The 144,179-nt window shown below is 42.2% G+C and overlaps 1 protein-coding gene across 1 annotated transcript; it reads left to right on the plus strand.

The window, feature by feature from the left end:
• The first annotated feature begins 12,801 nt into the window (after nt 1-12,801).
• On the plus strand, nt 12,802-96,701 carry LOC124616376 (B-cell lymphoma 6 protein homolog). Its single transcript, XM_047144687.1, has 8 exons — nt 12,802-12,948; nt 23,173-23,346; nt 39,186-39,479; nt 51,089-51,673; nt 79,816-79,880; nt 79,986-80,376; nt 85,721-86,107; nt 96,378-96,701. The coding sequence occupies exons 1-8, from the start codon at nt 12,802-12,804 to the stop codon at nt 96,699-96,701; spliced, it is 2,367 nt and encodes a 788-aa protein (XP_047000643.1).
• Nucleotides 96,702-144,179: the final 47,478 nt, after the last annotated feature.

Here is a 144,179-nt window from a genome sequence, read left to right on the forward strand (position 1 = left end):
TTTACCTAGTTCCGAAAAATTAAAGTCCATTGCCGAAGGTAATAGACCCAAAAGTAGGAAACAACTGAAGTCATACCTGCGCTTGTGTGGTTTCTACAGAAAGTTCTTGGCGGAGGGAGGAATGAATATTAAAAATTTAGGCAAATTGTTGAAGAAAAGTGTAGCTTGGAGGTGGACCGAGGAATGTGAAACAGAATTCCAAGGTATAAAGGATAAATTGTGCAATAGTAGGATGTTGTACTACGCAGAAATGAATCTCCCTTTCTGTTTAGAATCGGACAGTAGCGACTATGGAACAGGTTGTGAGCTATTTCAGGAAAAGCTAGTCGATGGAAAAATTTTACACCGTGATGTGGCATTCTCCAGCCGCATGCTAAACAAGCACGAACAGGGATACAGCATATCGGAGAAGAAGATGCTAGCGATCGTGCATTGATTTAAGAAATTCCGCATGTAGTTAGAGGGCAGAAAAGTGACAGCGTTGTCGGACCACAAAGCGCTGAGTTATCTGTCCAACTGCAGGATACGGAATGACCACTTAATGCGTTGGGCAATGTTCATGCAGCAATTCGAATACGAAATCCTCTACATCAAGGGCAAAGAAAATTATGTTGCCTATGCTCTGTCCAGATTACCAGTGGGGGCGGAAGACGATGGAAGGGAGGAGCCGAACGAATTTAAGCTACTGTGTATAAAGGGGCTAGCGGGGAGAAAGAAATTCGTGCGGTGTGCAAAGATATGCGGCGAGCACAAAACGACGATTCTGAACTGAAACATATTAAGGTGAATTTCGACAGCAAGGATACTTCAGTTAATAGACTACGTCCATTTAAGCCCACGTAAATAACCTGGCCAGACAGGTACGCGCACAGCTGGCGGCGAGCGACAGGTGCCAACGGGTCAAATACTGCACGACTGCGCAACAGGGGGAAATACAAAGTATTATACTTACTAAAGTGGGCGAGTTACGGGCTATGGACAATTTTGGCCCACTACCCACAGGACACGGCGGTATGAAGTACAGCTTTGTTGTGGGGGACCTGTTCTCTAAGTTCATTAAACTGTATCCAATATGGAAAGCGAATACTAAAACTCTGATCGCCAGACTGGAGAAGGATTTATGCAAGAATATTGCAAAACCAGTAAAGCTGTTGTCTGGCAACGGTTCACAGTTTACTTCAACGATTGGAACACGTTCGTGAACGACCAGGGTGTGCAACATATCCGTATGGAAGACGTTCGTGAACGACCAGGGTGTGCAACATATACGTATATCCGTCTGCCACCCAGTGAGCAACCCGTGTGAACGGTATATGCTGGGAGTAGGACGTTTACGTAAGATGTATGCCAGTAATCGTCATTCCAAGTGGGTGGAGTACGTAAGCGCGCTTGAGGACGTACGTAACAGCGTAAAAAGTAAGGATAAAGGTTACTCACCTTTGGAAGTCATGACCGGGGTGAAACCTAAGTTCCTACTTACAGAAATGGTAGAATTCCCACCAGAAAAAGCTGAATCAGCTGGTGAGAGCAGACAGTAACGGCCCGCATGAAAGAGTTACCTGCTGAAAGGAAAAGGCGACACGATGGGCGATACATACCGATGAAATGCAAAGTGGGAGGCAAAGTACTTGTACGCGCCAAAGAGCGTTCCAGCGAAGTGGACGGGGAGATTAAGAAATTATTCGAGCTATAATATGGACCATTTGTTGTAGCAGAGTGCCCTCACCCAAATGCATACTGTTTAAAATACCCTGTCTCAGGAAGACGTTTAGGTCTAAGAAACGTGGCGGAGTTGAGGCTGTATGTTGAGAAAGGGGAGAAATGAAAATCTGTTCTAATTTGTAATTAGAGGTAGTGATTTTGGAGGGATAATTTTGTATGTTTTACTTGGGGATTCATTGGTGATATGTTAGTTTATTGTGGCACTGTACGTGTGCACGAGGGGGTATGTTTAGGAACTGAGGGTGCGTGGAGGTCAGTAACCTTGTGGATTAAGTAAAGTATGTATTGATTTGTGTTTTGTATAAAAGTGTGGCAAAGAATTTAGTGGCCAATTTGAAGAGTATTAAAATTGTAATTATATGTACTTGCATTTTTTGGTGCATGGAGGTAGGAAGTCAATTAAATAGAGCTTGTGGAAATTTGAGCTTACTGTGATTCAGTCATTAGCCTTGTGACTTTGTTCCTAAAGTATCGTTTTCCTCTGGAAGGAAACTTTAGAGAGGATCTTGGTTGGGTTTGGGAAATGGTTTGTAGACGGGTTTCTACTTTTGGTTTTCACTGTAGACAGAGGTGGAGCTGGGAATTGAGGGGCAGACACGATTTTTGCGAGGCACTTGTCAGAGGCCTGGTGTAAATTGATCAATACTTCGTGCTAAAATCCGTGTAAGCGAGTGTAGTGCAACAGAACAATTAGTGCAAGAAGGCGCCTTAGCGCTGAGTGAGTGGCACAAGACGTACTTACAAAATCGCACATAAGTGAAAGTGCATTTAAAAATTTTATTTCTTGTCCAAAAAATTGTTTATGCATAACTGAAATGCAGGCTTTTATTTAATATGCCGTTTCGTTCATAATTTGTGTTAGTTTAAGTTTATTTCGAAATTCATGCTGCTCCCACATCTTTAAAAATATTTTGTAAACACTATTGGCCTGGCGTTTCAATCATTTAATTCTGTTCTTTGTATACTTGTATGAACTGAAGGGTGCTACTTCTGAACATTCTGGCAAGCCAGAATGTTAATAAGAGGAGGTGAGTGAGGTAACGGGAGAGTTGTGGCGCCTTGAAAATATTCTGAGTTCGAAGTTGACGTGGCCGCACGGGCCGCTCTGCAAGCTGGAGCTCGTCAGCAGCCACGTGGCGCTGAACAGTAGCCGGGGCAAGTGGGGGAGCTCCAGCACGTGGTCCAGGCCGACTACGTGGCTGGGAATTCCATGTTGACACTGCTTCGAGGAAGTTGCTTTGTGTCGATGAAAGAGATTTATATGCTTGGAGTGCTAAAGATGGCGGACTTTGTGAAACCATAATTGCAAACATTTCACAGTTCATGTAGGAATTAATAGTAGCCACAGGAATCATGATACCTCAAAAAGAGAGATGTACATTACCATCATTTGCACGACGATTCTGATGGTGTAATCAGATTTTCAATATCTCTATTAGTTTAAAGTTTAGTATCTGACTGTAAATTATACAGGTAACACCCAGCAACGAATTTCCAAAACCTAAATGGTTCATCCGATTTTGTCGATCGACGTGTCTTTAGAAAGCCATTAGTGTAAACATAAAATGTTATAAATTACAGGCATGTAGCTTGAATAGTACATGAGTTATTGGATGTAAAATTGGCTGATTACTATTGATCATGTCACGCCATAAGCACTCCACAGTTACACGAAAAAAAGGTAGCAGCATGCTTATAAATATATATTTATTCGTCTGTGTCGTGGTTTATATCCGATATATACTATTCATGAAGAAATTGATCAAATATTTACTGTGTTTTAGAAAGCGCAGAGACATTAGGCTACTGGCCTACTTTTGCTTCTATTCCTTTGATATATATTTATTTAATTTGTTTATGTATTTAATAATATGTGGTAGAGCGTGTTTATGGTCCAGCCGTAGAAATATTTATTTAATTTCAAGTTATTTAAATGTAAATCCAGTATTTCGTACTTATTTCAGTATGTTTGTGAGCGTGCGTTGGCTTGGAGACATGGCGGGAGCACTCTAGCCAATCACGACGCTCGTTACTGTGGTAGGCGACTACCGAAGTCAATGGAGAGACTATATGGAAGCGGGGAAGGAGCATTAGGTCGCACAGGGCATGAGGGATTGCTGGACAGTAAGGCGCGACGGACGGTCGCTGGAAATAATTGGAGAGTGTTTAGCAGTTTGCAGGTGGTAGCAGAAGATACAAATATTTCGTGGTGTTGACGTGTGCACTTGTGAGATTTCCGTGGCTTGTGCAGTGAGACGTAGTACGCATTCAGAAGTGAATATCTCTCAAGCTATGTTGTTTCTCATAACTATTTAGACGATGTAGGATTCTATTATTTCCCTGTTACTCAACTTATATTTTATTTAATTGCTGGACCATTGACACCAATAAGTGATTTGCAGAAATAAACGACTTTCTTAAAAGTACTTCTGCTATCGTAATCATCACTTAAAGCCGTTAAAATAGGACCTGCAGATTTTATTTAATTGGAATCTTTCATTTATAAATCTCTATGTTACATTCAAAATCTGTAATTGCCGAGTGATAGGGACCTTCGACTATGCAATTCATGTTTATATTCATATTGTATTCTGTAGACTCAGCAGTATCTGGCATGTAATGGGGAACTACGTATCCCACCCCCTTGACAACGAAACCAGCCAAAACTTTTAATATTTCAACTCTGAGTGTGAGGGTACGTAGTTAAGGGCCACATTTTTATCTCAAAGCCCGCAATTGCCAAGACGATCCCACTACCTCCAATCAAACCTTCACAGAACGACGTGTACTGTAACAAATTTGAATCATAGGATAGGAGTAAACCTGTGAGATAGTTGCTCTCTCAGCTCCAAAAAACGTGGCAAGTTGATATGATACATCACAGTAACATGGAGCTAGGCGCTCTGGGAAAAGTGACAAGTCGCTATGTGCGTCATCTAAATGAAATGGATGGATTATTCCTGTTCTACCTCCAGAACAGATCCCTCACCAGTATCTGCAGCCACATCTTCAATCTCGCGATTTCCGCTTTGGACATCATCAGAATCCTGCACACAGGAGACTTGGTTGCATGGCTTGCCAGTAGAGACATAGCAGTTAGTGAGGTATCTGTCAAAATACTTACTCGAAGCTACTGACAGCACTGGGGTACAAGCAGCGATATGTTCTACATTACGGAAACCTCCAGCAATGATGGAGTACATTGATGTAAACACCTAAAACAGGGCTCTCACAATATGTGACTTTGAAAAAGATTATTTAAAGTTAATGAATTATTCAGTTTATGGAAAAAGTATGGAAAATTTTGGAGAACATCGCTTAATTCATTCAGTTTACCCCGCAGAGAATGGGTGTGGAACTTGTTATAGCAGAACAGATCCCATCGATAGCACAACTTCCAAGTGGGCTGCCATCTTAAATGAAGAAACAGCCACTTTGCTGATGGCCGAAGTCTCAGTGTAGTTCACGAAGCCTATCTGTGTCGGTATATCTGTTCTGAATCTCTCGAAACTCCACATGGACCAAATCGCTAAGAGTTTGCGAAGTCAAATTTCGTTGACTTCAAGTTACTTTACGTGGATACAGACAGTTTCACCTGCGGGGTGAATCGCTGCTATCACTATGAAATAAGTAGGTACAGTCATGAAAAATCGACATGTCTGGATAGGCAGCAGTTAATGCTTTTGGAATAACACCTCACGACTGGTCGTTTATTGGCCTAATGAAAGATGAAACTAAAGGTTCACAGACTGAAGTTAGTAGGGCTCAGGTCGAAAACGTACACACACCATATAGATGCAGGTGCCAACCAGAGGCGGGTAAAGGGTTTTCATCGTGCTGTCCTAAAGGCTCTCGTGATCGATGATTACAAGAGGTGCCTGCTCAAAGCCATTCCACATATGATGCCGCTCCACATGTGGTGCACCAGGTAATCTGTCAGTCACGAACTATACTGCAGATGAAAGTAGGACTGTCGCCTCAAGATAACAAACAGTTTATCTGTGGGGATGGGATCGGCACCCACCTCTGCACACACTATTCATTGAGTGATTGGGTGCTTGGATGGTTAATTTACTTGTAAATAGTGGATGCGCGAGCAGAATAATTGAGTGGACCACTTGCCATATTGTGCGTATGGCTGTCTCTGTGTATGGCTGTGTGTGTGTGTGTGTGTGTGTGTGTGTGTGTGTGAGAGAGAGAGAGAGAGAGAGAGAGAGAGGGGGGGGGGGGGAGGGAGAGAGAGAGAGAGAGAGAGAGAGAGAGAGAGACAGACAGACAGACAGACAGTCAGAGCTGGCATTTCTGTTTGCACACTATGTGTCCATAAATATTGTCTGCACATTATTTGCGCATGTAAACATTTATACGAGTGCATGTGTGCAGTGGAATGGTACCGTGCAGGCATACAGGCCCTCATTTCGAGGTGGCGTAAGGCCGTAGCATTGAATGGAGATTACGTTGAAAAATAGTGTGTGTGTGTGTGTGTGTGTGTGTGTGTGTGTGTGTGTGTTTTCTTTGTCACCTACTGCTGCTTGACCGCATTTCCAGTATCCTGTATACAGAAAAAAGTGATAAAAGGGAAAAATGTAAATATTGTATGTAGAATGATTAAAATGCAAATGCTGTATGTACAATGATTTGACTATAAATATTGTACATAGATAACAAAATGAGAAATGTAGCATTTAAATTCTTCTAGCTTGAGTGTAATGTAACTAGTAGTTGTAAGTCAGCAGAAAAATAAAAAATGGAACCAATATATATAATATGTCAGAAAAAATGGCTCTATAAATATACCAACCTAAAACTTTACTCATGATGCACAGGCCTCGAATGAAGAGGCCGACACAATTGAACTACTTATAAAGGATGACAAGGGGAAGCGAGACCTAGAATCGTATTGGTCCAGAGTGGAAGGGAAGAATTTCCCGTCATTTTAAGGTGCTCCCATTGTTCCAGGTGTCTCTCATTAATTTTAAATCGTGTGACCAGTATCGAGTTACATCATGACCTAGTCCACTTGCCTAAGGTGTGTGGGTACGACATGTGTTCCCCTGAATGACCTTGATCAATTTCCAGTGATTCCCTAGGGAGAGGAGTGGATGGTGGCCTTAAATATAAATCGTCCAAGTGTGTAATCTGACCTAGAAGTCGTAATCTCTTGATTATCTCCACCCTGCTTTAAATCGTGATCCTTTAAATCTAGAATCTGCCCCACTATTCTACCCCCGCATAAAATGTGTTACTTTTACTTCTCTTGTGGTGCAGTTTCTCAGTATGACAAAGCATGTCTACACAAACTGTCTCTATGAAATGACTGTGTGATACTGAGGTATTCCCTGGTGGAATATGTGTGGGACCAGCCCAGAAGTGAGCTACACCCCAGTGCCAATATTCTAGGCCAGTTGCAACATTTATGAGACAGCTTGCCTCAGGAAAGATATGTAGACTTTATTACGCACTTCCCAACCGAATCAGTGCCTGCATCTGTTTCAAAGAGAGTGCAAAGGTATTCTTACAAGTGATTTCACACTGTCAAGTCCTTCATAAATATCTTGGTTTGGTAATCACTGAGATAATATCACATATCCTCTTAACCCACAGGATTTCTGTTTCATTTTTTTCAGGTGGTTTGTATTCATTACTATGTGCGATACGGTGAAGAGATCTTATCCCACACTTTAATAATAACAAACTGGATCTACTTCATCAGGTAAGAGCAACCTCTTCAACATATTCTATCAGTAAGGATCAGGCCAACAAACTGAATCACTGCGTCTGCTGTGAATGATGTATGAATCTAGCATTCACAAACCAGGGAGAGGTCAGAGGACCTTTCATTACTTATCAGTGTCAAGTCTGCCTTAATGTTTGACATTTCAGACGGTACAAGATTAATCTTTCAGCTGTGGCTGCATATTTCTATATTAAACGTTGAGAAAGAAGTGTATATAAAGTGCATGATAAAAGAAAACTTGTTTATAGAATCACCAGTCTATTAACATAATTAAGAAATGGTTATGAACTGTTCGAAGAAGGATCTGGGAAAAACTTATTTGCAATAAAAAATTTTATTGCCTTTTACAGAAGTTTGTTTTAGAGATTTTATCATTAGCCACATTTTAAACACTCTCTCCTCCCTCTACCGGATGTTTTGCAATGTTATCTCCCGCAGTTTCTTTGTTTACAAGAGCGTCCAATTTATACACTTCGCTACCGCATAGGGGAATGGCGGGTATTATGGGTCACTTAAGGAGTCATATTATCAACTTCTTTCCTCTAAGTAATAAAAATATCTTTAGGAATATATGAAGGGAACATAACACAAAATGTAATCAGAATTAACCTTGCATTTTGGGCATTATAAAAATTGGCTTTTAGTATGGGCCACACCAATATGATTATGTTTATAAATTAAAAACATTTTGAATAAAAGTTTTATTGTTTAATACTATACACAATATATAACACATTGAAGCTCATTTACTCTATGATTTATTTAGCTTACAGAGATCACAACAGTAAAAAATTAAGTTGTCAATGTCTCCACAGAGCTCATGTGCCCAGCTTTCACACTTGTTGCACTGAATCCAGTTTTCCTCATAGCTTTCTCCACAAACAATACATTTTACATTTACAATGTGTTGAGAAGTGCTTGGTGAAGGACTATCACTACTAAAAATTTTGATTTGTTCATTTTTCTTCTCATTATTGATCATTGTTTGTTCCTGTTTAGGAAATTTCATTTGTCTCTTTTTCTGTTGTGCTTTTCCTTCTGCTCTTCTGAATCTTTCTTATCTGTCAGCATATTTTTTATTGGAGTTGATCTCAATATTTCGCATCTCTCTGCCTTTCTATTCCGACATATCAGCCTCGTTTCGCTGCAGGAGGGCAAAGGCAACAGCTCTTTTAAAACACTTGCAACATCTGATTGTTCACTTCAGTGTAGTGCATTGGAGGAACTCGTGGTCTCTCCAGAAGTGAGTGTAGATTCTGACTAGGAAGCAATCTGAGGGTTTTTTTTTCTTAAATGTTGGCACAGTATAAAAAAAAAGAGGATTCCGTGGCCCATACCACCAGAATGTCGCATGGCCCATACTACTCGACTCACACAGATATGAAAACATGGTAGTAGGCGAAACATTGTGAGAGCAAACGAAATGCAATTGTCACTGTCTTATATTAATAGAGTAAACTAAATAACAGCTCTAGTTCTGTAAGTATATTCTTACATGTAATGATGCAGCCTACTGTTAAAAACTATTGAGGCAAACTTGTAGGAGCACAAACAAACGATAATCACTCACAGACGATACGACACTGGGAATCAAACAAACTCTCTGCATATGGCGAAATGGCGCTGTCGGGAAAGATCACACTGTGCGTCGTGCTGCTACCTAGTAGCGAATAGCTGAAATACCAACTGGCCCATACCACCCGCCGTTCCCCTACATGTAATGCCACAAGGTATCAGAACGGTAATAGGTCACAAACGCTTTTTCAGCCCAGTAAGCTTCCAACCTATGTTCGAAAGTCACAGGATACTGGTTAGCAAACAAAACTGTATCAAAGGAAGTAGACAGCCTGTTGCAGGCGGAACTGCACCACATTATTTGAGGCTTGCAGTCCAAAATATACAGGGTTGGTTGGTTGGATGGTTGATTCGTGGGATGGGACGAACTAGCGAGGTCATCGGTTCCGTCTAATTAGGGAAGGATGGGGAAGGAAGTCGGTCGTGCCCTTTCGAAGGAATCATCTCGACATTTGCCTGAAGTGATTTAGGGAAATCACGGAAAACAGACAGGGTGGACCGTGAATATTACTTTCCTTAACTCCACTATTGAGAGAGGTAGCAAAGTATCTAATAAGTAATTTTATTCGTATTCTGGTAAACAAATTTTCAAGCACCGTTTACCGTATCTGTGTTCCGAATTATTTCCGTGCGTCACTTGAGGCAAATGCCAAAATCCTTTGTTCGCTGAAGTCTTGGTTGATTCTAGTTCCATACATCTTGAGCCGCCCCGCCCTTGTGTCCGTAATTTCATGGTGTCGCTATCAGCTGGATGTCAAGCTTACATTTCTCTAGCAGCATACTTTCAAAAGATTGTCTCCTATTGAGATTCCCATGCAGATATTTGCCATTCGCGGACACCAGTGGATTGATTGAGCTATGTGTTGCTCAATTTTGCCGTCGTCTCTTCTTTACATTTCCTATCTCCATCTGCACTGTTGCAGGTAACTTCGCCTTGAGTCCCTGCTACAAAGAGCTGCTAAAATCTTTCACATGAGAGAAATAACTGAGTGAAGTATAGTACTAAGGAAACTCTTCGCCTGTTTCTAGTAAAATTGTCACTGGTTCCCAAATATGTTTGACTGACTCGGAATTGATCACTGCATCTATCGTGTGATGCTACTTTCATGAGACATATAGGCTCTGCTTCTCAGAGGAAATGTTAATAAAAACAATAATTGAATGATTTGTGCAAGAAATTTTATATTTAAGTTGCTCTCCAAGTCGAGCTACTATTAGTGAAAACAGTAAGAGCACAAGGGAAAACTCCTACACACTTTGTACTGAATAATTTTAGTAGCTGAATGTAGTAAACTAATTTAAATGTTGGTTGTTAAGTAATTTGCTAATCTGCTATGTCTTGTTGCATTTTCATTTACCAGGTATTATGGAGTAAGCATTTTAGGTAGTAACAGTTTAGAAATGAACACACTTGTAACCACCCAATTAGACGGGAATGTGGTATAGCCTCTGTAATCCTACGTCTTCGCCGGTAGCGACGGGGACTAGGAGAAAAAACAAGGACGGAGCATTTGAACGGTAGTTACGATTTCTCCATGTTGGCAGTACCGTCTGACTTTCTGCTAAGGACGACGAATTGTGACTGCTTTACCAACCGTCTAGTTTTAAGCGAGGCTCAGACTAAACACGAGACCTCAGACATTAGAACTCATACAGAACCTTATCGACAGTCGCCCTTCACATGCACTGTGTGCGAACGTGAAAGGGGAGAAATGAAATACTAGAGCTGTAAAATGTCTTGCGAAGCATTGATGTAAGTATAAGTGGTGATGCAGATTAGGTATATATTACTAATGGTGGAGTGAAATGTTCATAGGACGCCTCGAAACAGCATTGTGTACAAGTGATAGTGGATGTAACAGTCATTTACATTTAATACTATCCCATTGTACGATAGTAATTTTAAATTAGAAGAATTATTCAAATGTGTGTGTAACATTGCCTTTAACGCATAGCGCGTGCTTGCAGTAAATAGGAATAATGGCAGAAGTCAACCTGATGTTCACCTTTTGTCAAAATTGAATTATTCTGGCACATCCCGTGCAGGCGAAGGTTTGATGCTAGTAAGTATAACAAGGAAATGGTAGACATTGATTGGCCTCAGAAACATTGGAGGATCAAAATTACGTGTGTAATGAAACTGGAACAATTGCTCTTCCCTCCGCCACATTTTGCTCCACATTTTCGAGAGTGATTTGCGTTCCGTTGAGTATGAAGTATACTGACAAAAAAAATTAACATCACAACAGTTTTAACGTCTTTTAAAGCAATATCTGAAACACTATCCTGTTACGTTTTTCTGTTGTAATACTACTGCAGTAAATTTCTTGAAATAGTAGACATTTAGAATGATTCGCAAAGTGCTAATTGACCTAGTTGTCAAGCTGTACTTTGTTAGCATTTTGGGAAGACGTATTACACCACGTCCAAATGCACCAGTGACTATCCTGCAGTTGTCAAGTGGAGGACTTGAGCACACTTCCCGTAAGAACTTGTGACTAGCACTGGAGCGCTTTACAGGGCACAATGCCGTCCATATTGGTCATAAATAATATTAATAAACATTTCAAGCCTTTTGCAATATCCAGGGCAGTAACATAATTCGCTGTGCCTTCGGTGTAGTTATTATATTTCAGTAAAACTGTCCTTTCTGTTCGTTTCATTGCGTATTTCTGTACGTTACCTTCTGTGCTATACTATTGCAGTTCTTTCAATGTATGGTTCAAGTTTCATGGAGCTCTTAGCAGCGATACATCATGCGAAAGTTACTTTCGTTCTTACGTTTTGAGCATCACTGTATAAAGAAAGACTGTGGGCTCTAGTCCTGGAGGAACGCAGCTGAAATCACCGTTTGGTCATCTAGGTTCAGGTCTACCACGGTCTCTCGAAATCGACTGAGTTGAATTCAGGAATGGCTCTCTTGGAAAGTAAACGAGCGAATGTCTGCCCTACGGCCGGCCGTTGTGGCCGAGCGGCACTAGGCGATTCAGTCCGGAACCGTGCGACCGCTACGGTCGCAGTTTCAAATCCTGCCTGGTGCATGGATGTGTATCATGTCCTTAGGTTAGTTAGGTTTAAGTAGTTCTAAATTCTAGGGGACTTATGACCTTAGATGTTAAGTCCCATAGTGCTCAGAGCCATTGTCTGTCCTATGTTTTTTCCAAAGCGGGCTTCTCCTCAGTTTCCAGTAACTCCATCGTAGATGAGGCGATAAATCACAAGTTTCGTTCCTTCCGACGATTTATGCGTCCAGTTTTAACATCGAGGTATTAGCTTCAACATACCAAGTGCACTAAAACTGTCCCAGTATTTCAACGATCTTGTGTTGCTGACAGCTGTCACTTTGAGCATAGCTACTACGTCAGTCTTTTCTATGCCTTCCGTATTAAGGATTCGAAATATTGAGCTAGTATGGATCTTCAGAGATCTGTTTGTAGCCTGATTATTTAATTCTAGGAGTTCACAGTAGACCATTATTTAACTCTGCATTGCAGCATCCTCCTCTTCAGGGACATTCCTTAAGACGTCAAAGGCAACAAGCAGTAATGAAGCCTCTACTCGCTATAGATCCTGTACAGTGTGAGATTTTTTGAGTGTTAGTGTACACGTTGAACCACGTACCGTTGCAAGAAAGCTTGCTTCACTTACAGGTATAGACCTAGATAAAGCTTAGAGGAAAAGTAAACGCGCAATAAAATAAGGACAGCTATGACGCAGGGGCTGGCACGAGCTCGGTGGTGGTGCGGGCGCGCCATTGGCCGGGCGCTATGAGGCCTCCCACGATACAGCGCCGGGCGGCGGGGCTTTCCCCTTGCCTCCCGGCAGCCACTGGCAGTCACATGCAGGCCGCCACCGCCGAGCCACACGACCGGAGACGCGTCAGCGCGGCGCTGGGCTGCACCTCACAGATGGCGGTAAGTGAACCAGCAGCCCCGCTGCCCAGGCGCGCGGGCGTTGAGCCGACATTACGAGCAGCTAGCTGCCCGCCCGCCTGCCTGCACCGGCCTTAGAACCGCGTCTTCGCTGATGCTGCAGCCGCTGCTGACGCTGCGAAGCGGTGGCCTCTGCGAGCTGCGCCTGATGGAACGTTGCTTACAGCTGCGAGTGCTTGTGACCATCACCTGTGTATTACTTAGGAATCTATTATGAAACAAGAAGTGCCGCGTAACAGCGGCCGATTGCGGTGGCACAAACGACTCGCTTCGTCTATGTTCAAATCGAGAATTACTAGATGGAAGTCAGTCTCATTCAACGGATGTGGCCCTTCGGTTTACATGTTTTATTTTTGAAAGCTAATTTCACTCATTATTATCCACCAAAAAAGCACAATCGCAGTGAATGGTACATGCATATTTGCAGCAACATTCGTCGATCTAGAAGCCATTTCTCCTCTTCTCGATGTACAATCCATTTGTCCTCCTGTTACAAATCTCACTATTCGTATTTTACGGAAGTGTACCAAACCATCCAATATTCTCTGAGAAACACCAAGACCGATGGAGCGAAGAATACTCACAGTGAACAGGTTATATACTTAGTATCTGATATCACGATATTGTTCTTGTATGTGCTCAATATTTACTTCAAAACTTATTAGTAGTTACTATTTGGCCCCACGTAACCTGAAGAGACAGACTGTACATCTACATCTTCATCTATACTCTGCAAACCACCATGAAGTGCTTGAAAGAGGATGGTACGTCTCAGCCGCAAGAGATAAGTTGTACACCTACACCTAAATCTATATCTAAACTCTGCAAACCACCTTGAAGTGCAGAGCAGAGGGTACGTCATATTGCACCAGTTATTATGGTCTCTTCTCGATCCATTCAGTTAAGGAGAGCGGCAAGAATAATTGTTTGAATGCCTCACGACTCCTATGTCAACAATGCGCAGGGAATTGTAGTATATTCCTAGTCATCATTTAAATCCGGTTCTAGAGATTTAATAATGGACTTTCTCAGGATAGTTTACGTCTGCCTTCAAGAGTCTGCAAGTTCAGACTCTTCAGTATCTGTTTGACTTTCCCACGGATCAAATAAATCTGTGACCATTCGTGCTGCCCTTCCCTGTATACTTTCAACATCCCCTGTTATTTCTATTTGGTTCGGGTCCCACACACTTGAGCAGTGTTCTAGGACCGGTAGCACTAGTGATTTGTAGACAAAATCTCTAAGACGTCTTTTTAAGGAACCAGTGGATGAGAAAAAAAACTTTTGGTGCAATAAATCAAGCAACTGCGATTGAAGTCTGAGTTTATTCTATAAATGGTTCAAAACAATGGGCGTGTTATCTGCAGGCATATCCTCTACTTTAGGAATCCATTACGTATAATTTAAAGAACTAAATGCTTTTGTAAAGGACAGACACTCTTGAAGTAAACACAATCCACATGAGTTACTGTATTTTCTGTGATCACATTGTATGGTTTAACATTATTACTGCAAGTGGAGCACTACAGACAATTTTTTCTAAGTGATAAATACTCCAGATGCATGTAAAGAAATTATAAAAGGCTGATGATATCCACATATGTGCAGTGTTGTCATGGTGTACGTAATATTCTTCACAAGCAACACAGTGAAATCTGCTCACAAGAACACATTTTCTGTCGCATACAATGCGGACTTACCGCACTCTGAAACCTCTTGTGTGTCACGTTCACCTCGTTACATTATTTTCGGAAGAAGAAGCACTCGGGACATATGGTCGTTGGTGTTCTGTGATGGATGTTTGTAGCCATTGGCGTAGCTGAGTACCAGAAGGAAACCTCCATAGCAAGCAATGCAGCGCGACTCGTAGGTAACAAGATACCGTGTTATGTGAGGTGATACCGTATCATTTGTAATCGTGTTCACAAAATAAACATAGCTATTTTACAAATAAATCGTCGATGCACTGTATTTCGTGTGTTATGACTGTATTCCTAAAATATATCTAAATTTGAAAAGCTGACTTCCGCCTTCGTTTTGGTACTCCTACACGATTTTCGTTTCCTTAGCCCTGTTTTTTGAGATCCAAATCTGAATTTAGAATCAGCTTATTTATAGTATATGGATGATTATTCGACGCCAGTGACGAAATTACATTCACATTAATTACGCTTTCACGCGAAAAGAAATGCGTCAGCAGAGTTGCATTCATTTGATGAGTCCGTTTTGTAAGTGATATAAGTCTGATCCATTTTTATACGTGCAAACATAGGAAATAATAAATTGTAAACATTTGTCTTCGCAGTAACAATCTCTGTAATCGTCATCATCGTCTTACACATTTGGCTTCCCCGTCTTTCCTAAGTTCTCTTTACCTTTCCATTGATCGACCTCTGTTTTATTTTCCTTTAGGCTTGTCGTTCAGGATTTTGTGGAGCAGTCTTACAAGCTGATTCTATTCATTTAATATTTTAATCTATCTCTCTGCTCACTTATTTCTTCGTTAATGGCCTCTGTATTCATTACTAAAATTTTCGGTCTTAGTTACATCTCATCTTGTGCAGATCTTCACTCTCCACAACAAGCCCATATCTACTGCCGGTGTTTTCTTGACATTTTCTTTTTTATTGACCCAACTCTAGCTTCCATACGACAGCGACAATACCATCACAGTTTCACAAAATTTAATTTTTATTCCTTTTCTGGGGTTTCTAGATAGATGCACAGTTTATTTTTCCATATATTGATTGACATATTTGCAGCTTTTCAACTATGTCACTGTCATAATCAAAAATAACTCTTCCCGCAGCACAGATATTTAAAGAGTGATAGAGATTCTATCGTAGTTGATTTCTATCTTCATCGGTATTGGATATTAGTCTGGGGAGGCCCACTGTTACACCGACAGTAAACATGATTCAATGCAACACTCAACCTAACTGATCTAATGTATACAGAATTCTAATTGAGCACAGGCAGATTGCCATGCTGTGTACATTAGAGTAGTCTAGTGTGTACACATAGCATGGCAAGTTTCCTGCATTTATCGCTCGTCGTCCTTCTGCCAGGCGATCTATTATGTGTTTATGTAATCGTCATGTCCCAGACTTTACCTTTACGTTACGCAAGACAGCTAGAGCTTTTCAATCATGACACTGGCACAATTCTGTGAGGTTTTGTTACGACGACTGTTGGCGGTGTAGCCTGACGATTTTCTTTCTAATGAAACTGGTCGTGACATAATAAACGTGTATCGGTACAGCTGTGGTGGTTTCTTATTAATATTAAATTAACATAACTTTTCTTGAACGACCAGCTAAGATTTCTCACTATCTTCTGTGCTATTCATACTGAAAGTAACCAGTGCGGTAAAGCATTGTAGGTTTTCATCACAGATTTCTTCTTCCCTTTATCACTCCCTCTTTCGTTTTCTCTTACATCATTTTCTTTTTCCTTTTCTCCTCCACTATTTAATGCACCTCTCATTTTTCACTATAAGTGCATAATACAATAATTGCTGCACTTCATTTATTTTTGCTTCTCTGTGTTTCGATAATTAAACTCGTCTGTCTGGAATTTTACTGGATTCTTTCGCAGCAAAAATTCTTGTAAACATCAGCTACCATCGGTCATTTGTTATATTTCAATATTGTCTTCGAACAGAGGGCGAGACATATTTGATCCACTTTTAGACCGAGAGCTCAGTAACAACAGCAACACGTTTGGAATCAAATAAGTATTCTTTTTTCTAAATTTTTTAGCCAGATTATTATTGTCTTTTACTTTGGTGGGGAATTAAGCATCCAGCAAGTAAAGTATGGTATTGTAGTAACAGTAACTGAATGATCACTGTACAGGCGGGTTGCCTCTGGTACACTCAGAAATACAATGGAGACTCTGTTTCAAATGTAAGCGTCTCAAAGAATGAGAGAAATAGTCAGCGAGGATCGTAAACCAGCATCAGTTGAGATATTAAAAACAGTTCTGTAGTCTTAGTTCAAGACCATCTCTTGCAAGTGTATTGACTCACTATAATGATTCGCTTTGTGTACTGATATGATTAGTGGTTCTCTCATCTCAGCTAGGTACTATTTATTATCTCTTTTCACGTAAATTTACTTCACTCTGCACGACTCTATAATTCTGTCTTTCCTCTTCATCTTTCTTTTTAATTGCTATATCAAATATGTGGTTACGTGTTGATCTTTCACTATACTTTCTGCACTCATATGAAGCGAGCAAAATGAAAACTATCATTTTATTATAGTTGCAGTACTATACATCTAAAAGCATTCAATAGGTAATGTATTTTCTACTGCGTAACGACGTAGTCGGTATTCGTATTGTAAAAGACTGTTGTGAGCTTATATCACCCTCAATACAAATTCTGAAACGGTTCATCCTTCCACTCTGCATCACCCTGCTCCCACGCTTTTAAATGATATATCTTTATTCTTAAACTCAATGAATCCCTATTGTCAAGTGGAACGTGTGGCAAATGAAAGCTAAATGTACATCGTGGAGATATGGGGATAACTCTCATACAGGCACCCCTTTCGGAAACAGGACACCGGTTGCTGATCTTGGTAAATGGTTTCGCGAACTGCAGTATTCGGGGAGAGAATGTATGATATTCACTGAGAGCAGCACTGCCGCAAACACTTTTGCCTTCATTGGTTTCAGACTAATTTACACAAACTGCTTTGTATCTTAGCCTTCAACATTGTAGTCCTCTAGATAATTAATTCGTCATTTAATGATCCTAATGTTGATACGTTGAAACTGACCCCGATTTTGAGCCTGAGATAAATCTTCGTAAATGCCGAACATATACACTGAAATACATTGTAAGTTTAATGTTGCCTTATGTTATACAAACAGTCAGCGGCATTGTTCGTAAAGTGCTCTGATTTATGATAGAATAATTTATTGGCCATTGATGATTGAGGAATATATTAACAAGCAAATCTAATGGATCATACATTGACAAAAATTAACAAATAAATAGAAGAATGTCAGAATAAAAGAAGTAAGGCTGTGAAGAAACATGAAGAAGTTAAAAACTAAATTTACTTTCTAAAAACAATCTAGAAACATGTGTCGCAGAAATGTGAAAGTAATAAATTGGATGGCGTTCTGAAGAAACGAACCATCTCATACATCCCAATAAATAGGTTTAACATCAGATTAAAAGAAAAAGAAATCACAATTAAACAAAATCAAATGGTAATTAAAAAAATTGTATTGGGAGACACAAGTTTTGCCGAAATACGGATTTATAAGCTCATTTAATTATTAATATACTTCTTACTATCATGATTTTATTGTTGCCAGCAGAATGATCAGATCCAGGGAAAATTAGTTAAGACACCTACAAACATATTTTGATAGTCTTATTTCGTGCATGCTTTTTTCAGATTTAGTTTTTGTTCAATTAGATAGTGTCACGTTGGTGACTCATCACGCTTGGTAAAAACTTGAATTAATTTTGCGAAAGTACCTCCATTTATAACAGCATTTTGTTTAAGTGAAACATTCTGTATTCCAAAGTATTTTGGATATTATATGAAACGACGCATCAATACCATCCGAGTCAGCCTATAGAAACACTCCTCATCGCTTCTTACATGTGACACCTAGTGTCGGCGGATAGCGTCGATTTGTTTCCGGTTGCAGACAAAATGATTTTTGAATCGAAATTTTATGTGCCCACTGACTAGAGCGCTCCAGAATTAGTCTAGTGCGATATTTATATCAGCAATATTTGTTAATAGACATTTAAAACACGAGGAATAACCAGAATTCCAGCAGCAACTGAGCAGCGCCGCTACATGGTGGCAGTTGTCAGCGAGGACCAGGAAGGTGGAGTCGACTATCGCTGGTGGAATTTTCGCTATCCTTGGTGTTTTACTGTCCCTGTAAATACATATATCGATCAAATAAATATCCCACTAGACTAATTCGGTGTAGTTCTATCGAATGGGCACGTAAAATTCTGCTTTAGGCGTCATTTTGTTCATATCAGGAAACTAACCTAGCTCCCTGTCGACACTGTGCGTCGCAGTCATATTAAAGACGGATTGAGCAGTAATTTCTCTGTGGTGACTACAGCTACGTACTGCAAAAAAGGAAATTGCTAATGTCTGCTAAGAGAAAATTCGCCTGATGAACAACAAAAGCCCATCTAAATTAGAGGCTATTATACATTGTACATCACGCATTTAATCCTGAGTCCTTCATTGATAGTTACATAGTCTTCTACACAGAAAATGAAAGTGCAGGAACAATGTAATTCTTCTTCTCCTATTATAAGGGCAGCTATTAAATTATCTGATGGTACCAAATGATGGTCCTAGGTAAATTAAGGTCTTTAGTTCCAAGTTTCAGTACGTGAAATTAAGTTATGTGCGTCTTCATAAAGTACTTGACCATAAAACCACAATAAGTTCAAACAGTGAACTCGCACACAGAAACAGGTTTCAGGAGTATAAACAGACTACGATCTGAGGATGTGAACTTGTAACTGTGTAGCGTGTATTTAATTATGGCTGCTAAACCAACGTGCACAGAACACTCCTTTACACCTACAAATATTTCAAAATTAAGAAGCAACTTTGTTCAGGTGGCTTCCGTCATTGTGAATACTTGAAGTACTCACTGTTGCTATTTTACTTTCTCTTTAATTTCTTCGTAAATAAAGTAATTTTCTCGTTATTTTCTATTTCTCGCGGGAAAACTCTGAGGGCAGTTTTAGAATGATATTATGAACTGCTCAGAAACATAGAAGTCTACTTCTGCTCCGGAAATACAATGTATATCTGTATTTCCCTACTCTCCAAAATCATCATTTTCCTTTTTGTATTTCCATAAATACCATTTTCGGTAAGGTTGTGTATCAGTAAAACAATTTACCTCTTAATAAAAAGTTTAACATTTGCTGAAAAGTGCACTGTCTCTTTTGTGGACAGTTGTTCAATTCCATCCAAAGACTTATATGACAGAGGTTCTTAAAAATTTCATCACTAACTTTCCTGTAAGCTGGACGTGTTTTCTTGTTCATAATAGATTCCTATCCTCTGTTGTCTACCATGAAGACAAGACTGAAACAACAAAGTAATTTCATATGTAATGGATGACTGTTGAGCAGGAAGAAGACTTTATATAAGAGTAACAGCAGGTCGATTTACCTTGTTTTACTTCATTAAGGGTTTTAAGTTGTTAAATTTCTCCATACATCCAGTCCAAGCATTATAAGTTTTCCACTCTGTCACTTACCAGTTCTTTCACCTCTGACAATGTTTCTTGATGTTAAAAATGGTTCCAAATCCACATGACAATCTAGCTCATCCTATGATTGGCAGAGGTCGTTGGAAGGCAACGGAATACCGTTTCCAATACGACCATGCCTAGAAAGTACTGTGAAGTTTAAAATAATCTTCGGATTGATAACTTATAAGGAGAATGTACAATTAGTTATTTACTATCTGTTGAGAATGCACTAAACGAAATGTTAGCTTAGAGTGTTTGTTCTTCGAAATTTATTTAATAATTTGTTGCAGAACAGTGTCAGAATAACTAGAATTTTGATTTTTTGATTTACTGGTAGTAAACTATACTACATTTACGCTCACTGGATACAAAAACATTGCAACTTAATTTCTGGGTACGTGGACATTATTTGGCTAAAATTCTTCCTCAATTAAATTTTGCACTTTACCATCATAATGTTAATGAAACATGTCAGCCATCTACTGGGGATCTAGAACAACGTTTTTTCGATTTTATGATCTTCGTGATTGAAATCCCCTTATATACGATGGGAAAGGAAAACCTTCAAATCTGCCACAATGCCAGCCGCTGTGGCCGAGCGGTTCTAGGCGCTTCAGTCCGGAACTGCGCTCCTGTTACGGTCACAGGTTCGAATTCTGCCTCGGGCATGGGTGTGTGTGATTTCCATAAGGTTTAAGTAGTTCTAAGTCTAGGGGACTGATGACCTCCGATGTTAAGTCCCATAGTGCTTGGAGCCATTTTAATCATCTGCCACAATAATCAAACACTAGCGTTATTTAAAACTGCACAGAGCAGACAGCGATTAATAATATAAAACGGTAAAATGATGGTGTAATAAAATTCTTCCTCAAACAAACTTAACTGAATAGGATGATATCATTAATCTCGTAAAGTTACTTCAAATAGAAAACCGTCAATTAGTCACCTTGGCTACATAGCCAGAGACTTGTTTGCGCCAGACTGAAATTTCTCTGAGAAACAAAAGCTTACCTCTTAGACGTGGTATTTAATTGCTGCCGCGCGGGATTAACCGAGTGGTCTAATGGGGGCTGCAGTCATGGACTGTGCGGCTGGTCTCGACTGAGGTTCGAGTCCTCCTTCGGGCATGGGTGTGTGTGTTTGTCCTTAGGGTAATTTAGGCTAAGTAGTGTGTAAGCTTAGGGACTGATGACCTTAGCAGTTAAGTCCCATAAGATTTCACACACATTTGAACATTTTTAAACTTAGTTGCTGGCATTTACAAGTAAGGCTCTCTTCCATGGTACTTGGATTTCAGAACGACCTAAAACACAATTTGAATAGGATACATTAGTTCGAAAACTTCCTTAAAATAACTGAAAGATTAAATAATAAATCCAAGAAAATATTACAAGGCGATAAAAACAATCGCTTAATGAAATGGATTTACCACAGAGCGTACGAGCAGTTTTACAGCACTAAATACTCAATTTTATTAAACACTAGGGTAACAACAAACGTCCTGACGGCTCACAGGAAAATAAACTAATTTGAATGCCACAACTTTTAAAGCATCAACAGCTTGTGGCGTAAACAAGTAACAGTAACGCAAAACTTCAAGTAGTACCTGTAACGGCAAGCAGCCATCGTTACACGTGGGCAACAAGTGAAAACCATTAAATGGACCAAACTCAAACTGACCAGATGCGGTCAACAATACTTACAACGCGTGAAAAATGTTTTGAGGTCGATAAAGTGAGAGTCACAGAGGCGGGCATATAGCGCGGGCGATATCAATCACCGCTACATCAAGAAGTCGTTATTCCATAATTTGAGTTCAATGCAAAACGCCGGCATCCAGAAGTGCGAAGAATGGGCGTAACTGAAGACAGTTCACCTGAAGCACACTGAAGGGCGTGGTGAAAACTTCGATGCAGCCACTAACGGTACACTTGTAAACAGTCTCCGCACAAACAGAGCCATTGGCCCACACAACCGACGGGCCGACCACTGTCTGTGTTGCCCTCCGCCACGTACGCAGACTCTTTCCAATTTCACACAAACTAGCCTGTTTTATTGACTCTGCGCCAGCGATAATACACAGGAAGCTCAGGGTAATTCGTGCCACCTAGCGAGGTGGCAGCAAATGAAGGGCGAAGAAAAGACGAAATGAAGCCTTCACTGCTCAATGATAACAGTAGCGAATTAAAGAAGCCTAACTTTGAGGTAGAACTGCAGTTCCACCCATCCGTGTGCTTTCTGTCGCTAGGCTCATGACTGTGGTCCGCCACGAATTCCTTTCCTGTGTCAACCTCTTCAACACTTACTTGCACGTAACATTCAAATCTCTCTCTTCGCCTACCGCTATTGCACTCCACAGCTCCTCAAGTGCCATGCAGGTTGTCATTTGATGCTAACACATATTCGTATCAGTAGTTCCCTTTGATTGTCATTAATCTCACTCCTCATTACTTTTATTTCTCTTCGGGTTGCTCTCGACCAATAGTGTGTTCTCATTAGACTGTCCATTCAACATAGTCTGCAGTTCTACCTCAGTTCCACTGTGGAGAGCATTGCGAATACGTTATCTAGGTCGATATATTCTCTGAATGTGTCTTAAGTCTTTCTTCCATTACCAAGCGCAACGTCAGAACAGCTTCCCTTGTGTATTTACCTTTCCTAAAACCAAACTGATCGTCATCTAACAGAACTTCAATTTCATTTTCCTTTCTTCTGTATATTATTCCGTCATATTCAGGAACAATATTACGTGAACGATCATTCATTTACATTACATCGCTACTGCACGTCCTTGTAGAATCAGTCACAGGAGTGCTTGCTTCCCACTGCCTAATGTTGCGGAGTAGTTACCCTTTCAGTGCACTTAAAAAAAACTTGTACGCTACTTCGTGTTGTGTATCAAGATGTGATCGTTACGTGGCGACCAACTTTTGGCAGAAGGCGAACGACAACCTGCTGCTGGTGCGCTGGGACCAGCACGAGGCGCAGCTGCTGGAGCGGCTCTGCGGGTACTTCACGGAGAACGCGTTCGTCGACGTGACGCTGTGGTGTCCGGACCGCCGCTTCAAGGCCCACCGCGTCCTGCTCTCCGCATGCAGCGATTACCTGGAGGTGAGTTCAGCGACCGCCTCGACGACAGGAATTAAATGAAACGTCACCTGGTAACACAGCTTTCAGCCGAAAGCCTTCAGATTATTCTTCAGGTGTTCAGAATTTGCTTTGAAAATACATTATTGATTATTCAACGTGTGTTTAATGGTAGCTCTTTACTCTTCCAGAGATTATAAATTTTAGCATTGAGTGTACAACTGGAGAAATATGGGTGTCTCCCATATGTTGTACTAAATGAAGGGAAAACTGTAGCAAAATTCAGGGAAAGACATCTGATCAGAAGGCACATGCTGTGTCAAAAGTGGTATCTAAGAGCAAGCGTGACTGAGGTTGAGTCGACGATGTGCAAACGTAAAACGTATGATTTAGTATGTTGGATGCAGCAGACCGAAATACTACAACAATGTATGAAAACAGGAAGGACGCCTTTTAAACCAGTAAGAAAAGTCGAGAAAATATATTTTAAAAAACAGTATCCACTCAGCCAGGTCTTAGAACCCTCCCACGCAACAGTATGGGAAATCTCGATGGGGTAAACGTCTGCTTCCAAAATTGTCTATGCAAATGAAAGAACAGAAAACGACGGAAATACATGGCAATAACGTGTGTCTCATCTCGTGAAATGAAATTATTAGAAAATTGGTAATTTTTACTTGCCATGAATCCAGTTTTCTCACCACTTCCGTTTTCAGTTTGTATCTATGTGCAAGAATCTTAGATTTCGTACTAATGGTTCACCTGAATATTTGGCTACATTTTATAACATACTGTTCCGTTTGAACAGAAAATTGAGGTGTAAAACTGAATGTCTATTAGAGAAATAGTAAATAAGAATATTAGTGACGTAAACCCGTTATGTTACAGAGTCATTGCACCTAATAGATTAGGTCGAAATTTATAAAGTTATTATGGCATCCAAAGTCCTACATCTGACCTGTTGCTTCAAAACTCGTACAAGCAAATATACCAAATATCACGAAGGAATCAGTCTACTTGTAATAAATGTAACAAAGGAACCAACAAAGAAAATCACGGTATTTGTCAGTACATGCAAGGATCTGTTGGTAAGGAACGATGCAGCTTGACGCAAAAGTGCCTTAGTGTTGAGCGACAAAATTGTCAATACATTGAAAACCATGTGTATGAAAGAGGAGGCATGTTTATCTCTCATTCAATGTTTTTCTCAAGCTCTTACACATAAATTCCATCACGAGAATCGTATAAATCAATGTTCTCCAAAAAGAACCATCACCCCTTTCCCATTAGAAGGAAACAATGAAGGGTTCTTACGGGGGGAGGCTACCAAACAGCGAGGTCATCGCTCCCTTCGGATTAGGGAAGGACGAGGAAGGAAATCGGCCATGCTTTTTCAAAGTGATGCAGGGAAATAACGGAAAACCTAAATCAGGATGACCGGACACGTGTTTGAACCAATAATGCAATATGGAAAGCATTTCGTAACACTCCTATTGTCTGAATGAACGAAATAGTCCATTGTGGAACCCATCTGCGAAGCACCGAATAATTTTTCCACTTTGAGACCATGCCAACATTCGCTTTTGCCATCTATACCATAGTGAAAAATGCTCTTACTTTGAAACAAAAAAGCGAGTATGTCCTGGGCAGAGTTAGGGATGTAAAAGAAGGGAACTAGTTGTTCGACTTACCTCTATGCTTGAAAGACATCAAAATCAAAATATCTTGACATGTACCCATGTCACATAATAAATGCATCGTGTCAAGTAAAGTGATTCGTGATGTCATGTCTTATAACATGGTACATGCCATAATGACATCCGAAACACCATTTGTCAGGTCGTGCAATATGAGCCAACATGTCATTAAAGTTTAGCATGAATGCATCTCCACTGTGGGATCTTCCTATTATAGATACGCCCCCATTCACGGGTACTTCCTATTGAAGATGCATCCCACTCACTAGAGGCACACATAGCCGGCCGAAGTGGCCGTGCGGTTAAAGGCGCTGCAGTCTGGAACCGCAAGACCGCTACGGTCGCAGGTTCGAATCCTGCCTCAGGCATGGATGTTTGTGATGTCCTTAGGTTAGTTAGGTTTAACTAGTTCTAAGTTCTAGGGGACTAATGACCTCAGCAGTTGAGTCCCATAGTGCTCAGAGCCATTTGAACCATTTTGAACTAGAGGCACATAATTGGTGTCTATATGTTCTTACACCCGTCACCACACAAGTAAAAATGGTTCAAATGGCTCTGAGCTCTAAGGGACTTAACATCTGAGGTCATCAGTCCCCTACAACTTAGAACTGCTTAAACCTAACTAACCTAACGACATCACCCACATCCATGCCCGAGGCAGGATTCGAACCTGCGACTGTAGCGGTCGCGCGGTTCCAGACTGAAGCGACTAGAACCGCTAGGCCACACCGGCCGGCTATCACACTGGTCGGCTTGTCCCGGCGGAGGTTCGAGTCCTCCCTCGGGCATGGGTGTATGTGTTTGTCCTTAGGATCATTTAGGTTAAGTAGTGTGTAAGCTTTGGAACTGATGACCTTAGCAGTTAAGTCCCATAAGTTTTCACACACACACACACCACACAGGTAACGCGAGGATGGTGTAAGAGAACTCTCGGCGCTGGTGAAGTAAGGTTAACTCGTAAAAATGTTTTGATTTAAATACCTTTGAAGCTGGCAGATAAGTCGAAAAGCTAGCTCTATTCTTTTACATCAATAACTCTGCCGAGGACTTATGGGCATTTTCCATTCTGGTGTTCAACTTTTACTCTACTGTAGTTTTGATATTAGACAACAATAGCTTGGCAACCGATGTAGATTTCTGTAGACTCGGGTGACGACTGATCTGGTACAGATTTTTTTTACTGCATTTCGAGCCATAATACTTATATCACGGCAACGGATAAAGTTTTCACAAAACAACAGGACGGCCACTATTTCATGAATTTGTCTTACAAAATGTGAACCGATTCTTAGAAGTCTGAAACACAGAAGCGGCGCGCGTAAAATACTAACATAAAACGTGTTTTTGCACGTAAAATCCGAATGAAGTTAGGTTTTTGAAAGTGATTTTAATCTTTTAGGTAATAATTTTTTTTCCGCTCATTCAATTCACATATGAACGAATCTTACGTGCTACATTTTGCTCGGCTTTAAATCATTGTATCTCGGTAACGGATGAAGATTACTGGATAAATAGAATCGTTTTGACTCTAAGCATTTTTCTTCCTTCGCGTGAAGTTTGAACCGATTCGAAAAATTTTAAAGTATAGAAGTGGCGCGCTTTAAAAAAAACTCCCAGAAAAACGGATTTCTGCTCGCAAAATCCAAAAGAAGTAAGATTTTTTTCAACTGTTAAAACATACTGTGGTTCCGATATACCGGTGGACCTAATTTGAACCATCGGTCTTGCTCCAGTCAGAGCCATTTAAGAGTGACTGTTTTTGCACATAAATTCCGAAGAAGAATGACTATTTTTGCACGTACAACCCGAACGGTGCACATACATATGGCACCATTAGCTGAGAATTAACTTCATCCCAAACTAAAATCTTTTCCAGTAGAAATTACTCGCACAATTTGCCTGGTTGCCTGCTCTGGTTCGTCTTTGAACTTTGCTAAATACAAATAACTACAGTGAGACAAATATTCAAATGATTATACAAACGGCCGCTGGCCCGAGCTAAACCCAAAAACTTGTACCACAGGTTCGAAGCTCAAATATTAACTGAGCACCAAGGCCCCCCTCCCCCCCTGCATCCCTTCCTTAACCGCTATTCTGCGAGCGGTCGTTTCTGTCATATTTCTTACAGAGATTCTGAGGTATAACGGTAAAACAAAACTGATTTGTTACGAGTGCTGATAGTGCTGTAAAAGATGCAATATCTGTCACTCTTTTACAACAAACTATTTTTATTTTCATTCTTTTTTATTCGAAAACAATGTTCTCTGGTCACTGACAATGACTTTCATCCAGGCATGAGCTCATTATCCAAATCTCTCTGGCAGGTAAAGCAATCTCGAGCGACGCTTCCGAAACTCAGAATTGGTGGAATTAACTCCATGGTGCAACTCTTACTGGTAATATTTAAGAAAACTAACCCGCAGGACTCACGTACGTGATAAATCAGACTGCCGATTACTCCTCTCCACAGCAGGCGGCAGCCAGTGTTTTGCTGAAGCGGGGTGCGACACTATATAGCTACAACTGGGCCCGCTGCCTCACCTCTCGCCTAGGACTCAATTGCTGACCAGCTGCTGCACGGAAAGCCGCAGCTTCTTCAGCAATGATTGCGAAGGCGATGCGTATCATTAAGCACACGAAATACGAGGGAAAGGAGATTTAAAGGCTGTACAGAAAAAATGATTGCTTTGTTTTGACCGAGGCTTTCGTGTCATACATATATATGAAATATAGATTGGCACCTGTCAAAAGACGCTTTACTTACGCGACAGTATTTTTACAGAATGCGTCAAGTCGTTGTCTGGATAATGAGGAAAATGTTCCACAGGTAGTGTAGTGCGTAAAAACCTGTTTCACGTTCAAAAATTACGTAATGCAGTGCCTTTGATGTCCTACACAGCTGCCTGCCACTGTCGATTCCATTACAGTTTGTTATATAATATGTTCCGTGTTTATGATCTTGAGAGCATAAATGCAGAGAATATCTGTTGTATCATGTTTTCCGTGTTTCTGATCTTGAGTGAGGAAACACGGAGTGGATGGAAAAAATGCTCATGTGTTTCGATTTCCGACGTTCTTCTCAAACTATTCAACTAATCTATTCAAAGACAGTAGTGGACAAGATCCTTGATTAATTGTTTATGTATTAAATGATGTAATTAACAAGATATCGAAAATGGATGCAACGCTATGATAATGAACTACTGGGTATATGAGCCAAGCAGTCTCGTAGACCAGAGTGTGTCGTATTTTTCCCGTTACTTGACGGTTCACGTGGGTGTCATTTCTCGTAGGAGAAAGACCGTAAAGAACGGGTAAGATGGGTGTCTGAGTTCGTACCTGCAAAGCCTTAAAGCGAGACTCAAGTCCTGTCTCAGCCAGGTTAAACAACAAGGTTATGACGTCGGCCGACACTCGGTCCCTGGCTGGCATCCAGGATCCTGCGCTGGTAACGGCACGATACTGACAACAACAGCAGTATTTCATAAGGATAGTACTCCCACCACTGAATACAGATGCCTCACAATATCATGCCGAGAATTACTCTCGGTGTTGTAGCCAGAACTCAAGAGGAAGTAATGGTCTCGTGTTATTTTGATATAAGTAGGTGGGTCAGAAACCCGTGTCTTCTGCGAGAACATTAAACAACGTTACATTATTTCAGTTCTGCAAGAGTATCTGGGTAAATGGCCACGGCCTTGCTGTTGGAAGCATCCCAGCATTCGCCAAAACAAAAAACCTTTATCCGGGTAATAAAAAGAGGATGTTTACACTGCTGCTCGAGAAAGTTTCGAATTTCCTATACGTAAAAAATTTCTGGCTGCGATTATTTCTGACATGAAGAGTAACCTTGAGAACCTGAATAAGAAACTATTCACTCATAGCTAATGCAGCAGTTTATTAGAAGACATAAATTGTTATAAATATAGTTCCAGTTTAAATTTCTTCACAAATCCACGCATTACTAAACTTCTTCACGCTATAACTGCGTAATTTATTAGCATTTCTTGTATATTAACGCTACTAAACATTGCTGGAGCAGTACATCTGACGGAAATTTTATACCATCTAATAGATAGAAGGCAATAACGAAACATTTCGATTACTAAGCTGTACATCACGTCTGGCTATGATAATTCATTATGTAAATAAATGTGTCAACGTGATACTTGAAATAAAAGTTGGCCTGCATATGTTTCTAACGTTTCTTCTTCGACGTGGTTTGTGTGCGAGTCTAAAGATTGTTATTACTTGAGGTCCGTGACCGACATTTTATCGACCATCCACACCCCAGAAATGTACCTTGAGCGACATCTCAGGCGAACGAGTGGGGCCAGCTGCTGTTATTCTGAAAAAAGGAATGTGCAGTTACGTCAAAAACTGTCGGTATCCTGGCCTCTAAATCTTCTCATTCTCAATGACCGCTTTTTAGACTGCCTCGTCGTATCCAGCTGCACTCGAAAGCACCAGTTTTTCTATACGTTGTTCAATAATGGATTACTAGAATCACGGTAGCGTGAAACACATTATGTGCCCATCACTAAAGGATGTGATGAAGCGAGACTGGTCCAAAAACACTACTATTTGCTATTCAACGCGACAGCTACGGCATTCTCGTGTCAGTTGAACCCTGTGGCTCCCGGACAGTGGAAGTAATCGGAGTGGTATACGACGCAGCAATGCAGTCGGCGACAGGCAGCTTCGAACCGCGCACGTAGACGGCTTCTCAACCGCTGTAGTGAGTCAGCCTCTGGGGTTACGTTGTGGGCCGGACTGTATGGTTCATAGCGGCTTCATACTGCGTTATCCTCCACCCTATGATCGCTGAGGATGTAATTGTTCCTTTTACCAGCTATACGCACACATGACTGACGTTGCCCCTACAGTGTTTAGACAAAAATATGGAAACACCACGATAAAGGTTTGCTTGAATATAAATTCAGATGCTAGCCGGGCCTGCAGATTACGCTGTTGTATCTGCCCACAAATGGCACCTGTTCAATATCCTCAATACGTTGCAAGTGCGGTCGTGGCCAGAACAGTGTTCTGTGTAGATGCGAGCTGTGTGAATTAGAACGTGGGCAAATTGTTGGTGCTTGTATGGTGGGTGGTTCCGTGGCCAAGGTAGCCTAAGTATTTGGTGTTTCAAACACTGGATCAGTATTTATGCATTCCGAGACGACTGGAAGTTACTCGAAACGCCAACGGGTATCCTACACCCTTTTAAGCATAGTAATATGTTGTGTTTACGCTGTTTCCCTAATTTTTCCACCCCTTATAGCAACAGAAATGTCACTAAGTGACAAATCTATTTCTTGAAGACCGTACATTCTACCAATGCGAAGTCACCTGAAAACAATATTATAACCTTTGACGACAAAGATGAGTGATGGCGTTTTCTTACTCATTTCCATTTAATTTTATTTCTCTTCGGTAACTGAGTTTGACGTTACCTTCTCGTTCAGCCAAGAGGCGGCGCAGTCAATCCTTAATGTTAGCCCTACCTCAACAGTCTTAAGCACTTACCTTACTTTTCAGTTCTGCGCATTCTACAGATCATTATTTCTGGGTGGTGCATTTTTCTCTTTTCTGGGCATCTGTAAGTGAACGTATTCCAACGTGCTGGATATCTGACATAATTTCGGGTGAGTCGCTGCCCTCCATAACAATGATCAAGGAATTTATTATCTACTGAATTAAGCAAAGATCTCAATTAACACGGTTTGTTGTATATAAGTGGTATAGAAATGGTTTAACGATAATTGCCAACAATATGTTAATACCTTGCACATGCGAGACGGGATCTGAATAACACGTTTACAGTCGCATAAGTCACACTGCGAATCCAGAAAGTTGGTGTGTAAAGATGGAAAGTACTGAAGAAGGGTATGCGTTTGCACCTGTGGCCCGAGTTGAAAGCATACTATACATTTAACTGCTGGCAAGTCCTCAGAATTAAGACTGACATTAGTGAACCTTGATAAAAATGACTCATTTTCCCTACAGTTAACCTCGCTGTGGCGGCTGTGTCTCGCCATACACATAATTTGCAAGTATGGAATAAAGTGGGTGCAGAATTAGTCATCAGATCTGTAACGACATCTTGAGACTGCAGCTAAGTTCAACTTGATCTGATGAGAGCTGAAATGAAATCTGTCAGAGAAGGCGCCTGTCCATCAAGACGCCTAAATCATAAGTCTGCTTGCAAAGTCTGACATAGGGGTGACTTTCTCCAGTGCGCTTTCGATACGGAAGACACGATTTTCTGTGTTTTTCTGGAATCATGTAATTTTTATTAGCTGAATGATAAATGTAGCGAGTGCGGACTACTAATAAATTGTCCTAAAAGATTCTACTCTCCCTCCCTTACTCTTATTTCAGAGGGCTAACTAGTTACAAAATTAAAAGAAAGATATGTCCTATTCTCTCCCCCTGTTTGTCATCCCTAATGTGCTGGCCAATAAGGGTGGTCCTCTGTGAGCACAGTCGTGGTTTTACTGTCACTTCTAATCGGTGTACGTTAATCAGTCATAGTTGTTTTTGCATTTCGTTAAACATTCAGGTTTTTTCGGGGGCCTGAACGCAGTGTCGATGTTCCACAGTCTTCGAGCTACTCTGTCCCTAATCCACTCTCTCCAGTATTATCTTAAAGGCATGTGAATTTCGGCGAATTCTGACTGCGAACCGTACTTTCCGCGGACCACACACAGCGCGCTAAAAATAACCTTTTTTTTTAGCTCGCAACCTGGAGATACAATGTGCATATGTGCATTGTGACTTTTTGTGTGTCCAACGCCAAGACAGATTTCCTCAGAGCACTGTCCAGTCCGACCGCCCGTGAGGACCTTCGTACGCGTGTGAGTGGCCCAGCAGACCTTCTGCATATTCTGCTGGGGCAGTTTCTCCCGTCTGTTTATGACCCATGGCGCGTCTTCTCACCTACAGCCTTGTGCGGGATGCTTTCATAGAGGCCACTTACTTATGTCTGTGTGTAACTCAGAATAGGAGTTTGTAATCTACATAGTTAAGTACTGGTAATCACTGGTGATCACTTATTCGGACTTGATTTTTTTTTTTTATTTCAGGTTTTACACCAGTAACAGGAGAGTTTGAGAAACGGTCGCGTAACAAGGTCGTTCACACAGGTATTCTCTAATGGCTCCACGACCGAGCAGTGGGTTTTCATCGACAAGGAACTGGTCGAACGTTCCCACGGATATTTAAGAGACTTACTGACTACGTCAAAGATAGTGTCATGTATCTATTTCACTTTGAATGAAGTGCAGCATTCAATAAAAGCTATTTATCCCGCCTTGATAATGAGTAATTTACTTTTTATGTACCCTTGTACACCACTGGCCCATTTCTTACACATATTTTTATTAATAATGATAAACAATTGTTGCCACTACGTATGCATATTGAAGTACATCGACGGAAAAAACAGCAAGAGCAAGAAGGAATTGAGAGACTTAAACGGAAATTGGTAGGAGTGTTTCTACATCAGGAAGATGACGTCTATTCACTTTTCGTGCTAGTATCACCACTATGAGGATGAAAATCAGGTGTGCTTTAAGTACATGCTGTAGCGATCGTGAGCGTTAGTTGCCTTCAAGACTGGACTTTGTGAGATGTTAGGCAAGAATGCGTATATGATTGCTGGCAGCGGCTGCCACGAGAATGTACGGTTGGAAAAATATCAGACTCCTGACTGCCACGTGGCACTACCGAGAAGGACGACCATAGTGTTAGGTGTATGGCTGTGGCTCAGCGTGCATCATTCCACTGATCCAAACTACCACCATTCGCGACTTCAGCGGTGTCAAGCTAGAGCTAATTGGAGGGCAGTGTGGTAGTCTGTTCTGTTTACTTATGAAATCTGGTTCCGCCTCGGTGCCAGTGATTTCCGTGTGTTATTAGACCAGTTGAGGGCTTGCAACGAACCTGTCTGCATGTTAGACACACTAGAACTACACCTGGATTATAGTCTGGGGTGGGATTTCGTATGACAGCAAGAGCGCTCTAGGCACCTGTACAAAACAATGCATCCACATTACACAGGTTACTGGAGTACCAACATGTCACATTTTCAATGACTTACCTCGTTCTTACTTTAATCTATGATCTTGCAATGTTAATCACTTAAACATTTTACCTAGAGAAATGTATTCCCAAAATTTTATTACTCAACGTTAATTATTTTTCGGTGTTGAGATTTTTGTCCGTCACTGTACATGAGAGAAGGAAATTAAGAAAAGCCCTACACCATTCTCAAATACGTGACTCGGAGGCGACATAGGTTGTACACAAAACTACCTTGCTGCACATCTGACCTTTCATTGCGTAGAAATTCCTGTTCAGTGGAATACCCTGGCACTTCAAGCAACTTGTCTTCATCAGTATGACGATTTACACGGCTAGGAGCTGTCAGACGGCAAGATGATTCACACCGAAACAAATTGTTTTGATGTCTCCCACACGCTGAATGACGTAGGTGACAGCTGACGGTGGCCGGTGGTCGGTTGCAGCCACAGAGCATAGAAGGATATAGAGCGGCCTTCGGCCGGCGCGGGATGTGCCAGGTAACCCCGCCACCCTGGGCACCTACCGCGCTGGGGCCCTGCGCTGCCGTTCCCGCCTGGGTACCGTTAATTCCTTCCTTTATGCGAACAGTGATGAAGAGTAGGCTGAAGTTCAAGACATTAGTCAGGAAGAATCAATACGCAAAGAAGTGGGATACGGAAGTACTAAGGAATGACTAGATACATTTGAAGTTCTCTAACGCTATAGATACAGCAATAAGGAATAGCGCAGTAGGCAGTACAGTTGAAGAGGAATGGACATCTCTAAAAAGGGCCATCACAGAAGTTGGGAAGGAAAACATAGGTACAAAGAAGGTAGCTGCGAAGAAACCATGGGTAACAGAAGAAATACTTCAGCTGATTGATGAAAGGAGGAAGTACAAACATGTTCCGGGAAAATCAGGAATACAGAAATACAAGGCGCTGAGGAATGAAATAAATAGGAACTGCAGGGAAGCTAAGACGAAATGGCTGCAGGAAAAATGTGAAGACATCGAAAAAGATATGATTGTCGGAAGGACAGACTCAGCATACAGGAAAGTCAAAACAACCTTTGGTGACATTAAAAGCAACGGTGGTAACATTAAGAGTGCAACGGGAAATCCACTGTTAAATGCAGAGGAGAGAGTAGATAGGTGGAAAGAATACATTGAAAGCCTCTATGAGGGTGAAGATTTGTCTGATGTGATAGAAGAAGGAACAGGAGTCGATTTAGAAGAGATAGGGGATCCAGTATTAGAATCGGAATTTAAAAGAGCTTTGGGGGACTTACGGTCAAATAAGGCAGAAGGGATAGATAACATTCCATCAGAATTTCTAAAATCATTGGGGGAAGTGGCAACAAAACGACTATTCACGTTGGTGTGTAGAATATACGAGTCTGGCGATATACCATCTGACTTTCGGAAAAGCATCATCCACACAATTCCAAAGACGGCAAGAGCTGACAAGTGCGAGATTTATCTCACAATCAGCTTAACAGCTCATGCATCGAAGCTGCTTACAAGAATAACATACAGAAGAATGGAAAAGAAAATTGAGAATGCGATAGGTGACGATCAATTTGGGTTTAGGAAAAGTAAAGGGACGAGAGAGGTAATTCTGACGTTACGGCTAATAATGGAAGCAAGGCTAAAGAAAAATCAAGACATTTTCATAGGATTTGTCGACCTGGAAAAAGCGTTCGACAATATAAAATGGTGCAAGCTGTTCGAGATTCTGAAAAAAGCAGGGGTAAGCTATAGGGAGAGATGGGTCATATACAATATGTACAGCAACCAAGAGGGAATAATAAGAGTGGACGATCAAGAACGAAGTGCTCGTATTAAGAAGGGTGTAAGATAAGGCTGTAGCCTTTCGCCCCTACTCTTCAATCTGTATATCGAGGAAGCAATGATGGAAACAAAAGAAAGGTTCAGGAGTGGAATTAAAATACAAGGTGAAAGGATATCAATGATACGATTCGCTGATGACATTGCTATCCTGAGTGAAAGTGAAGAAGAATTAAATGATCTGCTGAACGGAACGAACAGTCTAATGAGTACACAGCATGGTTTGAGGGTAAATCGGAGAAAGACGAAGGTAATGAGAAGTAGTAGAAATGAGAACAGCGAGAAACTTAACATCAGGATTGATGGTCACGAAGTCAATGAAGTTAAGGAATTCTGCTACCTAGGCAATAAAATAACCCATGACGGACGGAGCAAGGAGGACATCAAAAGCAGACTCGCTATGGCAAAAAAGGCATTTCTGGCCAAGAGAAGTCTACTAATATCAAATACCGGCCTTAATTTGAGGAAGAAATTTCTGAGGATGTACGTCTGGAGTACAGCATTGTATGGTAGTGAAACATGGACTGTGGGAAAACCGGAACAGAAGAGAATCGAAGCACTTTATATGTGGTACTATAGACGAATGTTGAAATTTAGGTGGACTGATAAGGTAAGGAATGAGGAGGTTCTACGCAGAATCGGAGGGGAAAGGAATATGTGGAAAACACTGATAAGGAGAAGGGACAGGATGATAGAACATCTGCTAAGGCATGAGGGAATGACTTCCATGGTACTAGAGGGAGCTGTAGAGGGCAAAAACTGTAGAGGAAGACAGAGATTGGAATACGTCAAGCAAATAATAGAGGATGTAGGTTGCAAGTGCTACTCTGAGATGAAGAGGTTAGCACAGGAAAGGAATTCGTGGCGGGCCGCATCAAACCAGTCAGTAGACCGATGGAAAAAAAAAAAAAAAAATGCGAACAGGTATGCAGTCTAGAGCTTTTCGTTGTTCAGTCCAGTGTTGGTTCGGTGTAGAGTCGGAGACGAGTTGTTATTGTGTGAGATTTTTCTGTTGTACGCGAAAATTTTCCTGCTTTTGAATGGGTATGTGTGTGGCGTACGGTTGTAATAACCGTAGAAAAAAAATATGGAGAGGAGAAGAATTTCTTTCCACCGCTTTCCTAACGATCCAGAACTGAAGGTGAAATGGAATCGAGCGATCAGAAGAGACAACTGGAAAACTTCAACTCACAGCCGTATCTGCAGCTGTCATTTCAGCGAGGAAGACTTCGAGAATTCTTCTCCTTTTCAAAGATATTTTAAAAAAGATGCAGTTCCATCGATATTTAGTTCACATCCACAACATCTATAGCCATCAACATCAGCTTCAAAGGTAAGAAGAGTTCTCAAACGTGTTACTTCGCCTATTCCATCTTCAGTGCCCGAAAAAGTACCAAAAACTGATTTAACGATAACTAAAGAAAAACTAGAAAAGACCCAACAGAAACTAAATAAATCTAGAAAAAAACTGCGGAATATGTAACTGAAACAAAAGAGACTGCAATTAAAGTGACTAGTTTAACAGATATCGTTAAAGAACTAAAAAGAAAAAATCTTATTCAGTCAGAGCACGGCGATTTGTTGTGCAACATTTCTCCAACATCATTGTGTCTTGTGCAGAGAGAGTCAGAAAAGCGTGTGAATCCAAATATGAAGAAACAATACGATAACTACATACGGAATTTCGCCACGACGTTGCATTTCCTCTCTCCTAAGGCTTACAACTTTGTACGACACACTTTTCAGGCTTGTCTACCGCAACCACGAACAATTGATAAGTGGTTTTCTTCCATCAATGGTGAACCAGGTTTCAGCTCAGAAGTCTTCCGGGTACTGAAAGAAAAATGCAAATTTCATCATGGACTCGTGTGCAGTCTGATATTCGATTCAATGGCCATTCGACAGCATATTGATTGGTTTGGAAAAAAGTTGTATGGATACATGGACCTCGGGTGTGGAAATACGGACGTCGGAGCCCCAATTGCCAATGAAGTGTTCGTCATCCATCTCGTGTGCATCAATTCTTTGTGGAAAATTCCTCTGGGTTACTTCTTCATTAAAGGGATCACTAGCGAACAAATTTATTGTCTGATTTCTCAGTGTTTGCAACTTCTGTCAGACATAAACATAAAAGTCGTCTCAATCCCCTGTGATGGTACTTCATCCAATTATGCGTGTTTCGGAAAATTTGGTTGTAATTTCAAAGACTCAAAGCAGCTGGTAACGCATTTCGAAAGAGGACCTCATCATGTCAATGTGTTTTTCGATCCATCACACAATTCTCTCCATGACTTGCAAGAATTAGTGGACTCAGATGGGAGAGGTATATGCTGGAAAGTCTTCGATAAACTGTTACATTTGCAACAAATGGAAGGTATGAGTGTGGCTAATAAAATAAAAAATCAGCATGTCTGGTTCAAAAATCAAAAAATGAAAGTGAAGCTAGCAGCTCAGTTGCTTAGTAGGAGTGTGGCGGATGCACTGAAATATTGTAAAATGAAAGGCATTCCAGGATTCGAAGACTGTGATGGAACTACCAAATTCGTAAATATTTTTAATGATTTATTTGATGTACCAAATTCCAGAACTATTAGAGAAAATATTTAAAACAAGCAATAAATGAAAATAATGAAGTTGATGTTTGTCTAACTTTAGAGAGAGCAGAAACTTACATTCTGCAACTAAAAGAAAATAACGGCAGATTAGTAAGTACTCAACGGTCCCCGTAAAACTGGTTTTATGGCTTTTCTGATATGCATCAACAGCATGCGCAGAATGTATGTCGGACTTATAAAAGAGGAGAAGTTGCTGAAATATATACCCATGTATAAAATAAGTCAAGACCATTTGGAGAGATTGTTCTGCTATATCAGAAGGAGAGGAGGAAACCGCAACATCCCAAGTGCTTACGAGTTTTGACACTTGTTAAGGAAAATTATTGTGCATAAGCAGTTGCATGAAAGTGATTTTAGCAGTGGAAATGTAATACCACTTGATAAAATTGACCTTTTTGGACTTGGAATTGGAACTAAATCAAGCAGTGAAGATAAAATAAATGTGTCTACGTCTAAATCAAGCTTGTTGGACGCAGAAGTTTTAAGGGGAAGTGATGAAGAAGATGAACCCTTCTTACCAATGGAGCCAGTTTTTTCCACGTTAAGTATGGATGTTGTGGAATACATTGGAGGATACGTTGTGCGGAGCCTAGGACGGAAAATAAAATGTGAAGAATGTTTGGTGGCAATCAGTGGACATAACGAAAATATGCCTTTGAACTTAGCTGTCAATTTGGTTTCAATTAAAAACCGTGGAGGGTTGGTGCAGCCTTCGTCTGATGTGAATCGCGTATGTAGGATTTGTGAAAACGTTTTTAAGACAAGCACATTGAAAGGGAGACCAAAGAGCAATCTTACCTTTTATTGCAGCAGTTTGCTCAACCAGTGCTCAAATCTCAATTTATTTGTCGACTCGCCACACTTGGTGGGGAAGACGATCACAGAAACTGGATAATTGACAGCATTGGGAAAATTTATTTTAGTGTTAGAATCAAGAAATATATTTGTGTTAAAAGCCAGAACATTGAGGAACAAAAAATTAGACAAAACCTTTAAAAAATTGTTCATGTCAAAGGCCAATAATGAAAATTTGTTAGAAATAATTAAGCTTACTCCTTTATTTATTTACTCATTTTAATTTATGCTAATTTTCAAATTAATAAGACATTAATGCTGAATTATGCTACGATTAAAAAACAGATTTTCCGTTATGATTTCTAGGAAGACTATGGTGCAGAGAGACAATGAAAAAGAATTGTGCACAACCTATTTGCTTTTTCCGTTATTTCTTTTGTGAATATATTAGACATAACAATAATCTACAGGTAATTTTGGATGCTTATTGCCGTGCGAAAGTAATAAAATTAACAAGCAATTATAGTATGTGTTAAAAAAAGTAAGTTTTTCAGTGAAAGTAATGCCATGCAATTTGATTTTTTTTTAAGTTTTTTTATGCCGCCGCCTATATTATTTAGTTTATTTGTTCATCTCCATGAATACGTTAATAACTAACAACTAGAGATCAGAAAATCAGGTGAGATAAGGTAGTAAGCAAAAAATTAGGAAGGAAACAGGAGCGCGGGCTGTGCCCAGCCGGCCAGGTAGGTGCCCACAGGGGCGAGGCAGGTGAGCACATGCCGGCCGGGCCTCCGCCGTGAGAAAGGCCGCTCTATATCCTCCTATGCTCTGTGGTTGCAGCGCGTGCTGCTGGAGCAGCCGAGCTGCGGCGCGGAGCCGGTTACGGTGGTGCTGCACGGCGTGGAGCCGGATGACCTGGGCCGCCTGCTGGACCTCATCTACAGGGGAGAGGCGCGCGTCTCGGCCGGCGACCTGCCGCGCTTCCTGGAGACGGCAGCGGCTCTGGGCGTGCGCCTGCTGCAGTCGGCCGCGCTGCGCGTCTGCGCCGCCGAGCCCGACGCCGCCGCCGCCGCCGCCGCCGCCGCCGACTCCGCCACGGGCCGGTGCTCGCGTCCCTCCACCGCTGACAAGCAGGTACCACACCTCATCCCACATCCCTTGCCGCTGAGTTATTGTCACTGTACACCGGGGTAACAAAAGTCGTGGGGTACCTCCGAATATCATGAGGGACCTGCTTTTGCCAGGCGTAGTGCAGTAGCTCGACGTGACACGGACTCAATAAGTTATTGGCAGTCTCTTGCTGAAATACTGAGCCGTTCTGCCTCTGTAGAAGTCCGTAATTGCGAAACTATTGCCGGTACAGAATTCTGTGCACGAACTGACTTCTTGAGTATGTTCCATAGGGCTCATGTCAGGCCTGTTCTGTGGCCGAATCATCCGCTCGAACTGTCCAGAATGTTCTTCAGTCTCCAACAACTGTGGCCCATTGACATGGCCCATTGTCATCCGTAGTAAGTTCATTGTTGAAGGCCGCAAATGATCCCCAATGATCCCACGCAAAGGCATTTGTTGACAACCTGGGTTCATGGCTTTGTGGGGTCTGAGCCATTCTCGAACCCTACCATCAGCTATTACCAGCTTAAATCGGACCCGTCTGACCAGTCCCCGGTTTTCTAGTCATCTAGGGTCCAATCGACATGACCACGAGCCCAGGAGATGAGCTGCAGACGACGTCGTGCTGATAGCAAAGACACTCGCGTCCGTCGTCTACTGCTACCACAGCCCAGTAACGCCAAATTTCGCCACATTGTCCTAATCAATAGTTCGTTGTACGTCCTACATTGATTTCAGTGGTTTTTTTCACACAGTGGTGCTTGTGTGTTAGCACTGACAACTCTACGCAAACGTCGCTGCTCTCGGTGGTTAAGTTAAGGGGAGTTGGAATGCCGGAAAATGGAAAAAATTCACATTTTCAGTTTTTAACCTTATAACTTAATTTGAAATTTTCTGCTTAAAATGGTGCAAAATTTGTTAAGAAATTCCAGTTGGAAGTATTTTTATTTAATTTTTCAAAATTACATGTGCGCCCAGCAAAGTTACCCATCTTGTGATTTGTACACATTTAAATCTTCGCATTTCCGAAAACATTACATATAGAAGGCTGTGGATTTCACTCTTCAGTTGTAGAATCTTTGATCCTTCCATAGGTACCATTGTTTTTACGACTAGCTGTGTTTATTGTTCAGTTTTTGATCTGTGAGTGTTTGTTTTGAGCCTCGAGTTTAGTTTGTCGCTCATTTGGAGTTTGTTATCTGTCTTGTTTTGACTTTCAGTGGTGAGTGCGTAGTTTCTACGATGCCTAGGAGTGCATCATTATTTAAAAAGCGAAAGTTTCGCGGTAATAGATTTACAAATAACGTTTGTTCAAGTGATTCTGCTTCAGCACCTGTTGATGCTGGTGAAAGTTCTGACGTTTGTACAGCTGAGATGTGTGAAGGAGACACGCCCACCAGTGCATCAAAAAAGAAGTTATCAAACTGTGCAAGTGAAATTACAGATGAAGCTTCTAATGAACAATATGTTTTAGTCGACTTTCCTGTTTTTACTGAGTTTATGAAGAAATGTTTGTGTTGTAATCTTTGTGGAGGTTCTTTTGATATGAACATAACAAAATCTATAGGACTTTCCTGCAAAATTGCTATAGTTTGTGCCAGTTGTGAAAATGAGACCTGTTTTTGGAGCTCTAAAACATGCAGTAGCAATTTGTTTGAGAGTAATATCAGGCTAATGTATGCAATGAGAGCAATTGGTAAAGGACATACTGCTGCTCAAACATTTTGTGCCATAATGAATCTTCCACCTCCACCTGCTAAAATTGACAATTACACTGAAGTGATAGGAGATGCTGTTCAGTCTGTAGCAGATTTATCAATGAAAGCTGCTGCCAGTGAAGCAAAATATATAAATGAAGGAAACCCAGATATCCCTGTTGCTTTTGATGGAACCTGGCAGAAAAGGGGTCACACATCCAAAAATGCTGTTGCTACTGTTACTAGTGTGGACAGCGGTAAAGTTTTGGACTATGAAGTGCTCACTAAACATTGTTACCATTGTGCATCTGGTAAGATAGAAGCAGCTCACATATGTAGCAAGAATTATGAAGGTACGAGTGGAGGCATGGAGGCTGCCGCTGCTGTGAAAATGTTTAGCAGATCAGAAAAAGAACGGGGAGTATTTTACACAAAATTCCTTGGAGATGGGGACTCCAAGGCATACAAAAGTGTTACAGAATCCATGCCATATGTCAATAAGACAATAACTAAACTAGAATGTGTCGGTCATGTTCAGAAACGAATGGGCACTCGTCTAAGGAAACTGAAACAGAATCTGAAGGACAAAATTTTGTCAGATGGTAAAACCATTAGAGGTCGCCTGTCAGATAAAATTATAAATGAATTACAACAATACTATGGTATGGCAATAAGAAATAATGCAAATAATTTGCAGGAAATGAGACAAGCTGTATGGGCCACATATTTACATCGATCATCAACTGATGATAATCCTCAACATTTTGCTTGTCCAGATGGTCCTCAGTCATGGTGCAATTATAGAAAATCTCAAGCTACTGGGGATCCTTATCACCATAAAAATTATATTCCATTGGCTGTTATGGAAGTAATTAAACCAATATATAGAGACTTGGGGCATCCTGATCTTCTGCGAAAATGTCTTCATGGTTGTACCCAGAATCAAAACGAGTCGTTCAACAACCTCATTTGGACTCGTGTACCTAAGAATGTATTTGTTGGGATAAAAACATTGAAATGGGGAGTCAGTGATGCTGTTATTTCATTCAATGATGGTCATATGGGTAGGCTAAAGGTCATGGCAAGGCTCGGCATTGCTCCTGGTATCAACACCATCAGAGGTCTTCAGCTTCTGGACAGCGTGCGAGTAAGGAAGGCTCAGTATGCAGCTGAATTTAATACAAAAAAAGCAAGGGCAGCAAGGAGAAGAAAGCTTCTAGGTGAAGAAGAAGAACTAGAAGATGACCCTGATTACTCTGCTGGACACTTTTGATAATAGAATAAAAGGTATTTGTGAATTTTCATAATAAATTACTTTAATCGCATTTTCTGGCATTTGACATTTTTAGTGTTACATGTACCTTTATCTCATAAACCACTCAACCAACAACATTCAAATTTTCAGAAATGCTGCAAAACAGTTCAAAGAGGCCACTGAACTAGAATCATGACAAGAACTGGCTTATTCTCTGAACTAGGGAAGTTTATGTTATACTTTTTCCAATAAAAAATGGCTTAATGGTAAAAAATTCATAAATACTATACCAACAAAAAGAAAACATTGGTTCTAGTTCAGTGGGCTCACAATATATGCTGAAAACCTCTGCCAGAATTTCAAAGTTCTGAAGATAATAGTTCCAAAGAAAAAGGTACACAAAGTTAGCAAATTTAACATTGGCGAGATAGGGCATTCCAACTCCCCTTAAGGCCATCGCCAACGTGTTGTCCATGGTGCGAGGTAATGCCTGAAAATTTGGTACTCACGGCACGCTCTTGATACTGTGGATCTCGTAGTACTGAATTCTCTAACGATCTCCGAAACGGAATGTCCCATTCATCTAGCTCCAACTACCATTCTACGTTCACAGTTTGTTAATTCCCGTCGTTCGGTCATAATCTCGTCGGAAACCTTTTCTCGTGAATCACGTAGGTACAAATGACATCGCTCCCAACATATTGCCCTTTTATACCTTGCTATGCGCGGTACTACCACCCCCTGTGTATGTGTATATCGCTATCCCATGACTTTCGTCACCTCAATTTATTTTGCTATAAAAGACATTGTTCCAAGTGCGGTAGTCGAAAAATTTTCAATTTCAACCTAGAAAAGTTCAAGACCTGCTCGTATAGCGCAACGCGCATCGTGCAAGATTGCAAGACAGGAAAATGAGTAACGTGTATCGAATAGACGTGGCCAATTAAGGACTGTGAGCTGTGAGTGGTGCACAGAGCAGCTTGAGGGTGGTTTTAGGCTGCTCCCACACTCGTTTAGGCAAATTCTGTGTAGGTTCCCAATTTCCGCCTCAGAATATACGGTATAAAAACAGTTAACATACGGATACAACGACAAGAAGGGCACCTGACGACAAAATTAAACTAAAATAAATTTGCCAAATCTCTGGTACAGAGGACTCTCTCCTAGACAGGATTAAAGCTAAGAAAAAGAGGAAAATAAGACATCGAAAATTCAAGCTGTGCCCACGAATATTCGAGATGGTGTTTGTCCTTCTCTAACACTCATTTACTGATGTGAACAATTTTTACCAGCGGTGGACGACTCGGGGTGGTCTCGGCTGTAGCAGTTTACACTTCAGGTGTTCAGCAAACTTTCCGCTTGGAAAATGATGACGTTGTCGTTCTGGACATGCCTGATCTGCAATGATTTCTTCGGCTGAGGAATAAGGAGTAAGTCAGCAATCTCAGTAGAATATGGGATGGGAAAGCAAGACAAAATTTGATAGTTGATAGCCCGACGAAGCATCAGGAGTGACTGTGTCCTGTGCGGAAAGAGTTTTGGCATTGTTGAACAGCAACGTGGCCAATTTCCCCTCCATCTTCACAGCGTCCTACAGCCGAGGCACGAGAATTCAGAAAGTTTGCTCCTTAATAGCTTGTTTAGCTGACCTCAGCGCAGTCCCAACAAACACTGAAAAATCACCTAGTCTGATGACGACTGAGTCTTAACCTTTACTGGCATTTCTCACTGCTTGCTTTGCCCCATTGTCTAGAGGTCATAGCAATTTATTAAGTACCCTTACACTGCGATTAGATGACTTATGACATCTGAAATGGCCTGATACAGCTGCGACATTCCCGCCTCGGACCTTGGTTCAGCGGACCTTTATGAAAGAGTGAGCAATTGAGAAGTCTAGAGGGCAGCGACCATTGTCACATTCCACAAGATTTCGGGATTGCAGCCGGATCTCATCGACTTCTTTCCACGATATTTCGGCTGACAACCTTACAGCCATCTTCAGGCGAGTGTTCGACACTGGAGATTGCTAGTGCAAGTCGCTCTATTTATACGTAGAAGTGCCGTAGGCGCGCATGCGCAAGTTACCGTAGCATGCGCGCCACCTGTCGATTCCAAGGCCCTCTACAATATTACTGCATCTATGGAGCGCAAACGAATGCGTGAAAAAAGTAAAACATGCACGCAGACGTGTCCAAAACAATAAAATGCAAAATTTCAATATTAAAATTAAAATTACTTGTCGCTCGACATGTCAGAAGCCATAAAAAGTTTTCTTTTGGTTGAAATTAAAGAAATCAACGGGTCCTAGGCCTTATTCAATAAAAAGCCGCCATCGTGATTAATGAGATTTTCCGCTAAACGTATTTCCACGGATTCCTTCACAACTGAATCCCAAAAGGATCTCGATGGGGCCAAGATTTTCGTGGCCGAATAATCCATAGTACGTCCTGTAGAAATACAATGTTCGGCTATGGCCGACTTACTGGGCTGTAAAAGGCGAGTGTGGCACTCATGTTTTTTCACGCATTCGTTTGCGCTCCATAGATGCAGTAATATTGTAGAGGGCCTTGGAATCGACAGGTGGCGCGCATGCTACGGTAACTTGCGCATGCGAGCCTACGGCACTTCTACGTATAAATAGAGCGACTTGCACTAGCAATTGCCCCTATCACTACACAGGATCTCATTGATACACTCCGCACAAAACGTAACACCGCTCCTGGTCACGATCGTGTCACCTACCGTCACCTTCGTGAAGCTCCCGTCTCTTTCCTCTCCACCCTGGCCAGGCTCTACACTATAGTCCTGTCCACCGGTTACTACCCCGACCTGTGGAAAACCTCCCGTATCCTCATGTTCCTTAAACCTGGCCAACCGCCGTCCGCCGTCTCCTCCTACCGTCCCATCAGCCTTACCTCGGTCTTCAGCAATGTCCTGGAATCTATCCTCACCCGCCGCATCCACCAGCATCTCCGCCAGCACCGCCTCCTTCCCGTTACCCAGTGTGGCTTTCGGCCGTCCTTCTCTTCCGACGACCTCCTTCACCTCACTCATCTCCTTTCCGAACAGCTTAATTCCCGTCGCTCCGCAATCTTCCTCTCCCTGGACCTCGAACGTGCATATGACCGCGTATGGCAATCCGGTCTCCTCTTCAAGCTCCAAACCTTCGCCCTTCCCATTAACTACGTCCGTCTGATCGGCTCCTTTCTCTCCCGCCGTCCTTCCTATGTCACCATCCATAACACCGATTCCTACACCTTTTTCCCCTCTGCCGGTGTGCCCCAAGGCTCGGTCCTCTCCCCCCTTCTGTACCTTTTCTACACGGCGGACATGCCGCCGCCGTCAGCCCCCGTCCACCCCCTCCAGTTTGCCGATGACACCGCCTTCCTTGCCCTTGCCCCCACCCTGCAGCGCTCCCAACACCTTCTCCAATCCCATCTTGACCGGTTCACCGCTTGGTGCAACCAGTGGTTGCTCAAGGTCAATCCCTCCACAACCCAGGCGATCATTGTAGGCAAAACCACCCCTTCCTTCCGCCTCCTTGATTTCTATCTCACCATCTATGGCCGTCCTGTCGCCCTCACTCCCACCCTTACGTACCTTGGCGTCACCCTCGACCGTCGCCTCTCCTGGACTCCCCACCTCCGGACAATCCAAGCCAAGGCACGCTCCCGACTCAGTCTCCTCAAGCTCCTCTCCGGCTGTACGTGGGGTCTGGACCCCTCCACCATCCCCCACACCTATAAGTCCCTCATCCGCCCTATCCTTTGTTATGCCCATCCGGCTTGGATCTCCGCCCCCCTACCTTTTATAAATCCCTCCAAATCCTTGAATGTCATGCTCTCCGCCTCGCCTATCGCATCCATCTCCCCTCCCCCACGCGGCTCCTGTACGATCTCATCCCCTTCCCCCACCTCCTCCTTTTCCTTGAAAGGATACGGCTCCTGTACACCTCCCGCAAACTCGATCCTCCTCACCCACTCGTCTCCCCAATCCTCTCCCACCCCCGCCCGCTGCCGCGCCTGTATTCGCACGTCCCACCCGGTCTCCAACTCTCCACCCTCCTTACCCTCTCCCAAGGTGGCTTCCGCCAGCTCCCCCTCCCTGATGATGCCCTCCTCCCCTCCATCTACCCCTCCTACCAACTTTGACCCTCCCGCCTTCCTCCTGTGCTTGCTCCTCTGGGCACCCTCCCTCCCTTCTCTCCCTTTTCCCTCCCTCCTCCTTTTCTCCCCCCTCCTCCCCCGGGCCTCCCCTCCCCTGTCCGTCTCCTCCTGCCCGTCTCCTCCGCCATTGGCATCCTTTTTCTCCCCTCTCCCCCACCTCATCCCTGTTCCCCTCTTGGCAGGTCCCCGGACCCGCACACGCTAAGTGGACATTCGCGCGCCGGAGATCACCGCCATCAGTGTTTCGTGTGTGCCGTCGTGTTTAGTGTTCAGTGTTCACCGTCACACTCCATCGTTCACCAGTGCCATCGTCATCTTCAGTGTTTGTGCGTCGTCTCATCAGTTAGCAGTGTGGATTATCGACGAGTGTGAATGGCTCCGTGTCTGTCTCTAAGTGTCTCCTGTTTTATTGCCCACCGTTCTGTAGCTTATGTGTCTTCTCACTGTTTTTGCTCCTTGTATATTCTATGGCTGAAGAGCAGCGTAGTGTGCTGCTGACAGCCTGCCTGATTGTACAGGTTTTAAAATAACAATAAAGTAAAAAAAAAAAAACTAGCAATGTCCAGTGTCAAAATCTCTCCTGAAGATGGCTGTAAGGTTGTCAGCCGAAATATCGTGGAAAGAAGTCGATGAGATCCGGCTGCAATCCCGAAATCTTGTGGAATACTCGATACGCCGGGAAAATTTGAAGAGACCATTGTCATGTTTGCAGCCCAATACTCCACTGTATCAGTGTATGGCACCATTGTCCTTTGGCTCCTGTGCAGCTTTTTTATGATACCGTTGCGTAAACATTTTAACGTACTGCAGATCTCCAGGTCAAATAAACAAGAAATTCACATTTTGGAGATGATAATTAAAGCTTTATGACTAACACACATACTAGAACAAAGATGTCAACTGATTTACAGAAATAAAACAGGCACCTGGAGTTTCATAGGGAAGCATTATACAGCCCTTGTTCATCTCAGTGTTTCCTGAATATGGAATACCTTTTATTCGACTTAAGATCGTCATTTTAATTATGAAATTCTGATGACATACATTAAGTAACACCAGGGTTGATGTGCTGCAGTATGGTTTCTGAGGTACCTACACAAGAACCCCATCGCTCTCATGTATTCAGAAAGATACGGATTAAATCTCTTTCTATATACACTCCTGGAAATTGAAATAAGAACACCGTGAATTCATTGTCCCAGGAAGGGGAAACTTTATTGACACATTCCTGGGGTCAGATACATCACATGATCACACTGACAGAACCACAGGCACATAGACACAGGCAACAGATCATGCACAATGTCGGCACTAGTACAGTGTATATGCACCTTTCGCACCTTTCGCACCTTTCGCAGGCTGCTATTCTCCCATGGAGACGATCGTAGAGATGCTGGATGTAGTTCTGTGGAACGGCTTGCCATGCCATTTCCACCTGGCGCCTCAGTTGGACCAGCGTTCGTGCTGGACGTGCAGACCGCGTGAGACGACGCTTCATCCAGTCCCAAACATGCTCAATGGGGGACAGATCCAGAGATCTTGCTGGCCAGGGTAGCTGACTTACACCTTCTAGAGCACGTTGGGTGGCACGGGATACATGCGGACGTGCATTGTCCTGTTGGAACAGCAAGTTCCCTTGCCGGTCTAGGAATGGTAGAACGATGGGTTCGATGACGGTTTGGATGTACCGTGCACTATTCAGTGTCCCCTCGACGATCACCAGTGGTGTACGGCCAGTGTAGGAGATCGCTCCCCACACCATGATGCCGGGTGTTGGCCCTGTGTGCCTCGGTCGTATGCAGTCCTGATTGTGGCGCTCGCCTGCACGGCGCCAAACACGCATACGACCATCATTGGCACCAAGGCAGAAGCGACTCTCATCGCTGAAGACGACACGTCTCCATTCGTCCCTCCATTCACGCCTGTCGCGACACCACTGGAGGCGGGCTGCACGATGTTGGGGCGTGAGCGGAAGACGGCCTAACGGTGTGCGGGACCGTAGCCCAGCTTCATGGAGACGGTTGCGAATGGTCCTCGCCGATACCCCAGGAGCAACAGTGTCCCTAATTTGCTGGGAAGTGGCGGTGCGGTCCCCTACGGCACTGCGTAGGATCCTACGGTCTTGGCGTGCATCCGTGCGTCGCTGCGGTCCGGTCCCAGGTCGACGGGCACGTGCACCTTCCGCCGACCACTGGCGACAACATCGATGTACTGTGGAGACCTCACGCCCCACATGTTGAGCAACTCGGCGGTACGTCCACCCGGCCTCCCGCATGCCCACTATACGCCCTCGCTCAAAGTCCGTCAACTGCACATACGGTTCACGTCCACGCTGTCGCGGCATGCCACCAGTGTTAAAGACTGCGATGGAGCTCCGTATGCCACGGCAAACTGGCTGACACTGACGGCGGCGGTGCACAAATGCTGCGCAGCTAGCGCCATTCGACGGCCAACACCGCGGTTCCTGGTGTGTCCGCTGTGCCGTGCGTGTGATCATTGCTTGTACAGCCCTCTCGCAGTGTCCGGAGCAAGTATGGTGGGTCTGACACACCGGTGTCAATGTGTTCTTTTTTCCATTTCCAGGAGTGTATAAGGCACAGTGTATGTGTCGATGTATGGGATGTCCTCCCTAACACCTGGATCGATTTCAAGGAAATCTGGCACAGAAACAGCAGGTCTCAGTATCTGTACGGGCTTTATAACTTCCTTCCTTCAGTGTGTTTTTTACATCACCTGACGTATAGGATGGTCTGCATGACAGGCATATTGTGTAGGTAAACTGTCGCCTACCGGTTCGACCAGCTTTGTAGGGCAGCGTACAAGACAGGGACATGAAACAATGTCCACATCTCAAAATATAGGTTGCTCTGTATGACAGATATGCTGTTTAGGAGTAGTATCAGCCTGCCTTATCAACCTGCTTTGCGTAACAGCCTATGCACAGAGACATGAAGGTTTTCCATCTCTCAGTATGTTGGCTGCAATGTATGAGAGGCGTGTTGTGTTGGAGTAGCACCAACCTTGACGGAGGGATGAAAAGGGAAAGGAGGAGACAGGAGATAATGGATAGTGAGAAGGGAGAAAGACGGTATGGACAAAGACTGGTGGAGGAGGGGAGGATGTACACTACAGTGGGGGGCAGAGGAGGGAGGAGGAGGAGGAGGATGAGGTGGTCAGAGAAAGAGGAGGAGGAGAATATGGAGGGAAGAGGAGGATTTGACAGAGAGGAGATGAGAAGCAGAGACAGAGGAGAGGAGGAGATAGATAAAAGTGAATGATAGAGGAATGAGCTAGAGAGAGTGGGGAGAAGGAGGTTGACAAAGGTTGGAGGATGTGGTGGACAGAGTGGCGGAGGAGGAGGTGGGAACAGAGAGGGGAGATAAGCTGAGGGGAATAGTGTTCGAGCACATATGTGGGCAAAGTCCTGAAGAGAAGGCTATTACCAATAAACAAAACATACAAGGGAACAGAATACTCTATTTGCTGTTAACGCCATTGCTTAATAAAAAATATTGTTATTGAATTATTGTAGGGAAACTGAAAACTATGAGACAGAGGTATACTTCATTTAGCGAATAGGACTATGTCTACTGAAATTGTATCTGAAGTAATCCACATGATTAGGAGAAATATATTAGCATACTTTTATTGGATCATTAGTGATAAGCAGTGAGTATGGTACCACTGATAGAATCTAGGATTAAAGGTCTGAGACTATATTAAGTGCCTAATCACATAAAACCATTTGTACAGAAGATTAATGAGAAACTGTCAGATTAATGAGAAACTGTAGTGCATCTCCTAAGCAAACCGTATATGACACCGTAATGGACCTACTCCAGAGTACTCCTCGCATGTTAGCAATGTTCACCTTACTACATATGAATCTGTGTCCATTAGTGCAGTTAGTTCGAGGGTGCTACTGAGATGCTGAGATCCATTATCCATTAGTGCAGTTAGTTCGAGAGTGCTACTGAGATGCTAACGACTATAGATGCGATTCTTTTGAAAATAAAGTATCGTATCACATAAAAAGTTTAGAAAAATAATATTTCTAACTGACATTCAGAAACGCGGAATATTTACTTCCGTATACTGCATTCAGTTGCTACAAATAAACATAAAGTTTTTTTTCAGATTCATTTCTTTCTGTGTCACACTTAGCATCGCTTGCCTTTGTCCCGAATGTATCACTTCATCATAATTACTTATCTTCACTGGCTTCTGTTCAGATTACGAATTACACAGCATATTGGTTTTACACTTGTTAATTGTCCGACATACCTACACAATTTCTTAAGTTCAATGGTCATTTAGAATACATCTGCCAACGTGTTCAGCTGTTATATATTCAGCACATTAGCTTGCGAAGTCAGTACGTAAAGCACCCCAAAACTAAAGAAAATGCATCTGAAGAGCTCGAAAATAAAATTAAATGTAAATAGGCGATGTGGAGTGAATGACTCACCGCTCCAATAAACATCATTAAAACCTATTATTTCAAAATTCCAGGAGCAATGCGTCGAAGGAAAATCCCAGGCCGACAGTCACCAGTCGTCAGGAAATGTCACCGACATGATACCACCAGCTGTGACAGCGTCGATTACACCTTTCCTAACTGAAAAACCATCGGCGACCGTAGACCACCAGCTTACGGAGTCGAAAGTGCATTTTCCGTCGACGAAGAGCGCAGAACAACGTCCATATAGCCCGAAGAATCACCTGGAATGTGCAGAGACACTGACTCCACTGCCTTCCCGGGACTCCATCACGCAGACGGCACCGCAGTGTGACGTAACCATACCGCAAGTAGAACGCGAGCAGACGACGACGACGTGGAGCACTCCGACAGCGGTGGCGCTGCCGCTGCAGCAACCGACGACCGACGTGAAGAGCCCGCCGCGGCCGCTGGCTCTGCCGCCGGCTCAGCCCCCGCTGCCGCCCGCTTGCGAGGTCTCCGCCGGAGTCCTGCCGGATTCGCAGGCTGCGGCGGCACCTGCCTCCCAGGCCGGTGGCGTCAGCGCCGGCACCGGGTACTGCACGGCGGGCGCGCCGCCCAACGTGTGGCAGGTGCCGCCCTCGCTCCCATCGCTGCAGGTCAGCTCACAACCTACACTATTTAAATACTTCACCAGTTCAAAGTTCGACTGTTCACCTACTAAAATACGGCAGTTCGAAATTTAATAGTGGCAGCTGTTTATTCAGAAGATATAAAAATTCGGTATGCATGGGACAACATGCAAGGCTGTCGTTCAGAAACGTCGCACATAAAAGAGAGTCTATTCAGTGCTCATACTTCGAATTCCTCTAATAATAAAAAGGTAGGGTAAAATGTTGTGAATAGACTTTGGGCTAGGGACCATTCGTATACCCAACAGAAGGATCGTCATAGTTTCACTATCCTGTAGTATAGGATCGAAGGTACGAATATTTCATACTTCTTCCTGCTTACGCAAATGAAGCAAATCGGATGGTTCTTTTTGCATTTGATGTGGTATACGGTAAGCTTGATGAGATTTATGGGGGCACTATTAGCTCTTGAACAGTTCCTCGGAAAGCCCCACAAAAAGGTTCGATTTTTACTACATTTTCCCCGTCGCCAGCGGACCAAAACCTAGCCGAGACTATGAACAGCAAACGGCTCAGATTGTAACGATATATTCCTAAGATCCGATCCCGAACAACCCTGAAATTTTCTCCATATATTTGTCCATTTCCAAGATACGGAGGTTCTAAGTTATCTTACTTCTACACATAAAATCCGTTCTAAGGCGATATCTGTATAATAAATAACCGCACCATATTGCCCAGATTTAAAGGATATATTCTGTAGCCATCTATCTTCAAGAGCCACGTCCCAGTTTTCAGAAATCTTTATACGTTATGGAGGAACACGCCAAAAACTAATATTTTGGGTACGAAAACCCAACCACGAATTGCGAGACGGCTATGCACAGCAAATGACTGTAATTTTTGGGATGTATTCCTAAGATCACGATCTCGAATAACCTTGAAAATGTTATTCATATCTTTGTCCGTTTCCAAGATACAGAGATTCGAAGTTACCTTACTTGTAGATGTAAAATACGCACGGAAAATACGGTGTGATGTGATTGCGTAGTATATAAAGTGACGTAGCACGAAGAAATATGTGGTAAAGTGTTGGCGTTATCGTCTGGGAGCCCCACGTTGTAGTACTGAAGAATATGCAAGATCTTTTAACGGATAAAATCCTGCCCGAGGTGTAAAATTAGTTTTCGTTGTTTCAGTTTCATGATATTTTAAACACTTTGTGGCTGTGGGCTGAGCAACGGTATATGCAGTTACATAAAATGTAATAGTCAACCAACCGGTCGCCACATTTTTTTAAAAAACACATTAACCAGGTTTCGATAATTCTAAGACCATCTTTATCACAATGGTAAAAGTTGCATGAAATTACATGACAACATTAAATTTTTTTTAAAATAATTGTGCAGCGGGTTGGCTGACTATTACATTTCATATAATTTCCGTTTCACATAAGTAAATTGTCTAAATTTAACTGATCAATACATTTCTTTTCATATTCGTCACATGTCCTGTTGTGTCAGGCGAAAGCAGAGAACCAGAAGAATAATGTTCCTGACGGAACGCAAAAAATGTGAAAATGTTCTCGTTTATTTAAAATACTTCGACTGTTTGAATGCCAAACATTTTTTGGAAAGTTTTTAAAGGTGCTGAGGAAGGTGAAACGAGGCAGCTCTTACCCCACTTTCAGTCAGAGTCTTTTAAATAAACACAAACATATCGCTATTTTTTGTGGGAGCATTTTTCCATTTTTCCACTGCTAGATACATGTTCCAAGCTTTTACTGCTCTTCATAGTAGTCACTAGTGCTGTGTAATGCCTGTTGTTAGCTATCTGAAAGTCGGAGGATATCGTTAGCAGGACCAGTTGTGTTAATAGTTCGAGTGGAGCGGTCTGTTTCCCGATAAATTTCTGTAACAGTTCTGAAGGGAATGTCCTGGAGTTCTTCCTTTTATTTAGGTATCAAGTCGAAGTCACAAGGGCTAAGTCGGGGATTGTGGTGGATGGTACGGCACTTCTCAGGACCATCGATCGAACAAATCGATTACAACTTTAGCCATTTTCCAGCAAAATGATGGACGGGTTCCGCAGAAAGTGTCACTGATTCGTCCTCTAAGCTCTTCATTTTTGTAACACAGCCAGGGACGAGTGCTACCTATTTTGTATTAGTTTAAAATAAGTCGTTTCCTCTATGAAATTTCCAACCAACGTAAATCCCGTATCCCCTTTTCCACATTACAAATTTCTTAGAACTGAGAACAGTATAGTCGTCAGAATGTTGTATCTGCAGAATATTGTGATTGTGCAAATTGATGTCTGAAAATGTCTGTGACAACCTTTTGCTTCAAAAAAATTATTTTAAAATAAATTTCTTTTATTTCCTTCTATAATCAAAAAATGTTTAGGTCCATAGACTACTGGTTTTGCTCAGCGATGACCATCTTCAGATACGTTTGAAAACATGTCATAATACAATAAAACCATAGTGGCATCATGAAATAGGCATCGTCACACATTTTTAAAATGCGGTGTACATTAAGCCACAGTATCAGCGGAACCATATTTTTAACAGTGCTACTGTTCCTGGCAGTTTGTTATGAAAACCAGCCCTATTAACGAGATGATTCCGCTGACAATTTGTCTCAGTTTTGGCTCATCTTTGTATTTAAAGTATGTTATACACTACATATAGTGTATATAACTATCTATAGTGTATAACATACTTTAAATACAAAGATGAGCCAAAACACTATGACCACCTACTAATAGCTTATTTTTCCGTCTTCGAAACGAAATACATCACTGATTCGGTGTATCGCGGATCCGACAGTTTGTTGGCAGGTTTGTGGAGTTATGTAGCATTAGACGACTATGCACAAGTCATGCAATTCGCATAAATAGTTTGCGTGCTCGGTGATGGCACCAAATAGTGACACAGATGGATTCCACAGGATTTACATCAGGCGAATTCGGTCGCCGAGACGCCAACGTGGGTTCACTATAATGCTCCTCAAACCACTGTAGCATGGTTGTGCCTCCTAGACAAGGGCAACTGTTCTGCTGAAAGATGACATCGCCGTCGGGAAAGACATCAAGCATGAAGGCATGTAGGTGATTCGCAGCTGTCACCGTGTCTTCGGTCACTACCACAGACCTCATGCAAGTGCAGGAGAATGTCTCCCATAGCATAATACTGCTCCCCACCAGCCTGCGTCCGTGGCGTGCTGCATGTTTCCAGCCACCGTTCACCTCGATGACGATGTTTGTGGAGACAGCCATCGACCTAGTGCAACAAAAATGTGACTCACCCGAAGAGCCGACACTTTTCCAATGACCGACGTCGAATCGCGACGGTCCCGTGCCCACTGCAGTCGTAACTGACGATGTCGTTGGGTCCCCATGTGAACACGTACGGGCCGTCTATTGCGGGCTAGATATTCAACAATGTACGATGAACGCTGTGCTCTGAGACACTTGTGTGTGCACGATCCTTGTTCTCTTTCGGCAGAGATACGATTGATCACCTTTTATCCTATTTTACAGAGCAGACAAGTCTCCGAACACGACGTCAAGTGAAGAGTCGTGGACCTCCAAACATTTAGCGGCTAGTGGTAGTTTCACTGCCCTTCTACCTCTTGAAACTTCTCTGTGTAACTGAAACTACTGAGTGAAACTGAAACTACTGTTTCTTTACTTATTTTTATCATTTCAACACTGACCTACAGAATTTTTCCTGACAAAGACTAATCAAACTTAACCTATTAATTTATTACCCTCAATATACAAGCCCAACGCAATCTCACTGCTATACAATGACAACATGGCTTCAAACAATTAACACAAAAGAATTGCATTGAATTGCAAGAAATCCTAAAAATAACCTACACATTTTTATAAGTCACTTACCTCACAGAAAATCTTCGTAAGACGAACTATAGCAATTTCAGCATGCAGCAGCTAAAGCCAGCTAAATAAAAAGATTCTACTACAGACTCTAACTACTAGGAGGCATATGGTTAGCAAAAGAAATATGTTTAAGAGCAAACAACGTATTTAGAAGGTTTTACCTTATTCATGTGACATCCAGTTCTAAAAATTATATAGTTGTCAATAATTTCACTAACAAAACATTACCAACTACATCCTTCCTCATTTTACAATGCATGTCCTACCAATACTGAGTCTCCACTAAGACATCATGTCCAAACCCTTACCTGTCTGCTCGCTAACTGTTAACTGCTAGTCCTTCCAACCACAGAGTCTCTTATCGAGGGCGCAGTGCGATGTCAGCGATATTAATACAATCTATAGCGCTGCCAACATACAAACATATAAGCAGGCTATTTACACTCTTTCCGTAGATGCTCACGACAGTAGCACGTGAACATTCGACCTGCTTCACCGTTTCGATATACTCGATACTCGTTCACAAGCCTTTGTCAATGTCGCTTATCTCAATGATTTCCCATTTGCAGCCCATATCTTCTCTAGGGTGATGCCCCGTCCATGTCTGCAACGCTTACTTTTGTTGCCGCGTCACGTGCCGCAATCTCACCAGGTATCCAATGTTGTGGTGGGTGGTGGTCGTAATGTTTTGGCTTGTCAGTGTATGCGCGACGAGGCTACTCTAATTTTTTGACGATGCCACTATGGCTTCGTTATATTAGGATACGTTTTGAAACAGACCTGAAAATGGTCATCGCTTGCCGAAACGGGTAGTCTAAGGATGTAACAATTCCTGATCACAGACGGAAATAAAATAAATTTATGTTACACCTTTTTGATCACTTCAATATTCGCCACCATGTCGTAGCTTGTGAAATCATTGTGAGTTTTGTGTGAAGTATTAATCTTTGTGTTTAATCGTAATACATGTGAAATAATAAAAATGGGAAATATACAGAATCGTCTGAATACAGACAATAGAGTGTGCATCTATATATGCATGTCACTATATAGTATAAACCATTAAAGTTAGCCGGACGAAATGGCCGAGCGGTTCTAGGCGCTACAGTCTGGAACAGCGCGACCGCTACGGTCGCAGGTTCAAATCCCGCCTCGGGCATGGATGTGTGTGATGTGCTTAGGTTAGTTAGGTTTAAGTAGTTCTAAGTTCTAGGGGACTGATGACCTCAGATGTTAAGTCCCATAGTGCTCAGAGCCATTTGAACCATTTGAACCACTAAAGTTATTCCTTTTCCTATTCCGCTCGTGAATGGAGAAAAGTTAAAACGACTGTCTTGTTACGGTACCAGAATGGTCCATTAATTGAATGCCAAGAAGCCAACTCAGGATGGTGAGTAGAGTACTGGGTGCGAAGAACCAGTCGGGAATCGTGGAATCACGTATGCTTCGGTATCAACATACTTCATTTAAAAATAACTCCTACGGCAACTGCAGGCGGCGTCTCGATGGCGTGCGATGACGCCAGGCAGCAGAGCCCACCTCAGAAAGGCGTAAGGCTGCATGTCTGCGGGTTTTTGGCGCGAGAGGGCGTCACCGCGGAGTCGCAGCGTCACCGGCCTTGCGCAGCGTGGCTGCGTCAGGAACTCCAACGGCAGCAAGGCTCGTATGCGCCAGACAGCCAGAAGTCCGGCAGGAGGTCAGGTACTAGGTGCGCCCAGATGCTGACTGCGAACCCAAGGCGCCTTGGGTATGCCCCGGAGGCAGCTGATGATAGCCTGGAGGAGACCCCATCCAGATGGCACATAATCAGACACCAACATCTGCTAGCCGACTTTTGCAAGTTTAAATAAAATGTTAACAATCTGGTTCAGACACCCACTCTCCAAAAACGTTGCAAATCAAACGAATGCGGGCTCCATTTTTCAAGGATAGAAGGTGCTCTGACACCCCCTCTGTCTACTGCGTTTCGTGCTGACCAATCATAGCGTCTTCTGCTCTGTACGACATGAGACAGTTCAACAACCTCCGAGTCCTTGGAGCAGAAAGATGCGGTGGCAGTTCAACAGAAATCGGGCTAAACATTCGGCAAGTTGGCACTAATACGCACCTGACAATGTTATCTCACGAAATGGCCGCCACAATCTGTCAGTTTGTGACTAGTGTTCGGCCTGTAACCAGTAACGCTGCAGGGAGCAATTTTGATTAGTAGAACAGTTTATAAAGAAGTGCACAGGTCTCCTGCAGATCCAACGATTCCTCTATGCCACATTGCCGTGGGGTATTTTCTACAGACCGTCTGCCACTTGCGTGTCCACTTTCTGAGAAAAATTCTGCCTGCGTCACCAACGCTGCGCCTTGCATCCAGAGCTCAGCAGGGGGTGCCTAACTGCTGTTCCTGCTCACTGGATGGGTAACAACCCTCTGTAACAGTAAAGCTCTTATAACTCGTGAAAGTCTATCCCAGTCGGACTGCAATTTCTGGACAATGGGCCATCCGACGCTGCGAAAGCTCGCTGAGACTAGTCCAGTTTACCAACCTAGTAGATAATACAGACCCATCACCAAATTAATCGTAATGACCTAATCATCTACGTACCAGTTTCAATATATAATCTTCTAAACTTAATCAGAGAAAAAAACGAAAGTGTTGTATGATCAAGAAGAGGATGATAGTAATAAAATGAAACAATGGAATGGCTCTAGCCTGACGCGTTTCAGTACTTGGAATATGCACTATTTTAAGAAGTCCCCATCCAATAGGGCTGAATGTTACATCGATTCACATGCTGTTCATGAACCACTATATCAATAACGTTTCTAATTCTATGTGTGGCTAAGTATACCAGGCGATCGTCTAAGCCAGCCAAGCATTCTTCCAAGTAAACCTGATGGAAAAGAGTTCCCTCCGTTTCTGGGAAAGGAAGCTTCCAGAACTGCTTCAGGATCTTCCGCCTGTGAAACGTTGGCGAATGAGATACATGTATATTAGGGCACAGAGCATTTTGCTGAAGCCCCAATATAATCCAAAGTAGATAGGCCAAGCAGGGGCTGTATCTTGACCTCCAGGATCACCCGACCTCAATCTTCTGGGTTCTTCTGTCAACGATCATCTCAAAAGCGATATATACGACTGTAGAAATATAGTTGCATAACACACAGTCTTATCATGCTTTAACAGGTTACCTGAGTGTTTGAAAGAATTCGTAATGCACTGCAGGGCAGAGTTCATATTATTTCCCAATACGAAGATGACAGGTGCGTGCAGTGCGCTGTAGTAGGTGATGTACTGAAGTACTCTTGCGCACATCTTAATGCAGGCCGTAGATGGAACCTGACCTAGTTTGATCCTGAATTCCAAATACATTTTCACAAAATTAAGAAAATATTTCATACTGAAGTCAGTAGTGATTCGTAACCAGACATTCGTAATTACGTGGCAAACAGCATGTTTGCCGACCAATTACTAATGAAATTTTTATACATCTATTATCGTATATTTTCACTCGTGTCAGTTTTTATTACTAATTATGATACACAGTGTTTACAGATTTTACACATGAGCGGCTATCTTCTAGATTCAAAAGCAAGAAGAAAATTAGTAGACCTGGAAAAGAAAGACCGTATTTAATAGGACAATGCACTTAGTCTGTTTTTCAGTCAGCACATTTCATCCCTGAACAACAAATCTCGAAGGTCTACAATATGCTAACACACTGATGAGTTAAAACATTATGACCACCTGCTTAATAGCTTGTTTGTCTGTCTTTGGAACGAGATACAGTACATCACTGATTCTGCTTATCAGGCATTCGGCAGCTTATTGGTAGGTTTGTGGAGGCATGAGGCATGCAATTCGCCTAAATAACGGGCCACTGATTTTCGTACGCGGTGATGGTGCCTGATAGCGAACCACATGGTTTCATAGTTTAAACATCAGGCGAATTTGGTAGCCGAGACATCAACATGAATTCGCTATAATGCTCCTCAGACCACTGCAGTACGATGCATGAAGGGATGCAGATGGTTCTTAGCTGCTAGTGTGTCTTAGATTACTGGCACAGGTCCCATACAAGCGCAGGAGATTATCTCCCATAGCATTATACTGCTCCCACCAGCCTGCGTCCATGGCGCGTTGCACGTTTCGAGCCATCATTGACCTCGTTGACGGCGTTTGTGGAGACGACCATCGACCTAGTGTAGCCAAAACGTGATTCACTTGAGGATCCGACACGTTTGCAAAGATCTACGGTCGAAACGCGATGGCTCTGCGTAATAATAATCTGCCATTTGTCAAAGTCGCTTTTCTCAAAGGATTTCCCCTATTGCACCCCATATCTTGGCTATGGTGACTTCCCACCCCCACCCCGCTCTCTCCTCCCGCCCCCATGTGTCTGCTCCGCTTACAAACTTTTACTGCCGCTTTAGTTGTCATAATGTTTAGGCTGATCAGTGTCTACTGCTGCTACAATATGTTCATTGGAATCTAAAAAGTTACAGCTAGAATTTTCTTTGTTTATGGGACTAAGGGTTCAAAATTCGAGTGGACTTACCAACAACTCATACGTCAAATCCTTTGACTTTACCACTGCCAGTTAACATTTGTGGGCAGGTAAATTCTCTTCTTTTCCAGTCCAACCGCATGCTCCTGCATTTTTGTATACAGTTGGTCCAAAACGCATGCATAGCTTTCGTCAGTTACTATTTTCCTGATTTCAAGATCGAGAGTAAGATGTCTTCAGCTTTCATCCCGTGACACGCCGATGCCAGTGGATGAAGGAGACCTAATTTCTTTTGGGTACAGGCCCATCAGCTACAGCTCTGACAGCTTTTCAGAGTCTGACGTGACAGATTAACAAATGGGTCCAGTAAAAACTTTGTTTATTCTTCAAACCAGTCAGGACTTGACGTAGAGTTCGTTTTCACATTTACTTTCAGCCTGCGTTCAACAAACAAACGCGGCGCAGGTTTTGCACAAAGCTTTGGTTTATTACCCACGTAACAATGTACCAAATTCTTCCCTCTGACATTCACGTGATGGTTGCTATTTTGTATATCTTTACCCGTCGGCTGTCTTACACCAGATTGTACACTCTTGTAATGCTTTCATCAGCTCTGCCAATTTTTAGACATTAATAACACGGATCATCTGTTCAATAGAACTACGAACGCTTTGATTTCAATAACTCATTACTTGACAGTTGAAAGACGGGGAGAGAGTCGTTGCTAACTGTCAACAGTTTTATGCGCATTTGAGTTGCCGATATAGTAGCAGGGTATTTCAGTTCAACCATTTGAAATTCCTGGTGTCACTGACATTTTAGTGCCAGCCGACATATTTCCCACTTCCTTTAATTAGTAAATCGCTCGTTAGGCGAAATTGTGAGTTGTTCGAGTACTTTCTATTCTCATTATGAACTATGATTATTAGTAATTTATAATATGAGCAAACAGGAACACAACCATACATAGAAGGCGAATGTGGGTAAATATGCAAGTAGTACATTGTGTACAACATCTTGGCAATTGTAACGCTCCACGTGAAAAACGTAAAAAACATCACTAAACATACAAAGACGATTTCTGTGATATCCGACGAAGTAAGTGACTAAATAAGTCAAAAGCACACGATTTAATGCAGTACACGAAACTTTGGTTTAACAACGATTAACGCATTAGCAAAAAAGCGTTTCTGGAATAGCACTGATAAATAGTAAGTACATAATGTTTTATACAGCCACTAAGAATAACACGATCACGAGATAGAGCATTTTGTCTTTACATGCTCTATTAGTAGCTGTGTCAGTTAGTCTTGAAATACTGCTTGTAGTATTCTAAATGTGGGCGTGAATTTCTGAGTGTATCTGCACAAAGAATAAGTGGAGTTATAAATTTAAAATTTGGTGTTTGTGAAAAATGATGCAAAATTATATTTTTTATTTTTTTTAGTAAAATGGAGTTGAAAAAGTTCAGTATCGTACGACCACATTTGTTTTTAAATATGCTTCCTGATTAGTTGTTAATAATTGGTTTAGCTGAGAGCATCGTAGCAACACATTTGTTTTTAGATTTGCTTCCTCATTAGATATTAATTATAGGTTTAGCTGAGAGCTACCGATATTCTTCTCGTTTTACAACAACAGGTAGAGCTTAACACATAGATTGTTTGCTTTATTCAACGAATCTTGTAGCAAAAATTCCATTTCGATATCACTAGATTTATGTATTCTCTCACTGATTCGCTGTTAACTAAGATTTTGAGAAACAGGATCTGCTTCTCTATTATTTATTTTCCACTTAGTAATTAGTGGAGTGCAGTGCAAAAGGATTCGTGATACGTCTTCAAACGTCTAATATTGTTGTTGTATGCTGCTAAGTCGCTTGAGCTTCCATCCCGCCATTAGAATTACTAGGAATTTTTACATTCAATTATTTAGGTATTGATAGAGAATCGGAGGTCCTGTCTAAAACTTGTCGTATGCCGCTTAATCGCGCGAGCTTTTATCTCACCTTTTTGAAATTCTAGGAAACCTGACACTCAGTTATTAGATATTGAAAGAGAAGCGGCGACTTCTCAAAGTCACTTTCCTTTGTTAGCTACCTGCTCATAGGCCTGCCCTCTGACACATAAGTGGCTTTTCGAAACGGGGCAGTTTTTCTTACGACGTTTTGTTCCACTCATTATGCATTACGATTAGACTATAGTGTCTTCCTCATTCGCGAACATATGAAGAAAGTCTTCTCCCCAATTCATGTCATGGATGAAGTGTGAAGTCAACGTTATAAAAAATTACACTGATAGTCTCTACCGGCGACGAGACTAAGGTCATGTCGGTACTAAGGAAACATCTTGTAATATACTTCTCTCTTTTCCCCGAATGTAGTCACCATAGGAACCATACTGTGAGCACTTCTTATTTATCCGCGGTTAGTTTGAGTTCTTTGCATTATCTTTCCTGGAGCGCCAAACAGAGTCTCCGTCATATGAATAACGAATGGAGCCTGCACGGCAGACTCAATAGCCCACAGGACAGTCAACATTTCCAGATACTACACAGAGAACTGATCACGGTACGGTATAGATGAAAGTGGACCACGGTAAACAGTTACAGATTCGTCCAGCGAAGTATACGATTATTGCTTTGAACTCTGATGGATTGAAGGCTCGCTACCACGCAGTCTCCATGAGCCTTGTGAGCATTTTGAGACTTTCTTTTAAAAGCAGGTACCCTTGGACCTTGGACGTGTCCACTTAGGGGCCGCGGAATGGCTTTCAGAAACGTAAGTATACACAGCTCCACTCAGCACAGCGCTTGGCCTTGTCTGGTCTTAGGCTGCCTGCGTTAAATTACACAGTGAGTAGCCATGACCTGAATATTTGTCTCAGCCAGCGGAGGTTTTGTTTCATCACGCTGACTGGTGTGTGGTTAAGTCCCCAATCCTCGAAGGGGCCGAGTACACCGGCAACGGTTGATAATGTGTTTGTTGAAATGCGACCGTTCCATTCACCTTATTTAATTTATGAGCTACTTCCACGTAGTGAAATGTTATTCAAGGTGGTACGATAATCTGCGACATGTAAGCAGCATTGCATCATCTCAAGGCCACAGCGTCAGTTTCGGAGAAACCTGTTGAATACTACAAATTATCTGAAAATCGTTATTTCAAAATAATGTATACATGTCTCCTTTTTGATGATGGCTTCGTTCTCTAATATTTCTGACATTGTACTGTAAAAGTTTGGATATTAATTGCACACCGCCGTTTGTAAATAAACGATCAACAAAACTTCGATTAATTTATTCTGGATTTATATTCCACGTCATGTAACAAAATTTACACGGATGCCAATCTCAGGAGAATCACTAAATCGCAAAATACATTAATACAAGTCACTTACGTATTTCGTACACGGGGCTTAGAATCAAACTGCAACCTGACATTTACACTTGGCGTGAGCCTGAAAGATGACATTCTTGAGCATTTGAGTCTCTTACAATTCACCAATTTAACCAATAATTCTTGATGATAATAATAATTAACATTCTAAAATGTTAGATATAATTACAGATTTACTGTGTTCTATACAGATAATTTTATTATGAACGGAATTTCGAATTAGATTTGCTGTTTTGGTTACAGTCGAATACAGGAAAACTTTTTAATTTAAATAGTACAATTAATTAAACTTTAACTATTTTGTTTCAACGACAATAAAGAGCTTTTAAAGTGTACCAAATGAATGGTGGCAACTTTACGTTACATCAAATGACCAAAGCATGACGTTTGGAAAATTGAGGGAACATTACAATGGTGAACAAAATACGAATTTTTGGGTACAAGTTATTGAACAAATGGGGACGGAGAATGTTAAATTATTATTATGTTGGCGTTATGCTGGATTCTAAATTTTCTGCAAATGTTCTTAAAATGAGAAATACATATAAAAGTTCTAACCCGTGTAAAATTAAAGCGCTTTGTATTGAAAAATCGTTATTGTAATATCCAAGGTGAAGAGTCATATTGGCATTTTATTGGTCTTACTTGTTAGTCGACATTCTGTATCTAAGTCATTGAAAGTAAGCCGGTCGATGTCGCCGAGCGGTTCTAGGCGCTTCAGTCTGGAACCGCGCGACCGCTACGGTCGCAGGTACGAGTCCTGCCTCGGGCATGGATGTGTGTGGTGTCCTTAGGTTAGTTAGGTTTATGTAGTTCTAAGTACTAGGGGACTGATGACCTCAGAAGTTTAGTCCCATCGTGCTCAGAGCCACTTTGAACCATTTAAAGTAAACTAAACGGTAAATATAAACAAATAGCGTCACAGTACTCATACATCACTGACATACGAGTTCAATACGCTCATGTATCACACACGTAAGTGTTCAGTACATTCAGATATCACAGACACCCGTGTTCAATACACTCAGACACAACAGACATACGAGTTCAACAAACTCAGTTAGCACAGACACACGTGTCCAGCACAAAGATTAAACTGTGACAAAAATAAAGGATTTTATCTCAACTAAATTTTTACGTTCAAATAAGGATAGAGTAGCATGATACCCAGTTTCACTGCAGTCTCCTACATGAAATGTATATACAAAGTAATTGAGTAACCTATTTTTCAGTATGAGCTTTTACCTGAGAAGGCTTTCTATTACAAATTTTTTGGAGGTTAGCACTTCAGCACCGCTCTGCACTTGTAATCATCATTTACACGGTCGCAACCAATGCTTTTTTTATCAACAAGATCTGTACTCGATATAAGCTGCGACAGGGAGAGGAACGAATTATGTATGCACAGCAGATGCAATTACCGAATTCCATTAATTAAAAATCGGAAAAGGAAAATGGTAGGACATAGAGACCACGAGGAAGAAAATCGCCGCGATACTTTTGTCTTGTACGACCTAATATAGATGCGAGTGTGGAGGACGTTAACAGGCTTTTCATGTGGTAGAGAAACTAATTTCAGTTGGATATATGGGCACTGGGAGAAGGAAATTTATTGACAAGCAGTGGTCGTAGGTGGTGCGTAGGCAGATGCCAAAAAGAAAATGCGAAGTTATTAGCATTTCGGTCTGAAAAGTAACGTAGTTCGTATTCGATTTCCTATTCTTCTTTATGGAATACTAAAAATACAGACGAACATCGCAGTAAGAGCTGATACTGTTAAGTAAGCTACACAATAGAGCGGTGCTTCTTCGGACTTTTATTTTTGAATGAATAGTCTCTGGCTTATTAAGACTGGAACCTGTATTGTATTATCTACAGAAATCGATCGTCCAGCGTTACTGTTTCTAGAAGAGGACTGAAAACAGATATCTTCGCTTAGGGAAGAGGTATTTAATAAGAGAAAGCTATTGCTGGGGATTATAACATACACAATTCACAGAATTATATCATAAAATATGATAGAAAAATGCGAGCGTTTTGAAAATTGCAGGACTCAGGGAGTATGTCCAAGGTCACCTGGAATTCTGAGGGTGTGTAGAACAGCGTGCGAGCAACAAGGGATAAAGACTGCAAAGAGATGGTATTAAGGAAAGACCAGTAGATCCCGTTCTTGTGTGAGTGAAAGGTCTGACAGTGGATAACTGTAAAATGAAGTAGGATATTGCAAGCAGATTCCAATATTACGTGACAAGGTTAGTTGGCGAGGAGCAGCGAGTGGTAAGCTGCCAAGCCACAAAAAACATAACACGTCATCCAGTAAAGCTAAGTTAATTTTATTTGAATAAATTTTGTAAACTCTTACTATGATCGTTTTTAACACGTGCAATTTGACATGGTCAATTGAATGTAATTATTTGCTACCATCCAAAAAAATTAGCAATGAAGATGGCAATTTATCGTTTCAAATCGTGACGTTGCGCAGAACTTCACCTCACTCAGGTGGTTCTGTCTCAAAACAACTTCAATAAAGAACATTTTGGATTCAGCTACTACTGGAGCACAGAAAAACGTTTCAGTTAACAGGTTTTCCAGAATAATACGTCAAGCATGAATAAAATTTAGATAATACATCAACGCCTGTAAACACGACAGATAACAACATGCAGTGGGTAACAATAACAATAATGTGAAATTTAACCTTTAAGTAAATCAGAGGAATAATATTTAAATCCTCATAAAGAGGTAGAGGTTGTCTCCATAAAGAGCCTGAGATTAGGAACAAATTACCAAATATAAAATAAAGTAATTTATGAATAAAATTTAGATAACAGTACCCTCAAGACAAACTAAAAGAGCAAACTGCATAACTGAACTTACATAAATCCTGAGTGAAAAATAAATTACACATAGCAAGTACAGGTAATATTCATAAATTATCAACAGACTTAACCAAGTTGGACCAAATAAACTCTTTTAATAAAATCGGGTTTAACTCAAACCTAAAACAATATAAGATACATATTTTACAGGACCCTTGGGCACAGCGGACAGCTCCGAAAAACTGATCGTACAGTCTATACATTAAGGTGGTCACGAAATAAGACCGAGAAGTGTTGATGATTAAAGTTAATTAATCCCAATGTGCCCATGACTTCTACAGATGCAAATGGCTGACGTTCTTCCAAAGCTCTCTTGGAGCAAATCCGAGTAATGTGCTTCTCGGTCACGTAAGTTAGAAGAACAGAGATGAGCTGTGCCAGCTCATCTCTGGCAATCGACATCAGTGACGTAAACAAACTTAGCTTTTTCACGAGTCTGCTTACGAACGAAGAAGGAAACTCGTAGCCTGCTGCAGTACCGTGGGTAGCGACCAGCCTGTGTACTGAAACTGTGCACGTGACCGTTGAAAATGGAGTGCAGTCCGGAGCTGTGGGCACCGAGTGCGACCTATTTGTATGCCTGCCACTTCTCAGTGTCATGCACGGATGACTATCGCCACTTGGAAGTCGTGCAGCAAAAAGCATTGCCAACTAGCTGTTGCCCTGTCATTATCTCGATGCCGACTACCGAATTCCATACTGCAGCGAGCGCTTTGAATTTGCAGCAACTGGCATTAATTGTCGGCTTGCTATTTTCTCGCTGCTGTGCGTGTCCAGAGCACGGGCGCCCCGCAGGCACTAGTATCGTGTTCACCTGAGGCAGCTACAGGTCGATCATGTGTGTCAGGGATATTGTTCTTCCTGTTATTATGATTTGTACCATATTGTGTATTTTTTAGTTTTTAGACGTCTTCTATGTCATAATCGTGCTATTCATGGTAATGTTTATTGCATGTGAGTTAGTGTCAAGTTGGACTGTGTACGCCACTTCGTAGGTCTCCGGTATGTCAGGGGATTTGTTATGGCATGTCAAGTTTCGTTCGTTCCTGATTGTTAAAATTTGTGTTAAACGTGGGTTTTGTATTTATGTTTGTAATCAAGTATTTAAATGCTGCAACAAGCTATCCTGCTTTCTTGTGATGTAAAGCTGTCCATGTGTACACACCAAGTATGTTCTTGTGTAGAGATTTTTGTGGACAAGTTTAGTGCGGCAGTTGCGCCAAAGTAGCAAACACTTCGATGTGTGCCACGTAAACTGCTACACACATTATGGGGAAATGTGATGGACCCAAAACCCACAGATCCGTGGATCGTAAGACGCTCTATTACCATTGCAATGACGGTAATCGCGGGAGTGGGAGAGTACAAGATGCTGGTCGCTTTACTAAACAGCTTTAACTTCATCATTTGCTGACAGAAACCAAACCTGAACTTTACACATCACTGCAATGCGAATTCAAACTGGCATATCTCGAAATATATTCACTACATTTTGCTGAAAGCTGGCAGGAGTGGCCGACCGGTTCCAGGCACTACAATCTAGAACCGCGCGACCACTACGGTCGCAGGTTCGAATCCTGTCTCGGGCAAGGATGTGTGTGATGTCCTTAGGCTAGTTAGGTTTAAGTAGTTCTAAGTTCTAGGGGACTGATGACCTCAGAAGTTAAGTCCCATAGTGTTCAAAGCCATTTGAACCATTTTGCTGAAAGACAACAAATCTTTTATCAATATAACTGATAGCAAATATACGGCTGTAATCTGTCATGCACATTGTATGAAAACGACAAATAACGAACTCGGGTGTACGTATATTATGGAAGTACAATGATACCGTGAAGACGATAAACTGAGTACTAATGGCCAATATTAAAAGTCAAAATATTAAGAAAAATATTTCAGCTAATTCTTTAAAGTGGATATTCAGCCAAAACTTTGCACAAAAACATACATGGCATGTACAGAGTTAACTAGAGAAATTTAAATCTTTACGTCTTATTAACCCATGATAATTCTTTGCAGCGTCTGGACAGATGATTGCAGCCATAAATACATAACAACTCACGTTAAACACCAAATTTAATACAAAAGAACCAACGAGAATAAAACTTGACCCCCCCCCCCCGACTTATACGAGAGACCAGCGCTCCAACATACACAATTTAAAGAGACACTAACTCACGTGCGGTAGGCAACACTAGAAAACGAACAGCACGAACATGACTTTTTTTTCACTCTTCTGACTAGTTTGATGCGACCCGCCACGAAGTCCTCTTCTGTGCTAACCTCTTCATCTCAGAATATCACTTGGAACCTACGTCCTCAATTATTTGCTGGATGTATTCCAATCTCTGTCTTCCTCTACAGTTTTTACCCTCTGCAGCTCCCTCTAGTATCGTGGAAGTCATTCCCTGATGTCTTAACAGATATCCTATCATCCTGTCCCTTCTCTTTATCAGTGTTTTCCACATATTCGTTTCCTCTACGATTCTGTGCAGAATCTCCTCATTCCTTACCTTATCAGTCCACCTAATTTTCAACATCCGTCTTTAGCACCATATCTCAAATGCTTCTATTCTCTTCTGTTCCGCTTTTCCCACAGTCCATGTTTCACTATCATACAATGCTGTAGTCCAGACGTACATTCTCAGAAATTTCTTCCTCAAATTAAGGCCGATATTTGATATTAGTAGACTTCTCTTGGCCAGGAATGCCCTTTTTGCCCATTTGCTAGTCTGCTTTTGATGTCCTCCTAGGAGACTGTGAAAACACCCACCAACACAATACCGTACGAAGCATAATGACTGACAGGACAATGTCACACACACCTGATTGACCTGCAGCAGCCTCCGCAGAGCATTGTGCTAATGCCTCCATGGTGCCGTACTCTAGACGCACAGCAGCGAAAAAACGGCAAGCCGACAGTTTACGCCTGTTGCTGGTGAATCCATCTCTGTACGGTATTTGGTACTTGCCATCGAGATAATGACTGGTCTAGAGACATTTCCCGATGCCCGTTTGCTCTACGTTATTCGTACGCTCCCCGTCCTCCGTGCGTAATACAGACAAGTGGCAAACAAACAACCTGCACTACGTGTCAAAACTGTAATCTGAGCTCACCGGTCGCGACCACAACTTCAGTAAACAGGCTGGCCGCTACACAAGGCACTGAAGTGGCCCCTGTGTTTCCTTCCTCGTTCGTAGGAAGGCTCGTGACCATGCTCCAGTGAACGCTTCCTTACTTCCTGCTACGCCACAAATTATTAGTGCCACAGTGTACTCGCGGCATATCTCTCTGATGTAGATTGCCAGAGACGAGCTGACACGGCTCTAGAGAATCACACACCCACTCAAAGTCATATTCGATTTCTGCAAATGCTCATAAAATCGTTGTGCCATATGACTGACCTCACTTGTCCGCGGATGGCCGTCCTACAGTTATCGGGGTTAAACTACTGAGGGCGAGCTCATGTACAGTAGCAATAAGCCGTCACGGTGCAGACCGCGCATGCCCATTGGTGGTGCGCGAAGGACGTAGGTGTTTGGCTACAAAGGCAAAGAGATGTTACCCCACTTTCGGGTTCATGTTGAAGAACCGTACGAGCCATGTGATGTCGAAGGAGGCAGTATAGCAATGTGGCTGGTTTCCAACGAGGTGGTCTAAATGGTCACCGGAAACAGATTTCTCCTGAGATGATATTTTGATTCTTATGTGCGTTTTACTACGATAGTGATACGTAAGCGTATCAGTGAATAGAACAGAATAAATCTTAAATCCAACCTGATTACAGGGCTGTACGACTGTCACGACTTTGTCCGTACTGCTTTAACAGATCGCACAGCTTCGCCATCAGTATTGCTAGTTCGACGCTGGATTGCAATAAGCGTGTGACCCAACCTGCGCCAACGATTGGATGCCGTCTGCTGATGGCCCGAGTAGTGCCATATATGCCATTTCTTCCAGTTTCATTGTCTAGAACCTTCAAGCGTCTCAGGTCGCTAACGCCAACGTCGTTGGTGGCGTGCTGATTGTCACGTTTTTGGGCGAGTGTCATTCCAAGCTGTCTATAGCGATCAAAATATACCAAGTGTGACAGACGCTACAGCGATGACGTTCTGACACCGTGCATTGTTGAGAGGAAAAGCGAACATGAGCTGAGTGTAATAGTATGGGTCGCAGCTTGATGCAATGTGTAATCTCGATTAGTCAGTATTGTAGGAAATCTAAACAAATTATGCTACATTATCAGATCTTAGAGTCGTTGGTCCACACAATCTTCAAGCAGCCAGCCATATTACAGCAGGGAAAAACCTTGCCGCATATGTCGTGATATGTCGGAAAAAGAGGGGAAGTATTACATCACCACAAGTTATTTGTAGTGTACTCACTCAAATTTCGCATTTAGGAGAGCACCGTATCGGGGCTGCCCTTCATTCCTTACCACGAAGTTGTAGGACTCTGATTGATTTACAAGGAATCTGAATTCTGAAAGCCACAGCACACAAATCCTAAAGCCTTGTGCACTGTCTTCCACTTAAGCTGTAGTATAAAGACCACGCCAGTAACATGCATGCTAGTTCGTTTCACTATCTTCAGTGGAGATGATGAGGAATTGTATAAGAGAAATTACGAAGCTATTAATATAAGTTTCCCCTAATAGTGTGAAGCTTTATTCTCTTTGTTATTCTCTTGTCACTATTTGTAGACTGATATAGTGTGAGAGTATGTATCACATGGGAGAAGTGACATATAACTAAATGTATTGCAAAACTCTTAGAACAAATAATCGGAAGGTCACTAAGTTTTGATTTGGAAGTTCGTGCTTGGGCAAATACATGAACTCAGAGTCATTCTTAAGTACTACCAGCTCCAATGGGTTTATCGAAAAAAAGCTAAGATAATGTTATATCACGAATTAAATTTATAAAGCAATGCTAGACTCTTGCTCCGAGACATAGAATCCAGTACAAACAAATCATTCTTTGACTAGAATACAGCAAAGTCGCAGCCAAGGCGCCAACAAGACTTCTATTCAAGGGTTGTTAGGTGGATCATCGAGGAAGAACTGTGGCAGTACGTGTAACATTGTAATTTATCATAGCAGCAACTCTTTCAAAAATGGCTCTGAGCACTATGGGACTTAACATCTATGGTCATCAGTCCCCTAGAACTTAGTATTACTTAAACCTAACTAACAACGTCACACAACACCCAGTCATCACGAGGCAGAGAAAATCCCTGACCCCGCAGGGAATCGAACCCGGAAACCCGGGAGCAACTCTTTCAACACGGTTGTTCTTCTTATTATAGAATTATCATTATGTATGTTTGTACACTCTGGGAACATAAACTTCTGTAATAAGAACATCATCCGTATTTAGATCGCCTCCAATACAGCTGACAAAGTCAGTTAATCATCAGAAACACTTTAGATATAAAGTAAATAAAGCGTACTTGCAGTCAGCATATTGCCGAAATCATGACCGGTGGAAGAAGACGGCACAGAGTTCACAATTTAAACGGAAAGTTTAAGGTCTTGTAGCAGATCATCGACATTGTCTAGAGATGCTGTCTCAAAAAATAGATCGTGCAGGATTTTGTAATGAATTTAGATCATCTATTGCATAAAAATGCAGAAGTATACACTAGCCGGAATATGAAGAGACACAAAACCCTTTCTCAACTGTGTTTCACGAGAATATCGAAAACAAACAAATGTTGACCGTTGTTAAGTCGTTGTAGCGGTAGAAGGGTGCTTTTTTTTCTCAAATTCACTAAATTGTGTTGTACGCATTTTACAGCATGTTTGAATTGAGATTTAGGTCACGAATTGTTTATTTGCCATCTGGAAAAACGAAAGCTAAATGGTGTCCTTCACTCTCACGAAAAAGGCAATGACACTGCATTTCATGGAACACTGTACGCTGTTTGCGTGGCTTAAGGTGTGCGTGTGACCTACTTCTTCTTTCTTTTTCTTGACGTACGTCAACGACTTGACTGAAACTACACAAGCGGGCTTGAAAACATTATATCCTATCGTGGAACAACGGCAATCATAGATTATGTGAATGTGACTCCTGTAGCACAGAAACTGACTCAGCAAAAAGCCTCTGCACTTGGGTCCCAGCACATGGACTAGTATCTAACTATAGTGGAAAGTTCACCATCTTATGACGTATCTTTCACTCAGTAAATAAAATTAATTGTTTTTCACGTTTATGCATCCAGTGAATCTGAACATGAAAGCAAAGGCAGATGAATAATATTTCGGAAATTGCGCGTTTAAGATCTTTAGGAAATGTTGAGTACAGCTAACTCTACTATCGGTGTTCACGCCTAGTGGAATCGAGACACAAAACCGTTATTATTTATTTACTTTTCTCTGATGTGTGGTCTTTACTTCTCAAATAACTTAACTCAGAAGCATCATCCCGACACGGTAAGTGTTGCTGTGGCGTTCGATGGTCGCATCAGATGGCATCTATAAGGATTTCTTTACACGAAATATTGCAAAGTTTCAGCGACATCATTCCACTCTATAAATTATAGCCTGATGATGCAGTGTTTCCAACTTTCATTACGCATCTTTTTTCATTCGAGGTATCCTAACATTGGTATTCTCTTTCTTACACATTTTAAGGCAGTTTCCAATATTAAGTCCACTCTGAATGACTAACTATGATCTATAAATATACGTATATAAGCAGATATAATATGCAACAAGGTGCTTGTTGAACGTGACAGATTTATTGTATCACTAAACAGTTTTCGAGCCACTGCAGGCTCATCTAGTTTTCGAAGCACTGCAAGCTCATCATCAGATGAACTGTTGTTTACTGTGAAACCAAGTGCACCTAAATACACACCTGTTCGTGCGTGCGTGCGTGCGTGCGTGTGTGTGTGTGTGTGTGTGTGTGTGTGTGTGTGTGTGTGTGTGTGTGTTTGTTTGTTTGTTTTTTGTTTATTTGTTTGTTTGTTTGTTTGTTTATGCGTTTAATGTGGCTAAAATGTAAATTAGGGGTGGCCATGAGTACTACCTCCACATGGTTCAATATTCCAGAAAATTACGTACGTAAAAAAATTTAAAAAATTAAAACAAATAACAAATTATTAATCTTCCATAAATTTTGACATTTCCTAAAAGGTCTTTTGACTGAAGTAAGTGAAATTCTTACACTCAGAACATCTCTCGTATGTTAATCTTAAACGTCTCTGTTCCCTGTACGTTAATGTGTCCTTTTGTCATTACCCATTTGTGGCATGTGGGAGGAACCTCTGCGTATTCCAGCCAGTAGTGGTAGTGCATCCTCGCCTGTTCGGAAGAGACTTATCAGTCATTACTCCTGACACATAGCAGTTGTTTTGAGAGTGGTGAATAGCTCATGTGGTCGTTCTACAATGGATATCAAATAAGATTCACTCAAAGTTCATGAGATATACAGTACATTTCGCCAAGAAACATAATCTGAATGGATGTATCATAACTGTATCGGTATTCTTAATTTTGCTTCCTTACTAATGTCCTCGAGCTACCTAACTTTACTTTGGTAACAAAATTGCACTCAAACACACATATAAGCTTCTAAATACGTAGCAACGACACCTTTAGAATTGTCTTAATTTCGAACAGTTCTGCTAGTATATAAATGCTGGCCACAAAAATTATCTCATTAACTTACAACAATCAATAATACAAACTCAGTTGATGACAACTATTGATCTTCTTTTAAAACTTATGTCCTATGTAAACACTAAGTAAATATAACAATTATTCAAGTAGTTCAAAAAGGTATCATTTCATTAAACTGTATATTCGCTGGAATTACAAACTCATGTTGCATTTTTTTAACGCACACGTAACTCACTTTATATCTGGGTCACTTCTAATATATGATTTCTGTAGGAAGACGTTAAGAGGCGTATGTGAGTAAGTTGTGCCTACATCGTGATATACGAAGACGGCGCTTGAAGCTGCAATCTCTGAACTTCCATCTTGTATGACGATATTGCTTCCGTGCATATTATCTAATTCGACGTTAAAAATATTGATGAAGGTAAATGTCAGATAGATCACTGTAATATAGCACATTGTGGGGAACGAATGTATGAAGAACATTTTATGATGAGATGTTGAGACGGGATGGAGATTAAATGCCCACCGACAATAGTTTGATTCCTACAGGATAGCACACTCACACAGGAATTAAAATCCACGGAGAAGAAATAAAAACTCTGAGGTTCGCCGATGACATTGTCATTCTGTCAGAGACAGTAAAGGACCTGGAAGAGCAGCTGAACGCAATGGAAAGTGTCTTGAAAGGAGGATATAAGATAGATATCAACAAAAGCAAAACGAGGATAATGGAATGTAGTCGAATTAAATTACGTGATGCTGAGGGTACTAGATTACGAAATGAGACGCTTACAGTAGTAAATGAGTTTTGCTATTTGGGGAGCAAAATTACTGATGATGGTCGAAGTAGAGAGGATATAAAATGCAGACTGGCGATGGCAAGGAAAGCGCTTCTGAAACATTTGTTAACATGGAGAATAGATTCAAGTGTCAGGAAGTCGTTTCTGAAAGTATTTCTATGGAGTGTATTGATGTATGGAAGTGAAACATGGACGATAAATAGTTCAGACAAGAAGAGAATAGAAACTTTCGAAATGTGGTGCTACAGAAGAATGCTGAAGATTAGATGGATAGATCACATAACTAATGAGGAGGTATTGAATAGAATTGGGGAGAAGAGAAATTGTGGCACAACTTGACTAGACGAAGGGATCGGTTGGTAGGACATATTCTGAGGCATCAAGGGATCACAAATTTAGTATTGGAGGGCAGCGTGGAGGGTAAAAATCGTAGAGGGAGACCAAGAGATGAATACACCAAACAGATTCAGAAGGATGTATGTTGCAAAAGGTACTGGGAGGTGAAGAAGCTTGCACAGGATAGAGTAGCATGGAGAGCTGCATCAAACCAGTCTCTGGACCTAAGACCACAACAACAAAAACAGCGCACTCACTTTATATTTAAACAAATGGGCGATTGTTCATGATCATTAAACACGACGACTTACACTTACTACACCGATACACTGTAAGTATATATTCTTCTTTCCGCCCAGCACTTATCAAACTGCAAGATTTTTTTCTCTGAAAAATTGTAGGACACTATCAGTTCTCTCCGTAGGACCTACTCTTAAACATAAAAACTCGGACTGAAGCAGCCTGCACGAACACCACTTACTGCACCTCTATATAATTATTAATGCCCTTTGCAAGGTTTCCTACCCTTGTTACGTACCCCCAGCTCCCAAAAACTCAATATAATTCAAATGGTCAGGATGAATAGGATACCGAAATGTAATATTGATCTTTTCACACTTGTTACAAATCCCACACGTGCGTCCCAGAATTAGCACACAGATAAAACTACAAAAAAGCAAACCCGAAACGAAATTCACGATGACAGATGACATCAATGGCTGGCAAAGTTGTTAAAGGGAAAAGGGGGGTGGCAGAGGTCAAGCTAGAACAATGCCTCTCTCAGGATAACGGCAACAACGCTTTCTAAATATATGTGAGGTACTGACCGAGAATGTGAACCGACCGCTGAACATCAATACAACATACGTTGGGTGAAATACATAGCTGTAAATCCGATGAACACGCCTCTGGTAAAGATTGCTGATAGGTTCAAGCTGCCGATATTTTCTGCACTGCGCAGCCCAACGGGTGATGTGAAAACTGACGATAGGTGTGCAACTGCAAAGGCCGCACCCGGTGTACCCTCGCGCCGAGGTGTGCAAAGAATCACGGCTGGCGCGCCGAAAGAACCACGAGTGTCCTCTGTGGCGGCTCTCCGCCGATTTGCAAAACGTACAACGTATCTGGGCCGAACTGCCCAGACCATCTCCTATGGTACACCTCCATCGAATGTCTCGATTATCTCTCCCCTCTTCGCTCCTTGACACCAAATCCTCATGAAGTCGCCAAAAATTTTCCCTTCCAATGGCCATGCTGCCCATGCAAATCGCCCCAGAACTCCCGCTTCGACACGTAGTAGCAGTATTCCTCCAACGAGAAAATTTGCCACCATAATCTGTGCTCTGCCCAGCTAAAATTGGCGCCAGAGAAACGCGTGTTCATTCCACACCTGCGGCAAACAATGCTCTACTTCCCGGAGCAAATGATAAATCTGTATGTCTCACATCCGACGATCCGAGGTGAACAATACACCTCCTGAATACAGGCCGCTTTCCTGTGTCCTACTGAATACCGGACCGTAGCATGGACTGACTTTATGGCGAGGCGCCACCGCCTACATACACAAGCGAAGCAGTCACGCTTTTGCAGCAGCCCGGATGCTTGCCTGGAAGAGCCTACGGCTACTTCTTTCACTTATGCCAAGCTACCACGTCTCCCTGCCGTCCTCACTGACACAGGTAAAATCCATACATCGGAACAACAACTTAGTACAGCACAAAAGATAACGAACAAATATGCAGTAAGACGAACAGAAACGACATTTTCATTCAGAGATAATAATTATACTGAAGTCATCACGATTTATAACGGTCCCCTGGACATTACAAAATGTGGGACATGGATCTTAATAGAGTGTGTGTGGTCACCACTTATGGCTATGCATGCCCTGAAACATGCTGTCATAATGGCATGGAGTTCTTGCAATAAGACAATGGCATGCCTCCTCCAGGACGATTTCCGTTGCTGCATGTAGACGTGCTACAATACCTTTTCCCCACAGATCCTACCTATGCTAAATGGGATTTAACTCGGAGAAACGGGCAGACCAGTCCATCCGCGAAATATCCTCTGTTTCCAAGAGTTCCTCCACCTACTCAGTTGTATGCGGTCGCGTATTGTCATCCACAAAAATGACGTCAGGGCCAAATGTATTCATGGACGTGGGGAAGGCGTGCAATGTTACAATGATGTTGACGGGTGAGTCTTCCGTGTTCAGAGATTTTGCGGTCAGGTTTTGACGATGTAGGTAGTATGAGGAGGCATAACTTTGCACGAGCGAACTAAGTTCCAGATTTTTGAACATGGTTCACTCACAGGTCAACGTTATTTTGACACAGTGCTCCTTCCCCATGTGCGTATTTTCCTTGGTGCAATCGACCCTGACTTCATTTGCACGGATGAGAAAGCGCGAAATCATTAACATTCGCAATGAAGGAGCTCTTGGACAGAGAGGATATTCGATAAATGGAGTGGCCTGTCCATTCCCCCAAATCAAATAACGTCTAGCACGTGGACAATGCACTGGGGAGAGTTATTGCAGCATGTCCGCATGCATCAACGACGATGCACAGTTGTCAACGGCGCTGGTAGAGGAATGGGAAGTCATACCACACCATTATACGTGAGCAACACTTCCATAGATGCAAAATTACATATTTTAGGTAACACATATAATGTTAAATAGAGGAAAAGTAAGAATAGTATATGTGAACAAACACGCCAGAATAATTATGTCACAGTATCGTTTATGACGTAATTGATCCCTAGAGGCTAAACAAACATTCTTTCTGACCAGTCAAATGGAACAATATCATCCCAGAGACCTTTTTCAGTCTCGAATTTCTATGACGTCTATCTGCAGACTGAAGCGACGAATGAAAATTTTTACTGAGATCAGAACTTGAATCTGCCTGTCCACCTCAGTAGGAATATGCTCTAACAGCTACGCCAATAGGGCGCAGGGGCTTTGAAGAACTGCACAGTCTACCCACCTCAACCCAAATTCCCATTCACACCTCAGTCCATTGGTGCTCCAAACTCAAACAGCAATCCAGAGGCTCTACTACTCTACTGGCATAGCACATGGATCCAGAGATCTTTTCCACGCCGCCCAGGGTGGCCGAGCGGTTCTAGGCGCTACAGTCTGGAACTGCGCGACCGCTACGGTCGCAGGTTCGAATCCTGCTTCGGGGATGGGTGTTTGTGATGTTCTTAGGTTAGTTAGGTTTAAGTAGTTCTAAGTTCTAGGGGACTGATGACCTCAGAAGTTAAGTCCCATAGTGCTGAGAGCCATTTGAACCATTTGAACCATTTGAACCTTTTCCAGTGTCAAACAGTTATGATTTATATGTGGAGATTGAAGTGGGAAATGTAAGAGAATGAGGCAGGTATGCTAGGGTAGTCCGTACCATTGTGTCAAGGTGGCATCTGCCTATAGTGCATGAGACCAGGGTTCGAATCCCAACCTTGGTTCAAATTTTCATTCGTCACTTGAGTCTGCGTAAATACATTCCACTGTCTTAGCAAATGTCATGTCATAGGCACCTAATATCGCTTGGGGCCTCCTCTGGTACTGCATAATGCAGTGACACCCATGGAGCTCAATATATAAATCCCCGGTTCTCTGGAAGCAGCGGACAGCAAATTGTTTGCAGAGCGGCAACAATTCTGGTTTGTTCGAGGGTGCAGGATCCATAGTTAAGAACCTGCATTCCATGATGTACCAGATGTTCTCGATGGGGTTCAGATTTGGACTCCAGGGTGGGCATCTCAGACTTTGGACCTCCCTTGCATGTTCCTGGAACTATGTCAGGGCGATATGAGAGCGATGTGGCGCCGCGTTATCATTTCGAAACACCACAGAACTGTCGGGTGTTGTAAGGCCAGAACTGGGTGGGGATGGTCTCCAAGCAGTTCAAGATACCGCAGACCTTGGACCACATCTTCTTCGCAGGTGAGGTCCATAGATGTGAGGTCCATACCTTACACGGTACCTCCCATCGGCATGGTGCAGTTGAAGTGATTCGTCCGACTATATCACGTAACCCCACTGTTCCAGTAACTATCCCTGATGACTGGCGACAAAAGCAAGCCATCGTGCCTCATCGGATTAACAGTGGCACCAATGTGCGGCACTGGCTTCTATACCCCATGAAACACTTGTTCCTACGGTTTGTCCCATGCGAGACGTCACTAGCACTTCCTGTGTTGAACGGAGCCATGATTTGTTGCACAGTTGCACTTCTGTCACCATTGACGATCAGTCTTAGACGTCGCCGATCACGGTCATCGAAGGTGGCTGGATGGCCGGTAGTTCCTCTGTACCATTCTCATTCTACCACTCACACTCTAGACACGGCTGAAGGTGTGAAGCCGAAATCATTTACCGCAACAGAAATAACATTCCAATCCGTCGGGCACCTACCACCATGCCCCGTTCCAACGGCGTCATCTCTCGACGACGTTGCATGTTACACAAATGACTTATACTACTCAGAAGGTCTCCTACACATCTGCAGCTGGCAGAGGGAGATGTGGTGCGCATACAATACACCTGCGTCATCTGTGCCCCGCTATCTGCTAAGCCAGTGTGCTTTCTGACTACCATAAATACGAAACTCTAATATGGACATTTTGTTGTGGCCCAAGTTCGCAGTTACTTCGTTTCTGACGTCATGTAGACCGGCACAGCTGCTCACGAGCTGCTGTTGTGCTCGCAGGTGGTGGGCAGAGTGCCGCTGTGCACAGGGACGGGCCCGTGGGTGGCGGCGAGAGCGCACCGCCGGTCTCCGGCCGCCGGGCAGACGGGCGCCGGCTGGGCGGTGCCCGTGTCCGTCGTGCCCGCGCTCGCCGACTCGGCGCGCCAGCCGCCCTGCTCCGTCTCTGACAGCGCCTTCTCACCGCAGGCCGGCCGCCAGCTGCAGCAGCACCAACCAGAGATGTCGAGCGGGTCCGACAGCTTCTCCAGCCTGCTGCGCGACGCCGAGCTGCCCGCCGAGCGCCTCTTCCCTCTCAGGGAAATGCCGCCCCTCCCCTGTCCGGAGGCAGTCTCCATGCCGCATTCGGGATCACCTCTGCAGGGACCGTCTCAGTCGGACGACAGACATCACGAAATGAAGACCGAACGTAAGGCCGAAGACCAGATGATCGCAAAAAATGAGACCCAACAACAGGCAGATAACAACCAGCAACAGACAGAAGAACAGAAACTGAAGCAACGCAGCAAACCGAACACGTGCGAAGAGTGTGGCAAAACTTTCGCCACGCGCTACTCTCTTAAGGTCAGTACAACATTATGATATTTAAGAGTGTTCTGATTTGTGTGAGAGTGTGTCTGTATATATGTGTGATTGAGTGTGTATGTGAAACAGAGAATGACTCAGCGAAGGGAGAGGAAGCGAGTGAGATGAGGGGAAGAGGATAGATGTATTTTTTGAATGTGTGGGAAATAAATATCTGACTCCATTAGACAAGAATACCTTCTGGAGAAATGTAAAGTCTACTGAATTCACGCAAGAGCGCTCGCAGGACGTGAGCCAGACGGAGAGACTACCTATGATAATTTTGTGGTGAAGAACGAAATACACTCTAAGAAAGAAAAAAAACGCTGCATGACGAAGGTATTATCTGAATGGGACGGAAATCGCTAGCTGTGAAATACATATAGGACAAACGAATATTTAGGATTTAAGAAAAATTTGAAGATTTATTCAGGAAAAAGAGCTTCACGAACTGAGCAAGTCAATAGCGCGTCGGTCCACCTCTGGTTCTTTGCAGAGAGTTATTCGGTTTGGTATTGAGTGATAGATTTGTTGGATGTCCGATTGGTGCATTAGCTCGTCAAAATTCCGTGTTCTCCTCTAGAGAAATCCCGCGACTGTCGCCCGCCGTATGGTTATCGTGCTGTATGGCGCTGCACAGCGTGCGACAGTTCGGTTAGTATCCCAGTGCTGGCCGGGCACATCTAGTTACGTCTTCGCTCGTCATCGAGGCTCAGTTCGAAGTGGGACTCATCACTGAAGACAACTGTTCTCCAGTAAATGACATTCCATACCTAAGACGTCTGTAGAGATACCCAAGACAGCAGAGGGTTCCAATCTGACTGTCGCCCACCATACGGCCTGAACAACCAGTAGTTGTGGTCTTGGATGCCATTTCTTTTCATAGCATGACCCCTTCGGTTGTCATCCGCGGCACCCTCGCGGCACAACGGTACATCGATGATATTCCACGCACTGTTTAGTTTCCCTTCAAGGCAAGTCATCCTGGGCTTACATTTCAGCAGGATAATGCCAACCCACACTTGGCAAGTGTTTCTTGTATTTGTGGTTCCAAATCCTACCTTGGCCAGAAAGGAAGCCGCGTCTCTTTCTAGTTCACCATTATTGGCGGGGCCCTTCAACCAGTTCGTGAAATGTAAGAAGATGGAACACCTACAGCCGTCCTTGTGATGTCATTTATTGTGTAACTACCAGTTTACGCGCTTCAGTGCACCATCTTCAGGCCGTATTTGACGCCGAAGGAGTTACCACGATTTATGTATGATACACATCGGTGGCCAACATAACTGGTTTACGCAGACAACCTGTAACTCTGATGTTGTCTCTCCAACAATCGGTAGGCAATTGAATGGAGAAACATTTAAACTTTTCTTATTGGATCCTGTACTACCGGGTTCAGGAAAGGTCTGTGACAGTCACTGGTTAACACATAAGTGTACCAACACCAAACAACAGCCCACATACATTTTATCGATTACGCAATGGAAACTATCCTGACACTAAATTTATTATGACCAAGTACCTCTACCATACCATACGTACCCTGCAAGTAAAATATAAACAGTAACGCGCGAGGCCGGTGAGGTCTGCTAGACAGGTGTCCACACGATTACTCACTCTCACGCACGCCGTGGCATAGCACTCGTAGCACGCCGGCGCTCGCTAAATCAGTCTGATCAGAAATGCAGGCCAGTACACTCGCATTCTTACAACAAAATACTCCAACACACACACACACGTATTACATTCATAAAATGATACAAAACAGAAGTACTTGAGCTACACATTTATCTCACACTTCGTGACGTCGACTTACAGGGTGTCACTAACTATTGCCACCAAGAATAACTCCGAAAGTATGAAAGGAGCTGAAAAGTTTGGGGGACGAAAGTTGAATGGGGCAACGGGTGGTGGGGTCGCGTCAGAGATATGAAGGTCAACTTTGTCAATGGGATGCTGTAGTTTGGTACTTATTTTCTGATAGAGGCTATCGAGACAAATCCAATTATGTGTAAGGTCAACGAAGGTCGTAAAGGTGGCATGAACGTCCATTTACAGAAGGTGTTCGAAGTGATGACCATTGGTATCAATGGAGTGCTGCAATCTTTTTATCATGGGCTGAGTGGTATTCCTTATCACATCGGCACTTATCGAAGCACATGCTCTGACAATTCTCTCTCGCATACCTTCAGGTGTAGATGTAACGTTTTTACAAACAATGTCTTTTACGAATCAGTGCAAGAAAAAATCCAGAGGCGTCACGTCTGGCGAACGATCCGGCCACGAAATCTCCTCTGCGTCCAATCCAACGATTTGGGATTTGTCTCTGCAATTCATTTCTAGGCACCAGCGAAAAATGTGCCGGACACCCATCGCGTTGATACCACATTCTCTTTCTTGTTCCTAAAGGTATTTCTTCCAATAACAGACGTAATGTTTCTTGCAGGAATGTGGTGTACTTCCTACCATTAAGATTTCCTTCGATGAAATAGGGGCCTATAATTCTGTCCTCCAGAATCCCACACGATACACACACCGAGCACGGTTTTTGCTGTGCAACTTGCCGCAGCCAACATGGATTTTCAGTTGCCCAATAATGCATGTTATGCAGATTAGCATTTCGATGGTTCGTGAGTGTATCCTCGTCAGTATATAAAATCAGATTAATAAATATGTCATCCCTCTGAATCTGAAGTTGAGCCCATGGGCAGATTTCAATGAGACGCGTATAATCCGTACCAGTTAATTCTTGGTGGAGACTGATATGGTAAGGATGATATTAATGGCGGTGCAGAACACGAACAACACTACTTTGTCTCATGCCAGATACCCTTGCGATTTGACGCGAAGTAACACAAGGATCTCGAACCACAGTGGCAAGAGTAACAATTTCCGTTTCCTCGTTAGTAATTTTCCTTTGTCGGATATGTTTCCGATGCGTTAAGGATCCAGTTGTTCCAATTTATCATACGCATATTTAAATATACGACGTGTAGGGTGAGTATGTTGAGGATTTCTTTCAGCGTATAAGTCTCTAGCTCTCACTGAATTTCGTTGGCACTGTCCGTAAATGAGAAGGATACCGACTTGTTCTTCAAAGGAATACATCATTCACATTCGCTTGATTCGACGATACTACTCTTACCGTCCCTATTAGTATTGTATTGCGAAATCGTCGAATGGTGTTTACAAGTCAATGGCACTTTAGATGGATACGCCGTATTCGGCCAATATTTACTATTTGCACGATATACGAGGGAGAATTGTCAGAGCATGTGCTTCGATAAGTGCCGATGAGATAAGGAATACCACTCAGTCCATGATAAAAAGATTGCAGCACTCCATTGATACCAATGGTCATCACTTCGAACACCTTCTGTAAATGGACGTTCATGCCACCTTTGTGGCCACATAATTGGATTTGTCTCTATAGCTGCTATCAGAAAATAAGTACCAACTTTAGCATCCCAGTTAAAAATAACAGGTTGACCTTCATATCTCTGACGCGACACCACCTAACAACAAAAAACCAACGTCATGTTATGGCACCCGTTATCCCATGCAACATTTGTTCCACATACTTTTCAGCTCCTATCATACTTTCGGAGTTATTCTAGGTCGCAATAGTTAGTGACTCACCTTGTATAATGGTTGCTGGCAGAACATACAGAGGGATTAAGTTGCCCCTATCCTGCAGCGCCTTCAAATACCACACGAACGATTTTCGTATCCTCTCGCTCGTGAAGTGAAAACTACTAGTCCTACAGAAACAAAGGAATCAGACGTTATTGTAGGAAATTTAATGTAGTTAAATTTTATAGGGGGATATATTTTCTCTAGAGGCCTTAGTTTTCGAATTATTCCAGAAAAACGCACAAAAGTAACCTTCAGACGTGTTTTTATTGAATAACTCGAAAATCATGACCTCCAGCGAAAACGAATCCCAATACAAAATTTAACTACATTGAATTTATACAAGAAGTTTCATCTTTTCTTTCTGTGGAACTAATAGTTTGCACGTATCGAGAAAGAGAAAGTGAAAATATCGTGTGTAGTTTTTGGAGGTATTGTGCTCTGCATGAATTATATCGGTAGAAGCAGCTGAATGATCATCCTGTGTACTCGTATTACTAAACCAGTATTTCGAAACTCAGTACAAGTTCTGTGTTGCCTGTCTAACGGCTTCCAGGGGGAACAAAAGTTTGATTCTCAGTATTTCAAACAATTGTTGGCACAATTTGAAAATTTAAAACACTATTGTAATCTACTCATTAAGGGTATAAACTTACATTAAAATTATAACACATCAAGAGAAGCATTACGGTTACAAACTGTGTTCGTCTACATCAGTGTAACTCATGGAGCGCGCCCGCATCTCGTGGTCGTGTGGTAGCGTTCTCGCTTCCCACGCCCGGGTTCCCGGGTTCGATTCCCGGCGGGGTCAGGGACTTTCTCAACCTCGTGATGGCTGGGTGTTGTGTGCTGTTCTTAGGTTAGTTAGGTTTAAGTAGTTCTAAGTTCTAGGGGACTGATGACCATAGATGTTAAGTCCCATAGTGCTCAGAGCCAACTCATGGAGCGGAAACAAGCAGACTTTATTCATCCAGTGTTTGGGAACTAGAGCTCTTAGCATCTACCAGCAAATTATACACAAAATTTCAAACTTTTACGAAACTTATTCCCGCTGATATCTTCCATAAAATGATGGAATGAAAAATCTTTATCGTTTACTACACTTACGCTGTTCACACTGTCACGCATCGGGCATGACATTGCAATTTATTGCGTATTTACTGCCTACTCTTTCCGCAACCTAGTGTACAGACGTCATCCACATTTACCACTGAATGCACATGGGAAATTATATCCCTGCACGACACATAGCTCAGGAGATATGACGTCATAATCATTTAGATGCGTGAAAAACTAGCTTTCACTTGAAATGGAGCGCGAATTACTAAGGCTGCATTCACCAGTGTTTCAAACTGAAAGCACTTAGCGACTTCCAACAAACTTTAAGTACAATTTTAAACGTTTCCTATAATTCTCCACGGGTACATGCTTGAAGTCAAATATTTAACAGATCGGGTTATTTGTAATCAGATGTTTTATGCAGTTTTCTGTGTGGGATATGTATTCTTTAAAGAAAGAGGGTTTATAGGTTTCGGATAATCTTGCATATTAGTTAGGATATATTCTAATATTCTGCTGTATCCTGTTCAGATTTGTGCGTGCGTTTCACGATTATGGTTCAGGAGGTACTGGAAATTTGGACACATGTCAAGTTTCTCCTAGATATGTACGAAAATTCTCTGAGATACCACTTTGTACTGTCCTCTTGCAGGAGCACATGCGCACACATACAGGAGAAAAGCCCCACCTGTGTGCACAGTGCGGGAAGCGCTTCAGCCAGCGGCGTAATTACCGCTACCACCTGTCGCTGCACTCCGGGTCGCGGGAGTTCGCGGCCGAGTGCCCCGAGTGCGGCAAGACGTTCAGCAACCGCAGCTACCTGAGCTCCCACATGAAGATCCACCGCAACCAGCGCGAGTACGCGTGCGGCGAGTGCGGCAGGCGCTTCAACCAGCGCGTCGCCTACAACATGCATATCCGCATCCACTCAGGAGACCGGCCACACCGCTGCACCGTCTGTGACAAGGCCTTCTCCCGCAAAGTGCTGCTCAAGCAGCACATGCGCACCCACACGGGTGAGAAGCCCTTCACCTGTCAGGTACGTGAACATGGAGCGATACTCTCCATTACCTTACCACCTGTAGACACGAACTTCGGGCTTCCTCGAAGTCACTGATAAACAGCGCATTTACGACAATGGTCATGGTCAAAAATCGAACTCTGGTACAAACAGCTTGAAGTATGTCACTTCGAGTCTACTTGTAAATTATTAAAAGCAGTCAGTACCTTTACATTAAATAAAATATTTTACTCCCTCTTAATTACTCCTGTTTCTCAAATTAGTTTTCTGCTTATGGTCCTTTACTCCGTCGCCATAGTAAGTTTGCAAATATTTACCGCCTAACAAAAAAACTAAAGTAGCCAGAAATGAAACTTCACACGCTGATAGGGTATGTGATGACATTTTATTAATTATATAATCGACTAAAATGTACAATGAACTTGGCACTGTGAGCTCAGTTACTACTTTGACGTTGTACCCTCTATGGCTTGGATGCATGCACCACTTTGGGAAGCACTCCTCAGACAACCTGGCCAACAACCGGCCTACAACTGGCCTTGATAGCCTGGATACATATTGGAGCGGAACTGCTGTCCGACCTAGTCCGTGTTGTATCAGGGATCGATCTTGGGATTTTGCTAGACATGAGAGTACGTCGACACCACAGAGACAGTTCATAAAGACAAGTGTCACGTGTGAACGATCATTGTCCTCTTGAAAAATGGTAGATCTTTACTGTGGTGTGAGAGGCAACACATGAGGACGCAGGACGTCCATGACGTACCACTTTGCTGTTAGCCGCAACCAGCTATGAACTCTAGCCATAACCCAGGCTTCCGCACACCATGGCGCCAGGGTTGATACCACTGTGCCTCTCCAAAACATTATAACAATGGACCTGTCACCAGGTCCTCGCTATACTCGCCAAAGATGATCATGCAGGATAGTGCAGAACTGCGATTCCTTGCTGAACATAAAGCGACACCATCCGTGAGCAATCCATACTTCCCATTCATGGCAACACTCAAACAAAGTCGTTTGTGTTCTGGTGTTAGTGGACAATAATTTCCCAGTCAAGTTGCAGCTAGTCAAAAATGGTTCAAATGGCTCTGAGCACGATGAGACTTAACATCTGAGGTCATCAGTCCCCTAGAACTTACAAGGGAGCCTCCCCATCGCAACCCCCTCAGATTTAGTTATAAGTTGGCACAATGGATAGGCCTTGAAAAACTGAACACAGATCAATTGAGAAAACAGGAAGAAGTTGTGTGGAACTGTGAAAAAATAAGCAAAATATACAAACTGAGTAATTCATGGCAAGATAGGCAACTTTAAGGAAGCTCGGACCGCAGCAGCGCCGTGGTCTCGTGGTAACGTGGGTAGCTGCGGAACGAAAGGTCCTTGGTTCAAATCTTCCATCGAGTGAAAACTTTAGTTTTTTATTTTTAGTTTATGTGACAAACTCTTATGTTTTCATCACTTTTTTGGGAGTGATTATCACATTCACAAGGAAACCAAAATCGGGCAAGGTAATCTTTTTCCCCTTTCGCCAAGTGGACAAGTTAGGTGGGTCGACAACATATTCCTGTCATATGACGCACATCCCGTCACCAGTGTCGTATAGAATATATCAGATGTGTTTTCCTGTGGAGGAATCGGTTGACCTATGACCTTGCGATCAAATGTTTTCGATTCCGATTGGAGAGGCACGTCCTTTCGTCTACTAATCGCACGGTTTTGCGATGCGGTCGCAAAACACAGACACTAAACTTATTACAGTGAACAGAGACGTCAATGAACAAACGGACAGATAATAACTACGCAAAAATAAAGAAAGTAAAATTAACACTCGTGGGAAGACTTGAACGAAGGACCTCTCCTTCTGCAGCTGCTCACCCTACCACGGGACCACGGAGCTCCTGAGCTTACGTTCTTCTTTATGTTGCCTATGTGAACAAGACTGATGACCAGTTTGTATATTTTGCTTATTTTTTCACAGTTCCACACAACTTCTTCCTGTTTTCTCAATTGATCTGTGTTCAGTTTATCAAGGCCTATCCACTGTGCCAAGTTATAACTAAATCTGAGAGGGGTGCGATGGGGAGGTTCCCTTGTTAGAACTACTTAAACCTAACTAACCTAAGGACATCACACACATCCATGCCCGAGGCAGGATTCGAACGTGCGACCGTAGCGGTCGCGCGGTTGTGGACTGAAGCGCCTAGAAACGCTGGGCCACTGCGGCCGGATGCTGCTAGTCTCCAACCAATGGTGCGGTATGACACACAATACTGCAGACTGCCCATTATTTGTTCTCGGATGGCAGGTGCAGATGTGAAGGGGTAACGATGAGCTTCGTCCGTAATACTGCTCCCCCCCTTGTAGTGCTCAGACGTAGTCGGCTGAAACATTGATAACAAGTAAGCCTCCCCTAAAGGTCCCATGCAGTCCAAGATCAGCCAGTCAAATCTGCTGACAATAGTTTCCAACCTCCTGAAGAATTTCCTGTTCGTGCTGGACATTACGCGAGACATCAAGCAATCAGGATGGTTGGTACATTTGTCAGAATAATGCTCAGTGTTGTAGTATTACTAGAGATACATTCGATAGCGTTCACTTAACTCTACTTCTGTGACATCCCTGGTTACTTTATGAGGATTGTCTTGTAAAGAAGGACAGCAGCGCCAAAATCAGCACAGAGGCTGGCGGACAACAAGATTGTTTATTGGACTCATTACAGTACTCATTATACACTGAAGCGCCAAAGAAACTGATATAGGCATGCGTATTCAGATACAGTATGTAAACAGACAGAATACGGCGATGCGGTCGCCAACGCCTACGTAGGACAACAAATGTCTGGCGCAGTTGTTAGAACGGATACTGCTGCTAAGATGACAGGTTATCAAGCTTTAACTGAGTCTGAACGTGGTGTTATAGTCTGCGCTCGAACAATGGGACACAGCATTCCGAGGTAGCGATGAAGTGGAGATTTTCCTGCACGACTTTTTCAAGAGTCTACCGTGAATATCAGGAATCCGGTAAAACATCAAATCTCTGACATCGTTGCGACCGGAAACAGATCCTGCAAGATTGGGAACAACCACGACTGAAGAGAATCGTTCAACGTGACAGAGGTGCAAAATTTCCGCAGATTGCTGCAGATTTCAATGCTGCGTCATCAAAAACAGCGTGTGAGCCATTCAGCGAAACATCATCGATATGGGCTATTAGAGCGGAAGGCCCACTCGTGTACCCTTGATGACTGCACTACACAAAGCTTTACGCCTCGCTTGGGCCCGTCAACCACGACATCGTCCTGTTGATGACAGGAAACATATTGTCTGGTCGGACAAGTCTCGTTTCAGATTGTATCGAGCGGATAGACGTGTTCGGATGTGCAGAAAACCACATGAATCCATGGACTGTTCAAGCTGGTGGTGGCTCTCTAATGGTGTGGGACGTGTGCAGTTGGAATGATATGGGACCTCTGATACGTCTAGATATGACTCTGACAGGTAACTCGTGCGTAACAATCCTGTCTGGTCACCTGCATGTATTCATGTCCACTGTGCATTCCAATGGACTTGGGTACGTCTAGCAGGAGAACACGACACCCCACACGTCCAGAAGTACTACAGAGTGGCTCCACAAACGATTCCGCTCGCCACCAAACTCCCCAGACATGAACATTATTGAGCATATCTGGGACGCCTTGCAACGTGCTGTTCAGAAGGGATCTCCACCCCCTCGAAGTGTTACGGATTTATGGACAGCACAGCAGGATTCACGGTGTCATTTCCCTGTAGTACTACTTCAAACATTACTCGAGTCCATGCCTCGTCGTGTTACGGCACTTCTGCGTCATCGCGGGGCCCTACACGATATTAGGCGGGGGTACCAGTTTCTTTGGCTCTTCAGTGTGTATCAGAGGCCGTCAAAGTGCGGATCTAGGACGGTATCCTTCTATTGCCTCGGCCTAGTGCAGATCTTATTGACTTGGCAACGATGTACATGGGTACCCTTCTCGTCGCACTAATAACGCTGTATACCACACACTTTCTGTGAGTAAGATGAGTGTTAATCTGGGTGCAAAACATCGTTTAAGTAAAACTGTAGTTACTGATGGTACACTAATAGTTACTATGACATCTAAGAAGTGTATATATGAATAAGAGTTTTGAGTGTTTCACTGAGAGTAAGTAGAGGATTTCTTTTCAGTAGAGAGAAGGGGTAAGCCAATTTGTCTCTTTTGTTTCAACTGTCATCGTCGTATTTCAAGCCCACTGAGCTGAAACACGATGACTTTTTTTGTCATCAGTCTTCTGACTGGTTTGATGCGGCCACGAATTCCTCTCCTGTGCTAACTTCTTCATCTCAGAGTAGCACTTGCAACCTACGTCCTCAAATATTTGCTGGATGTATTCCAATTTCTGTCTTCCTCTACAGCTTTTGCCCTCTAGTGCTCCCTCTACTACCATGGAAGTCATTCTCTCGTGTCTTAACAGATGTACTACCATCCTGTTCCTTCTCCGTATCAGTGTTCTCCACATATTTCTTTCCTCTCCGATTCTGAGTAGAAGATCCTCATTCCTTGCCTTACCATTCCACCTAATTTTCAACATCCGTCTGTAGCACCACATCTCAAATGTTTCGATTCTCTTCTGTTACGGTTTTCCCACAGTCCATGTTTACCACCATACAATGCTGTACTCCTGACTTACATTCTCAGAAATTTGTTCCTTAAATTAAGGCCGATATTTGATATTAGTAGACTTCTCTCGGCCAGGAATGCCTTTTTTGCTATAGCTAGTCTGTTTTTGATGTCCTTCTTGCTCCGGCCGTCATTGGTTATTTTACTGCCAAGTTAGCAGAAGTTTATCTACTTCGTGACCGTCAATTCTGATGTTAAGTTTCTCGCTGTTCTCATTTCTACTACTTCTCATTACCGTCGTCTTTCTTCGATTTACTCTCAGTCCATATCGTGTACTCATTAGACTGTTCATTAAGTTCAGCAGATCATGTAATTATTCTTCACTTTCACTCAGGATAGCAACGTCATTAGCGAATCGTATCACTGACGTCGATTCACCTTGAATTTTAATTCGACTCCTGAACCCTTCTTTTATTTCCATCATTGCTTCCTCGATATACAGATTGAACGGTATGGGTGAAAGGCTACATCCTTGTCTTACACCCTTTTTAATACTAGCCCTTTGTTCTTGGTGTCCACTCTTATTATTCCCTCTTAGCTGTTGTACATATTATATATGACCCGTCTCTGTCTATAGCTTACCCCTACTTTCTTCAGAATTTCGAACATCTTGCGCCATTTTACATTGTCGAAAGCTTTTTCCAGATCGACATATCCTATAGACGTGTCTTGATTTTTCTTTAGTATTGCTTCCTTTATTAACCGCAACATCATAATTGCCTCTCTCTTGCCTTTACTTTTCCTAAAGATAAACTGAACGTCATCTAGCGCATCCTCAATTTTTTTTCCATACTTCTGTGTATTATTATTGCAAGCAGTTTCGATGCATGAGCTTTAGGCTGATTGTGCGATAATTCTCGCACTTGTCAGCTCTTGCCATCTTGGGAATTGTGTGAATGATGCTTTTCAGAAAGTCTGTCGCCAGACCCATACATTCTACACATGAACGTGAATAGTCGTTTTGTTGCCACTTCCCCCAATGATTTTAGAAATTCTGATGGAATGTTATCTATCCATTCTGCCTTATTTGACCTTACGTCCTCCAAAGCTCTTTTAAATTCTGACTCTAATACTTGATCCCTTATCTCTTCTAAATCGACTCCTGTTTCTTCTTCTATCATATCACACAAATCTTACCCCACATAGAGACTTTCAATGTATTCTTTCCACCTATCCGCTCTCTCCTCTGCATTTAAGTTGAATTCCCGTTGCATTCTTAATGTTACCGTCCTTTCTTTTAATGACACCGAAGGTTGTTTTAACTTACCTTTATACAGAGTCTGTCCTTCCGAAAATCATTTTTTTTCGATGTGTTCACATTTTTCCTGCAGCCATTTCGACTTAGCTTCCCTGCACTTCCTATTTATTACATTCCTCAGTGGCTTATATTTCTCTATTCCGAATTTCCTGGAACATTTTTATGCTTCCTCCTTTCATCAGTCAACTGAAGTACTTCTTCTGTTACCCATAGTTTCTTCGCAGTTACCTTCTTTTTACCTACGCTTTCTTCCCAACTTCTGTGATAGCCCTTACTAGAGATGTCCATTCCTCTTCAACTGTACTACCTACTGAACTATTCCTCATTGCTGTAGCTATAGCCTAAGAAAACTTCAACCGTATCTCGTCTTTCCTTAGTACTTCTGTATCCCACTTCTTTGCGTATTGATTCTTCCTGACTAATGTCTTCAACTTCAGCCTACTCTTCACATTACTATATTGCGATCTGAGTCTATATCTGCTCCTGGATAATACTTTCAATCCAGTACGTGATTTCGGAATCTCTGTCTGACCATGACGTAATCTAACTGAAATCTTCCAGGATCACCCGGTGTTTTCCAAGTATACCTCCTCTTCTTGTGATTCTTCAACATGATATTCGCTATTACTAGCTGAAACTTGTTACAGAACTCAGTTACTCTTTGTCCTCTCTCATTCCTTGTCCCAAGCCCATGTTCTCCTGTAACCTTTTCTTCTACTCCTTCCCCTACAACTGCATTCCAATCCCCCATGACTATTAAATTTTCATTCCCCTTTACATACGGTATTACCCTTTCAGTATCCTTTCAGTATCTCAATCTCTTCATCTTCAGCTTGCGACGTCGGCGTGTATACCTGAACTATCGTTGTCGGTGTTGGTGTGCTGTCGATTCTGATAAGAACGACCCCGTCACTGAACTGTTCACAGAAACACACTCTCTGCATTACCTTCCTATTTGTAACGAATCCTACTCCTGTTACACCATTTTGTGCTGCTGTTGATATTACCCTATACTCATCTGCCCAGAAATCCTTGTCATCTTTTCACTTCCCTTCACTGACCCCTATTATATCTAGAGTGAGCCATTGCATTTTTCTCTTCAGATTTTCTAGTTTCCCTACCACGTTCAAGCTTCTGACATTCCACTCTCCGACTCGTAGAACGTTATCCTTCTGCTGATTATTCAATCTTTTTCTCTTGGTAACTACCCCCTTGGCAGTCCCCTCCCGGACATCCGAATGGGGGACTGTTCTGGAATCTTGTGCCAATGGAGAGATCATCATCTACATCTACATCTACATCCATACTCCGCAAGCCACCTGACGGTGTGTGGCGGAGGGTACCTTGAGTACCTCTATCGGTTCTCCCTTCTATACCAGTCTCGTAATGTTCGTGGAAAGAAATATTGACGGTATGCCTCTGTGTGGGCTCTAATCTCTCTGATTTTATCCTCGTGGTCTCTTCGAGAGATATACGTAAGAGGGAGCAGTATACTGCTTGACTCCTCGGTGAAAGCATGTTCTAGAAACTTCAACAAAAGCCCGTACCGAGCTACTGAGCGTCTCTCTTGTATAGTCTTCCACTGGAGTTTATCTATCATCTCCATAACGCTTTCGCGATTACTAAATGATCCTGTAACGAAGTGCGCTGCTCTCCGTTGGATCTTCTCTATCTCTTCTATCAGCCCTATCTGGTATGGATCCCACACCAGTGAGCAGTATTCAAGTGTACTGTAACCTACTTCCTTTGCTTTCGGACCGCATTTCCTTAGGATTCTTCCAATGAATCTCAGTCTGGCATCTGCTTAACCGACAATTAATTCTATATGGTCATTCCATTTTAAATCACTCCTAATGCCTACTCCCAGATAATTTATGGAATTAACTGCTTCTGGTTGCTGACCTGCTATATTGTAGCTAAATTATAAATGATCTTTCTTTCTGTGTATTCGCAGCACATTACACTTGTCTACATTGAGATTCAATTGCCACTCCCTGCACCATGCTTCAATTCGTTGCAGATCCTCCTGCATTTCAATACACTTTTCCATTTTTACAACCTCTCGATATACTACAGCATCATTCGCAAAAAGCCTCAGTGAACTTCCGAAGTTATCCACAAGGTCATTTATATATACTGTGAATAGCAACGGTCCTACGACACTCCCCTGCGGCACACCTGAAATCACTCGGAAGACTTCTCTCCGTTGAGAATGACATTCTGTGTTCTGTTATCTAGAAACTCTTCAATCCAACCACACAATTGGTCTGATAGTCCTTGTACTCTCCCTTTGTTCATTAAACGGCTGAGGGGAACTGTATCATGGCACTTCTTCAATAACAGGTCACATGTCCTGTGGATACACGTTACGTGTCTTTAATGCAGTGGTTTCCGTTGCCTTCTGCATCCTCATTCCATTGATCATTGCTGATTCTTCCGCCTTTAGGGGCAGTTTCCCACCCCTACGACATGATTTGTGTGCTGTGAACTTAGGTACACTTACAACCATGTTTAAATAATAATGATTTTGAAATACTTACTCAGGTTTATGCCTCCACTTTTGTGTTTCACTCCTTATCCTTTGTGGAGGAGATAATTCTCTTCCAAAACTTTCATTACTTTCAAGTTCTTCCGCCTCCTCAATAACTTCATCTGTCGAAGATTTGTCCACTGACCAGATGGAAGATCATCATCATCTTCATTATCTTCACTTTCTAAATTAGAGTTACATAGATCAAATACCTCCAGAAGCTCTAGAATATCTTCTGCTGATAGTCCTGGAAATCGAAAATTCTCTCTTTGAAACTGAAATTTTCACAGTTTTCTGCATATTTATGTCATATTATTACACAATAATAATGTAATTGTAATTAACAACGCATTTTGTATGTAATCTATGTATAAATGTACTACACTGAACATAAACAACACTTCCACACTAATATTATGAGCAATTTTACATTGGGACACTTTGTAATGCTAACTGCCGAATGTAGCACATACTCAACATGTAAAAAACCTGAAGATAAGTATAGTTAAACATAAACATTATTTTTAAGTTTGAGAATTTGCGGAATCTATAAACATTTAGCATTGCGTAACTGCAAAAAACATATTCAGAAACCAAATTTAAAACTACACTTACCTCGTCTGTTGTGACTCATGGCACCGCCGACGATAACTCGCAACTTCTGACTGCTCCTGACACCTGTTGGCGCGACTGAGGATCTTCAGCAAGTGAGCATCGTGTTGCACTGACCTCAGAGAACACAATACACTCCGCGTTTATTGCTGCACCTGTTATTTCGCGAGGAAAAAAAAATCCGGAGCAAATGTAGCATATATGCTACACAGGGACTGGAGAGGTTACGTGCTGAGTGTGTTTACCTCGTAGCAGTACATCGATGTGGCCAAGTCTTAACAGAACTTCGAATGTAATAATTTACACTTCCTAACAGAGGATCGTAACAAAAACCAATTTTTCGGGTGTATAAAGATTCCTGATTGCCACGTTGTGCGCAAGTGACTTGGGTCACTTGAGAGATGAAACAAGACAATGTTGATTATGATCTGTTGATGTGTCCATCGGATGGAGTAGTTCTGGATCTGCCTCAGATATTTATTGGTAATTCGGTAATCATAAACTTTACACCATCACCTTTAGCATAAGTTAATGACCTCAGCAGAGAATCTGGATATAACTGGCACTACAACATTTCTTTATACACATTCAGTCTATAGTAACAATAAAGTAGATGTAGCTTCCAAATTCTGGCTGAATTAATGCAACTGACTCTGTTCTGTATTAATTATCTCATTCGAAACTGACAAAATACTACCTGATGACTATGTATTCTAAGAAACGTGTGTACGTCGGATACTTAGCAAATGTACGCAAGGAACTTTCCGAAAGTCGAGTTACACAAGTACCCCTGTGAACTGTGCAACGCTCCCGTCATGAAACTGAAGTTTGAGATCAGTCCCTAATTTCATAGGTGCTTATCATACGTAGGACACTAAAGGGAGGAAAAAGTTACATTGCTACCAAACCATCGTGTAGTTTACTACTCCATATTTTATTACAAGTAAGTAATTTAATTACAGTATTTAGTTCTCCAAAGATACGTTACATATTAAATTAAACACAAAATGTCATATTTTATGTCGTAATGCTGTCGTAAATTTTACAAGCGTTTAGTGATCTAGGGTTAAATAGAGTTCACTAAACATAAAGAGCGCACCACAGAGTTCTCCACTTGTATGCTGTTTATGCGAAATCTCAGAGTAATAAACAGCGCTCTGACTGAATGCTCACGGTGTGTGTTTACCAACAGGTGTGCGACAAACAGTTCGCGGACCGCAGCAACATGGCGCTACACGCGCGCTCCCACTGGGGTATCAAGCCGTACCACTGCCATCACTGCGGCCGCTCCTTCTCGCGGAGGAACAACCTACGCTCTCACATGGTCAGCCACATGCCTGGAGTCGAACTGGGGACCGCCCAATACTCGCCAACTGCACCGGGAGCGCCTGCGCCGCAGCAGCGCAGGTTGCAGTCAGCGGCGTTGCGATCCACCAGCGTCATCATCAGGACCGCTACGGCCACACGTGGAGCTAAAGCCAGCCCAGGCGATGGCCGCGCCTCTACAGGCACATAAGGGAACTGGTATGGTGGGGCTGCTGGCAGCATGCCTTCACTAAAATGTAGGGTAACATCTGTCGGCCCAATCATAAGATTATGTGCAGACTGCACGCATGTTACAGTTGAGCTCCGAGAACTAGTAATTCCTTCCTCATGGATAACGTGGAAGAAGAAGAAATGAGAAGTTTGTACATACACGACGATGCCGAAAGAGCGTAAAGGTGATACACTGTGAGTATCTAATGATGTGTAACGCGTCGGTAGAGTAAATGTTGCTTGTAGATACACGACGATGCCGAAAGAGCGTAAAGGTGATACACTGTGAGTATCTAATGATGTGTAACGCGTCGGTAGAGTAAATGTTGCTTGTAGAGACATATCTGTATTTACTGCCAGGCGCACATCAGGTGCAGCAGATAAGCTGGAAACAAACGTAATTCTTGAAGCGCGTAAGGATTAGCAGAGACAGGGGCCATCATAAGTGATCGAGAAGCTTAAACGCTACAAAACCAATAACTTTTTAGTGCGCTGATGGAACAGTAGCAGTTTCCCGAGTCGTACCTCAGTTTTTATAACGTCTGACTACGAATTGATTAGTATTCTTGACAAGTGACCAAAGAGAAGAAAACTACACTGATGGTTGAAGTAAAAATAAATAAAGACAATAATGTTACACACCCCAAAATGTGTTTCTTAAATTATGAAATTACTTATATTAAAATAACTGTGTATACAGTAAATTAAACAAATAATGATATTTTATTTAAAAAACAGTGTTTTATTGCTACAGCTTTGTACTTCAAAATATCTGTTACTTCCCTGGCTTCAACTTCCGAAACCTGATAATAATCTTCCAAAGAAAAAGAAAAAAAACTCTGATTAATAAATATCAGAAATAATTTGTTCCACATAATATAAATAATTGCATTTCCAGCATGCATTTTGACACGTTAAGGAATAATCTAAGTGCTTGTAGGAGAATAATTTATTATCTACTTTGTTTCTTAATTTGTAACTCATAAAATATTACTGAAATCATGTCATTGTACTGTAATGTGTAACAATAATCGTTGTAAACAGTGTACTGTATTGCAAGCCAGAAAATCAGTAACATAAATAACATTACTCCATGTCTCCAAGCCTGGCCAACAAGTAATATGAAACGCCTAAGTGGAGTAAAATGTATATTTCCTGGTGTTGGACTTACCTCATTCCAACAGAATGACGCACAATGCAATATCCATTCTTTGTCAAAAGTTTTATCATAAAATTGTTCATTCACTGAAGCAAGTATTTCAACACAGGCTGTCTTAAATTAACACATCAAAATTAGTGTAATGAGTAACAGCGTTTTTGTATGATGTGATTATTAGAGAATGAATATTTGAGATACGCAATAAGCAACAAAATCGAGTAACACATTCCGTGAGAAAATAATATTCCCTTACAACTTTCGGCCGAAAAAGTAAGACTAGTGTCCTGAACTAATGAGAAGCACGATTTCTCTGAAAAAGAGAGCAATATCTGTAATCCAAGTAACAGGGTGAAGTGGAGTAAACCAATCTGCATTCTATTAATTTCAAGACCACTGGTATCTCTTGCGGTGGTGACGAAGAAGAAGAAGTCGGCAAGTCTGCTACAGAAAATTGTCCGTTTCTGTACCTAGCTGTACCTAGCTACCGACTGCTACCGACATGTTATGTTTCAGTCAGCTCCGTGTGAGCTCTGATCTCTCTTATTTTATTGCGACGAGTGTCTCTCCCTGGAAGAGAAAGCTGAAAACTGAATTTTCGTGAAAAGATCTTACCACAATGAAAAACTATTTTGTTTTAATGATTGCCAACCCAGCTCGTTTATCCTACCCGTGGCGCTCCCCCCCCCCCCCCCCCCCCTTATTTCGCAATAATACAAAACGAGTTGCCCTTATTCGCACATTTTCGATCCCATGGCGCACAACAACACTCTAGCAGAGGACGGACAAATACAGCGTAGACATACTCTTTAAGGATTGCTTGCATCTTAAAAGTGTCCGCACAATATTTTCTTTGTGATCATCCCTGTCTCATTTGTTTATGATTGTTATTCCTACGTATTTAGTGGAACTTACAACCCTTTGATTTGTGTGATTTATCCTGTAACCGAAATTTAACGGATTCCATTTAATACTCATGTGATCACACTTTCCATCATTTAGGGTCAATTGCCAGTTTTTGCTTCGCGCAGTTATTTTGTCTAAATTACACTGTGGCCATTAAAATTGCTACACCAATAAGAAATGCAGATGATAAACGGGTATTCATTGGACAATAGAACTGACATGTGATTACATTTTCATGCAATTTCGGTGCATAGATCCTGAGAAATCAGTACCCAGAACAACCACCTCTGGCCGGAATAACGGCCTTGATACGCCTGCGCATTGAGTCAAACAGAGCTTGGATGGCGTGTACAGGTATCGCTGCCCATGCAGCTTCAACACGATACCACAGATCATCAATAGTAGTGACTGGCGTATTGTGAAGAGCCTGTTGCTCGGCCACCATTGACCAGACGTTTTCAGTTGGTGAGAGATCTGGAGAATGTGCTGATAAGGGCAGCAATCGAACATTTTCTATATACAGAAAGCCCCGTAAAAGACCTGCAACATGCGGTCGTGCGTTATCCTGCTGAAATGTAGGGTTTCGCAGGAATCGAATGAAGGGTAGAGCCACGGGTCGTAACACATCTGAAATGTAACGCCCACTGTTCAAAGTGCCGTCAATGCGAACAAGAGGTGAACGAGACCTGTAACCAATGGCACCCCATACCATCACGCCGGTTGATACACCAGTATGGCGATGAATACACACTTCCAATGTGCGTTCACCACGATGTCGCCAAACGCAGATGCGACCATCATGATGCTGTAAACAGAATCTGGATTCATGACGTTTTGCCATTCGTGCACCCAGGTTAGTCGTTGAGTACACCATCGCAGGTGCCGGCCAGTGTGGCCGTGCGGTTCTAAGCGCGTCAGTTTGGAACCGCGTGACCGCTACGGTCGCAGGTTCGAATCCTGCCTCGGGCATGGATGTGTGTGATGTCCTTAGGTTAATTAGGTTTAAGTAGTTCTAAGTTCTAGGGGACTGATGACCTCAGTAGTTAAGTCCCATAGTTCTCAGAGCCATTTGAACCATTTTGAGCCATTTTTGAACCATTTGAACCATCGCAGGCGCTCCTGTATGTGATGCAGCGTCAAGGGTAACCGCAGCCATGGTCTCCGAGCTGATAGTCCATGCTGCTGCAACCGTAGTCGAACTGTTCGTGCAGATGGTTGTTGTCTTGCAAACGCTCCCATCTGTTGACTCAGGGATCGAGACGTGGCTGCACGATCCGTTACAGCAATGCGGATAAGATGCCTGTCATCTCGACTGCTGGTGATACGAGGCAGTTGGGATCCATCACGACATACCGTATTACCCTCCTGAACCCACCGATTCCATATTCTGCCAGCAGTCATTGGATCTCGATCAACGCGAGCAGCAATGTCGCGATACGATAAACCGCAATTGCAATGGGCTACAGTCCGACCTTTATCAAAGTGGGAAACGTGATGGTACGCATTTCTCCTCATTACACGAGGCATCACAACAACGTTTCACCAGGCAACGCCGGTCAACTGCTGTTGGTGTATGAGAAATCGGTTGGAAATTTTCCTCAAGTCAGCACGTTGTAAGTGTCGCCACCGGCGCCAACTTTGTGTGACTGCTCTGAAAAGCTAATCATTTGCATATCACAGCATCCTCTTCCTGTCGGTTAAATTTTTCTTCTGTAGCACGTCATCTTCGTGGTGTATCAATTTTAAAGGCCAGTAGTGTATTTTGCGACTGGTTTTGATCTTCTGATGTCTTTAACAGGCGATAAATGACAGCGACATTTGCTGTCGCTCAGATTGCCTCCTGAATCATTTATACAGATTAGGAACAACACAGGGCCTGTAATATTACCTTAAGGGAACGCCAGACATCACTTCTGTTTTGTTGATGGACTTTCCGTCTGTTGCTACGATCTGTGACCTTTGAGACAGGAAATTGCACAAATGGGAGGATATCGATAGGCACGCAATTTGATTAAAAGTCGCTACTGTGTAACGGTATCAAAAGTCTTCTGGAGACCTAGAAGTATGGAATCAATTTGACGTCCCCTGTCGATAGTACTCATTTCTTCATGAGAATAAGGCGCTTGCTGCATTGCACAAGAACGATATGTTCTGAATCAGTGTTGACTGTGACTTTGTATCGCTTCTTCGAGGTAATTCATAATGTTCGAACACAGTGTGTGTTCCAAAACCCTAATACGAATCTACGTCAGTGATATCGGTCTGTATTTCAGTTGATTGCTCTTATTTCATATCAAGAGTACTGCTGTGACTTCTACAATATTCCAGTCTTTAGGTACGGAATTTTCGTCGAGCTAGCGGTTGTGTATTGTGTGTGATTGCTGAGTGTGGAACTATCCATTAGCATAATCTGAACGGAATCTAACTAGTATAGAATCTGTATCGGTGGACTTCCCTTTATGAAATGATTTGAGTTGTTTCGCTGCGCTGAATATATCTACTTTCAAGTCACTCTTGCCTTCTTTGTTGAAGGAATTTCGGAAAACAGCAGTTAGTAACTCCACTCTAGCAGCACTGTTATCGGTGACGTTACCATTGCTGTTACACAGTGGAGGTAATGTCTTGCCGCTGGTGTATTTAACATGCGACTAGGATCGCTTTGGATTTATTATTAGATTTCGAGACAGATTTTCGTTGCGGAAATTGCTAAAAGCGTTTCTCATTCAAATCCTCGAATAATTCCGAGTTTCTGTAAAACGTTGAAAATTTTGCGTTCTTTTAAATTTGTCATTCTTTTTTCGATGCTTCTTATTCATTTATTTCATATAAATATCTCGATTGCTGTCGTAACTACTTCTTTGAATTTATGCCATATCTGTTCTACGCTTACATGGTTAGTTCGGAAGGAATAAACACTCTTTCTTAGGAAGGCGTCAGGAGAATTTGTATCCTTTTCTTAAAAAAAATATATTTCTTGCTTTTGGATGTTTCGAGTTTCAGTATCGCTACAACCACAGTATGTGATCATAAGTATCCGGACACATGACTGAAAATGACTTACATGTTCGTGGCGCCCTCCATCGGTAATGCTGCAATTCAGTACGGTGTTGGCCCAATCTTTGCCTTGATGACAGCTTCCACGCCCGCAGGCATACGTTCAATCAGGTGCTACAAGGTTTCTTGGGGAATGGCAGCCCATTCTTCACGAAGTGCTGCACTGAGGAGATGTATCAATGTCGGTCGGTGAGGCCTGGAACGAAGTCGGCGTTCCAAAACATCCCAGAGGAGTTCTATACTATTCAGGTCAGGACTCCATGCAGGCCAGTCCATTACAGGCATGTTATTGTCGTGTAACCAATCCGCCATAAGCCGTGCACTATAAACAGGTGCTCGATCGTGTTGAAAGATGCAATCGCCATCCCCGAATTGCTCTTCAACAGTGGGAAGCAAGATGGTGCTTAAAACATCAATGTAGGCCTGTGCTGTGATAGTGCCATGCAAAACAACAAGTGGTGCAAGCCGCCTCCATCAAAAACACGACCACACCATAACACCACCGCCTCCGAAGCACGACACACGCTGGCAGATGACGTTCACCGGGCATTCGCCATATGCACACCCTGCCATCGGATCGCCACACTGTGTACCGTGATACGTTACTTCACACAACGCTTTCCACTGTTCAATCTCCAATGTTTACGCTCCTTACACCAAGCGAGGCGTCGTTTGGCATTTACCTGACTACCTTCGAAGGCCGTGAGTTCCGCGGAGCGCCCCATTCTGCTCTCTCACGATGTCTAATGACTACCGAGATCGCTGATACGTGGCAGTAGGTGTGGCTTATGAGCAGGCGCTCGACCATGAAATCCATGTTTTCTCACCTCTTGCCTAACTGTCATAGTACTTGCAGCGGATCCTGATGCAGTTTGGAATTCCTGTGTGATGGTCTGGATAGATGTCTTCCTGTTACACATTACGACCCTCTTCAACTATCGGCAGTCTCTTGTCAGTCAACAGACGGGGTCGGCCTGTACGCTTTTGTGCTGTACGTGCCCCTTCACGTTTCCACTTGACTATCACACCAGAAACAGTGAAAGTAGGGATGTTTAGGAGTGTGGAAACTAGCGTACAGACGTATGACACGACACCCAGGCACCTGACTACCTTCGAAGGCCGTGAGTTCCGTGAAGCGTCCCATTCTGCTCTCTCACGATGTCTAATGACTACCGGTGATACTTATTACCTGGCAGTAGGTGGCTGCACAACGCCCCTAATATGAAAAACGTATGTTTTTTCGGCTTCTGGATACTTTTGATCTTTATGGTCGCTAATCCCTGACCTATCACGCTGCTTCCTGTTTACTTAAATGGTTCAAATGGCTCTGAGCACTATGGCACTTAACATCTGTAGTCATCAGTCAGCTAGAACTTAAGAACTACTTAAACCTAACTAACCTAAGGACATCACACACATCCATGCCCGAGGCAGGATTCCAACCTGCGACCGTAGCGGTCGCGCGGTTACAGACTGAAGCGCCTAGAACCGCTCGGCCACAACGGCCAGCTTCCTGTTCACTTACTCGTTGCTAAGAAGTCAACTATATTTTCACAACCATTTACACTTCAAGTAGGATCTTGCATTAATTGCGCAAAGTGATTTTCGGAGAACGCATTTGGGATAGTTTCGGACTACGTTTCACACCTACCACATGTTTTCAACATATACTTTCGTCAACATGTCGAGGGTAGATGGCAGTCATCACCAACTGTAACTGTATGGCCGGGGAGACAACACTCAAGTTTTATTTGAACTCTAGGTCAACTGTATCATCTGAGTCAGATGGTCTGTGAAAGGAACCAATTTAACCGGTTGTCAAGTATAGCCTACATTCATACTAACTCAAAGGATCTATTTAATTCAATTTCGCTACAAGATATGCTTCCTATTAGCGCTTGGAGCTCTGCTTCTTCCCCAACACAGAAATGAAAATTTGCGACTGTAATCCCTATGGTTCTTAGTTATTACCTTGTTCCTATATAAAATCTGTAACCCTTGAGACCGAAGCCCCATTTATTCTTTCCCAAGACTCTCTAACCTAAAATCCTCTCACTCCGCTCCACACAACCCCTGCAACACGTGTAGCCACCTCCCGCATGTTGTGGACCCATGATCTATTATGCGCAAGCCAATACCCAACCACCACCGTACGCAAATCAAGGAATCTTGGCTACACGATCGCAGAACCATCTGAGCCTCTGACACAGATATTTCACTCTGCTCTGTATCAAAAATCCACAATCGGTCAAGTCGACGATAGCTCTACCTTCATATTGAAAGCAAAACTGGTAGTCCTTACCACTTGAGACAGCTGCCCGAAACCAGAGTGAATCTCTTCTGACGCAAAGCAACACACATCATTAGTACTGACACGAACTGCCACCTGTAGTTGGCTGCAGCCTGTGCTCTTCATGACATCCAAATAGTGCACACTGGACTTCTGCGCCATGTGGCTAAGCTGCCCCATTACACACTTAACATTGGAGCTACCAATTACCAGTGGTCCAACCTTCTTGTGACTGCCCACATCTTACAGACCGGGAGGTTCCAGCTGGAACAGGGTGAAGCAACTGTATATGGCTCAGGATCTTATCTGACATAGACAGTGCCTGATACCTGTTCGTCAGTCAATCGGACTCCCAGAAAGTCTATCGCTACCAGCCACACCTTGAACGACCTCCCACTTGACATCGGGTGAGGGCTCAGCTGCAGAATGGGCAGTAACCAGAATGACCACAGTAGTGGTCTGATCAGGGGACATATTGTGCATGCTGGACATACGTTGAATTCCCACGTCTCGTCCGCCACAATGATGCCTATGGGCCACAGAGTCAAGTAGTGTGACCAAAGACAGCACTGCCTGGAGTTGTGAGCACATGATCTTCAACTCAGCCTGCATTTGAACCCAGTTGTCAAAGTCCCTATCCTTGCTAAAGGCGGCATAACTATAAACTACATGGCTATAAAAATGCTATATAGTACCTAATAATCACATATGCAAGAAATTTAAGAATTAACCTACCAAATACACAGGTAATGAAATCAACTCGCTTCTGTTTGAAGTTCATGAAATAGCTCACATACGGATTCTGCACTACCCTGTGGTGCTGCTGGAATGCGAGCTGCCACCTTATTGAGCTTTAACTGGCACTGGCTGCTCAATCTAAAACAACAATCGCCTGTGGCTATGTATAGGCGGTGGAACTGTAAAGTTATTAAAATACTGGACTTTGCCCAACAAGCACACAAACGTAATTTCCGGTTTATACTAATTTTTCTTATTTACTAAGAAGACAGTTAATGAAAATAGTCGCCTTTGTTTGAAGCACATAGGAAAGCTTTCAGAAATGAACTTTAGCAGACTAATCAATCTCGGTCCAGTCCACCTTGAGGCGAACACTGGGTAGCGGGTTTGAGGAAACTGAATAATTCTCGCGAGCCTAACGTGAGGTGTTGTTTGGCCGCCTGACTGGTTGTTTTGAGTTCTACGTTGTGGTGAGTTGAGCTTTGGTTATGTGCTAGAAGATCACGTTTGCCGTTGTTAATCATCCACAGAGGTCGTGTAGTTCATAAATAATTATTTCGTTGAAGTATATCGCAAAGTTCAAGATGTAAGATTTCATTCAAAATTTCATGACTTGAATACGTGTCTTCCATGTGGAGATCACGTCTTTGTGCCTTTGCAACAAGAGCGGTTACAGAATCTGTCTGCTGTTAATCTATCCAAATGGTAAAACATTTAATTTCGTCACATTTCCTACCAAATGCCATTTCTCGATGTTTTGCGACTTGTATAGGTTTTGTCGAGATTTTGTCTCTTTTTTTTCTCATGCATGTTAAATGCTTTTGTGCACCACCTGTTTCCTCAGCCCTAACGTCGCACGTGTTTTCATGGCTTAAGTGGTTCAAATGGCTCTAAGCACTATGGGACTTCACATCTGAGAGCATCAGTCCCTTAACTTAGAACTACTTCAACCTAGGCAGGATTCGAACCTGCGACCGTAGCAGCAGCGCGGTTCCGGACTGAAGCACCTAGAACCGCTCGGCCACAGCATGGCTTAATTACTTTTGCAGACTATTATATGGATTTACTTACCAATGTCTCTAAACCAATATTATCTTTCCTTGGCAACACTTTCCTGTTTAAACGAGTGTATTGCACTTAGCAGTTATTACATGATAGCTCGAAGCAGAGTGTACAATTTACTTCTAATCTCAAAACTATAATAATTACTGTGATCATGTCTGTGATTGTATGCGTGATTTATTAGCACAAAACATAGGTGTAAGAGTTTCGCACTTCTTCATTCTATAGATAGTGGCATTATGTGATTTCTTATATTCGTGTGCTGTCGTTACAGAGTGTGTCTAACTACCCATCAAACGGCAGAAGGCTGTTGACACCGTTGCTTTAAACGTTTTCGTGTAAATTGAGATGTTAGTTACGACTACTCATGTTCCAGTAAATTCAGTTGCAATGCACATTATAAATCACTGCTTACATTGCCTTCTCTACTAAGGCTTTTTCTACAAAATTTTGCAGTCAGATAACGTTACTAGCTTGGCTCATGGATCTAAATATTCAGTGCTTACTTACATTTATAGGTAATCTGTTTTCAAAGCCTAGCAGGAACCCTACTTCACTCTTTAAGAAAATGCTACCCAATGATTAGGTAAGCTGTATATGGACACGTATTATCATTTTACTGTAATTGTAGAAGAAAGTTTCTTAACAGTGAAGGTCTAATAATGATTGTTGACACATATACAACACTTTGATTTTTCTCATTGTACATATATTTTTCTGATAATAGTTAAATATTATAGTCGCTAATAGCGTTGTGTATGTCAAGTTCATTAAAGTGTTTACGAAGTATACTCACAAATTTAGGGATGTGACACTAGAGAAGATCATTTACGGCTGGGCATGCGTCTCTCCCCCTCCCCACTTCTCCTGCCTCACCCTGAGGTACTCAGAGTAGTGCATCAATTTACTAATCTGCAACAATATAGCACTTAACATTAGTATCTACATTTTTTATCTTTGCATCGCAGCTGGTGTGAACTAATATACGTCTGTATTCTTCCAGAAAATTGTATGTTCAATTCGCTATTTCTACATTTGTGTTCAGACAGTGCCGCAGCGCAGCAACGGCCGTGTATATTGTGTGATAGAGAATTTCTTGCGAAAATGAGTCTTGATTTAAGGGAAAATATCCCATCTTCAACCATAACTGTGTCGTAAAAGAAATAGCTACAACATATTTAAGTCTGCCTTCCAACAACAAGCTTCTATGCACTCCAATAAAATAAAGCAATCAGGTCCTATTTCTCATGGTGCTAGCTATAAATGATCAATGTATAAATTACAGAACGGTTGTGGCGGCTACTCTCTTTGATACTCTCTTGGCTCAAGCCAGAAAGAATCTGGTTTCAATTTTATTGACTCCTGTTTTGTAATAATTGGATTCAAACACTCAGACATGATTTTCTACTAGCAAAACTAACTTTTATTAACAGCAACAGCCACTGATATAATTTTCTTTCTTGTGCTCCAAAATCATATTAGATATCAGTCTTTGTAGGTGGCGGAGAGTAGTTATATTGTCACAGATGATTGTGAAGAAGGTGTAGAATAATAACTGCACAACACTGACATCACTATGCTTTTAATCATTTTTTCCATTATTATTGATGTCAATTTATCTACAGTAGTAGTTTGTTGAAATCTAATTAAAAATACTATGTAAAACAGCTAGTATCATTTTCACACTAAACTGCCTAAAACTTAAATGTAGATTTCAACCTATTTCCCAAATTATCAACAAAAGTGAAAGAAATGTGTCATCACTCGAACTCCAGTACAGATTTTTAATCTGTAGTCTAAGAATTAGTACTAATAAGGTGGAAAAACTTGCTTCAAAATTACAGACTGCTTCAATTCAGTCCCTTTATACTTCCATATATTTGAAGTATGAGCATCGAAACGTTCAAGAGTATGAATGGATTGCAAGAAGAATGTTTGTAGTATATTTTGCTTTGGATCTGCTCACAACTTTTCTTTCCATAGTTTGTTACCTGAAATTCATAATCATATCTTAATTTTGAGATTCGTTAAACATTAACAATATCTGTGTGGTAAAGAACTCCACTTTATCATCATGAAAAGGAACTGACTTTCTGTCTGACTCAAGGACAAGTAATTGTATTTTTTTATTCTTGTTTCTCTTTCAAATATTCTACTTCAACGATTTTAAATAGGTAGTTCATCTCTTTTAGAAACTGATAAATATTTGTGCATATTTAATTTTATGAACACAGTTAGTTACAGAATCAATTAGCATCTAAAGACGTTGAATAAATTATCAAGGAAGAAAGTAGTAGCTTTGTGACCTAATTTGTTATTCATCTAAGTTAAACAAAAAATTCATATAGTTTTACAACCGATAGAAACACATTTCTCATTATTTGTCTATCTTTAGAATTACTGGAAACTAATTCTAAAACAGTTCTTAGAATGTATGCTGTTCTGCGATTTTCAAATCAGAAAGAAGGTTACTACGTACCTGGCTTCAAAACTCTTTTTCTTACTAGCAGATATAAGATAATCTTAAATGTATTCAACATGCTTATTATTTTCATTGTAGGCATACAAGATATGTTTCAGACCATTTACAGTGTCAAAAGACTACTGATAATAATCTTCGTTGAAAGCATTTACTAATAGTTCTTCATCAGTTATTATTACAGACCGGATTAAATGCATCATACAAACAATAAAATGTACATGAAAAGTGCTTCAGATGCATTAAAAGTATCTAAATATGCAAGATAAAATAATAAAAAAACATGGTAGTTACTGCATGCATTATTCCTCAAAGTCGAAACTGTGCATACCAATCACGCGAAAGCGCGCCGGCCCTGCGGAAAATCGGTAAGTTTCGAACACTCATATCATTTTCTGAATACTTGAGGTTAGGAAGGGGGCCTTTCTGGGATTATTTTCTAAAATTTTTAAAATGGGGATACATACCGGTATCGTGTTTCAAGAATTGATCCTTCTTTGCCATTGCTGTTGGTAATAAGCGTATGCGATGCGGGTGAGTCGCAGCAAAACAATCGATATGTACAGGACCAACTTCAGGGTATATCACACGCAGAGGGACATGCTCAAAAACTCCATATTATGTTATTTAAAAAACAACATACAGTCATGAGTTTTTTGAACAGTGTTAACTTTTAATTAATAGTATTGGACCAAAGCATCATTACAATTTATTTTACATTTTTCTACTATTGTAAACACAAACAACCAAGCACTAATCCTAATTTTGGGTAATAAGATAGTGTCTTCGAACTCTGAAAACATTTTTATAAACAGAAAAGGACCGTTGAACATCAACCTAGGTAACTGGGCAGTATTTGAATTTTGGTGCCATGTTGGCAGCTATTGTTTCTAGTAAACGTTCGGCCATACCATTAATAAAACTATCAAATTTGGCACAAGGGTTGACAGCCTGGGTTATTGTTTAAAATGTTTTGAAAGATTTCTTAAAGTTTTCTTGGGAATATCTCCAGCAATGAGGAATTCACTAGAACAATTTTTTTTCATTGAGTGGAAAGATTCATTCAACGCCAAACATTGAGTTTCAAGATTTTTAATACTTGAAGATATATGGCTAAAACGAGTGCTAATCACACAAATTTATTTTTTTATTACCGGAATCATTAAAAGTTTCCTTGCCCTGGCAAACTGCCAAAGCCTCTGCACTATCTAAGTCGTTTATTGCCCCTCTAATGGCCTCAAAATGTTCATTGTAAAACAACACAGCTTCGACCCATGTACCCCAGCGACGTACCACTGGTTCAGGAGGTAAAGGCACATTTGGTCGTTTTTCTTTGTAGGTCTTGATGCGAGCAGGAACCTTTAGAAAAACTTCCTTTCTAAATGAAATCAGTTTATTTACATTCAAAAACATGGAACATACTTCTTCAGCAAGGCAATGTACTCCATGAGGAAAGCATGTCACATGAATAAAATTTGGATAAAATACTTGGAAGGCTTGTCTTGCTTTGATCATATAGGGAGCATCATCTGAAATAAATACAAACACCCTTTCATCTGCATAAAGTTCTGGAAATATTTTTCTCATTTACAAATGTGGCGATCGTAGCACGATATACTTTATCAAGTTCTTTGTAGGCCACTAAATAGGAAGAAGAAGGCTCTGTTTATTAAAGGGCCAACAATTAAATCTGGAACGTAACAGCCACAGGTGTCTGTAGCTGCATGAACTGAAAACCAAATAATAATATCCTTGAGTTCATTGCGTATTTCTTCCAGAACATTTAAGTAAACTGTCGGTATGTAATTTTTACACAATGTTGATTCATCTGGTATATTTTGATTTAAGCAATGTTTGTACAGGAAGCCTTTGAGGATAGGATTTGTAGGATTGTGAAGATGAATATTGCTTGCAATGAATGCTTCATGTACATCCATGTTGAACCAACTTTTTTTGGTTACCTTTGGACAAATCCCTGCTACTGCAACTTGCTGTTGCCAGAACTTGTTGACGTGGTCCTTTCTTCTGCATTCCTGCGACATGAAGACTTGTCTTAACATGCTGGTCTATTTGCACCTTTTTTTGCACGAAACGTTTCTCTCGCAAACTCGACAACATAAAAAAACTTCCGCCATATGTAAATGTTGCAGGATGGTCAGCTATTCATGAAACGATGTTTCTTTATTCGAGTGGCATGGTGCACAACATGCTACACACTACACGATTAGACACATACAAATGTGTACAAGTAAATAGAAAACTAAACGAAAAAAATCGACATACCACTAAATGCTTCGTAGTTTAATTTAATTGTTGCCGACGCGTCCGGTATGACAGCGGAGGAGATTAACTGGGGGTGCAGGCGCAGGAGCATTGACTCTATCTGCCTGTTCCTGTTCCTCTTCCGCAATGAATTCGCTAGGCGGTGCCCTCTCGATTAGCGATTACACGCAGCTCTAGGTCACGGTAAATCTGTGAGACATCAAAACTAAATTGAGCTAGAGACCGCCAGTCTAAACTTTTAAAATAATGTAGAGCGAAAGTATGCATCGCCCTAGTTTTTAGTTAAAATATACAATAACTGGTGAAAAGGAGCCAAATATGCAAATGCATATGCAACATGCAAATGCATATAATCTGGTCTCTAGTTGTTATATTGGAAAACAACTTCCCCTCAAACGTCTTCAGCTCTGTCAGTAATGCGGTTATGTATTGTCTCTGTTAATGAGAGTGTCTTTCTTAGTACCTGCAGTAGCCATCTTGTATTTATATTCCCACGTAAACAGGACATTTGTGCACCTACATAGAACTACAGTGAAACATTTCTAAAATGTCTATGTCTAGATAGGTGATAATCTTCTAAGTCAAATGATAGGTATTGATTGTATTTTCCAAACAGACATAGGACCATTAGGAGCATTGCTTATGCAATACTGATCTTGTATGGCCCCTTTCACCGTAACCATACCCAATATGCAAGATGTATGATGATGATAACACAGCTTCACATTAGAACCTGACATAAATCAGAACAAAATAAATGATTTTTGAAGAAACCAAAAATATATGTGTTGAACTACAGGTAACTATATATGTCCACTTTTAATTAAATAACTTTGTTTATAAAGCACCTAAAAATATCTTCAATTCAAGCAGAGTAATAACTTGAACTGGTTTGTCATGGCAAATACAATTCCTCTACATGTAACTATTATATGACACAGTGATAGGTTGAACATAGTGTCTGGTGCAAATACACTTGCTGCTGACCTTGCGCCAGAAGCAGACTGCTGCTGTCTTTGGCATGCAGCCATATCACTTCCAAATATCAGAGTTCGTTCTCCAGAGAAATGGCACTTATATTACAGAAAGAAATTCTTGAAAGTTGCTAAACACTTAACAAATTTCAAACAATATTTTAACAAACTATCAAAAAAAAATGTGATACACATGAAATGCATCTATTGTGTCTATAGAAGAAAAATGAAGGTGGAACATACTCATTATACTCAATAATTTAATCTTTATTCACAATCGAATTTCATTGTGTAAATATTGTACCTTGAATACACAAATAAAAGTACAAACTTTGTAGAGTTAACTTGACAGTAATGATACCTAGTACTTCAGAATCAAAGTTTTATCTTCCCCATACAGAACACAATTCTATTAGATAGGGGATTACAATTTATGATTTCAGATTAATAGACCAGTTAAGGACAACTGGTTTTCATTTCATGAAGAGAGAGAATGTCCTTATTCATAACAGAATGACACAAAATATTATTACAGAACATGAAATTATCATGCAAATTAAGAATACCATGCAGATTTATGTAACAACTTGGAGTTTATGTATGGTGTACAAGCTCCACTTTGATTTGATATTTCAGGATACACAAACATGGAATTTTGAACCTGTGTGAGAAGTTAACTTCAGGTCATTCATCTATAGCTATCAAGATGATTTCCCTAAATATATTCTCACTGTGGTTGCAGGCCTTTAAATTGTTGGAGGTGGAGTTTAATACATAAAACAGAAACTTAAAAATGTTATAAGGACTATATCAAAGAATTATTGAGTGGATAATGGTGTTTATTGACAATTAACATTGCTCAGAAAATTATATTTTAGTTGATCAGGCCATCAAAACAATGATTAATTATTGAATACCAGTGGCATCAAATATCAATAAAGCAAGTTTACCTCACCTTGGTGAGAATAGCAACAATAATCCCAAATTTGTTGTCATTACAAAGTGATATGACACAATCAGCTAAGAGTAAACAGTGCTTGTGGAACAACGATTCCAAACAGTTATACGGCTGGGCGCGCAGATAAAGAACAACCAGTTTTGCTACGTTCCAATAAAAGCATTAAATAAGCGGTTGAAAACATAACAAATTAAGGCCTACACCTACCGAATAAGGTAAATCAAGAACTCAAGTAAGTACAGGATCAGCTTGGAACAGAATTTAACATGTGGTTCAAATGGTTCAAAAAAATGGTTCAAATGGCTCTGAGCACTATGGGGCTCAACTGCTGAGGTCATTAGTCCCATAGAACTTAGAACTAGTTAAACCTAACTAACCTAAGGACATCAGAAACATCCATGCCCGAGGCAGGATTCGAACTTGCAACCGCAGCGGTCTTGCGGTTCCAGACTGCAGCGCCTTTAACCGCACGGCCACTTCGGCCGGCAGCATGTGGGAAAACGGAGTTACACAAAAGTGGAAGCATGCGAAAAGAGTTCATAAGAAGTGCGAGGGACAATAAAAGATGATAGAAATGCTTATGCAGGAGAGTGGAGACAACGAACACCGAGTGAAGAGTCACTGTGCGATTACACAGGTTCTGGGCCCTAATAAGTATAGCAGTCCAAATGAACAGGCTAATAGAAATCTGTAATCATCTAATGACTGTGCAAACTTGCTGATGGAGGAGAAATTGCTAAACCACAGACAATTTCAAACTTTCTCTCCTGATAAAAGAACCATAAATCCTGTTGTGTTTACCCATAGTTTTCAAGGAGTACTACCGTGGACATAGAACAGGAAAAAAATCGATCATGTATCTGGATATATACAAGGAGATGGTAGTTTATGCGGTATGGACGCGATTGATACCTGCATAACAGACCAGGAAACTGAGAAGCCATTTGCAAATCGTTATTTTTCTGAAGATACGCAAGAAATACTTAAAAGGGAGATCTATAATCCCGAACCATTTGCATATGGGAATGGGAACGTAAGAAGGTACTCTGAGAAATATCTGAATAAATCACGTTACTGGAACGAAGCGATCAGACATCAATATAATTTAAGAATGCTGAAGGCCAAGTTACCTGTGGCAATAAGAGATAATCCAATATATGACTCAGAAGAGAATTAGGAAGACTTCATATCTGTCCTTGACACTGTCGATTTGTTACACGAGGATATGAGAGACAGAACAAACTACAACAAAATTTTATCCACTTGATAACAGGCAATCAAATTACGATGGCAATTAAAGTAGAAACAACGGAAGGGAGATATGTAATGGTATTGTGCCAAACAATAATAACGGACAGCATGCAGGAGAAAGACCACAGAATGAGAATAACAATCTTAGACAAAACAAGAATGATCGAAGAATTTATGCTAGAAGACATAACCTAGGACACAACATCAACAATAATCAGAAACAATGTAATCAGAAGTTACCATAGATAATATAGGCCGATAGTTTCAGAGGTAAAAGAGGACAATAATACAGTGAGGTATAGATGTCTAAACAAGAGATGACTGGATCACAAGCTGGAGGATCGATCGATAGAGAATCTATGAGAGGCTATCAACCGCAAGTCCACTGCTTTAGGTACAATGATGCAGTGAATATGACGGAAGAATTAATAGAAAGTGTAAATCCATGTGCACAAGTATAACTGGAGTTCAAAAAGTAACGAGCCAGAAGCATAATTACTGAAACCAGTACCTGTATGTTAGAAGTATTAACCCTGGCTGTTGAAACACTTGGCCCATTGCGACACAAGGCAGTGAACAGCTGTCTCATAAAATTCCCGAGGCTGTGATGTTAACCAGTTCCGCACGTACAGCTGGACGTCGTCGCCCGAGGTGAATCGTTTGCCCCTCAGAGCCTTTTTAAGGGGACCAAAAATGGCGTAATCTCAGGGACCAGAACTGAGAAGTAGGTCAATGTTATTTTTCGACGATATATTAACAGCAATGGCGACATGGGAACAGCTTTTAGAACTGATAAATCGACTACTGATAACCTTCCAGACATCAGAAATAACGATCAGTCCATAAAAATCACATTTTGGGCTGAAGAAGATAAAGTTTTTGGGGCATCTAATCTGCGAAAAAGGCATTCTACCTGATACCGCAAAGATTAGTGCAATAAAGAATATTTCAGTGTCCAACACCAAGAAGCAGCTAAAAGAATTTTTAGGATTAGCATCATTTTTTCGTCGATTCATAAAGGACCAATACGTGAATGTAGAACAGTTAATCTGTCTGCTTAGCAAAATTGTACCTTGTACATTGGACACACAATGTCAGGACACCTTTGAAGCAATACAACTTGCCTTGGTTAATGCCCAACTACTACTTCACCTAGATATGGAGCTGGAATTTGGATTACTGACGGAATCATCTGTGTAGGCTCATGTGCCTGCTGTTTTGAGACCAAGGTAATTAAAGGTCAACCAACTTTTGCCCAACTGCAGGTGAAAGCAAGGTATTATCCAGTTGTGCAAAGTCATACTCAACTACCGAGTAAGAAGCATCAGCTGTTATAAGGACGTTCTAAAATGAAGTTTTTATTTATATAGTGCACAAACTGTAGTGTGTTGTGATCGCCAAGCCCTCAGTTTATTGAAACTGTGCATACTGTTTACACCAAGACTGTCACCATAGAAATTACCATTACAGAAATATAAATTTCGTATGGAACACATAAAGGGAAAGGTAAACCTAATTTCAGACGCCCTAACAAGACTGCCAGAAGGATTGGGACGGGAAGAACAGTCAGATAAACAACCGGAAGAATTCCCGATATTATTGATGAAAGAGGAAACAGCAAACGGACATTACTTAGAATTATGCACAACAGAAATTAGAACAACCGTGATATAAGAGACTAAACCAGTACTTTAAGATGGTCAGTGGAGTTGGTACGTAGCAGCAATCCCAAGGGGCATGGAACCAGAATGCTCCAGTGCACACATATCACTTGAGGACACTTTGTAGCTATTAAATTTGTCAACAAACTCAGATTGTATTGTTATTTCCTCAACCAGCATAGGAAGTACCAGTGGGCATTAAGATTGTGGCCCATGTCATAAATGAATGTAAATATGTCTTTGATATTCTTGATGGCTTCACGAAATACGTGAAACTGTATCCCACTGAAACACCTGCAAGTAAAACCGTTACATAGAAATTAGTCAACAATTTTCTACCGCAAGTGAGCAAGCCACAGATGATTTTATTGGAGAACACAGAGAACTTAATACGTTATGCCTGGAGGAGAGCACTTGATGAGGCTCATATTCAACAAATATTAGCATCCAGGTACCATCCCAAGGCAAGTCCAGTACGTAGAGTATTTTGAGGGCTGAACAGGTTCATGAGAGTGTATTGTCCAAACCGCCAGTCTGAGTGGATTGATTACTTACAAGAGTTTCAGGAAGTTATTAACAATCCACCACACTTATCAACAGACTTCACTCATTCAGTGCTTATATTCAGAAAGGAAGAAAGTAACGGCAGGAATAATAAATTAGTGAAGGTGCTTGATAATTGAATGAGTTGGGATGAAAAGGTTCACATGGTGCTAGACAACATGAGTGAGAAGGCTAGGAAAAGGAAGCCCCAATATGACAAAAGTACGAGTGTTATTCGGAAAGTAAGGAACGATCGGTCGCCAAACGGAAAATACAGCGAAAATCTGATGAAGCTTTACACAGATGCGTTGGGCACTGTGTCTAGTAAACCCATCGATCGCATCATGTCACTCTTTTCAGTTCTGAGCTCACAGTGAGAACGTAAAGATGGCTATAAATTAGCGTCTCCCGAAAAGTAAGAGGGCCTGGCGAAAGATTTCGCCTGAAGCTATTCAATCCACATAACATAACCGTCACGCCGTTCGTTCTACACGACAATTCTTGTAGGCACTCTGCAGGGCGATGAAGATGCTTCTGCAGCGTTTTCGATGGGAAGTGTTTGACCACCCACAATGCAGCCCGTAATTGACTACCCCTGAGTTCATCTCTGCTCAAATGAACTGCTGGCTATGAAGGCAGTATTTTGACACAGACAACGAGCTGCAGTCCAGAGTAGAAAATTGTCGAAAGACACTGGCGGCTGTCTTCTATAACGAGGGAATTGAAAAGTTGTTACAACGCTTCGACAGATGTCTCAGTCTGAGCGGCGACTGTGTAGAGAAGTAGCTGGAAGGTATAGCTAACCGTTTCAAATAAAACAATTTTGATTTTCACTGTGGTTTCCATTTCGCGACCTTTCATTTCCTTACTTTTCGAATAGCTCTCGTAGAGAAATAATCCAGAATTTTTGTGTGCGCCAAAATGAATTGTTGCATACTCATCCACAGGCCTCATTGGTGATAAGACGACATAAGAAGTGGGGGCATTTGAAATAATAAAAATACCACATCCAGGTTCCTACCTATTAGCATATTCTGGAACAGGAAGAGTGAAGCGGCTATTTCCTCAACAAGATACTAGGGAATACTATTCGTGAAAGGAAAAATAACTATTCTTCAAGTAGTATATCTGTCAATGCCTGTTGGAAAACTTGCGGCTGTGGGAAGAATAACTACAGTGCACAAAGCTAAGGCTTGAAAAAATTGTGATTTATAAATAATTAAAGAAAGGAAAGGCAATAGAGACAGGAAGCATCCATCCAAGTCGATCATTTCAGCGCAGAAACAAGTTAGCAAACCACTGCACTAATCCCATTACTTTTAGAGCGAAGAAACATAATACGTACGGGATCATCAGCATTCGTATCTTCCTTTTGTTTCATGTACACAACATCCCACAGCCTGATTCTGATGAGAGCAAATTCCCCAACAGGTTCATCCCATAATTTGGCCTGATACAGTCCATCTGCAACGCCATCTAGGTCACAGTTCCAGAAGGACATCCACTGCCATTGCTTCTACCCTACATTGCCAAGCTTCTCAACAGCACAACATCTTCTTAATATGTTAAGAGAAGTAATTATAACAGGAGAGAAGTAACTTACAAAGAGTAATGTACAAAAATGTGAATTATTTGTAGTTGTAAAACAGAACATAAATTCGGAGAAAGTTCTAGACATCTCGGTTTTGGTCAGTTGTTCATTGCATAACACACAAGCAATATAAATGTATCTTTCGTAATTGATAAAATCTAAATCTGGAAGGCAATACTTGCTGAATGGAAAACAAGGCTGTGCGATCTTACTCCTGATCTGTAATTAGCGTGTCTGGAATCCTAAATGCTTCTAACTAATTCTTTACTAATACCTGAGCAACTATAATCGGTTTTAGGTCAGGAATTGCAGCCATTACTATATAAGGTACACAGATCCTGACATATTGGTCGTTTTCTGGTTCTCCACCAAAATTTTTCGGCAATTGATCTATTAGTTGCTCTTCGTCATGGTGTGGCCTGAAAACAAATAGTCATGTCCTTTTGATGATATACAGGACATAAAATCCCGTCTGAGAGCTGCGATCATTTTTATGTTAATAATTGGCAGCCAATGCTGTACAATATCAATAAAGCCATCAGATGTTCAATTGACTCTTTAGTAGAACATGTTGTGCGTTTCGGTATTACACCCATCTTCAGACATCACAAACTTAAACTCCTTTCTAAACAACCTGGCGTACAGCCTTGACAACTCAAAGAAAGTGTCGAATAACATATGACTATAACTGCGATACAAGCAGTCTTGCAGCAGAGCTCTGCTTCATAGGCCAACGAGAGTGTGCACTTGTCTACTTGGTCTGCTTCGTGGCCAACCCCTCTACACACATTACGGATAGCTGACACAACTTGAACACGTGGCAAATCATTACCAGGTAAATTAAAGTATGAACACCTCACTGGCTGCAATTATACTTCCCTTGCGGTCCCACAGAACTGAGACAGGTCTGCTGTAGGTTCCTGGAGATTAACAAACGACACTTTTAACGTACTGCTTATTGCCATAAGAAAATACAGAACAAGAAAGCAAAGAAATTTCACGCACTTACCACACCACATTGTTATAAACTTCAACTCGTAGCTGTTAAGATGCGTAGACGATCGTCTGCTGTTGTCCTAGAAGTGTGGGTGTGGCACCAGGTGTAGACGTCTCCATCACTGACAGCCACTTGTTGATACTAGATGTATATGTCCGGTCCCAGACTCCTGCAACCATTAGGAAAGAGTTGCGTGGAATGTGGTGGTGAGATGCTAATTACCCTCGAGAGCGCAAGAAAACGCAATTGACGTTAACACATTTATTGGGTAGTAATACAGGATTGCCTTCGTGTCTCAGCCGGACCAGTAGAGTAGCGCCTTGTCAGCAGCCGAATACCGGTGTCCTATCGACTCGCAGTACTGCCAGCACAGTAAAGTGTCAGGTGGTGGCTGTTTCGTCATGAGATGGCTGTCGACCCGCGGAATCTGCCAGTTCTAAGTAGTGATCTCCGAAATTGTCTTGTGGATGTCGGAGATTTCCACTCAGTAGTGTCGCCGCAGGTCCACCTGAAGTACATGCTGGCTCTCAGGGGTCTGCTTTCTCCCTGTTTGGGAAATAGGAGCCAGCAGCATCAGTGTCTGCCACAGGAACAGGACGAGCACCAGCGGCGTCCACCTACTCGAAGGCAGATGACGGACGGCGCCCAGTCATGCAAGTAAAGCCTTCAGCTGACCCTCAAGGTGATGGCAGCCTCTATGCTCCATCGGTGTACCCTCGGAAATTGGCAATGCAGCTGGCTGTAGTAGCGTCGTTCCATCTGGACTTGTGGTACCATAGACGACTGGAGACAGCTAGACTCCCCTCAAATTGAATAGCTGCAACTGACGGAAGGGCTGAAGCTACGCACTAGGCGGTCGGCAGTCAGCGTTCGTAAATCATCTGGGACATTTGTTAAGAAGGATGGGCGCTTCCCACGCACTCTGCGGGGGCGGGCATGGCTATGACGTATGTCCTAGTTTTCCCTCGCTGTCAGGTCTCCTAGTGACCTCAGATTTTCGCAACTTCACCTTTCAGAGCCTCTTTTCTGCTTGCTCTATGCCTGAATACTTACAGTTGCGCTCTACCTAACCTGTCTTATAAAATTCTGCTTTGTTACTAGTATCACAGTACCTCTCAGCTTCCATAATGTCATTATGCTCGGTCGTTCTCCAGTGCTGCGGTAGCTTCCGTGTTTCATGCAACTCGCTCATCATTTCCCCTTAACAGGCGTCTTCCAGGAGCTGACCACGGAGAACTTTGATGAACTTTTAGTGTCTTCTGTGGATACTGTTCTAGGGTGTCACAGAAAGCTGTTTATGGGAAGAAATAGAACAAAGAGTTATTGGAAAATATGGGCTTGGCAGAAGCAATCAGAGAGGAGAAAGACTGACTGATTTCTGCAATAAATTTCAGATGGTAATAGCGAATACTCATTTCAAGAACCACAAGAGATTGAGGTATACTTGGAAAAGACCCGGAAGATTTCAGCTGGATTTATAAAGGATACACGATCTCTTAATCGACGCTTGAATACTTACAGTTGCGCTGTACCTAGCCTGTCTTATAAAAACATCACACACGTTGATGGTCGACAGAATCGATTGTCAAGCGCCGCGAGCACTAAGTGAGTGAAGGTGATAGTAGTCTGGAAGGCGCCATCAGTGAATGAGCAACTTTTACTTCCGTACAGGCTGACACTGCCCCCCCCCCCTCCCACCCCCCACCGCAGGTGGACCTTCAGTAAATCATTATACTGAAAAATGACAAATAAAAATACTGACAAGTTTTCGACAGTTAACAGTGTGCTGAACATTCACATTCAGTCAACTGTGCCCCGCAGAGATTGTGCTGCTTCGAGGATTTTATGTGGTAGCTATTGTTACCTTGTGTGATGATATACCAAAGTAGTGACATATATTGAGATTAACCATAATTAGAAGTGTAAGACAAAAGTAGTGCCTGCCTCACACTATGTTTAACCAGGCTACATTGCTAAAATAGCGTAAATATCTTGACATTGATTGTTGCAAACACCCCTGTGTTTAACGTTGCTGAGCATCTGCATTTTGATTGAAAACGGCTTATGAAGCCACTAAATCCGACCAGCACTCGTCTATTAAGGTCTTGTTCACATCAAATTTAAAGTTTAGGCTGCAATTCGGATATTAACAATCGATGTGTAAGGCATCGAGATTTTACAGATCGTACATGAGCTTGATCCATAAGGACAGTACGATACAGTATGAGATCCTCAGAAAATAATAATTATATTATATCAGCAAAAGGCAATTACAGTAATTTCATGTACCGAAAACTAACAAAACAATATCTACAAATTTTACATGGACAGGGGCATGAAAAAACAAGTTAAACGCACTTTGAAGATGAACCGAGGAGGTGGTTAATGGCATCGGAAAACCCCACTTAACAAGAGAACGTCGAGCTTCAGCGTAGAAAGAGATAAGCCCAGAACAATACATTATTCCTATTAACGTAAATACAGCTGGGACCGAGGGTAAGTGACTGGACGGCTTAACAGGGCTAGGCTGCGATCCTGCAAGAAAAATGCACCTCTAACGAGATGGCAATTGGCTGAAACCACACTGGGTGATGCAGATGCGACATGGTGGGGAGATCCCCATTATACAAAAGCATTTTCAGAAATAAAGTTCCTAGATCTCTCTGTCGTCTCGCAGCAGACCGCACAAGTGTGTGTAGAACAGAGAGGGTGTTGATAGCTTTGCTTTCTGCGAAGTGTGGACAATACGCTTCACGTAAAGTGTCGACAGATAGCAAAGAGGTAGTACTGGTGTAATCTCCAGTGGGAATTTTTGCGGCCAAAGAAATTGTGCACATCGCTCCAACCATTAGCAAGTGTGCAATAGCTATATTTCGACTAGGGAAAAATTAACGTTCTACAGAAGGCAACAAAGTTGAGACTGAGTGAATTCAGTCAAGGCCAGAGTAGGAAATTAGCGTTTCAGATCCAACACAGAGACAACGCCATTGCAGATGCCGCTTGGTGAAGTGACATCATGCTTTAGGCCACAGTAAATGTTGAGTCAAGATTTTGCTCACTCCATCTTGCGTATGCTTTGACCATTGAACATCAAAGTGACATCGTGCATTAGGCCACAGTAAATGTTGAGTCAAGATTTTGCTCACTCCAACTTGCGTATGCTTTGACCATTGAACATCAAAAGCTAGGATACTAACCTATCCTCACACTGAGTACATGAGAGTTTTTCATTGGTTCAAAAAATTAATTTACTCTCCACCAACTCAGTGCATTGACCAGCTACGACATCTTAGATGTAAAAGAGCTAATGAATATTTTAATCAGTCTCTCCTGTTATAAAATTTTTTTCATATGTAGAGATAACGATTTTAATAATCGTCAATTCAATATGTCAAAGAGTTAAATATTGTGTTATTGAGTGTTGAAAGTAATTGAACATGATTGTTGTGTATCACTTGAGCCCTGAAAGCACTGCTAATAAATTACATGTAAAATAAAAAGGGGAATAGCTGTTTTTCTTTCTAGAATAGACCCAAAACTTTCACTTTTATTAATTCATGCATTCTAGTTAAGTGACAGCAGTATTTCTAATGATTTTTGTTATGATCCACACATGATATTAGCTGACTTACAGGGCGAGGTTCAAAATTACTTAGAATGTCTGTTTAACACCCTGGGCTTGAGGAGACAGTTCAGATGTTTTGTCCATTTGCGCACTAAGGGGTAAGCTAAGTTTGCGCACATTAGTCCACTTTCTGTGCAGATAAAAAGTGCAGACAATCTCACAGACGGAATTTCATCGGCAGATTACACCATGGTCAAGCAGAGATCTCGAAATCAACTATTGGACTGTGAGGCATTCCCAGGAGTATACACGGATTCAGTTCATAATTTTGTAATAATGAACAGTACACTGAAGTGTAAGAGAATCATCTGGAAGAACTAGTTTGAAAGGTAGTGGGATACTGAAATATGGAGGTATGAGGAGACGTATTTGAAGTTCGCTAAAGATGTGGATACTGCGATAAGAGATAGCAGAGTAGGCAGTTCAATTGCAGAGAACTGTGCGTCTATAAAAAAGGGCACGATGTTGGACAGACAAACATAGGTAGAAGAAAAAAAAATTGGAAATTTGTGGTAAGGTATTATGGGACCAAACTACTGAGGCCATCGGTCCGTCAGCCTACACACTATTTAATCTAATTCAAACTAACGTTATGGACAACACACACACCTATGCCCGAGGGAGGACTCGAGCCTCTGACGGGAGGAGCCGCACACCGCACAGATCATGACAAGAAAGGTAACTGCAGAGGAAACTACGGTAACAGAAGAAATATTTCAGTAACTACGGTATATTTCAATATTCGCCGAAAGAAGGAAGTACAAAAATTCCCAGCGAAAGGCATGAACGCGACAATGTAAGTCACATTGGAATGAAACGAGTAAGAAGCGAAGGGAAGTCAAAGCGAAGAAATCGAAAAATAAATGACCGTGGGAAGGACGGACTCAGCAAGAAGGAAAGTCAAAAGAACCTTCGACGGAATTAAAAGCCAGGGTGGTAACATTAGGAGTGCAATATAAGTTCCACTGTCAAACGCAGTGGAGATAGAGGATGGATGTGAAGAGTACACTGAAGACCTCAATGAGGAGAAGAACTTATCCGCTTACGAGATGGAAGACACAGGAGATCCAGTTTTACTGTCACTATTTAAAGGACCTCTGAGATCATATACGGCAGAAGTGATAGATAACATTCCATCGGAATTCTTAAACTCACTGGGGGTTGTAGCAGTCCAATGACTATTCTCGTTGGTGTGTAGAATCTATGGGGCTGGCGATGTACTACCACACTTTCAGAGAAAGATCATTAAACACAGTTCCGAATGTACCAAGAGCCGCAGCTGGTAAGTGCGAGCACTATCGCACAGTCAGATTAAAAGCTCTAGGATCCAAATTGCTGACAAAAATAATATACAGAGGAGTGAGGCAGAAAACTGAGGATCTGTTAAACGACGATCAGTTTGATTTTAGGAAAGGTAAAAGGACTAGAGAGGCGGTTCTATCGTCACGTCTGATAAAAGAAGTAGGATTGACGCTCATGGGACTGATCGACGTAGAGAACGCGTCCGAAAATGTCAAACGGAGCAAAATGCTGTCAGACATTCTGAGTAAAACGGAAGCAAACTATAGAAGAAAAGGATCAGTAAACGGGTATCAGACTGGACTACAGTTTTTCGCCACTGCTGTTCAATCTGTACATAGAAGAAGCAACAACGGAAATAGGAGAAAGGCTCAAGAGCGGGATTCAAATTCACGGTGAAAGAATATCAATCACAGGATTTGCGGATGACGCTGTTGTCCGTAGCGGATGTGTAAAAGAATTACAGTATCTGTTGGATGGAACGAACCGCCTGAAGAGTACTTAATACGGACTGAGAGTGAACCGTAAAAAGGATAAAGTAATGAGAATTATCAGAAATGATGGTAGCTAGAAAATTGATATCAAAACTGGTGATCACAAAGTAGACCAAGTTAAGGAATTCTGCGACCGAGGAAGCAAAATAAACCACGATGGACGCAATATGAAGGGCATAAAAAACAGACTTGCCCAGCCAAAGAGGGCATTCTTGGCCAATACGGGTCTACTTGTATAAAACATAGGCCTTAATTTCAGAATGAAATGTCTGAAAATGTGGGTTTAAAGCAGAGAAATGTATGGTAATGGATGATGGACAGTGGGGAAAACCGGAACAGAAAAGATTCGAAGTGCTTGGGATTTGGTGCTGCTAAAGAGTATTGAAAAGATAAAGAATGAGGAATTTTTCCGCAGAGTCGGTGAAATAAGGAACATATGGATAACAATGACAAGAAGAAGGCACGGGACGATAGGACACGCTTTAAGACATCAGGGAATAACCTGAGTAGGGAGAACTGCAGAGTGCAAATCATTTGGGGGTGGACAGAGATAGGAATACATCCACCAAATAATTAACGATTAGTGAGAAAGTGCTACTCTGAGATGAAGACATTGGTGCAAAAGAGGAATTCGAGGCGGGCCGCACCTAACCAGTCAGAAGACTGAGAAAAAAAGCGTCCTAACGGGCCGTTCGCTGTTCGTAATAATACTTATTACGAGTCTTTTTATTACACAGCCATGTCGGTCTCTTAAATACCACGTAGTTCTCTATTTTATGTTATTTTCATCCTTTTTTCCAACTTTTACCTTTTGCCTTTGCGCACTTACCTAAATGTCCTCTACAGTCTTTCCGTGTAACTTTCCTCTTCCTTATTTCAGTGCCACGTCCTGGCACGTATAAGCAGTCGTTCTATGTTCCCGCAGGACGCTTATGTGTGAGTTCGTGAGACATATGTCGACTTTCTAGGTAGTAAACTATTTCATACAATATTTATGTTTTTAGAGTGATTTTATAATTTTTATTGACAGGATGTTTTTCGACATTATTTAGTGTAAGTAGTACACATCTGTTTTAATAGAAGACGATTTCACACTACATAATTTTTTAATTTTTGCTTTTATGAAGTGAGAGAACGAATTGTTTTGAACATTTCGTATTACATGGCAGCCTCTTGCTACATCATTCTCCGTGTTGCTAGTTCTGTTGCATTCTGTTGTTCAACAATACGTAGATACCACTGGATAATGGCCTTTTGGACCGAAAACCCTCATGGTTGGTAAAATGAAAAGAGAAGTTAACCTAATGCTGGCCTTTTAATCAAAACTTGTGGCTATATTGGTTCTTTTTCAAAAATGTTTGTCGTTAGTGAGGATGTCCTGGAAGAATCCCTGAACTGCAGTGCATGACAGTGAGTGATAGCTGATGATCCGTAATGTGAGGTAAGAAGGGATTGTGACCCACACTCTACTACAGATCCAAGTAAAAAAAGATATTGAATTAAAGGTATTAAATTAATCATACAGACAAGAGAAGAGTGGTTAGTTAATTTGTAATTTATTTTCGCTGCTGCAACAACTGTACTAATCTCTATGTTTTCCAGATGTAAAGTAAGACCAAGAAATATGGAAGGGACGGTAGAGTCATGGTTCATCTTCTGGTCTGTATGTGTACCAATACGTCTCTGCTAGATAATCGTTGAAGGGGATGGAATATCTTTCCGGGTTTGTGTAACGGGGTATGTAATACTTCGATGTTTCGCTGACGTGATTACAGAGCGGCGTCAATCACGAGTGCTGTGTCACGACCGGAAGATGCTCATAAGGTGTGATATTTCTTAGGTGGACTTTAATCAAGTAGATTATTTGTATACAGTAATATGCTAATATTTTGTGCAGTATTTTTAATGCAGTGGTGGTTATGTTCAGAAAAGTATAGAGCTGAGGAATGTTGTCTGTATTTGGACTAGTAGGCTGTTAAAATATGCGATCCATAACTGTACATGCAGACACTGCATAAGAGAAGGTGCAGCATTAACATTACAGTAGTTTCTGGGGCATGGGTAATTGAGGCAATTTGTGATACATTGTGAGTCTTTACGCATATTGTCTTGCATAGCGCCTAGTCCCTCTGTCTACCTCAAATAAAATAAATGGCAAAATAACTCATTGCGTGTATACAGGGATGAATGATATTTTAATTAGTTATTAACTAGTTTTTAAAATTTTAGGTCTCGTCAGTTGTAAAGCTTAAGATGAGGCCACTTGAAAAAGTCACATAACTCTCTCTGTCTGGAGTATTTCTGTGAACTAAGATTTGATATTTATATTGTAAACCTGGGCGCGACAAGGTAGAAGGTGGGACGGGCGGCGAACGTTTCGTAGGACATTGTCTCGCTACCCTGCAGGACCTGGTTTAGTAGGACGTTACCACCAGGGCCAGCGTGAGGCGATACCTCCCCAATGCTAGCTGTGCCCACCTCCGGCTGCGTGCCACCAGCCAGACATTCACCTGTGTGAACCCAGCGCCCACTGCATGTGCCTTGCAGGCTCAAATGGCTCTGAGCACTATGCGACTTAACTCCTGAGGTCATCAGTCGCCTAGAACTTAGAAATATTTAAACGTAACTAACCTAAGGACATCACACACATCCATGCCCGAGGCAGGATTCGATCCTGCGACCGTAGCGGTCGCTCGGCTCCAGACTGTAGCGCCTAGAACCGCACAGCCACTCCGGTCGGCCGGCCTGCCTAGCAGCCTGTCTGGTAGAGTAGTGTATGTTTGTGTCTTTTCTTTCTGTTATTTTCTCTTTTAGTCAGCTTGTAGACAACGTGTAATTTCAATCTGATTTTATTTTTTTTTTTTTTTTTTTTTTTTTTTTTGTATGTGACGGTATGTTGCCAAGGACAATAATTTTGTCCTCTTAAATCGTGTCCCCTTCCCTTGTAATGTGCAAGGAGTTCTTCTAAGGATATTACTTGATACCTACCTTACTTTCCTAAACATTTACCTAGGATGATATGAGAAACTAAAGTGTTAATATGAGAACTTAATATCATTAATCTATAGTCGTACCAGGAGCTAGGAGTCCACTGCCCCCACCCCTCCCCCAGTTGTGGTTATATTTCAAGGGTATAAAAGAAAAAATTACTTGTTTCTGGTTTCATATTAAAGAACAACCCCTACGCAATTTTTTTCCATGCAGCAGTGTGATGAAAGGCGTTTGTATAGCCCTCTTTCAATTTTGTATCAATTATCATGTCTTGCTGTCTTATTAATATAATAATAATAATAATAATAATAATAATAATGTCGTGTGTCACACTGGCCTGACACAAGTATTTCCACTGGACGCCACTTCGGCGACATACATGTCCGTTAACCAGTGCCACCTGACTTCTCCTGGACGGTCACCCTTCCAAGTACTAGCACTGTGTCCAACGTTTACTTCGGCGAGCGGGCAGTTACTGGTGTTGCCAGAGCTGCGATGCCGTCGATCTTTCTGCAATGTCTCATAGATTCTGTTCTCTTGTCTGATTCAGCACTGTAAGAACAATACATAGCAGCACCCTTCTTGTGCTATGCTGATGTCAGCAATCTTTGTTCCTTCCCCACCTGTCCTTCAAAGAAATGAAATGAAATGATCACATGCCACTGATGTCCGGAAGACCCCACCTGGAGTAGTTCAGCCGCAGGGTTGCAAACCTTTTCCGATGACTCCACATTGGACGACTTGAGTGTCGATGATAATGAAATGATGAAGAGGACAGTACAACACCGCGTCCCCGAGCGGTTTGGGCCCGCTGCATGGCAAACGGCCGCGCTGACCGCTCAGCTAAAAAGGCGAAGTTTCCTTCAATAATTATTGTAAAGTGCGAAAGCAAGTATGAGTGAATTTCAGTGCTCTGGCACTGGTCAGTGCAGTTTCGCTTTCTCACAGTCAAGCAGTACCAAATTCCCTAAGACTTTCCATAGATATCGAGTAGAGTAGCTTGCTGTCGACTCACAGTTTGCCTATTTTCTTAACTCATACCATTTGCTGGGTCCGGCAACGGAAACCGTTGGCTGTTTAACACGTTCTTGTGCCCACTGTCGATATATGAGTATCGCTGCTCTTCGGAATGTAGTTCTGGAGTAACTTTAGGTTGCTTTATGAAGATTAAATGCTGATTAATGTTAGGGAACTACTCGCTTATCTCAGTTATGTGCTTACAATTTTTTTGTGTGTATTTGATGAAATCTCACTGAAATTCATTGACTTGTCATTGCGAGTTGTTTCTAGTCTACAACTATGTACCTTCAGAACTTATGTTGATTAACTTTATTGATTTCCTCCTGAGGCTAATAATTAAGATCTCCAAAGTACACACTAAGTCAAAAAATGCGATGCATCAAGAAGAATTTATACGAATTGGTCACAAATCGATATTCATTCAGCTATCGACAGAAAATGCAAAATTGTGAAAGACCAGTTGATTTCACCGCGCGACTGGCAAGGGTAGTAAACGTGGGACATATCGACACTAGGCTGCTAGTTTCATTCCGTGTGCTCAGTTGGACAGTAACTATGCCTCGCAGACAGGCTAGTGAACCATATGCACGGATGTCAGCATTTCAGAGAGAGCTTGTAGTTGGGCTCAAAGAAGCCGGTTGGAGTAATCTGCGAATTGCTCGGCATTTGAATACGAGCGATGCCACTGTTCGACGATGTTGGTAGGAATGAGTGAGCCGTAGCCGAACTCAACGCCAAAAAGTAATCGGGCGACATGGAGAGACAACGGAAAGTAAGGACCGAGCAATCGTGAAAGACGCACTCAGAGCCCCGGATTCATCATTATCATCGATCCGACATGTAACTGGTGCTTCAGTGACCTCAAGGACCATTAACAGAAGGCTCACAGAAAAGGGGCTGAGTCCACAGCAAGCCTTGCGCGGTCTACTATTGACATCTGTACACTGACAAGCCCGGTTGCAGTGGTGTCGGACACATTCGACCTGGAATCTCATTGACTGGAACGGAATTGTCTTCAGTGATGAATTCCGCTTCGAATTGAGCTTCGATTACGAGCGAAAGTGTGTCTGGAGACTGTCGGACAGCTGTGGAACACCATCCTTCCGACCGCCATATTATCCAACAACCATGAACGATCGTCTGGGGCGGCATTATTTTCTCAGGAGGACCTCTTTGGTTGTCATCCGCGGCACGACATTCTGCGCTCTGTCTTGCTGCCCTTCATTGCAAGCTGTCCAGGCCTTATATTTCGGTAATATAACGCTCGCCCGCACACGAGTAGGGTTTCTGCTGCTTATCTTCGTAATTGCCGAACCCTACCTTGACCAACAAGGCCGCTGGGTCTCTTTACAACTGAGAACGCTGGGAGCATTATCGGCAGCGCCCTCTAATCAACGCGGGATTTTGACGATCTAACACACCAGATGGACAGAATTTGCCACGATATCCCTCAGGAGAACTTCGAACAGCTGTATCAATCTTTGTCAAGCCTCATGATTGTTTGCATAACGGCCAGAAGTGGATCAACATATTTCTGACGTGTACAATTTGTGAAGCTCATTCTATTGAATAAATCATCCACTTTTTCTGAAATTTAAATAATTGGTTTGTCTGTACATCAACATTACATCTACCGATTTCCGTCCCATTCGGATAGCTCCTTCGTGGTGCGTCGTTTTCTCCCCAGTGTGTATTTTCGTATGACTTGATTGATGGTTCCCGGTGCTTGGGTCACACTGCGAAAATTTATTTACTATTCAGTTGAGTAACCATTCATTAGTGGTATTCGTGTACGTTATTTATTGATTTTATCATGCTTTCATAGCCATTTTCTCCATATTGAAATCTGGTTGTTGGTGGTGACACATTCCAAGTACACCTACAGCAACTGCTTTCGATAGAGCATATTGTCCTGAGTAAAACAAACCCCTACATGTGGGGGATATTTACAATAATTGAAAGTATCAAATTTAATGCATTTTTGACAGAAGGCTCTTTACTTGACTTCCATCCACTGTAGCTTTCACCTTTCAGATCTTAAGTATTTTCTAGCCTTGGGTAGTGAGCAATAACTTTCTGTAATTTCTTTTTCAGAATTGATTATGTAAATTATGGGACAGAATTACTCTTCCCTTACATATTCCTGGCATCATATCCTCATTCTCTTTTGGGGTAATCAAGCTGATACATATGCTCAAGAAAGTGATAATGGCCTCATCGTATGTTAAGGGACTGTTCATAATTAATATTGCGCCCATATTGTGTCAGGAGCGCTTATGAATTAATCCTCATTTGATTGTAATAAACGACTTTATTAATATACAAGAATTTATTCATATACAATCTGTTATTGTTTTCACTCTCCACATCACCTCTCTCTCTCTCCTTTTGTATTTCTTCAAAAGATCGTTAATCAAAGCATTCAGTATCTTAAAGAGGATATTTTTGTCAAACTGATTTCCAGAAAAGGAAATATTGTTCCGATGTATAATAATACGAGAATCTCAATGTGTGAATCTTCACTGTGTAGTCGTAGCGAGGCTAGAGGTATACTCTCTGCGCAATTCAGAGAAATAGGTTTCCTAAACTTCTGGGCCTGATATAAATGTTTGGCTTGAGTAGCCGTGAGTGAGAGCCGTAAGAATAAATATATTTCTTCCTTTATTTTTGAGAGGGCAGGGTACTTAAATATGTGTGTGCTACATGACAAAACGATTTAATTTGAAAGATTATTGTAGCCATCATATCGAGATAGCTTATGCCTCTTTTAAATAACATAAGATAGACAACACAAATCTTAATTGGAATACTGAATACCGCAGCAAGGGAAACACTAAGTCGGTTACAGAAAATATTCGCCATTGAAGGAGCTCTAGAAACAACCATATCGGACAGTTCTCGTCTAGTAGGTTTAAGAATTACTGTGCTCTGGATGACTTAATGCACTCGACAACAGTGCCGTTGGATCCCATCTCCGTTGGTGATGCCGAGTGGTTTATCTGTATCTATGAGGTGCCAGGCAGAAAAATTATATCCGACGAGCCAAAGCAGAGGTTCTCACTCAGTTCATGGCCTCCTAGAGGCCTCCAGGGACGCAATTCAGAGGAACAGCCGCTTGGCCATTGATACCAGACACACTGAGACCTCCTGCAGGCTACGAATCACGCACGCCTTACCAGCCATCTTCCCTGCCACGCTCTAGACACAGAAATACGGGATGTTTCGGGGGAATTCCATAATGACTTCCAGGCGTCATAAGAGTCGCCTGGTGACGACGGATGTTCACTTTGGAAGCCAATGACATCATGCTGGTATGATATACAAACTACCAGCCCTCAAGCCTAATGGCTTCTTCTCCAGTCAGTCAATCGGTAATGGCATTGGAGTTGACTTAGTACAAATTTAGACGCTAGGCAAAGACAGGCCAGCAACCATATGTACAGTGACCTCGAAGCATATCCACCTTGGAAAGGGACCCTTTCCCACATCCAGTATCAATGACCCCACGCCCTCGGTGGAACACACACTGCAGTTACAGATACCAGCTGATATCAAATCCCTAGCTGGCCTACCCACCCACATCTGCTCTCTAACAGTATGACAGTCCCACTACTGATAAAGACACGTTCAACCTTATAGGCCTGTCAAAGGAAGGAGGTTGTTGTATCTGTATCCTTAGACAGCGAGCTCGATAATCTGTGATGCTCACTGACAGCAACTTTACCTGCATCTGATAAAATGTGTCTGCGAACATTCATCTGCGACTGGCCTCTAACTTGCAGGAAATATGACCGGTTGCCTTGTCAGCAAGAATTCACCTTGTATTATGTTACGCTCTAATATCTAACTCACTGACACTGTGCATACGACTGAGCTGCTTAGTGGACCTGCTAGGGCAAGCCTTTGTATTGTGAGTATAAGGATCCTGATGGACTAGCGTGTCTCTGTGTCATTTATTGACCTTATTGACTTATGCATTGTTAAGCTTAACGCTGATGGAAGCCTGCAAGGTTACTCCAAGATAGGAATCACGAGACATAACGCAGAGAGGAAACGCAGTGGTAGCGTTCAGGTTATAATAAGTAAACAATAACGGTAGAAGGATGCGAACTGCAGACGCCCTGACAAACTGTCACGGATTGAGGTTTCAGTTCAGAGAATTAACTGGTAGCTTCATATACCATCCAGACGCTATTGTAACGTGTCACACTAGATGGTGGTCGCAAAAAGGTAAGTCTTAGCATATGCAGTAAGCATAATACCAGATTGTGAGAAACGCAAAGTCAGTGGGTTCATACAGTTTAGAGTGAGATAGGAATGGATCAAATTGAATCAGCAGTAACCATTCCTGAGAGACGGAACCCTCCACTCGTAGTGCAGAGCAAAGTAACGCTGTTGCTAGTCACATCAGGAACGGCAACTGAAGGCTGTTGCTACTAAACTTGGACTCTGTTAGTGTAAAGCCCAGGAAAATCCGTACCTACAGACTAGAAGGAGGGAAAGTATCTGAACGTGACTGGTGAGAGACCTATAGAGGTACAGAACCCCACATCAGATTGACCGATGTTTGTAAATTGCCGATGGATTGGTGGGCTGGAGAGGGAGAAATAGCGAGCCTCCAAAATCATTAAAAACCCAGGTCTTTGATAGATCTCAGTCGTACCGTTGGGACGCCAGTTCTGTGTCTCTCATCGTCAGCCTGGAGTAAGCTCTGAATAAGTCTGTTTTCTCACTAGGAATGCTGCTCTCAGTGTTTGTACCTTGCGACGCCGCCAATGACTGCTGCTTGTTTTAGCTATCACCCCACGAGCTCAGACACTGACTTATGATCTGCCAACAGCCGAATCCTTCGTCTTTTCTAACGTTTAGAATTACCCTTCATTATAATAGCATAGCATGAATGCAATAAGAGTGGTATTCAGACCATTGCGTTCCTTGAGTCTCCCGCTACAAGTATCCTTATCTTATCCTTATCTCCCAAAAACCGCGCCTCTTGTGTTTGACGCTGAGCTAAGCAATCATCTGCCATTACTGGAATTTTGTCGTTCTGCATTTGCTCCTAAACGCTCAGGAATGGTAGACTGACCAGTAACCCGCTTCTCCCCGTTCTTCTAAGCCAGTACAGGACACTTGTATTCTTTCGTTGGTGTGTGTCTGCCACTTTACCACGATCAGGTGCTGATTGATATCGTGAACTGTAAGTGGTAATTGTTTATTCATCCTTACCATGTAATAAAGAGCGCTTGTCGCAAATTAGCTGACGTAATAGAAGTTATGTTTTACAATCCGCTGCGTTGCATCTTGGCATTAATCCTGTGATTGGTTATTTCTGTGACACACCATTAAGCAGCACATACTAAGCAGAGAAGCGCAGCTTTTGTTCAGTCTTTAATGCCGATATCGAATGCACTATTCTCAATTTCCACAGTGTGGTTATTTGTGCACTATTCTCCAAGTAGGACGTCACATATATCCTCGTGTAAGGAGGAGAAATGCATACCATCGCGTTTCCGACTTTGATAATGGTCGGATTGTAGGCTATCGCGATTGCGGTTTATCGTATCGCGACGTTGCTGCTCTCGTTGGTCGAGATCCAATGACTGTTAGCAGAATATGGAATCGGTGGGTTTAGGAGGGTAATACGGAACGCCGTACTGGATCCCAACGGCCTCGTATCACCAGCAGTCCGGATGATAGGCATCTTATCCGCATGGCTGTAACGGATCGTGCAGCCACGTTTCCATCCCTGAGTCAACAGATGGGGACATTTGCAAGACAAAAACCACCTGCAATTGACGCTGCATCACAGACAGGAGCACCTGCGATGGTGTACTCAATGACGAATCTGGGTGCACGAATGGCAAAATGTCATTTTTTAGGATGAATCCAGGTTCTCCTTACAGCATCATGATGGTCGCATCCGTGTTTGGTGACATCGCAGTGAACGCATATTGGAAGCGTGTATTCGTCATCGCCATACTGGCGTATCACCCGGCGTGATGGTATGGGGTGCCATTGATTGCACGTCTCGGTCACCTCTTGTTCGCATTGACGCCACTTTGAACAGTGGCCGTTACATTTCAGATGTGTTACGAGCCGTGGCTCTACCCTTCATTCGATCCCTGTGAGACCCTACAATTCAGCAGGATAATGCCCGACCGCATGTTGCAGGTCCTGTACGGGCCTCTCTGGATGCAGAAAATGTTCGACTGCTACCCTGGCCAGCACATTCTCCAGATCTCTCACCAATTGAAAACGTCTGGTCAATGGTAGCCGAACAATTGGCTCGTCACAACACGCCAGTCACTACTCTTGATGAACTGTGATTTCGTGTTGAAGCTGCATGGGCAGCTGTACCTGTACACGCCTTCCAAGCTCTGTTTGACTCAATGCCCAGGCGTATCAAGGCAGTTATTACGGCCAGAGGTGGTTGTTCCGGATACTGATTTCTCAGGATCTATGCACCCAAATTGCGTGAAAATGTAATCACATGTCAGTTCTAGTATAGTATATTTGTCCAGAGAATACCTGTTTATCATCTGCATTTCTTCTTGGTGTAGCAATTTTAAATGGAACCACGTTACTTTTGCTAGCACATCTGAACAGATAAACAAATACGTAATCAGTGCCGTTTGTTGCATTATAAAATGCTACTTACATCCGGAGATATTGTAACCTAAAGTTGACGCTTGAAACCTCCGACGTTCAGTTGCGTGTTGTAACAAACACGGGCCATGGTCGGCGAGCAGCATCTGCAGGGACATGTTTACGATGACGACCGTGTTTACAAGTGTGACTGTAGTGCACTGTTGTGGTTTGGTCTAGCTGCCGCAGTGTCCGCTTGTAGCGCTTGCTGCTATTGTTATTCTGCATTCGTCTCCGCACGCAGACCAACTGTAGTACACCGTGTTACCAGACGTCTGTGATAGTGTAGTGTTGTAGGAACTGTGACCATGGTGTATTCGAACTCTGAAAAGGCGGAGATGATACTCATCTATGGCGAGTGTCGACGAAATGCAGCTGAAGCCTGCAGGGTCTATGCAGAACGGTACCCGGACAGAGAGCATCCAACGTGCCGCACATTGCAAAACATCTACCGCCAACTGTATGCAACAGGTATGGTCGTGGCATGAAAACGGGTCCGGAACAGGCCCGTCACAGGATAAGCGGGTGCAGTTGGTGTGTTAGCTGCTGTTGCCATGAACCCACACATGAGTACACAGGACATTGCGAGAGCCGGAGGACGGAGTCAAAGTAGTGTCATGCGCATACTGCATCGTCACCGATTTCACCCGTTTCATGTGTCGCCACATCAGCAATTACATGGTGATGACTTTAATCATCGAGTGCAATTCTGTCAATGGGCATTAACAGAGAATGCGTTGTAGTTCTACCTGTTTACCGATGAAGCGGGTTTCACAAACCACGGAGCAGTGAATCTACGGAACATGCATTACTGGTCCGTGGACAATCCTCGCTGGCTCAGACAGGTAGAGCGACAGCGACCGTGGACTGCAAATGAATGGTGTGGAATCATTGGCGACCACCTCGTTGGTCCTCACTTCATTGCAGGGGACCAAACAGCTGCAACATACATCGAGTTTCTACAGAAGGATCTGCCAACGTTGCTCGAAAATGTCCCACTGGAAACGCGTCGACGTATGTGGTATCAGCATGATGGTGCGCCTGCACATACCGCAATTAACACTAGGCTGACCCTTGACGGATGTTCGACGGGCGTTTCATAGGACGTGGAGGACGCATAAATTGGCCAGCCCGTTCTGGACTTCTTTCTGTGGGGTACGTTAAAGGAGAATGTGTACCGTGATGTGCCTACAACCCCAGAGGATATGAAACAACGTATTGTGGCAGCCTGCGGCGACATTACACCAGATGTACTGCGGCGTGTACGACATTCATTACGCCAGAGATTGCAATTGTGTGCAGCAAATAATGGCTACCACATTGAACATCTATTGGCCTGACATGTAGGGACACACTCCATTCCACTCCGTAATTGAAAACGGCAACCACGTGTGTACGTGAACCTCAACCCTCATGGTAATGTACATGTGCGTCAGTGAAAAAGACCAATAAAAAGGTGTTAGCATGTGGACGTAATGTGCTGTTCCAGTCTCTTCTGTACCTAAGGTCCATCACCGTTCCCTTTGGATCTCTACGTAATTCGGTGCTCTCCGATACACACGATCGAACAGCGGAGGAGTGGTACTCAAGCGTCCACGTTAGGTTACAATATCTCCGGATGTAATTAACATTCTACAATGCAACAAACGGCACTGATTACGTATTTGTTTATATGTTCAGATGTGCTAAGAAAACTAACGGGGTTCCATTTAAAAAAAAACGTAGGTTTGTGTTAAAAAACATACTTCCGTGCATTTTTTATGGTTTGTATTAACCAATTACGCTAGCCCCTCTCCTCACGTTCGGTCTGTGGAATCGATTCGTCAGTATTTGATGTGGTTTACGAAATATATCCAGCGGTAATGTTAGGTGACTCACCCTGTATATATATATATATATATATATATATATATATATATATATATATATATATATATATATATATGTATGTGTGTGTGTGTGTGTGTGTGTGAGTGTGTGTGTGTGTGTGTGTGTCATGTAGTGAAACATCTTGCTGTAACATCGGTAGAACATTACGTAGGAAATCAGCATACATTGCACCATTTAGATTGCCATCGATAAAATGGGGGCCAATTATCCTTCTTCCCATAATGCCGCACCATATATTAACCAGCCAAGGTCGCAGCCATCGTGGATTTTAAGTTGCTAAATAGTGCATATTATGTCGGTTTACGTTACCGCTGTTGGAGAATGACGCTTCGTCACTAAATAGAACGCATGCAAAAAATCCGTGATCGTCCCGCAATTTCTCTTGTGTCCAGTAGCAGAACTGTACACGACGTTCAAAGTCGTCGCTATGCAATTCCTGGTGCATAGAAATATGGTACGGGTGCAATCGATGTTGATGTAGCATTCTCAAAACCGACGTTTTTTAGATTCCCGATTTGTCTCCTACCGATGTGCGGATTAGCCGCGACAGCAGCTGAAACGCCTCCTTGGGCGTCATCATTTGTTGCAGGTCATGGTTGATGTTTCACATGTGGCTGAACACTTCCTGTTTCCTTAAATAACGTAACTATCCGGCGAACGGTCCGGACACTTGGATGATGTCATCCAGGATACCGAGCGGCATACATAGCCCATGCCCGTTGGGCATTTTGATCACAATAGCCATACATCAACACGATATCGACCTTTTCCGCAACTGGTAAACGGTCCATTTCAACACGGGTAATGTATCACGAAGCAAATACCATCCGCACTGGCGGAATGTTACGTGATACAATGTACTTGTACGTTTGTGACTATTATAGTGCCATCTATCAAAAAGCGAAAAAGTGGTCCAACTGAAACATTCATGTTTCTTTACGTGCTACACGAATATGTAATAAAAAATGGGGGTTCCTATTTCAAGAAACGCAGTTGATATCCGTTTGACCTATGGCAGCGCCATCTAGCGGGCCAAAAGAGCGCCATCTGGTTTCCCCCTTCAAGCTAGACGAGTTTAGTTCTTTGTAGTTTTTTCGTTTGATGCTTATTTCGTGAGATATTTGACCCGGTCACTATCAATGGACCACCCTGTATATATATGGGTTCCTTTTTGTTTAATTGGAATTTTTGGGATGCATATTTTCATGAGACAAAATTAAAATTCGTGATTTCTTTTCTTTTTTTAATACATCAGTCTGTTCCCTGCTATTCTCCCTGTCTCTTAATGAAAGCTAAGATTTTTTGCAGACTGTGGAGGTGACATGATGGTATTAATATCTGTAACGATGTAGTGGCATGGATGATCATTAGGTGCCAGAGTTTACTCCAGGCTGACGATGAGAGACACAGAGCTGGCGTCCCAACGGTCCGACTGAGACCTGTCAAAACCCTGGATTTTTAAAGGATTTCGGAGGCACTGTTAGTGAACGATGAGAACGGAATGTTGAACTATCTAAGCGAGAATGACTTGATGCATCTGTACCAGACAACTCTTGTAGTTCACACGCATGTCAAGTGAATTTATGATTAGTGTAAGTATGAATGAGATGACAAGGACACATCAAAATATATTGTCATTGGTTACATTAATATAAAGGAAGATAATGACAGATTAGAAGAAAACTTGTCGCGCACTAAGGAACTTTTCTTTGATTACTCTCAATGGAATCTGATACTATTTAATATCGCTAGTTTCAGCCGCATAATACAAAACATCAGCGTCAAAAGAAGGCATGACGTTCAGAATGATAAAACAGATGGCCATATAATATGACAGGAGCCATCACACCGAAATAAACAAAAGAACACCTTTGGTTACACCATCAAATAATTTATCAAAATTTAGTGGGTGTAATATAAAACAATGGCTTTTTAGTACTGAACGAGAAAGTGACCCCCGTGAGAAATTCTTACCTTATCCCACTCATAAAGCGACAGAGCGACTTAGAGGATCACTAAAATTAGTAAAAAGGCTACAGAACGACACACTGTTGGCCTTCAGAGCTAGAGATGCACAAGTATAACTACCCAGCTACACACTATCCAAAATTACTGCCACGCTGTAGGGACACAATGTACCTCGATGTCATAGAACTGCAAAGAGAATGAGAAGTTGATGGTCCGACTGAAGTCACACATGTTATGGAGTGAGAAAAAAACGAGCTGGAACATATGTAGTCCGCTGTACTTACATTCAGTGTACCAAACGTCCTGGAGTCACTGAAGTGCGTTTCTCTGTTGTGTAGAATTAGACTGGACAAGAGCTGAAACGATTAGCGAACACAGAAGTTTTACTTAACTTACTGCTTTCTCCAAGCTTTGTGAAGAAACTTAACAACAGACAAACTAGAATAAGTTCAAGCAACTTAATGAGCGTCATATAGTGTGAGGTTCCTACGACTAGTGCACTAGCGAACTGTCGAAGGCTGACTAAGACTGAAGACTGTCAAAGAATGCGACTGAGACTGGCCATGTAGCTGTCGTCGGCCATCCTATAAGGTGGAGCCATTGAAGTCGTGCCTGAGCAGATGCGCATCATTGGATCCGCTGGGTACCCGCGAGTCGGCTATCAACGTCTGTCGGAAACGGACGTTGCCGTTGCCAGCTGTGAGACGCCGGTGAAGGTGGTATCATCGATCTGGAAGATGGGCGTTCACAACAAACGGATGCCAAAGTATACACTGGGTGGTTACAATTAAATTTTCTGTACTTGAGAGCTATCATGAAAAACGAGTGGGCACAGGACGATGAAAATTTGTGAAAGCGCGTGGCAGGACTTTCGGAAGAGAAATAACATTCCAGGTTACAAACGTTGCTTAATGTAATAACCATCTGCATCAACGACAGCCTGGAAGTTTGTACAGACACCATTTCACAAATGTTCACAGTACTTTTCGATTGGTGGACCATGGAATGTTCAGCTGGCGTAACACAGCTCGTGCACTGCTTGAAGATCGCACATTGCTTCCAGCATTCTCAGCCAAGGCAACAGTAACTTCACAGTTTGTGTCGCAATTGGCCGTCGGCCTCTCCCAGGAGCAATTCCCAAATCGCCAATTCGTTCGATCTTCCGAATCACGTTCTTCAACCCCGGAGCAGAAATAGGACCATTCCCTATCCCTTTAACGTGGCGATACTCGTGAAGAGTAGTGTCTCTATTGCTGTTGTTTTGATACAAAAGCCTTACGAGTAAACCCCCGTTCACCTTGCCCTGACTCAGGTTGACTGTCTACAACTGTAGTGCACACTGAAGCTTGTGTTTCAATACTACGTCGCTGCACTAGTACCGGCGCCTAATGGCAAGACATAAAACTAATACTGTTAACAACGAAAATCCTGCAACGCACAGTCTGAACAACTTATTTAAAAAGTTTGATGTCATCTGAGGACTGAGGTGCCATGGTGAGGGTGTTACCTTGCGACGAAACTACAAAGTGAGCATAGTTGCTGCCAGGTGCAGCAGAAAATGAGTGGAGTCGGACTAGGCACGCCCTGGAGAGCGTCCAAACAGCACGGCATCAACTCGCTTCTTAGTCTCGGCGCAATATCGCTCAGCCCTTTCAACAGTTATCGCCGAAGACGACATCATCATCTCTCTATCGAGCCGGCAGTGCGACAGAACCTTGCATAGATGTTTATCGTCAATTTCACGCTGTGAGAAAAGATTAGTATCTTGTTCTGTAACAAATGTTCAGCAACATTAATAAATACTCACCACTTGCCTGTTGACATCGATAATTACAAATGTAATTTTTTTATATTTTTCACGTTATAGTAATGTTACCTAATATTTTATATGTGTTATAATATGAAATTGACCTCCTCCAGGAGTAAAGCTCAGAACCAGCCACTGTGTTGTCGAGTGTTATTTCGTCCGGTACAACAAATGTCGACGAGTCTGGTCGTCTATACAGATTTTATTGGCCTGATTGATTGGCATTGATGCACGTTTCTTTTCCGTACATTGTCTGCCCTAGTATTGACTTGTATATTTTGATTTTTCCCTGTATCATATAAAGTGTTTAACCATGTCTGTGCAGCCACGAGGTTGTTCAGTTTCATGTGTAGCAAACTGAACGGCTGCTTCGCTGTGTCCAACGGACTACTCACTTACTATCGCAGCAAACAGCACCGCCACCGGTTGCAGCACCCACGTTTCGCTCATTCACAGCAGATGTGGGTCAACTTCGCCACATTCAGTGTTGCAGGTATAACGCGCAATTCATCTATCCTTCAACACTCGCAGCCGAGGTGTACTGCCAGAGTTAGACTAACTTGTTAGCTTGCTCAATGGACATTATGACACTCAGGTGCATGGCGCTGCATTGCAGTTTACATTTTTCTGGCCCGAGAAGTAGCATGCACAGGCTTTAAAACAGTGGAGTGCTGAACTTAGAGGCCTAAGAAGTCATCGCAGATTTAATTGTTCTTGAGGATTCAGTTACAGTGATACTTTGTTACGGGATGCAACCACACAAAATGTGCCAGCCGCACGCATTCAAATTGTTATTCTCAAATTGCCAGACCGCTGCCAGAAAACTGTTCTGTCTACTGTGGAATCTCAAACTATTGCGTACACATTTGAAGCTGATTTTGAGGCTCTGTCTGTTTCTGTTGTTAAAATTTGCACAAGACATTCAATCGAAAGTTTATGCTAAACTTCAAATGAATGAAAGCAGGCCTCAGACTAACAGAAAATGTAAAGGTAAAAATTACTACAGTATATTGTAAGAAAGTCCTGTCCTTAGTGCTTTTCAAATCATGACAGAAAAGCTTGTCCTTGTCATGAGGCAAAATGTTTCCAATGTGGTAGTTCAAAAGCGCAGTTCAAAAGACAGTCAAATTTCAGTTAGCTCCTGGTTTATCCGTATCTCTAATCAATGATGTCACATATGACAGGATTGGTAGCCCACAGCTACAGCAGCGTACTTCTGTTTTCTCGCTTATAGTGGACACGAAATACCAGTTCATGGCATGTGCAATATGCCAGCAACTTCTCGTGACGTTAGAAAACGTGTTTCATTTCGTGTACTCAGTTCTAGGAGCAGTGCAAACATTTTTGGCTTAGACTTCTTTGATTTGATCAACCTGCTCATCAAGGCAAAGTGTTAAAAATCAGTTTTTAGTGCCTCAAACTGATGTTTCTGACTTATGTAATAAGTACAGTGAACTGTTTCAACCAGGTTTAGGAAGGCCTAAGAGATTTGAAGGTCATATTACTGTTAAAGGCAGTGAACAAACCCGATTTCTTCGCACAAGGCTTGTCGCTATGCAGTGCACGAGCAAATCACCCAAGAACAGCAATGATGGAAAGACAAAGGGATTATACAATCCATTTCTGCAAGTCACTAGGCAACCCCCACCCCTGGTCATTCCTACAAACCCATTACGAGAATTCCGTCTGTGTGCTGAGTTTAAAGCCACAGTAAACCCACAAATCGTCAGGTATTCATTTCCTCTCCCACGACTGGAGGAAGTAACGGGCAGCTTCAGACAGAGCAAATATTTTTAGAGGGGTGGTTTACGTGAGGCATACTTACAGTTTCCTTTGTGATCAGTACCCACCTGGGTATATTCCAGTTTCAAACACTACTGCTCTTTTTCCACAAGTCCTGGAAGAATTAACAGCAAAAGTCTCTTCTTGTACAAACTGTTAGGACGATATCGTTGTCACTGGTCGTATGCCTGTTGAACATATGTCAAATTTACACTGCTTATCTTAAGTTCTTTCAGTGGTTGACTTTAAGTGCAACAAGGAAAAGTGATCCTCTTTACGCGAGGACATGTTATGCGCAGGGTGTTCATTCAGCAGATTCGCTCTTGTCTGCAATTAAAGATCTGCCGGCCTCCCGTAACAGGAAGGAATTTCAAGCTGTCATGGACAAGATTAAATGTTACATTAACTTTATTGCAAACACAGCACAAAGCTCTGCTGAAACGGCTGCGCTAGAAAAGTGTTCCTTTTATGTGATCCCAATACTATCAGGACGCATTTCAGAAATTCAAGGACACTTTGTTAAGTTGTCATTGTTTGATTCAGGTTGACCTAGGTAAATCTGTTGCTTTAGCTGTGAACACAAATGAGATTAATTATCATTATACTGGAACTGGATTCTTATTAAATGAACACTGGTTTGTTACTGTTAACTCAGTAGAATGCACAACATATCCATCTCTGCTACAACTATCGTAAAAATGTTCTGAAATTTTTTCTGTTATCAAAAATAATTAAGTTACCGTACGCAATGCTTAAAGAACCTCAAACCTTGCAGTGGATTTTCCGTCAACATTAATTATTAATCAGTACCTCGGCTAACACACTGGACTCGCATTCGGGAGGACGACGGTTCAATCCCGTCTCCGGCCATCCTGATTTAGGTTTTCCGTGATTTCCCTAAATCGCTTCAGGCAAATGCCGGGATGGTTCCTTTGAAAGGGCACGGCCGATTTCCTTCCCCATCCTTCCCTCACCCGAGCTTGCGCTCCGTCTCTAATAACCTCGTTGTCGACGGGACGTTAAACACTAATCTCCTCCTCCTCGGCTAACACTAGAGCATGAGACTATCATTATTAACCAGAAAATGATTTTTCTATAACTTTCATCAGTCCAGAATTTTGCACAGCAAGATTTCCTTTTGAAACATGAAAGTATTTTGACTTTGCCACTGTTGAAGTTTACAATATTACCAGCCTGCGTCCGCCTGTGAAACACAACATAAAATCTGCTGCTTTGTACTCCGATCTCGAACTGCTGTAGGAAACGATTTTAAATTCACTTTTTATCTGACCGCTTATTGCGGTATGATTGCCCTTATTATCAGATTTGAATCTGCCGCGGCGGTGGCTCGTTCCACCGTGTCGCAGCTCTGCACCACGAACACTACTTAAAAAGCTGAAAAGTCTTAAATAAATGGGTAAAATACCAAGCAAGCTTTCTAATAATACCATGCAAGTTCTCATTAAACTCGAATAATAACAAGTTCATACACCTTTCTTTACAATGAGCACCTAATGGCGTCCTGCTTACAATCTTGACAAATGCAAGCTACCTATGCATTAAACATAGCGCCACAGGTTCCTCCTCTCTACGTGACTCCAAGAAGACGACGACGACATTATTATTACACTACTATTTATACAATGGCTGATTGTCATGAAATCTCTGTTTTTCTTTACTAATTCTTTTCTGTGGCGGTTTCAGAACTCGCCGACACAGATATTATTTCACAAATCCAGTACGTAATCCTTTACAAATACAAAATAAACTGTCTCTATTCTATTATTATTCAGTCTACTGACGTAATCAGTGCCTATATACAAATAAAATCGCAATTCCATAGTTATAAAACATGTTTTACCAGGAAACGCTATAACAGGCCCACCGTCCAACATTATAATGCTGACGTGCTGTGTCGGTTACTGATTGGTACAGAAAAAGCTTTTAATTCACGTAAGGTATCATGTTATCAAATCAGTATCGAGGTTTTTGAG

Source organism: Schistocerca americana, chromosome 5 (assembly GCF_021461395.2).
Source record: "Schistocerca americana isolate TAMUIC-IGC-003095 chromosome 5, iqSchAmer2.1, whole genome shotgun sequence".
Lineage (NCBI taxonomy): Eukaryota > Metazoa > Arthropoda > Insecta > Orthoptera > Acrididae > Schistocerca > Schistocerca americana.

Bases quoted from the DNA above. Each gene is read 5' to 3' on its own strand.
- LOC124616376 (XM_047144687.1), top strand. From the start codon at position 12,802: ATGAGGCCTCCCACGATACAGCGCCGGGCGGCGGGGCTTTCCCCTTGC. The intron at 51,674-79,815 runs GTCAGCTCACAA...TTGTGCTCGCAG, and splicing joins CCTCGCTCCCATCGCTGCAG to GTGGTGGGCAGAGTGCCGCT. The intron at 79,881-79,985 runs GTCTCCGGCCGC...CGTCTCTGACAG, and splicing joins GCGGCGAGAGCGCACCGCCG to CGCCTTCTCACCGCAGGCCG.